We start from the raw sequence: 143343 nt of genomic DNA, 5'->3' as shown, positions 1-143343 counted from the left end.
ATGTGTCTATATGATTCTATTTATCTTGATGATATTGATGCCAGACTACTTGTTTAGTTTTGTTGTCTGTCTCCCCCCTCTTCTAGACTGTGAGCCCGTCGTTGGACAGGGATGGTCTCTGTTGTTGAATTGTACATTCCAAGCGCTTAGTACAGTGCTCTGCACATAGTTAGTGCTCAATAAATACAATTGAATGAATCAATGTGAACTCAACCAGGAGCTGCTTCAGTGGAAAAGACTAGGCATTGATGTTTTTGAAAAATGGATAGAAAAGCATCTAATTTAGAATCATTACCTTGACAGGGAGCAGACCATCTGAAAATCAGATTGTCCACTAGAAAGCCAGGTGACTGGCCATCCGGCTTCCGTGTCTAAAGAAAATTTTACCACTTCAACAGCAAGCCACAAGCACTGCTGAAAATCCTTAAATCTATCATATTGGAACTCCTATATGCTGCTGGGACTTGGGAGTGAACATCCGAGAAGGGAGAAGCAGTGTGGCCTATTGGATAGAGCACTGGCCTTGGAGTCAGAAGGACCTGGGTTTTAATCCCTGCTCTGCCACTCGTCTGCCATGTGATCTTGGGCAAGTCCCTTCAGTTCTGTGGGCCTCAGTTACCTCCTCTGAAAAATGGGGATTAAGACTGGGAGCCCTAAGACTGTGGCCTGTATCCAACCAGATTTGCTTGTATCTGCCCCGAACACTTAGTACAGTGCCTGGCAAACAGTAAGCGCTTAACAAACACCACAGTTATTGTTCATTCATTCATTCAATCGTATTTATTGAGCGCTTACTGTGTGCAGATCACTTTATTAAGCGCTTGGAAAGTACAATTCGGCAACAGATAGAGACAATCCCTACTCAACAACGGGCTCACAGTCTAGAAGGGGGCGGAGACAGACAATAAAACAAAGCAAGTGGACAGTAATATTTTCATGATTTGCAAATGCAGAATCGTTTGCTGAATAAGCAAAGTGCTTTAGACGAGCCTGAAGGAACCACCTGTACGATGGAAAGATTTTCATTGACAACACAGAGGTGAATGCTGACCCCCTCTGCAATACCACGCAGCAACAGATTTTTCGAAAAAGAAGTCTAAAACTAAATCAGGAAGACTGCGTGACCTTTGGAAGACCAACTAGAAGAGCATGATGCCAATGTGGCCCCGAGATCCAGACCCAACTGAAAATCTGGAATCCTGCTGGTATCTTGGGGCGATTTCTTAGGGAAGAGGAATAAGCATTTGTCTCTAGAGTGGTTGATCCTTGTGGAGATGGTTTTCTCAATTCCTCTGGCTGGGGTCTCTTGGTCGACCCAGACATCACATCGGATTTCTTGAATAGTTCCAACAGCATCCCTTAAGAGACAGTTAAATCAAACATTAAGGCGGCTGACGATCACACTGCTGGAGTGTAATTGTATTGAATCCAGTAGATGGCAATGTACTACAAAACATAGATTCGATTTGATAGTTTTCACATTTTATCGAATAATGGGGCCGGATGGTACAGGCTAAGATCAGTGGGGAAAGTAGATTTTACCTCTTACTAGTACATGATGATATCATGCTCCATTTTCTGCAATAACACAGATTTCTTGCCCTGTTTCTGGCCTCCTTCCTCTCAGGGTCATTCTTCACTCTGCTGCCCAGATTATTTTTGTAAAACCTTGTTTTGGGCACATCTCTACGCTCCTCAGAATCCTTCAGATGGTTGCCCATTCCTCTTCACATTAAGCAGAAACTCCTGCAAAGACTTTAAGACAATCACTTTTCACCCCCCTACTTATCCTTCCTCTTCTCCTTCACAATGCACTTGTACCTTTTGTTCCTCTCAAGCCAATCTACTTACAGTGACTCATTCTTGACTCTCTCGCCGTCTGTCTCTTGCTCATGCCCTGCCTTTTTCCTGGAACTTCCTCTACCTTCACATCCAGCAGGCCACTACTCTCATCTTCAAAGCCCTTCTAAATTCCCTGATTCATTTCTCATCTCCCCATCCTATTTACCTTCCTTTTTTTTTTTTTTTGGAACCGTATGCGTTAAGCGCTTACTATGTGCCGGGCACTGTTCTAAGCACTGGGGTAGACACAAGATACTCAGGTTGGACACAGTCCCTGCCCCAGATGGGACTCATAGTCTTAATCCCCATTTTATCGAGCAGGGAACTGAGGCACAGAGAAATTAAGTCACTTTCCCAAGGTCACACAGCAGACAAGTGGTGGAGCTGGGATTAGAACCTAGGTCCTTCTGACTCCCAGCCTATCGACTAGGCCGGGCTGCTTCTCCCTACTGTCACTCTGCATTTCTGCATCACTTGTGCTTTAGGTAGAGCACGGGTTCGGGAGGCAGAAGTCGTGGGTTCTAATCCTGCTCCCACCACTTATCAGTTGTGTGACTTTGGGCAAGTCACTTAACTTCTCTGGGCCTCAGTTACCTCATCTATAAAAAGGGGATTAAGACTGTCAGTCCCAATGGGACAACCTGATGACCTTGCATCTACTCCAGTGCTTGGCACCTAGTAAGCGCTTAACAAGTACCAACATTATTATTATTATTATTATTATTGACCCCAGTGAAAGCACTTATGTAAATATCTTTAAAGTCTGCTGCTTCCCTTTACCTGTAATTTACATGTCTCCCCTGCTAGATTGTAAACTTCTTGAGGTCAAGGCTACTAACTTTATTTAGTCTCCAAAGTGCTGAATAGAATGCTCTGAACAGAGTAAGCACTCAATAAATATGATTGGTTGATTGTGATATTGCAACAGTCTGAAAACCATTACCACCATTATCTTCAAAAGCGGTTATTGAATGTCAGCTTTGCACAGAGCACTGAGGAAGATAAGAGTAATAATGATGATATTTATTATTTACTCTATGCCAAACACTGTGTTAAGTCTTGGGTAGATAGAAGATAATCAGAATGGACATAATCCCTACACTACACCGAGCTCTCAGTTTTAGAGGGAGGGAGAACGGGTATCAGGTATTTTATCCCCATTTTATAGTTAAGCTAAGGCACAGAGAGGTTAAATAACTTACCCCAGCTCACACAGGAGCTAAGTGTCAGAGTCGAGATTAGAACCCAGCTCTTTTGACTCTCCATCCCATGCTCTTTCTACTAGGCCATAATGGTTTGGAAACAGACTGAAGTAAGTAAACAAGTAAGTCAGTAAGAAATGGAATCTTTTACTTGAGAAAACACTCACCTAATTAGGTAGAGACAAAATTACTTGAGTTACAAAAAATCCAATAAGTAAATGTGCAAGAGTGTATATAGAATGAGAAAAAAATCAATAAAATTTAAAATAACAGAGAGACACAAGAGCGCTAAGGTGTCTGATAGAGCGAGGTGACTAAGAAAGTGAGGGTCCTGCTGGGAATCCTTCTTGGAGAAGTGATTTTTTAGGAGAGGTTGGAGGGTGGTAAGGAATATAGTTGGAGGATCTAAGTGGGAAGGGAATTCCACGCAGTAAGGGGGAGATGAGGCTATCACAGTGAGGTTTGGATGCACGGCAAATTGTAGTGTAGCAAAAAAAAAGAGAAGCTAGGTAAGAGGTGAAATTTAAAGCCAATATGGCAGGAGTTTTGCTTTATGCAAAGAGAAATGGAGAACCATCAAAGTTTTTTGAGGAGGAGAGTAATGTGATGATTGACATTTTTAGAAGATGACACAAACAGCTGAATGTAGGCTAGACAGAAGAGAGGAGAGCAGGGCATCATCACAACAAGCTTACAGTCTAGAGGAAATGACCTCTGCCAGCATTTTGCAGCGTACAACACTCCTCCCCATCTTCTTACTTGTCACATTCCATGCCCCAGCGGGTCCAAGATTGGCAGACAAGAGTGTGTCAAACCACCATGCCTATAAATCAATTCCTTCATACATGTTCTTCATCCTAAAGCCTCAGGATCGAAGCTGCTCCATCATTCTCAGCAGAACAGTCCATCTGTGTGTGCAGAGCACTGTACTAGGAGTTTGGGAGCAAACAATGAAAGTCAAAGATATAGTCGCTTGATATACTTTGTCTTTGATGTGGTTAAACTTGTTGAAGATGAGTTGTGGAACTGAGTTTAGTGTCTTTTTTTCTTCATTCAAAAACGTATTTTAAAGACTTCTAGAAGCATAAACAGTTCATAAACAGTTGAATAGATTAGCTTAATAGACTTTTAGCAGGTTTATGTGGGATTGGAGAGGGAGCTAGGAAATGTGCTATAAAGGTACAGCTTTCTAGCAGACCGTCAGCACAGACCATCTCCTGCAGAGCTAAAAACAGAAGTGTCTTTTTTCTTATTTCCGTAGGAGGTTTTTGACTTGGTCTAGTTCCTTTAAACGTACTTATTCTGATAACTGAAACACCATGCCTTTACAATTCTGCTTTCAAAGTGTCTGATATTAATCCCCATTCCTCCTTTTCTTTTGGTTTTCTGCAGCATTTGTTGAAATTTTCAACAGTACTTGTGCCAGCTCCTCTGTCTGAAAATGACTGCCAGTGCATGTGTGCCCACGTGTGTGTTTGGGGGTAAAGGGGGGATGGGGCAGGGCAGGAGGGATATGCCTTTTAAATAGATATTTTGGTATAAAAAGTTGTTAATGCCCTTTAAGGGGGACTGGTTTTAATAGGAGGGACGGGTAAAGTGACTGACCAAGTAATAATAATGATGGTATTTGTTAAGCACTTACTAAGTGCAGAGCACTGTTCCAAGCGCTGGGCTAGATACAGGGGAATGAGATTGTCCCACGTGAGGCTCACAGTCTTCATCCCATTTTACAGATGAGGGAACTGAGGCACAGAGAAGTGAAGTGACTTGCCCACAGTCACACAGCTGACAAGGGGCAGAGTTAGAATTCAAACCCATGACCTCTGACTCCCAAGCCCGGACTCTTTCCACTGAGCCACGGTAATCTCTCCTAATCAGTTTCTCGTCGCTTGTCAGACGTGTCTTTCTTTCTTTTGAGGATTGCAAGTCAGTATTTTAGAGCTGCACTAAAATGAAGCATAATATCCCTTCACCCCACCTCACCCCTTCCTTGCCTAATCCACTTCCTCCAAATAAAAAGACAACCTCACCATCAGAGCAATCAGTCTTCCCCTTGGGCAGGACAGTGTGGCAATTGTTTATTCACTCATTCAATAATTCATTCTTATTTCTTGAGCTCCTACTGAGTGCAGAGCCTGGACTATGCATTCATTAGGGAACATACACTAAAAGTAAAAGACACTGCCCTACCCTTGAGAAGTTTACCTCCAGTGTGGGAGACAAGCAGACATAGCATACTCGAGAAGCAGCACTGCCTGGTGCTTAGACCTCGGGAGTGGAAAACGGGAACAGGGTTCTAATCCCAAGTCGGGCACTTACCTGTTGTGTTACCATGGAAAAGTCACTTGACTTCTCTGCATCTCAGTTTCCCCGTCTGGAAAATGGGGACTAGAAGTTTCTCTCCCACTTAGACTACGAGTCAGTTTCCTCATCTGTAAAATGAGGACTAAACATTTCTTCTCCCTCCCGCTTAGACTACGAGCCCTACGTGACATGGAGATTGTGCCCGAAATGATTGTATTGTACATTCCACAGCGCTTGGTGCAAAATAAGTGCTGAATAAATAACAAATATTACAGCAGGAAAGCATAAATTCAATTCAATAGCAAAAGGAAAATATAGAAATTAATAAACCGAATCGATAAATCCATACGAACATAAATTCGGAGGGCGACGGGTGGTGACGTGACCGAAAAAGGTGGGGATTCGTTGGGGAATGCCCTTGGGAGGAAGATTCATTTAGGAGGAACAAAGTCCAGCTGGCACCTAGCTTGGGATAAGAGAAGAAATGTATTATAATTAATAATACTAATTGTGGTATTTATTGAGTTCTTACTTTGTGCCAAGCACTGCAGTCTTCGCACCATGGGAGCGACTCAGTTAGTTTTGCCCCCAAGATTCTCTGGGCCGGAAAGGGTGGTCATAAACGAACCATCCCACCCCTTTGAACTAGCAAGGGATGGGAGGAGGCACCAAGCTGACAGGATATGGCCCAATCCTAGCCTGTAGGATTGCCATCATCCTTTTTAGGCTGCAGGATCAGCCAGAACAGCTCTCGCCCCCCACCCCAAAGCCCATCTGGGTGATCTGTCCCCCGCCTCATCAGCCAGCTGCCCTCCTCCCACCCTCCCTTACGCTGCCCACCCGTCGCTGCTCTCAGACATCAGCAGCGGTGCCACGGATGGGCAGACCAGCTAAGAGCCAGGCAGGTGCCCCCACAGGCTCTCGCGGAGGTGAGGGTAGCCTTCTTCTGGGTGCTCCCTGTTCCGACTGCAGCAACAAAAAGACAGCGCAGCGGGCAGAGCAGGGTCAGAGTCAGGAACCAGGTGGAAGGAGCCCAGCTGCACAGGGGCAAAGGAAGAGGTAGCTTCGCCCCTCGTGTGAGCCAAGTCTGCTACAGCCTCTGGCCCGACAAGACAAGTGAGAGTGAGCTGTGTGGCCTTGGCCATCGTTATGGCAGGAGGAGGAAGAGAAAGAGGAGGAGGAGGAGGAGGAGGAGGAGGAGGAGCAAGAAGAGGAAGAAGAGGAACAGGAGGGTGAGAGTGGGGGGTAACCATGCAGAAGTCACAAGTTACTTTTAATTTGGGGGGTACTTGAGCACTGAACTAGGATCTGCAGAGTGTGATGATCACGATGGAGTCTTCTGTCTCAAGCAAAAGGACAGAGGAGCCTAGGTTCCAGAGAAATCTTTACGACCTAGAACCTGCACAAAGGAATTGATTCCAATAAGAGACAAGTGAACATCAGAACAGGCTTGAAAGCTGAAGAGAGCCATTAAACTCAGCCTCCGCCCTCTTTTATTCTCCAAAGTGCTGCTTACAACAAGCCCTCGGTGAACACCCCCTCCTTGCTGTATTGCTGATTTTTTTTTATTTAAGAGCTTACTTTGTGACAAGCACTGTTCTAAGCACTGGGGTAGATCCAAAGTAATCAGGTTGGACACAGTCCCTGCCCCAGATGGGGCTTACAGTCAAAATCCCCCTTTTACAGATGGGGTAACTGAGACACAGAGAATTAAAGTGACCTTCCCAAGGTCACACGTCAGCCTTCTCCTCTTTATTTCTATTAACGTCTGTCTCTCCCTCTAAACTGTAAAATTGCCGTCGGCAGGGAATGCGTCTACCAATTCTGATGTGTCGTACTCTCCCAAGCGCTTAGTACAGTGGTCTGCACGTAGTAAGCCCTCGATAGATACCCATTTATTGATTGATTGTTTGAAAATACCATACAGTAGAGTTGGTTAACATGTTCCCTGCCCACAGTGAACTTACAAGACATGGACTGTATTTCTAATTTTTTTTTATTTTTCTCATTCATTCATTCAGTCATTCAATCATAAGTGCATGGCACTGTACTAAGCATTTGGGAAAGTACAGTACAACAGTAAATAGACACATTTCACATTCCCTGCCTACAAGGAGCTTACAGTCTAAAGGGCGAGGAGAATGACATTAATATAAATAAATAAGTTACAGGTTTGTACATGATTGCCATGGGGCCTAAAGGGGGGAAGAGCAAAGGAAGCAAGTCAGAACAACACAGAAGGGAGTGAGAGAAGAGGAAAGGGGGGCCTAGTCAGGGAAGGCTTCTCGGAGGAGACGAGCCTTCAATAAGACTTCCGAAGCGGGAGAGATCTGAGAAGGGTGGGTGGAGCCAGGAGCAATTCTGAGAAGCGCGTAATTAGGAGAGTGGCTATATAGGTGAGGAAGAGACCTCAAAATGGGAACTAATTTAAGGAAGATTAAAGAAGATTGTAAGAGAAGATAAGAGTCAAGGCTCCTTCTACAAGGTCTCAATCTGGAATCAGGTGAGAAGGCTTTCCATTAAATTACAACATTATTCTTGTTACGGTGGCTCACTCGAGGTTTTCTTCTTTGCCATTAGATTGAAAGCTCATTAAGAGGAGGAAATGTGTGTCTGGAGTCTGCCGTACTCTCCGAGGAGCTGAATAGGGGGCTTTGCCATCGGTAGGTCCTCAGTAAATCGACCTATCTCCATGATCCTGGGAGACAAAGCATTTTCGGTTTGAGAATAAAGCTTTTCTCCTTCTTCTCTTCGGTTGGATGAAAGAGAATCTTGTTGTGGACACGGATCACTGATGATTGTAAGGGATCATTACAACCTGTTTAGAGGCAACGTTGAGCCTCCACAGCCAACAATAGAAGCTGTTGGATAGGTCACGGGTCTTGGAGTCAGAAGGCCCTGGGGTCTAATCCTGATTCTTCCACTTGTCTGCTGTGTGACCTTGGGTGAGTCACTCAACTTTTCTGTGCTTCAGTTACTTCATCTATGAAATAGGGATCAAGTCTGTGTGCCCCACGTGGGACAGGGAGTAAGACCAATCTGATTACCTGGAAACTACCCCAGCTCTTAGAACAATGACTGGCACATAGTAAGCACTCAACAACCGCCCCCCTCAAAAAAAAAAATGAAGAGAATAGGATTAATTCATTGGCTAGAATTAACTGGTAATTGATTCAACCTTACATAGAGTTTAAGGTATAGGATCCAAGCAACAGTTTATATTAAGCATGGATCTTACCAGAGTCAGAAATGCAGACATTCGCTTTTACTTTCCTCTTTATTCCATGAGGGTGGAATTCTTTATTCCATAATAGATCATGGACCCTACTAAAGCTCCTTTGTTTTTTCTTTGATTTTTGACTAAAAATTTCCCTGTTTCTTTTCGGCCCATTATATTTTGTGTTTGTTTTTCAAAATCAAATTTTAAACCCCCAAACCCCTGCCAAAAGTGAATCACATCTCAGAGATTTTCTCTTTGGGTAATTAGGTAACCGTATTTTTTTTTTCCTGTTAACCAATAAAAATCACATTTCTCGGCCTAGATTTATATATTGGTTTACCTGCATTTGCACATCAGTATCAAAATGAATTCTTTGGCAATTTTATTCAAGTCCTAATCCAGGCCTCGGGAGAGTGTTTGGGAGGGAAAATGATGAAGGCGGGTGGGCAGGGTGCTGGCTGTTCCCAAGGAGGCGGGAAAATTGGATTTTAGGGAGGGCGGCCATTCCTCCCAAGTCTCCTTGGGCACCTCTGTCAGAGGCAGAGAGTCGTCTGATCGAGCGAGGCATTTCTGCGAGTGAGGCATTTCTTACGATCCGATCCGAGATAGCGTCTCCGTCCACTTTATTTCCCAGTGAGGAGGGTGAGCACCCTTCCCTTCGGGAGAAAGAGGCCTCCTCGTAAGGGAAGATGCCTAAGGAGGGGGATAGTACATCTTGCATCTTGCCTCAGTAACCTCATCTGTAAAATGGGGCTCAAGACTGTGAGCCCCAAGTGGGACAGGGACTGTGTCCAACCCAATTTGCTTGTTTCCACCCCAGCACCTAGTATGGTGCCTGGCGCATAGTAAGCGTTTAACAGATACTCTCATTATCATTATTATTGCTGTCGGAAGTCACGCAGCAGGCCATTAATAAAGCTGGGATTTGAACCTCTGCACTGATTTAAGTGTCTAGTTTTTGGGACGTCTGTGCACTGAGGGGAAAAAGGAGGGTGAGAAGGAAGAGGAGGGGTAGGTGGGGGAGGAGATAGAGATATGCTCTCAATCTTTTTGAATGCTAAGGGAACTTTATTACTCGAGGGTGAGATCGGTTCTTTACCGTATGCTCTCTCTCATAGATGCAGTTAATAATGCACGGACCTCAAGTCCAGATGACTTCCAATGCTTCCGGTGACCAATATACCACCCCAACCTTAGACTACAGCTACAACCTTGACCCTGAAAGCTATCTGTGTGACAGTGAAGAGGTCTTCGGCTTTGTCAGTATCAATATCTCTGTCCTTTACTGCCTGGTGTTCTTCCTCAGCCTGATAGGAAATAGCCTGGTTCTGTGTGTCCTCATAAGATATGAAAACCTGGAGTCCATCACCAACACCTTCATTTTCAACCTCTGCCTCTCCGACCTGGTCTTCTCTTGCCTGCTCCCTTTCTGGACCACAGCCCATCATTTGGGGTGGATCTTCGGGGACGTCCTCTGCAAGATCCTCAACTTACTTTTCTCCCTCAGCCTCTACAGCAGCATCATCTTCCTGACGGTGATGACCATCCACCGCTATCTGTCCGTGGTGAATCCCCTGTCCACCCTGCGGACCCACACCCTCCGATACCGACTCCTGGTGAGCTTGGCCATTTGGGTCACCAGTCTGGCGGCCGCCATCCCCGACGCCATTTTCCACAAGGTGATGACTGGTTCCGAAAAGGCCGTTAACCCGGAGTTCTGTGATTACTTTGAGCCCAAGTGGTTGTTGGTGTCCGTCTGTCAGCACAATGTCTTCTTCTTGTTCTCCATGGTCATCATCCTGTTCTGCTACATCGAGATCCTGAGGACCCTGGTCCGGTCCAGGTCCCGGCGGCGACATCGGACCGTGCGGCTCATCTTCGCCATCGTGATGGCCTATTTTCTGAGCTGGGGGCCGTACAATGTGCTTGTGTTCCTGGAGACCCTGGTAAGATTCCACATCATTCCCAGCTGCAGCCTTTACAAGCAACTGGAGTACGCCCTGCACATCAGCCGGGAGATCGCCTTCTCCCACTGCTGTTTCAATCCGGTGCTCTATGTCTTTGTGGGGATTAAATTCCGGAGGCATCTCAAGTCCCTCTGCTACCGGTTTGGGCCCTGCCGCCACAGCCCCCCCGGCGGCAGCTCCCGCTCCACCTCCCAAGCCGTCTTCCCTTACGAGGAGGCCTCTTTCTACTGAAGGGAAGGATGCTCACCCTGCTACCTGGGAAGTAAAGTGTCCAAAGACGCTATCCCAGATCGGATCGTAAGAATTGCCACACTCTCTCAGACAGCTCTCTGCCTTTGATGGAGGCTCCCAAAGATGCTTTGGGAGGAATGGCCGCCTTCCCTAGAATCCAACTTTCCCCGCCTCTGTCAGTGACACTGGCATTCTCCCCCTCTCAGAAGCCCGGAACTTAGACCTCGGCCTGGATGCCTCACTCTCCTTCGTTCTCACGTTCGGTCTACTTCCAAATCCTCCCGGTCCTTTGAGCGGCCCTCCGTCTCCGCCCGAGCAGCTACAGACTCTATACGAACTCTGGTCGTTTCTCAGCGAAGTTATTTTATCAGCTTCCTCTCTGGTCTCCCTACCTCCAGCCCCTCCTCTCTCTAACTGTATTACACACTGCTGCACAACTCATCTTCATTTTCAGCCCACATCTCTCTGTTCCTACAAACCCCTCGCTGCCTCTCCTGTCCCTCCCCATCAAGGAGAGACTCCTCAAAGTCGGCTTCGGAGATCTCCACCAATCACCCCACCTTAACCAGTTCTCTCTTTACCCTCTTTCTCCTATCGGCTTTGTTCCTCTCCAGCTAACCATCTAGCTAAACCTCATTCTCAACTTTTCCACCTCTATCCCCTCGGTCATACTCTCCCTGCGGCCCAAAACTTTCTCCCTCCCCAGATCCAATAAACCACAGCCCTCTTCGTATTCAAAACCCTCCTGAAAGCCTACCCGCTCCGACGTGCTTTGGATTACTTGCCAGTACCTCACATCACATAAATCCATCTACCATCTCTAACACCTATCTACTTATACTCATCGTTATGACCTGTGTATTTTTGTTAATTCGGTTGTACATTGAACTATTTATTTTGTTTACTTTGCTCGTTAACCTTTTCATGTTTATCTCCCTTCATTACAGTGCAAGCTCCTTCCAGGATGGGAATTTATCACTTGCTTGTTTTATACTTCCCATGCTCTTTAGTACATCGCACTGCATGCTGTAAGAATGCAATAAATACTGTGTCCAACCTGATTTGCTTGTATCCATGCCAGCGCTTAGTACAATGCCTGACACGTAGAAGGCGCTTAACAAATACCAAAATTATTATTATTACTGGTACCGATTACCTGCAAGCCTTCTACTCCTTAAGTTGTGGGATTTGGTGAATATCAGTTTCATGTCTCCTGCCCAATCTCTGAGAAAAATTTGAGATTTCTTTGAGGTTGTCAAGGAAAATATCTTTTGGATTCCAGTTTTCAATGTCTCCAAGATCACACCCAGTTTGGGACAGACAAAAATGATTCAAACATTTGTGTTGTTCAGTTCCTTCCAGGTCTAGAAAGACGTAGCTCCCAGACTGCTCCCAGTGACTGTCTCACTAGAATAGTGTGACAGGGAGTACGCACTTAGTGACAACAATCTGCCAGCTACATTTTATGACCACTTTATCGGTTGAACCCCTCAAATGTCTCCGGGATGAGCCAAGTCCATGAAACTTTAGCGCCGATCAGCTCATCTCACAGTCAACAATGGTCAGTATAATAGCAGTAATGGTATTTATTAAGTGCAAAGTACTGTACTAAATACTGGGAAAAATGACCTAGGTGAAAATTAGAAACAGTCTCTGACTCTCGAAGGGGCTCACGAACTAAGAATAAAGGAGGGGAGATGGGACAGGCTATACCTAAGGATAGATGAGACAATAAAAGCTCCAAAACAATGTAAAATCAAGGACAATGATCTATGAAAGCAGCATGGCTCAGTGGAAAGAGCACGGGCTTGGGAGTCTAGAGGTCATGGGTTCTAATCCCGGCTCCACCACTCATCAGCTGCGTGACTTTGGACAAGTCACTTAACTTCTCTGTCTCAGTTACCTCATCTGTAAAAATGGGGATTGAGTCTGAGCTCCCTGTGGGATAACCTGATTACCTTGTATCTACCCCATCGCTTAGAACAGTGCTTGGCACATAGTAAGTGCTTAACAAATAACACTATTATTATTAGAACAAGAGGAATAGGGCACTGGGGCTGGAGGAGTAGAGTTTTGGACCCAGTCCTCTTCCGTACAGTGCGGTGCAGCGCTGGGCCAAGCACGTATTTTCCTGAAGAGGCCATGAAGCCAGTTGGGCATTTGAAGAATAACATCTAGCTTCATAACAACTCCATCAACAGAGTTTTGGAAGGTCGGGAGCAGGTACGTAGTCTTTGAAATGAAGGAGTGGGAGAGAGAAGTGGATGGGGTAGGGGTGGGGCATGCAGGAAACTAAGCAAAGTTTAAATTCTACTTCTTCTAGCAGTGACTAACTTTTAAGTTCATATATTAATCACCGTTCAGGGACACACCAGACTGTGTTGAATCAGGTGCTCCTTCTTTCCCAATACTTCTCACCCACCCTCCCACATCCTTTAACAGCAATGAAATGACTTCACAGAATTGTTATTTGAATTCACAGAATATATCCAGTCCCTTCTCTGCTACTGTTCTCGATAAGAAGCCTAGTAGAGCTGTGGAGGGGAGAAATAAGGAAAGAGCTTGAGAAGAAAATCCTCTTGGACCACCCAAAATAGGTCCCCAGACCAAGGCCAGGTCTCCTTGTTCTACTGGATAATTTGATCTTGAAGATCTGTTTCTTTGCTCCCATCTCTACTGGTGTTTCCCTTTCCTACTCTGGACTCCAGGAAATAATTTTCCTCTCCTTGAGAAGCAGCATGGTCTAGTGGATAGAGCACGTGACTGGGAGTCAGAAGGTCATGGGTTCTAATCCCTGCTCCGTCACATGTCTGCTATGTGATCTTGGGCAAATCATTTCACTTCTCTGTGCCTCAGTTACCTCATCTGTAAAATGGGGATCGAGACTGTGATCGCCATGTGGGGCGGGGACTCCCTCCAGCCCAATTTGCTTGCATCTAACCCAGCACTTGGTACAGAACCTGGCAAATAGTAAACACTTAATAATAATGTTGGTATTTGTTAAGCGCTTACACTGTGCAGAGCACTGTTCTAAGCGCTGGGGTAGATACAGTGTAATCAGGTTGTCCCACGTGAGGCTCACAGTCTTAATCCCCATTTTACAGATGAGGGAACTGAGGCACAGAGAAGTTAAGTGACTTAACAAATACCATTATTATTATGATTGTTATTATTATGCGCTTGGAAGTGCTCTCCACTCCCATCCACTTCCCTCTCACTTCCGGCCTCTTCTCTGGAGGCACTGTGCAGATTAATGTCCCTTCATTAGTCAGTATTAGCAGGGTCTCCAGATGCCATACAAGTCCCCAACCCTTGTCTTTGAGAAGCGGTGCTTCCTATATTTTTGGTTCTCAAGGGACCGTAAGCACAGTAATAATACTTCTTGACATTTTGTTTAGACTCATCGATTAATGCTAATAAACATGCAATAAAGTGGCACAGAAGAGAGGAAAAAACATAATTATCCCTGCATATCGAGGTAAACTGACAAGGCAAAATAGAGTGCTACCACATAAGACCAAATAACTTCTGCATTCTTTTGTGACTAATAATTGTGCACCTCATGATTTGCTCCTGACTGATTAATTTCCCTCTTTTGGAGTTTAGCGGGTGAAGACTCCTGAGGAAGTCCAGGGCCTGGAAAGGGAGCTGGGGAGAGGGTTCAACGGGGTTAGTCTAGAGTCATGTCCGAGAGGGTTTATGTCCGAAGCAAAACTGACTGGCAGGCTTGAGTCTCATTGCTGGAACGTGCATTTCGTTGTCAACGGAAGACTCTTATTCTCCTATTTTCACTCTTAATTCTATTTTCACAGGGTTTTTCCTCCAAAGAATCGAGGGAATGGAAAGATTAGGTTTAAAATGTTCAAGGGCCGTCTAAACAATTAAACTTTCCAGACATCCCCAGACTTACGAGTGGCAGGGCAAGAGGGAAACAGTAACTTGGAAGAAAACAAGAGTAAGAAAAATGAGGAGAAAAGCAGACAAGGAGGTAGAAATAGCCAGAAGCAGGTAGAGGTCCAGGGGCATGTTTTCTAAGGCTCTGGAGGCTGCTGAAAGTGTTCATTCATTCATTCATTCACTAGTATTTATTGAGCACTTACTATGTGCGGAGCACTGTACTAAGCGCTTGGAATGTACAAATCGGTAACAGATAGAGACACTCCCTGCCCTTTGACAGGCTTACAGTCTAATCGGGGTTGTGAGGAACAAGGAGGCCTGAGCGGTGTGGGTCTGACCACTTTCCAAACCAATCTACCCATATCGGCTGAGGTGTTTCACCCTAGCCACCCAACACCCCCTGGCTTGTGCCCCTTATCTTGAAGGGGGGGGGGGGGTGGGGGGAACGGTGTCCCTGCTTAATGGGTATGTCCTAAACTGCCCTGACTCCAGCCCACTCTGCCCTCTCAAAAGTAACGGTGATGTGCGGATGAGTTTTGTGTCTCCCTCGTGGCACTGAAGACCGCCGTGAACAGGAAAGGCTGTGACTGCAGCTAGGAAGTCACTGCGAACACAAATGCCATTCCTCCTGTAACCCCTCTTCCCACTTCTCCACGTACAACTGGCCAGCTGGGCCAAGTTTTTCTAGTGGAGAAGACTGTTCAGGGGAGCAGCAGCAAAAATCACACTTCTTCCTGATGCTTGAGCCCCTGTCCCTCTAGCCACTTTAACTGCTCTTAGCTCCGCACAGTCAATGCGAGGGAGGGAGACTGCCGATGGTGGCGATGACCTGAACCCTCTCCACTCTCCACCCCACCAACTCCCGGCAGTGGTGTCAGCGGTTCAGTGACTGGGCCTTTGATGGGGTGGGAAGTGTCCGGAGGTGCCGTCCGTCCATGCCTGTGGTGCTCACACCCTAGGGAAACAGCATGGCATAGTAGAAGAAGCGCAGGCCTGAGAGTCAGTAGGTCATGGGTTCTAATCCCGCCTCCACCACTTATCTGCCGTGTAATCTTGGGCAAGTCATTTTACTTCTCCGTGCCTCCGTAAACTCATCTGGAAAACAGGGATTAAAAGACTGTGAGCCCCATATGGGGCAAGGACTGTGTCCAACCCGATTTGCCGATGTCCACCCCAGCTCCTGGCACGTAGTAAGTGCTTAACAATTACCACAATTATTATTATTATTGAATTGTGTGCTGATGGGGGTCAGTACCACCTGTGACCGTGCAAAGACCATGATCCCCCTGCTCCATCCAATCTGTTTCCCTCCACTATCCCTGCTTCTCCCAGGAAGAGATCTGAACAGGAGGTAATAGACAAATTGATACTTGACTTGTGTTTTGGGAGTGGTACAGAATCAGAAGGGTCATAGATCATAGCTTCTTGATTCAGCCAATCGATCAGTGGTATCTATCGAGCACTTACTGTGCGCAGAGCACTGTAATGAGCGCTTGGGAGCATACAACAGGGATGGTAGACACATCTTCTGCCCACGAGGAGGTTACGAGACATGGACTATGCCTTCCATTTGCACAGCATCCCTCCAACCTCCTTGTACACTGCTCTGCACACAGTAGGTGTGATGATTATGATGAAGCAGCGTGGCTTAGCGGAGAGAGCACAGGCTCGGGAGTCAGAAGGGCCTGGGTTCTAATCCCGCCTCTGCCACGTGTCTGCTCTGTGCCCCTGGACAAATCACTTAACTTCTCTGTGCCTCGGTTACCTCATCTGTAGAATGGGGATTAAAAGGGTGAGCCCCAGTTGGGAGAGGGATTGGGTCCAGCCTGATTAACTTGTATCTACCCCAGCGCTTAGAACGGTGCTTGGCACATAGTAAGTGCTTAACGAATACCATAATTACTGTTATTATTGTGATGATGATGATGATGATAAGGAAGAGGATGATGACAACACTTAGTTAAATGAGTGCCATCTGGAATAGCTCTGCTGACTAAGATTGGTCAGAATACTGGTGCTTAGAGAATGGTATACTTTTTTTTTTAATTACTTGGGCAAAAATTAGATTAGAATAAAGGAAATAGCAATCCAACTGCTGAATTCACTAATTTCATTTTTGATAAACGTAGCTTTTTGCTGGGTGATGTCATAATTTCCCACTACAGACTCTATGCTAAACACCTGCTGCCTCTTTAGTTATTTTCTGCCCAAATCGTTAACTCCAGGAGTAGATTGGACACTTGGGGTGTGGTGTGGACAATTGCAGTGATGACAATGGGCCAGTCTCTTTGGGCCTTGGTTTGCTAATAAGTAGGCTCGCCCACCCATTTGCCTACTAGACCTCTGGGTGTCACTGGGCCAGCTTCAGATCCCCTATTTCTGACTCATAAGGGAAGACCAAGTCTTTTGGGGTTCCTACTTTATTACCTTCCTTCATCTCCTCTGTCTGCTGGATCCTAGGTAGCCTTGACCCTTGCTGAAAGCATATAGCTTGGCAGGTGAATATCCTCCCAGCTGGAAAAGCAAAAACATCATATGGCACTTTCAAAATGCCATCAAATAATAGTTGTTTGGGAATGTGAGAGGAAGAGTGTCTTGTTTGTTCGTAAGCGATTGGTGGTCTTGTCTTATGCGGTTGAGTTTTTCCAACCCATAAAGACTCCAGATTTGCTTGTTTCAATTTTTCCATCTACTATATGGGCAGTTTACTGTGTGGATTGAAAAGCAAACCTTAGTGATTTTACCAAAGCATTTTCGATTTGAGAAATTATCTAAGTTGATTAGATTGTTGACATTTTGGGGAAATGTTCTAATGCCGGTGGTGAGTAGGAAATGGCAAGGAGTGCATTCACATTTCAAACCCCTGTGTTTGTTGAGGCACCTCATTTGTGGTGTGAATAGCTTGTGGGTTTTAAAATGCCTGTGATCTATGCTTTAATGGAAGACAAAGTGGCACTTTACTTCATTACCCTATCCTGCCAGCACACTGTAGACAGGACCAGTTCCAAACATTTGGTTGCCTTGAAGAAGCAGATCATCCTGGAGGTGGCAGCTGGGGTTCTATAACTTGGATCGCTGGAAATGAATCACTGAAAAGGTGTTTGGAGGACGAGGGCTTTCAGGAGGGCTTTTAATATGGGCAGGACTTCGGTCCGTCTGAATGTACGTATCTACAAATCAGGTATTATAAATTATTTACATTAATGTCCGTCTTCTCCTCTAAACTGTGAACTCGCTGTGGGCAGGGAACATTTCTACCAATTCTATTGTTTTGTACTCTCCCCAGTGCTTAGTTCAGTGCTCTGTCCCACGAAAAGGCTCAGAACATACCACTGACGATCTGGGGAAGAGGTTCTAAGCTGTGAGACAGTATCCGGAAGGAGATGGAATCAGTCAGTCAGGCAATCCCCTGACCACAGTGAGCTTACAGTCTAGAGGGGGAGATCAGTACAAACTATTCGTAACACAGTATCACTACTTGTTAATACCATGGGCTTAACCTCTAAAATTTAAGATATGTATCTCCAGTAACTGATGTCTAAGGGAGGTGATCTTCCTTACTGAGGAACCAAAGCATCCGTTTACGAAAGGATTTTACTATCTTTGCTTGTCAGAGATCTGTATCTGGTTTATGTCTGGTTTCATGATTGAATCTTCGTTAACTCCAAATAATTTCTTTGAAATTTATTTGGGACGCTCCACCAGTGAGCCATAAAGGAGATTTTATAGCAGTCACCCTTTTGCCTCAAATCTGAACTTTATTCCTTAAATTTAATCTATCCCTTAAAGTCCAGCCTTATTCCCAACTGAAGGATGGAAGAAGAACATGCTATGACTCCTTGCTTTGAAAAATGACTTTATGGCTACACACCGACCCCGTCACTCAGCCCCAGGTATTAAATGGGGCCTAGATGGGAAACTGGAGAAACTGGAGTCTGGGGAGGGAGATGGATTGGCATTGATCCCATAAATAAATATCACTGACTGACTGACCGGTCAGAGGAGAGAGAAAATGTTTTCCTGGTGGAAATGAGGTTACCTCACTCTACCTCTTATCACCACTCCTCTCCACAAACAAGAAATCCAGAACCCAGTCAGTCGAATCTGTTGAGCGCTTACCGTGCGCAGAACCCTGTACTAAGTGCTTGGGAGAGTGCAATGTAACAATAGAACAGACACATTGCCTGCCCACAATGAGCTTACAGTCTAGAGGAGCTTACATCATTTGAGAATTTTCTCCAAATTGGTCCAGTCAACTCTAGCACTTACAAACTTATTTTCTTCCTTGCCACTTAGGTATATATGCATATTCCATGGTGTGTTTTGATCCCCTCTGGTTGTAAATATCTTCATGTTTGTCTCCTTCTACTATATGTCACTTCTTTTTTTCTGTACTTCTTCAAGCTCCTAGTATACTGGACGCTGCACCAAGCAGGCTTTCAAAATATTATTACTAATGCTGCTGAAATTCAGCAAAGGTTAGGTAGTAAATGTGAACTGACAACATAACCAGCAACGCTCAGCCGGGCATGAAATTGCCCAGCAATTTTGCACTTTAAATCTGTTAATGACTTGGCATGTTGGTATTATTGTCATCATGACCAGAGGCGACACCATAACTGGTCAATGAATTTCAAGGCAACTCTACCCGACCTAGCGAGAATGACCTTCATTGCCGAAACTAACCAACCCCACTTTATTTTGGTTTGGAGCGACGCAACTGCTGCGCTGCCATTTCAGCTTTCGCCTCTCGCACGAAACATTGTTAACCGCAAGGCAGAACCAGAAATTAGCTCAAATGACCCTGTGCTTGTCACAACCTGAAACAACCCAGTAATATAAAGACGTGTACATGGAAGAAGATCGATGTGACGGGTAACTTAGAACAGGAGGGCTGACTCTGCCCAGCGGTGGAAGGGGCGAAGTAAAGGCAGGAAACCTCTAACACTTGGGGCTGCTGGCTATATCATAGTGGGAGATAGTGACAGCCTTGCAGGGGTGCAGTCATTGTGTGGGAACACCTGCAGCCCGTAACTTGGTGTTATCATTGACTCCTTTCTCTCATTCAACCCTCATATTCAATCCGTCACCAAATTCTGTCGGTCTCACCTTCACAACATCACTAAAATCCACCCTTTCCTCTCCATCCCTACTGCTCCCTCATCCTATCGTGCTCGGATTACTGCATCAGCCTCCTTGGTGAACTCCCAGCCTCCTGTCTTTCCTCAGTCCAGTCCACACTCCACTCTGCTGCCCAGATCATTTTTCTACAGAAACATTCACCCCACTACTCAAAAACCTCTAATGGTTGCCCATCCACCTCCATAGGAAATAAAAACTCCCCTCCACTGGCTTTACAGCCCTCCATCACCTGCCCCCTCCTACCTCACCTCGCTTCTCTCCATCTGCAACCCAGCCCGTGCACCTCGCTCCTCTAGTGCTAACCTTCTTACTGTGCCTCGATCTCACCTGTCTCGCTCCCAACCCCCTAGCCCACATCCTGCCTCTATCCTGGAATGCCCTCCCTCCTCTAATCCAACAGACAACACTCTCCCCCATTTCAAAGCCTTATTGAAGGCCCATCTCCTCCAAGAGGCCTTCCCAGACTAAGCCCCACTTTCCCTCACCTCCCACTCTCTTCTGCATCGCCCTAACTTTCTCCCTTTGCTCTTCCCCCCCCCAGCCCCAAAGCACTTAGGTACATATCTGTAATTTCATCTATTTGTATTGATGTCTGACTCCCCCCACCCCTAGGCTGTGAGCTTGTTATGGTCAGGGAATATCACTGTTTATTGTTGGATTGTACTTTCCCAAGCCCTAGTGGAAGCAGCATGGCTTAGTGGCAAGAGCCCGGGCTTGGGAGTCAGCGGTCATGGGTTCTAACCCCGGCTCTGCCAATTGTCAGCTGCGTGACCTTGGGCTAGACATTTCACTTCTCTGTGCCTCAGTGACCTCATCTGTAAAATGGGGCTGAAGACTGTGAGCCCCACGTGGGACAACCTGATGACTTTGTATCTATCCCAGTTCTTAGAACAGTGCTTGGCACATAGTAAGCTCTTAACAAATACCAACATTATTATTATTACAATGCTCTACACACAGTAAGTGCTCAATAAATACGACTGAATGAATGAGTGAATTCTGCTTCTCCTCAGCTCCAGCAGGAGGCCCAGGCAGAGACGGAGGAGTGTGTCTGTTTATTGTCGTATTGTACTTCCCCAAGGACTAAGTACAGTGCTCTGCACACAGTAAGTGCCCAGTATATATGATTGAGTGAATAAGGTCCCTTCAAGTAGGTGTTTTATTTCTTAGGGAAAGAAATAAGGGGAACTAAACTAGATAATCTGGATGTGTATGTGGGTATTCCCTTCCTAGCATCTGGGTAAAGCCCACCCCTCCATTCCCACAGGTTCCTGCTGTCCGGGAGCCCTAGTTACGCACCTCCGGCCCTGACAAAGGTTCAGAGGTATCAACACTAAAACTGCCAATCTGGGGACCAACCAGCAAGATATAAAATACATAAAGGGCCTCTTGAGGCCATTCTTTGAAAGGAAATGTGGAAAGCTGACTTCCCCTTCTCCCTCCAGGAGCACTACCCTGGTCTGCTGGCTAAGTGGGGCTGGAGAGGAGCAGAGCACTTGTAGAGAGGGAACTTTCCCTTGCCATGCTGGAAACCCTATCTGAACTCCATCTTGGGCAGGTTCCTGAGGCGGGGACTCAACGGGCATAACACTGTCGATAATTCATTGTTCTCTAAATAGCCAGCTTAGAAGAAAAACCCGAGAAAGTAACTGCTTTATTCAGTGATCGCCCCTCCTCCTCCACCCCCACAAAAATTATGGCTTTTAACTATCCCCAGTCCCTTTTAAAACTTACCAGGACACAAAGCCAAGTTTCAGTATGAGACTGCTAGACCCTTAGATATCACTTTGAGTCAACAAAATTTCCACTTATCCGAATCATTATTTTGCAGACAAAATCTTGGTCTTGAAAACATAATTTTTCTAAGAAGACATTTTCAATTTTCCTATTTATCAAAAGCTTGGTCAAAATGTATTTCCTTTCTTGTAAAGTGCCAACTCAGTGTGAAAAAATGCAATCTCTTGGTTTTTTCATTCTTCAGTGAAATGTATATTTTTGCCAGATTTACTTCTGATTAATTAATTCATTCAGTTCATTCATTTGTACTTATCGAGTGCTTACTATGTGCAGAGCACCGTACTAAGGGGTTCGAATCCCGACTCTGCCACTTGTCTGCTGTGTGACCTTGGGCAAGTCACTTCATTTCTCTGTGCCTCAGTTACCTCATCTGTAAAATGGGGATTAACTGGGAGCCTCACGTGGGACAACCTGATGACCCTGTATCTCCCCCAGCGCTTAGAACAGTGCTCTGCACGTAGTAAGCGCTTAACAAATACCGACATTATTATTATTATTACTAAGGGCTTGGGAGAGTGCAATATAACGGTAAATGGACACTTTCCCTGCCCGAAACGAACCTACAGTCTAGAGGGGGAAATGGTGTCATCCAAGCAGGGCTCACTTTTAAAATATGTGATTTGAGGAAATTTGATAGAAGAATTTACATTCACTGGTTGTCTGGATGATATTACCCTGGGTGATAAGGCAGAGGATCTCAGACTCAGGTGGGGAGAAAAAGTTGGGAAATGCACACTAAGACATTCATTTATCCAGAACACTAAGAAGTGATAGGAAAGCTTTCATTTCAGGCACATTTTTCAGGGATTCCCATCAAGTAGACATTCCAGCTTCAGCCTCCCCTGGGAGGTGTATCTGGAGAGTAGAAGAGAGGTTAGGGAGTCAGAGAAGTAGACTAGGCTGAGGATCATACAGAGAGGTTAGCGGGAATGGGAGACAAAGATGGGTGAGACAAGGTAGTAATAGACTCCCAACCTCTCTTCTGCATACTTTTTTAAGAACAATACAGTAGTAACAGTAGCTTGTTTTAATGGATAAAGCACGGGCCTGGGACTCAGAAGCACCTGAGTTCTAATTACGACTCTGCCACTTGTCTGCTGGGTGACCCTGGCAAGTCACTTAACTTCTCTGTGCCTCGGCTACCTCATCTGTAAAATGGGGGTTAATACCGTGAGCCCCATGTGGGAGAGGGACTGTGTCCAGCCCAATTTGCTTGTGTCCACCCCAGGACTTAGTACCGTGCTTGGCATATAGTAAGTGCTTAAAAATGCCCATATTATTATTACAGTTATTAGCAGGAGTAGTAAGAGCTGAATTTATTTATTTATTCATTCAGTAGTATTTATTGAGCACCTACTATGTGCAAGGTGCTGTACTAAGCGCTTGGAACGGACAACTGGGCAACAGATAGAGACAATCCCTGCCCAATAACGGGTTCACAGTCTAAACAGGGGAGACAGACAGCAAAGCGAAACAGAACAAAACAAAGCAAGGCAACGTCATCAAGATGAATAGAATCGAGGAGATATACACCTCATTAACAAAATAGATAGGGTAATAAATAATATATACAAATGAGCACAGTGCTGAGGGGAGGGGAAGGGGAAAGACCAGAGGGTGGGAAGGCGGGGAGGGGAGGAGGAGCTGAGGGAAAAGGGGGCTGAGTCTGGGAAGGCCTCCGGGAAGAGGTGAACTCTCAGTAGCAATGTTTGGTGCAGTATATTGTACTAAGTGTGGGGTTCTAATTACAAAAGAAGCATAAAGAAGGTTCCACCTTCGAGGAGCTCACAGTCAAATGGGGAGAGGTAAACATGCAACCTAAATTGAATAAATAAACTTATAGATGTGCACCTAAGTGCCCGAAGGTTGTGGGTAAACATGCAACCTAAATTAAATAGATAAACTCATAGATAGGCGCCTAGGCGCCCGAAGGTTGTAGAGGACGATGTGATCAAGGGAGAAGGGGGTTGTCAGGGGAGGCTTCAAGTAGAAAATGGACTTTGACAGGCTTTAAAACAGGGATAGGATGTGGGTTTTATGCAACATAGAAGGCAAGGCAAGGCAGGCGGAAGGAATGATGTGAGCGACAGTTTGGTGCCTAGAGGTGAGAGCGGAGGAGGATGAAGTGGTTGGTTTGGTCTGAGTGTGGGCAGAGAGTAGAGTGTGGTGGGAGGAGAGATTGGCTAGATATGGGGGCATCTGACGTTGGAGAATCTTGAACCCAGTGTTCAGGTATTAATTCAGATATGGGGGGCAATTGTGAGATAGCTTTGAGGAGAGAAATGATTGCATCAGTTTCCAAAAGGTGGGGGTGTTCAAAAGAGATGGTCTGCCGCGAGGTACTTTATGAAAACAAGAAAAAGGACAAATTCTGCACTAAAGTTGAACGACCATTCCCACAGTCAGCGGAACAAGCTTCTTCTTCGGCTGCTTCCAGCAAAGAGCCGTAATCGGACGCCGACTCCTCATTCAGTTAATTCGTTTAATCGTATTTATTGAGCGTTTACCATGTGCAGAGCACTGAACTAAATCTTTGGGAGAGTACAGTACAACAATAAACAGACACATTTCCTGCTGGGGAGACAGCAGTGCAAATACAAAAATGACAGATCTGTACGTAAGTGTTGTATGGCTGGGAGGGGGTGAAAAGGAAAGGGAGCAAGTCAGGGTGATGCAAAGGGAGTGGGAGATGAGAAAAAGTGGAGCTTAGTTTGGGAAGACCTCTTGGAGGAAGCGTGCTCTCAGTGTGATGTCCTATGAAACAGATTAAGCAGTAGTTTAATCAGTGAATGCAATGGTGTAAAGCACGTAAAGGGATCGTGTGTCATTTTTCCAGAAGTTGGGGAAAGTATCCCAATTTATCAATAATGTCTGATATCTGTCAGACATTTTGCCTAGAGTTTCCTCTGAGGATTTAACTATGTGCAAGCGAGTGACTGCCTCAGGCACCTCAGGTGCTGCAGGGAGAAACATTCATTCATTTTATAGTATTTATTGAGTGCTTACTATGTGCAGAGCACTGTACTAAACTATTGGAATGGACAATTCGGCAACAGATAGAGACAATCCCTGCCCGATAATGGGCTCACAGTGTAAACGGGGGAGAAACAGCGGCAACTGGGAAGTTGAGGCTGTGACTTTGATTACTTCCCAGGCTTCCCCTTTTCCTCAGCTCCCCCTCCCCTCCCCATTGCCCTGACTCACTCCCTTTGCTCTTCCGCCCGCCCACCACCCCACAGTACTTGTATATATATATATATATATAATTCTATTTATTTATCTTTGTGCCTGTTTACTTATTTTGATGGGTATAGATCTACAATTCTATTTATTTATATTGTTGCCACTGATGCCTGTTTACTTGTTTTGATGTCTGTCTCCCCCCTTCTAGGCCGGAAGCCCACTGTGGGCGGGGATTATCTCTCTTTATTGCTGAATTGTACTTTCCTAAAGCTTAGTATAGTGCTCTGCACAGGGTAAGCCCTCAATAAATATGAGTGAATGAATGCATGAATGAATGCTGGGGTCTGAGCCACTGAACATAATGCCCCAGTGCTCTTTTTGAATTGATAATGATAATAATAAATGTAGTATTTGTTAAGCATTTACTATGCACCAGGCACTGCACTAAACGCTGGGGTGGATACAAGCAAATTGGGCTGGACGCAGTCACTGTCCCACATGAGGCTCACAGTCTTAGTCTCCATTTATCATTGTCCTTACCTTTTGTGTTGTTTTTGTCTTTTTATTGCTATATCTAGTCTTATATGCCTGCCACCAAATTCTTCTCTCCCCTTTATATCGGATTGTGAGCTATTTGGGAGCCAGGGACTGTGTCCAATTTTCAAGCTTGTATTTTTTTTCCCAGCACTTAAGAACAGTGCTTTGCATACAGTAGATTCTTAATAATGTTGGATGCTCCTTTTTCTGGTTGCATCAGCCCTTCCTTTTCCTCTGAAACTTTCTCTTTATTGTCTTAATAATCAGCCGGTACCATTACTGAGTACCTACTGTTTGCAGAGCACAATACTAAGTATGTGGGAGAATACACAGAGTTAGAAGATGAATCCCTGCCCTTAAGGAGTTTATAATCTAGGCCGGTGGACCACCACAAAATGGGAATAGATAGGAGGAGGAAGAGGATGGAAAGGGTTTAAATAATAGAGGGTAAAAGTCAGTAAATACAGAAGTGTAACATGCGGATATGAGTGCATAAGTACAGAAGTAATGCAGAACTGGTGATTCATAAGCTATGATCTGGGGAGAAGAAAATTTAATTGGGGAAAGCCCTCTGGAGGAAATGGGATTTTAAGAGGGTATTCAAGATCGGGGAGAGGTGTGTCTGGTGATTTTGAAGGGGGATGGCACCCCAGACAGGAGGAAGGGAGTGAGCAAGAGGTCTGAGGTGAAGAAGATGAGAACAAAGCACAGTGAATAGTTTAGCTTGCGCGGAATGAATACTGTGAGCTGGAGTGTGATGGGATAAGAGATTGAATAGGTAAGAGGGAGAGGGAGCTGATGGAATGCCAAAGAGCCAGCGGTCAGGAGTTTCTACTTGTTGCAGAGAGATATAGTCTTAGATTCATAGCCATGGGACACAATAGATGGTGAGTAGCACAGATAGCAGGATGAAAAGTAATAAGAAGGCAAGATGAATGTGGTAATGGTTTGGCCATGAGCACTATCACATGAATTGAAAATTAACTGGAGGAGTATGAATAAATACACGATAAAGACAAATCATTTATTGATCTTGATCATTTATCATTTCATTCATACTCCTCCAGTTGATTTTCAGGCATGCGATGGTGCTCATCATGACAATGGATAGTGTAAATGACAATGAAGCCGAATCTCACAGTTACTTCAATTGAGAATCTACTGAAAGTTTCCAGTCTCGAGAGGATTGTCTAGATTATCCCAGCATCTTGGACAAGTCCATGTTATTTGACATAATAATATTAATAATTATGGCATTTGTTAAGCCCTTACTATGTGCAAAGCGCTGTTCTAAGCGCCGGAGAGAATACAAGAGGATCAGGTTGTCCCACGTGGGGCTCACAGTCCTAATCTCCATTTTACAGATGAGGTAACTGAGGCACAGAGAAGTTAAGCGACTTGCCCAAAGTCACACAGCTGATCGGTGGCGGAGCCGGGATTTTAACCCATGACCTCTGACTCCCAAGCCTGTGCTCTTTCCACTGAGCCAAGCTGACATCAACATTAATGGTGAGGAAATAGGAATCGTAATAAAGCATTAATTGTATTTCCAGATGTAGCTAATCTGGGAGTTGGGGCACATTCCACTAAGGTCAGGGAAATAATAATACAAAGGAAAAAGGGATTTTTAAATGGTATTTGTTAAGTGCTTACTATGTGTCAAGCACAGTTCTAAGCCCTGGGGTAGATACAAGTTAATCAGTTTGGAGACAGTCTCTTTCCCACATGAGGCTCACAATCTAAGGTAGAAGGGAGACCAGGCATAGAATCTCCATTTGCAGGTGAGGAAACTGAGACACAGAGAAGTCAAGTGACTTGCCCGAGGTCACACAGCCAGGTGAGTACCAAAGGTGGGATTAGAACTCAGGTCCTCTGGCTCCCAATCCTGTGCTCTATCTGCTAGGCCACACAGCTTCCCTAATTGCTAATAAGATCATAGATCATAGAGCCAGTGGCTAAGGGGACACTGTTTTCAGCTGGCATTACAAGTGGACAGGAAGATAAGAATATGATAATAATCTTGCAAGGACAAGGAAAAGAACCTGAAGCAAGTTTCCAGTGGACAAGAAAAAGCAGAAAATTGCTAGGCAAAGAGACAAAGAGAAGGTCTGTGTGAACGATACATTTGCCTCCCGTTTCAATTTCTAAAAAGAGTGGTGTGTAGGATCCTTACCGAACCCAGAATAAACCACAATCGATCAAGACAAAACAACAGGAGAATTGCCCCATTGGCTAAAGAAGTGTCGTTTATTCATTTTAAAACTGCATGAAAAAATGTCTCCATTCATTCAGTGGTATTTATTAAGTGTTTACTATGTGCAGAGCACTGTGCTAAGCGCTTGAAATGGACAATTCGGTAACAGAGAGAAACAATCCCTGCCCAGTGACGGGCTCATAGTGTCATCGGGGGAGACGGACGGCAGAGCAAATCAGAACGAAACAAAAACAAGACAACATTATCACGATAAATAGAATCAAGGGGATGTACACCTCATTAACAAAATAAATAGCGTAATAAATTAGTTGCTTCCTCGCTAAAGTCAGACAACAGTAGTCTAAATAATAATATAAATAAGGATTATTTTAACTCTAGCTCTCTCACCTTCCTTCCCTTCCCCCCTCAAATAGTTTACTACAATACCTTGAAAGTCCTAGAGACAGAAGACCAATCTGACAACTTTCAAAAGTTTTGCCAATATGAAATAAACACTTTGAAAAGTAGAAAAATGGCATTCGGTGGGTAAAAGCATCGTTTTGAACATGCAAGCATTGTATGGGTTTGTATTTGGCGGTCTGGTCTTATCTTTTCCATTAATCTTATCTCTAGATCAGTGACAGCAGCTGAATTGTTGCCCGAGATGTTTCCGCACACTTAGAACTTAGTGATGACTTAAAAAAATAGTAGCACCGTGTGTCACTTTTGCTTCGGTCCCGGTGGCTGGCTTATTTGGCCTACATCAGCCGGAGGTTGCAAGGGTACGTTTTCTCCATGTTTTTTATTCTTTTATTTTTTAAAAAATAACTACTCTAACAAGGCCCACTTCACTACCTCCCTTCTCCCACTCCTCCCCAGGCCCAGTCTGCGCTCTTAGGAGAGTGGGACAGGACTGGAACTGATGCCAGAGGCGTTAGTGGAGAGAGCACGGGCCTGGGAGTCAGAGAGACTTGGGTTCAAATCCTGGGTCTGCCACATAATAATGTTGGTATCTGTTAAGCTCTTATGTGCAGAGCACTGTTCTAAGCGCTGGGGTAGATACGGGGTAATCAGATCATCCCACGTGAGGCTCACAGTCTTCATCCCCATTTTACAGATGAGGTAACAGGAGCAGAGAAGTGACTTGCCCACAGTCACATAGCTGACAAGTGGCAGATGCGGTATTCGAACTCATGACCTGTGGCTCCCAAGCCCCGGCTCTCTGCTGTGTGACCTTGGGCAAGTCACTGAACTTCTCTGTGCCTCAGCTACCTAATCGGTAAAAAAGTGGGGATAGGAGCGTGAGCCCCATTGGGAACAGGGACTGTGTCCAACCTAATTAGCTTGTATCTCCCCAGCGCTTAGACCAGTAATAATGATGGTGGTGGTATTTGTTAAGCACTTACTATGTGCCAAGCGCTGTTCTAAGCGCTGGGGGAGATACAAGGTAATCAGGTTGTCCCACGGGGGGCTCACAGTCTTAATCCCCATTTTACAGACGAGGTAACTGAGGCGCAGAGAAATGAAGGAACATGCCCCAAATCCCCAGTTGACAAGCGGCGGAGCCGGGATTAGAATCCACGACCTCTGACTCCCAAGCCTGGGCTCTTTCCACTAACCCACAGTGCTCCTCCAACTGTGCTAACAGTACTTGGCACATAGTAAGCACCTAACAAATACCATGATTGAAACAGCGTGGCTCAGTGGAAAGAGCACAGGTTTGGGAGTCAGAGGTCATGGGTTCTAATCCTGGCTCTGCCACTTGTCTGCTGTGTGATCTTGGGCAAGTCACTTAATTTCTGTGTGTCTCAGTTCCCTCATCTGTAAAATGGGGATGAAGACCGTAAGCCCTATGAGGGACAACGTGATTACCTTGTATCTACCCCAGTGCTTAGAACAGTGCTTGGCACATACTGAGCGCTTAATACCAACATGATTATTAAAATGGGGATTTAAATAAAAAAACTGTGAGCTCCATGTGGGACCTGTTTACCTTGTATCTACCCAGCGCTTAGAACAATTCTTGGCACATAGTAAGTGCTTAACAAGTACCAAAATTAATTATTATTATTATCCCGGCTCTGCCCCGTGTCTGCTGTGTGGCCTTGGGGAAGTCACTTCACTTCTCTGAGAAGCACTGTGGCTCAGTGGAAAGAGCCCGGGCTTGGAGTCAGAGGTCAGCGGTTCTAATCCCGGCTCCGCCGCTTACCAGCTGTGTGATTATGGGCACTTAACTTCTCTGTGCCTCAGTTACCTCATCTGTAAAATGGGGATTAAAAACTGTGAGCCCCATGTGGGACAACCTGATCACCTTGTATCCCCCCAGTGCTTGGAACAGTGCTTTGCACGTAGTATGCGCTTAACAAATACCACCATTATTATTATTATTCTCTGGGCCTCAATCACCTCGGCTCCAAAAGAGGGATTAATAATAATAATAATAATGTTGGTTTTTGTTAGAGAAGCAGTGGCTCAGTGGAAAGAGCACGGGCTTGGGAGTCAGAAGTCATGGGTTTGTCAGCTGTGTGACACTGGGCGAGTCACTTCACTTCTCTGTCCCTCAGTTCCCTCATCTGTAAAATGAGGATTAAGACTGTGAGCCTCACATGGGACAACGTGATTACCCTGTATCTACCCCAGCGCTTAGAACAGTGCTCGGCACGTAGTAAGCGCTTAACAAATACCAACATCAATTAATTCATTAATTCATTAAGCGCTTACTATGTGCCAAGCACTGTTCTAAAAGCTGGGGTGGATACAAGGTCATCAGGTTATCCCACGTAGGGCTCACCGTCTTCCTCCTACTGAGAGCTCACCTCCTCCAGGAGGCCTGCCCAGATTGAGCTTCCCCTTTTCCCTCTGCTCCCCCTTCACCTCCCCTCCGCTAAGCCCCCTTTCCCTCTGCTCCTTCCCCTCTCCCTTCCCCCCGCCGGCACTCTGCTCATTCGTATATATTTTTTATTACCCTATTTATTTTGTTAATGATGTGTCCATCTCCCTCATTCTATTTATCGTGATGAAGTTGTCTTGTTTTTGTCCGTCTCCCCCGATTAGACTGTGAGCCCATCCGTGGGCAGGGATGGTCTCTCTCCGTTGTCGAACTGTCCGTTCCAAGCGCTCAGTCCAGTGCTCTGCACATGTAAGCCAGTCAATGGGCAGGGATGGTCTCTCTCCGTTGCCGAATTGTCCGTTCCAAGCGTTTAGTCCAGTGCTCTGCACATGTAAGCCCGTCAATGGGCAGGGATGGTCCCTCTCTGTTGCCGAATTGTCCATTCCAAGCGTTTAGTCCAGTGCTCTGCACATGTAAGCCCATCAGTGGGCAGGGATGGTCTCTCTCTGTTGCCGAATTGTCCATTCCAAGCGCTCAGTCCAGTGCTCTGCACATGTAAGCCCGTCAATGGGCAGGGATGGTCTCTCTCTGTTGCCGAATTGTCCGTTCCAAGCGCTTAGTCCAGTGCTCTGCACATAGTCAGCGCTCAATAAATACGACTGCATGAATGAATGACTGCCCGTTTTCCAGGGGAGGTGACTGAGGCCCAGCTGACGAGAGGGTGAGCCTCCTGGAGGACAGGGACTGCGCCTGACCTGATTAGCCTGACTGGCCCAGCCTTGAGAACGACACAGGGCACAGCGTGGCTCAGTGGAAAGAGCCCGGGCTTGGGAGTCAGAGGTCGTGGGTTCGAATCCCGGCTCTGCCACCTGGCAGCTGTGTGACTGTGTTCACTTCTCTGGGCCTCAGTTACCTCATCTGTAAAATGGGGATTAAGACTGGGAGCCCCACGTGGGACAACCTGATTCCCCTGTCTCTACCCCAGCGCTTAGAACAGTGCTCTGCACATAGTAAGCACTTAACAAATACCAACATTATTATTATTGTCACTTCACTTCTCTGTGCCTCAGTTCCCTCATCTGTAAAATGGGTATGAAGACTGTGAGCCCCACGTGGGACAACCTGATTCCCCTGTCTACCCTGCCGCTTAGAACAGTGCTCTGCACATAGTAAGCGCTTAACAAATACCAACGTTATTATTAAATACCAACATTATGATTACCCCAGCGCTTAGACCAGTGCTGTGCACCTAGTAAGTGCTTAACAAATACCAACATTATTATTATGATCACCACAGCGCTTAGAACAGTGCTCTGCACCTTGTAAGTGCTTAACAAATACCAACATTATTATCACCCCATTATTATTATTATCACACCTAAGCGGCGTCGCTCAGTGGAAATAGCCTGGGCTTTCAAGTCAGAAGTCATGGGTTCAAATCCCAGCTCTGCCACTTGTCAGCTGTGTGACTGTGGGCAAGTCACTTCACTTCTCTGTGCCTCAGTTCCCTCATCTGTAAAATGGGGATTATCTGTGAGCCTCACATGGGACAAACTGATTCCCCTGTACCTGCCCCAGCACTTAGAACAGTGCTCTGCACATAGTAAGCGCTTAACAAATACCAACATTATTATTATTATTATTATGTCACTTCAATTCTCTGTGCCTCAGTTCCCTCATCTGTAAAAGGGGGATGAAGACTGGGAGCCTCCCGTGGGACAACCTGATGACCCTGTATCAACCCCAGCGCTTAGAACAGTGCTCTGCACATAGCTAGTGCTTAACAAATACCAACATTATTATTATTATAAGTCACTTCAATTCTCTGCCTCAGTTCCCTCATCTGTCAAATGGGGATGAACACTGGGAGCCTCCCGTGGGACAACCTGATGACCCTGTATCAACCCCAGCGCTTAGAACAGTGCTCTGCACATAGTAAGCGCTTAACAAATACCAACATTATTATTATAAGTCACTTCACTTCTCTGTGCCTCAGTTCCCTCATCTGTCAAAGGGGGATGAAGACTGGGAGCCTCCCGTGGGACAACCTGATGACCCTGTATCAACCCCAGCGCTTAGAACAGTGCTCTGCACATAGTAAGCGCTTAACAAATACCAACATTATTATTATAAGTCACTTCACTTCTCTGTGCCTCAGTTCCCTCATCTGTCAAAGGGGGATGAAGACTGGGAGCCTCCCGTGGGACAACCTGATGACCCTGTATCAACCCCAGCGCTTACAACAGTGCTCTGCACATAGCAAGCGCTTATCAGATACCAACATTATTATTATAAGTCACTTCAATTCTCTGCCTCAGTTCCCTCATCTGTCAAATGGGGATGAACACTGGGAGCCTCTCGTGGGACAACCTGATGACCCTGTATCAACCCCAGCGCTTAGAACAGTGCTCTGCACATAGCTAGCGCTTAACAAATACCAACATTATTATTATTATGTCACTTCAATTCTCTGCCTCAGTTCCCTCATCTGTCAAATGGGGATGAACACTGGGAGCCTCTCGTGGGACAACCTGATGACCCTGTATCAACCCCAGCGCTTAGAACAGTGCTCTGCACATAGCAAGCGCTTAACAAATACCAACATTATTATTATAAGTCACTTCACTTCTCTGTGCCTCAGTTCCCTCATCTGTCAAAGGGGGATGAAGACTGGGAGCCTCCCGTGGGACAACCTGATGACCCTGTATCAACCCCAGCGCTTACAACAGTGCTCTGCACATAGCAAGCGCTTATCAGATACCAACATTATTATTATAAGTCACTTCAATTCTCTGCCTCAGTTCCCTCATCTGTCAAATGGGGATGAACACTGGGAGCCTCTCGTGGGACAACCTGATGACCCTGTATCAACCCCAGCGCTTAGAACAGTGCTCTGCACATAGTAAGCGCTTAACAAATACCAACATTATTATTATAAGTCACTTCACTTCTCTGTGCCTCAGTTCCCTCATCTGTCAAAGGGGGATGAAGACTGGGAGCCTCCCGTGGGACAACCTGATGACCCTGTATCAACCCCAGCGCTTACAACAGTGCTCTGCACATAGTAAGCGCTTAACAAATACCAACATTATTATTATTAAGTCACTTCACTTCTCTGTGCCTCAGTTCCCTCATCTGTCAAAGGGGGATGAAGACTGGGAGCCTCCCGTGGGACAACCTGATGACCCTGTATCAACCCCAGCGCTTACAACAGTGCTCTGCACATAGCAAGCGCTTATCAGATACCAACATTATTATTATAAGTCACTTCAATTCTCTGCCTCAGTTCCCTCATCTGTCAAATGGGGATGAACACTGGGAGCCTCTCGTGGGACAACCTGATGACCCTGTATCAACCCCAGCGCTTAGAACAGTGCTCTGCACATAGCAAGCGCTTATCAGATACCACTATTATGAGGAGAGGAAGAAGGACGAGGAGAAATGGAAAGTTTGGGGCCTGGAGGGGGTTAAGGAGGCAGGCGGGCGGGCAATGGCGGCGGGGCCGCGAAGGATCACGGGAGGCGTAGTCCAACGGCTGCCCCGACATGGCCGCCTTCGCGGGCCCCAAATCCACGGCTTCTGCCCCACTATGGACCCCGCAGCTCGTAAGTGGCGCCTCTCGGGAAGGACGAGGACGAGGAGGAGGGGGAGAGGAACGGCCCCGGCCTCTCCTCCCTTTCCTCGTCCCTCCCCCCTCCCCCCCGCCATGACACTTGTTGCCGCCTCCTCGGTCAGGTCCTGATGGTGCGGCGCAGGCCGCTGGGCCGCCCGTCCTCCCTGTCCTCCCTGTCCAGGGGGGGAGGTCGGGGGGCGGGACGGGCCCCGACGCGACCCCGGTTTTGCTGCCTAGTTCCGGGAGCCCGCAAACCCTCAGGCGGATGTGGCAGGAGGAGCCATCCTTTTGTCGTTGTTGTTGTTGTTGTTGTCCTTACGGGGCCGGTCAGGCCGCCACTCTGGGCCAGACGCTGGGACGGGGGTCCCCCCGGCTGCCCCACTGATAGAAATCCTCAGCCTGGCTCAGGGTGGAAAGAGCCCGGGCTTGGGAGTCAGAGGTCATGGGTTCAAATCCCGGCTCTGCCCCCTTGTCAGCTGTGTGACTGTGGGCGAGTCACTTCACTTCTCCGTGCCTCAGTTCCCTCATCTGGAAAATGGGGATGAAGACTGTGAGCCCCACGTGGGACAACCCGATTCCCCTGTGTCTACCCCAGCGCTTAGAACAGTGCTCGGCACGTAGTAAGCGCTTAACAAATACCAACATTATTAAATCCTCATTAGAGAAGCAGTGCGGCTCAGTGGCAAGAGCCCGGGCTTGGGATAATAATAATGTTGGTATTTTGTTAAGCGCTTACTACGTGCCGAGCACTGTTCTAAGCGCTGGGGGGAGATACAGGGTCATCAGGTGGTCCCACGTGAGGCTCCCAGTTAATCCCCATTTTCCAGATGAGGTCACTGAGGCCCAGAGAAGGGAAGTGACTTGATCACAGTCACACAGCTGACGAGTGCAGCGTGGTTCAGTGGAAAGAGCCCGGGCTTGGGAGCCGGAGGTCATGGGTTCGAATCCCGGCTCTGCCACTCGTCAGCCGTGTGACCGTAGGCAAGTCACTTAACTTCTCTGTGCCTCAGTTACCTCATCTGTAAAATGGGGATTAACTGGGAGCCTCAAGTGGAGCAACCTGATTACCTCATATCTACCCCAGCGCTTAGAACAGTGCTCTGCGCATAGTAAGCGCTTAACAAATACCGACATTATTAAGTGGCAGAGCTGGGATTCGAACTCATGACCTCTGACTCCCAAGCCCGAGCTCTTTCCACTGAGCCAGGGAGTCAGAGGTCCTGGGTTCGAATCCCGGCTCTGCCCTTTGGCTGGGTGACAGTGGGCAAGTCACTTCTCTGGGCCTCAGTGACCTCATCTGGAAAATGAGGACTAAGACTGGGAGCCCCACGTGGGACAACCTGATTCCCCTGCGTCTACCCCGGCGCTTAGAACGGTGCTCTGCACATAGTAAGCGCTTAGCAAATACCAACATTATTATTCTTCTCTGGGCCTCAGTGACCTCATCTGGAAAATGGAGATTACGAGGGACAATCTGATGACCCTGTATCTACCCCGGCGCTTAGGGGAAGTAGCGTGGCTCAGTGGAAAGAGGCCGGGCTTGGGAGTCAGAGGTCCTGCGTTCGAATCCCGGCTCTGCCCCTTGTCAGCTGGGTGACGGTGGGCAAGTCACTTCACTTCTCTGGGCCTCACTCACCTCATCTAGAAAATGGGGATTAACTGGGAGCCTCACGTGGGACAATCTGAAGACCCTTCTAAGCCCCAGCGCTTAGAACAGTGCTCTGCACCCAGTAAGCGCTTAACAAATGCCAACATTATTATTATTATTATTATTAGAACAGTGCTCTGCACATAGTAAGCACTTAATAATAATATTGGTATTTGTTAAGCACTTACTATGTGCAGAGCACTGTTCTAAGCGCTGGGGTAGAGACAGGGTAATCAGATTGTCCCACGTGAGGCTCACAGTTAATCCCCATTTTACAGATGAGGTAAGTAAGGCACAGAGAAGTTAAGTGACTTGCCCACAGTCACACAGCTGACAAGTGGCAGAGCTGGGATTCGAACTCATGACCTCTGACTCCCAAGCCTGGGCTCTTTCCAATACCGACATTGTTGTTATTTTACAGGGGAGGAGACCGAGGTACAGGGGAGGGAAGTGACTTTGGCCAAGTTCCCACAGCAGAAGTGGAGGAGCTGGAACTAGAACCCAGGCCAGTAGTCTAACTCCCAGGCCACACTGCCTCCCTTCTACCTCTTCTGCAGCCTGTCCTAGGAAGACTTTGGGGACCCACCCACTTTCACCCCAGTTTTCCACCCTGCCCATTGAAGAGGGTGACTTTGGGCAAGTCACTTCCACTTCTCTGGGCCCCAGTGACCTCATCTGAAAAATGGAGATTACGACTGGGAGCCCCATGTGGGACAACCTGATGACCTCGTATCCCCCCCAGTGCTTCGAACAGTGCTCGGCACATAGTAAACGCTTAACAAACGCCATCGTTATTGTTGAAGAGCCACCATCCTCTTGATGAAGGGCCACAGTTCCCCGCTCCTAGTGCTAAGTGTGTCTCGCGTCAGTGCCATAATTAATGTTGGTATTTGTTAAGCGCTTACTATGTGCAGAGCGCTGTTCTAAGCGCTGGGTTGGATACAGGGCCATCAGGTTGTCCCACATGAGGCTCACAGGCTTCATCCCCATTTTACCGATGAGGTCACTGAGGCACAGAGAAGTGAAGTGACTTGCCCACAGTCACACAGCTGACAGGTGACAGAAGTGGGATTCGAACCCACGACCTCCGACTCCCCAGCCCAGGCTCTTTCCACTGAGCCATGCTGTTATTTGTACTGGGCCGCAGTGGTGAGGTAGTTGAGATCTGGAGGCATTGTTATTTATTTAAATAAATGGAGCCAATGCAAAACAAATAATGAAAGCAAATGTCAATTTAAATTGCATTAAATGCTGAGTGTGAACTATATTTTTTTTTGGAAGAAATTAGCTACAACCTGAAGCCCAGAATGCTCTATCCGAAAGTTCTTTGGATAATAATAATGGTATGTGTTAAGCCCTTACTACATGCCAGGCACTGTACTAAGCGCTGAGGTGGCTATGACAAAGTTTAATAGATGAAATGTGAACCAAAAGTAGTTATTGAACTATCCTCAATTTTTATCTTCTAACTTTCATAGGCTCTTTGCACCTGTTCAGTACACCTAGAGGGATCTTAACCTCTGATCTCAGAGTGAAAATTATGAATCTTCTTCTCCTAACTAGACTCCTTCCTGCAGCCCCTGTTTCTCCAAAATGCTGACTGTTTAGAGAGTGGTCAGTTTTTAACTAACTTCTGCCACAGCTTCCTATTTCAGTAAAATAGCGTATATCAAATGTGCCCTACGTATCTGAAACAGAACTGAAGTAGGAACAAAGATAGGAATTAAACACTGTCTTGGAACTCATATTTTTCCTTTTGAAAGTGGATGAGTAAAGATGGACAAATTTGGAAACAAGGACTTCAATGCCAGATGTTCTCGGAATTGAAGTTTCTTCATCTGATTCTTTTGACTCCTTGGAAACCGTATTCCCACAGAGAGCTGCGGTATTGAATCTGTAATTGTCTATCACCGCCCACAAAGACAGTCATTTCATGAGATCACATCTCCGGGGGATTCATCTTCATTGTCCACGACAGTTCTCGGGGCCAGGTGTGCTTTACCAAAACGGCATTCTTTAGGCAGGACCAGACACACCTCTTGTAAAGTCTTGAGAAGCTTCATGGCTTAGTGGAAAGAGCTGGGCCTTGGGTGTCAGAAGCTGGGTTCTAATCCTGGCTTTGCCACGTCTCTGCTGTGTGACCTTGAGCAAGTCATTTAACTTTTCTGTGGCTCAGTTCCCTCATCTGGAAAATGGGGACCCAATGCCCTTCCTCTTACTTAGACCGGGAGCCTTACGTGGGACCTGATCATTTTGTATCTACTCCACGAAGTAAAGTGGTCGACACGTCAGTAGGCGTTTACTAACAATAGTTACGGTATTTTTAAAAGTCAATAATAGCAATGGACACCATATGCATTTCTTCCCACTATTAAGTGTGTTCTGTGGCTCTCGTTGTCCTGGTTTCAGCCTTTCTCGTGGGCTGCCCCCAAGTGCAGAGGCTGCTGTTGATGAAACTGCAGCAGTCCTGTGCCATCCCTGCCAGAGCAGTTTCCTCTCTGCCGCAGCTAAATAGGTCAGACAGCTCTTTGGTGGGAGGGACAAGTTTGCTAGACTGGTCTCATTTTAACTGTTCACTTTCCTGTTCAAAGTAAGGATTAAGGTGTCCTGCTGTATCATATTTAACTCTTCCGTTTTGAAAGGGCGTGAGCGATGATAGACAATTTTGGAAACAAGGCCTTGGTTGCCAGATGTTTTCAGATTCTTAGTTCCTTCATTTTTTTGTCTCTACACGTTGGAAACAGTATTCCTACAGATAGCTACAGTTTTGAATCGATTTCTGTCACAGCCCAAGAAGACTGCGGACAATCTTCATTTGCCTCTTCTCCCTGACACAGTGGAGGCCTGTTTTTATCTCTCTTCTCTCTTTATCTACTTCCTCCATTTGAGGTTGATGACATTGAATGATTTCATCGATTGGGCGCTCTTTGCTAGTAACTCGTCTCTTTCCCTAAGATTCAGTGTATTTTGCGTACTGGAATTCATTTCATCCTCAGAACTTTTGTCTGCCTACTGTGGATTGCACCCGGAGAGTTTTCAGTACTCTACCTGTCTCGGCAATGGGAGGGAGAGTCAAGCAGTGACATACCCATTCCATTCTTAGCTTCGCAAGGGGCTAGCGAGTGGAAGGCAACCTGCTACAAGTCAAAACTCACCCACGCTGGGCAGCAGCAGCATGGGAGAGAGTCGAGGGTAGAGACTCAAGTTTATTGCACGGAAGAAGGCAATCACTTCTGTATTTTTGCAAGAAAACTCTGTGGGTACGCTACCACTACGATTGCAGATGGAGGTGGGGCGTTCTGGGGGAGATGTGTCCATGTGGGTCAGAGATGACTCGACAGCGTAAGACAAGACCGTGGGTAGTGGTTGATCTTCAAAAAGACACCAGGAGGGCAGCAAAAGATGGCTAAATGACCGGCTGGAATCAACATGGATCCAGTTACTCAAAATGACAAGAATTAGGGGATGTTGTGAATAGATGTTGATATATACAGGAAGGAGAGTGACTCCACTGCATATAGAATTGCAGTCCCAACGGGCCTCCGTTGGTAGAGTTGGAAAGACAGGGATGATTGGTCCTAATGACTCGGGCATCAAAATCTTTAGAAGTGTGAATGGACGAGTGGAGTTTGTGGATGTTGCGTGCAGATCCCATTAGCATCTCCTCTCACCTTCAAAAGGTCCATCGAAACAGGGAAGAAAATGAATCTCCAGTGTTTTTACTATTTATGGCGGGTTACTGGCCCACCCCAGGTAGCCTAGGTTATTCAAGACATGGGTTACCATCATGCTAAAACCAATCTGAAAGTTAATGGGAAGGAGCACCATGAGAGGTATAAAGTCAAGAGGTCCACCCTTAGTGTCTTGGTACTTTCCAGGCTGGCCATCCTGCCGGTCGGTTATTATGTTTGAAAAGACAAGGTTTTGACTGCTGAAGTCATGAGAACCGGCGATCAGATCCCTTGAGGTTAAGAATGAAAATACTTTTGACTTTATTCTTATATAAGGCAGCTATTTTGGTGGTGCTGATTTCTTCTTTTTAGGCAGCCTTAAAATTCTTATTCATTCCTGATCTGGCATAAGGTCATGACATTCGAAGATCTGTGTAAGAATGAATTATCTAGAGCCTTATGCTTTATTTCATATTTGTCACACTCTTCCTACCCCTAGTACTGGAGCCATGGTGTGTGTGGCCTAGGAATAACTATGAAAATATTTCTTCAGGAGTGCCACTGGTTCTTGGTCTTAGTTAGCTGGCTGGATGGGAATGCTTCCAACCTTGAGGATGATTCTTTGGACACACTGGTGTCCAGAGCCCCCCAACTGCAAAATTTTACTTTATCCAATTCAGAAATTCCCACAGAAAGAACCCTGCACACTCACTACAGATATTCTGGTGATTCAGGCAATGCCTGGTTAGTGCTGCTTTCACGGAGAAGCAGCGTGGCGCAGTGGAGAAGCAGCGTGGCGCAGTGGAAAGAGCACGGGCTTTGGAGTCGGGGCTCATGAGTTCGTATCCCAGCTCTGCCACTTGTCAGCTGTGTGACTGTGGGCAAGTCACTTAACTTCTCTGTGCCTCAGTTCCCTCATCTGTAAAATGGGGATTAAGACTGTGAGCCCCACGTGGGACAACCTGATTCCCCTGTGTTTACCCCAGCGCTTAGAACAGTGCTCGGCACATAGTAAGCACTTAACAAATACCAACATTAATGATGATGAGCTTGCTCACTGGCAAGGCGCTGTACCTGGCCATTTAAATAGGGATTTTATAACGTGATTTAAACAACCCAGGTTAATTCCACTTATTTGACTAAGACACACGAGCAAATTTCTCCCTTCTCAAAAAGGTTTCCCTTGGTGGTTTTTCGCTATTTATATAAATGAGTTGATGGCCATTTTGTTGAGGTTGTACAGAAAAGTGTGAGGCTGCATAAGAACCCCAATTATTAGGTCAATCAGTCCCAATATTCTCTCCCCATAGTAGCAACAGAATGCTTGGAGAAACCCTCCGATTGCTGTCCTCCTTTCCACCCATTGTCGTCCTTGGGAATGGGCCACTTAACATCCCTTACTTTTCCCTCCAAATCCTTATCATTCCTCTAGTAAAATAATTTGGAAACACACCTTGGTAAAACATGTCATCTAGTGCTTACCCATTCGGGAAGGAGTTTTATTTGTTTTTAACTGACCACTCACAGACTTCCTTACCCCAGTATTGTAGGATTTTATGAACTACTGTTAGTTTGTTCACCCTGCCCTCAGGGGTAGATTTCAATTGTGTGTCATTTCATCCTGTGTCTTTGCAGACAGGAAAGTCCTAATATTTTCAATATGTCCTCATGTAGAGACTTCCAAAATTCACTGATCATGGTTGCCCTTCTCTTTATCAACCAGAATTAAACATGGTATTTTAGATTTGGGCATATTGTAGTTTGAATTGCGGAGATGAGCCTTTTGTTGTTTTTTTTATATAATCTCTCTTTGGATGCTTTTGCAGAATTAGACCAATGATTTTAGGAAAGAACCGAAATGATTCTGAGAACCCATCATCGTGTCATTATACCTTGCCCTTTTTATTTATTTATGGTATCACTCAAGCATTTACTATGTGCCAGACACTACTAAGCTCCAAGGTAGTTACAAGCTAAGCAGATTGGATACAGTCCATCTCCCACATGGGGCTCACAGAATTAATCCCCATTTTACAAATTAGGTAAGTGAGGCAGAGAGAAGCTAAACGGCTTTCCCAGGGTCACACAGCAGACAAGTGGTGGAGCCAGGATTAGAACCCAGGTCCTTCTGACTCCCAGGCTTGTGGTCCATCCCCTAGGCCACACTGCTTCTTGCTTACTGAAATTCATTTGGCACTTTTGGTCACTTCTTTCTCGTATATGAGGTCCTCTAGTTGTTTATTCTCATACGTGTAGGATTTTAACACCACATGGAAGAGTTCTGCAACCTTTATGAACTTGTAGATCTCTCTGTGCATCTCCTCCCGGAGAATGCATCCTTCACCATTATGCCCTGTTTGACCTGAGAATCTGAAAGATGTATCTTTGGTGCCTTCTTGGAGGTGAATTGCACTGTGTCCCCCATCTTTGAATTTTCTGACTATTGTAAGGTCCACAAATAGGTGGGAGGAAAGGATTGGGTGCTGGAAAATAATAATAATTGTGGTATTTAAGTGCTTCCTATGAGCCAGAGTAATAAGTGCTGGGCTGGACACAAGTAAATCGGGTTGGACACATGGGGCTCACAGTCTCAAACCCGTTTTACAGATGAGGAAACTGAGGCACCGAGAATTGAAGTGACTTGTCCAAGGTCACACAGCAGACAACTGGCAGAGCTGGGATTAGAACCCGTGACCTTCTGACTCCCAAGCTCATGCTCTATCCACTACACCGTGCTGCTCCTCATGCGGAAAAGCCCCAGATACTACCCGTCATACAGGAAATGTGTTGATTTCTTGATTCCTGGATTAAGTTTAGAGGTAGGACTAGTGAACCCTGCCTCCGAAATTATTTTTCTTCTCTGCAAGGCACTGGCATGTATTTGCTGCTGGACTGTTGTTTTGTTTCTCTGCCTCAGTCAAGCTTGGACTTTCCAGTGAAAATGTTCATTTAAAAAAAAATCAGCACTAGATGACTGGCTGTTGTCTTGGTAATTTCAGATTTCTAAAACTGTAGGTTAGCTCTCCATTTCCCACTAGTGTCTTTAATTTACGACCCAGCTCACCCAAGTTTCAGACCTTGAAGAACAAGCGTTTTCGTATATGTGCAAGTGCTTCGAAGAAGGCTTTATCTTATAAATGCTGCCCCGTACGTGTAGTATGGGGAAGAAAAAGAGAGACGGGCTGTTTAAGGGCTTTCCCGAGGATGTGGTGTGGTTACTTCATTTTTTTTCCCCTTTTTCCCAGGCTATGTGAATCTGTGGTTTTACTGGTCTGATCCCATTCACTCATACCAGGCAAGGGGGGAGAGACCGTGAGAGTAAGAAATGTCGCCGAGTTGTGAGTATTTAGAGAAGGAGGCGGGAATAGTGGGTGGAACAGTAGTGTGGGAATACGTCGGCAGAAAGCGCTTCACCAGCATGGAGCAACTTGTAACTTTTGTATGATGTCAAGAAGCTGTATTTGCAGAGCATTGATAGGCTTTGATAACCTGCTGCCTAGGATTTGGGGAAATAAGACGACTCTGATAAATCATTCAAAATAGTTATACCACTAAGGCAGGATGCCATCTAGACTAGATTTTTTATTTCAATCAGTGGTATTTGAGTGCTTACTGTTCCAGTAAACTCAGTTTTTAGGAGGGTACGATACAATAAAATTGAGAGACATGATCTCTGCCCCGAAAGAGCTTTCTATCTAGTGGGGACATTAAAATAAATTGCGGAGTAGGGGAACGGCAGAATCGGTAGATTGTAAGATTGTAAGTGCCGTGGGGCAGGGATTGGGACTATCAAAATGCTTAGCATCCCAAGTGCATAGTGGATGCAAAAGAGAGGGCTAATTGGTTGGGGGAGTGAGAGGTTAGTCAGGAAGGCTTCTTGGCAGAGATGTGATTTTTAGAATGACTTGGTTTTGTTCATTTCCCTGAATTTGGGTTTATTTTCTTCTTAAAATGCAGAGAGTACTGTAAGGTGTTTGCTATACAGTACATAATGAATTCTCAAATTTCTAAGGAGGAAATCACCTTAACTGATCAATCATTATTTACTAGTATTTATTGAGTGCCTGCTGTGCTCAAGAATACTGTATTAATAATAATAATGATAGTATCTGTTAAGCACTTAATATGTTCCAGGCACTGTAGTGAGTGCTCAGGAGGGTACAAGCAAATCGAGTTGGACACAGTCCCCGTACCATGTGGGACTCATGGTCTCAGTCCTCTTACAGATGAGGTAACTGAGGCTCAGCGAAGAGAAGTGACTTGCCCAAGGTCACGCAGCAGACAAGTGGCCAAGCCCGGGATTAGAACCCGTGATCTTCTGACTCCAGGCCCGGCCTCTATGCTATGCTGCTTCAAGTGCTTAGGTAATACAGTAGAGCAGTAGAGTTAGCAGACATGAGTTCTGCTCCCAAGAATCTTACAATCTAGTTGGTGAGACAGACACAAAGATATGGAGGTTGAAAGAAGGAGGCATCAAGGATGATGCCAAGCTTTCTGGTTTAAGAGATGGGGAGGATACTGGGGTTGTCAGCTGGAATGGGAAGGTTGGTGGAGGAGAAGATTTGGGAGGGAAGGTGAGGAGCTCGGTTTTCACCGTTTTTCACTTGAGATGCCAGCGGGCCATCCTCGGAGAGATGTCCTAAAGGCAGAAGGAAATGCAGATTGTAGAGGAGATGAGAAGTCAGGGCTAGAAAGGTGGATTTGGGTATCATCCATCAAATTTGGATTTACAATTTAAAATCTTATTCACCGAGCAGCTTAGAGTGATGGGTGGAAGCGATCTTCTCCGGAGTTTATAGTAGTCGCATTCGTGTCCTCGGATCTCTGCTCTCTGCGCGTTTGGTATTCACCCCACCCTCGGCCCCACAGAACTTATTTACGGATCTATAGATTATTTATTTATATTAACATCTGTCTCCCGCTCTAGACGGTAAGCTTTTTGTGGGCAGGGAACGTGCCTCTCTACTCTTGTATTATACTCTCCCAAACGCTTAGCACAGTGCTCTGCACAGAGAAGGCACTCAATAAATACCACCGATTGATCGATTCATGGCTGTGCTTCGAATTGGAATAAATTCATACTCCAAACCTGAGTCCCCTTCCCTGATCCATATCTTCTAGGCGGCCTGTTTAAAATTAATTTGGCGAGGTTTTTAGGTGGGCCATCCTTAGGTAAAATGGATGGGGTAAGGGGTAGTTAGAGCCCAGCCTCCAGGTGGTTTTTCAGCACTTAAGTAATTCAGCAGCCTCTGTGCTCCATCCTGTCTTCTTAACAGTCGTTTCCTCCTTCTGCCAGTCTTTTAACAACTCTTTTGAGGTTTGGCTCACCGTACACCTTAATTAGCTTGGCACGCTCTTCTGTTGCTTACTTCACCTGGGGTGTTTCCTGTATTCTTGTTGGTGAGGAGAAGCCTTGCAGAAGCAGTTCAGAGTGTTTTGTCTCTGGCTCTGGCTCTGCGGGGAAAGGATGCCGTTCTAGAACATTTGTGCCATTTTAATCATCTGTAAAATGGGAATTAAGCCTCTGAGCCTTATGTGGGACAGGGATTAGAAAGGAGAAAGGCCAGGCCCTGGAGTCCTCTGGTCCCAGTTCTGCCATTTATTTGCTTTGGGACTTGGGGCAAGTCACTCGAGTTCTCTGTGCCTGCGTTTCCTCAGCTGTAAAATGGGGGTACCCGTTCTCCCTCCTACTTAGGCTGTGAGCACCGTGCGGGATCGGGACTGGGTCCGACCTAATCAATTTGCACCTTCCCCAGTGTTTAGAATGATGTTTGACATATAGCAGATTCATTCAATCCTTTCGTTCGGCCGTATTTATTGAACACTTAGTGGTGTGCGGAGCACTGTGCTGAGCACTTGGGAGAGTACGATGCAGCAATAAACAGACCCATTTCCTGTCCACAATAAGCTTACAGTCTAGATGGGGAGACTGCTTAAGTGCTTAAGAAACAAACAAAAAACGAACCAACGTCGATCGTGTGGGCCCCTTGTGGAACCCGATTATCCTGTATCTACCCCAACGCTTAGAACAGTGCTTGGCACATAGTAAGCACTTTAAATATCACAGTCATCATTATCATCATCATTTGATCACTCAGCCAAGTAGCACCTTTTTTTTTATAGCCGGCCAGTAGGTTAATTGTGTGAAAAGTCTCATGTGAACTCTAGTTGGCGGTCGGCTGAGGTATTCGGTATTCTCTTCAGATGGACATTCTTCAAAAAGTCGGGTGCTTTGAGGACAGAAATGAGGTGCCTAGTGGGAGAAGGTGCCCATCGCATTTATTGAGCGCTTACTGTGTGCAGAGCACTGTACTGAGCGCTTGGAAAGTACAATTTGGCAACAGATAGAGACAATCCTACCCAACAACAGTGGAGTCCCAGAGGCACTCGAAATCCTGCTGAGGACAAGGATTGCTTCCCTTAGGGAGACAGCTCAGGATCTTGGGCTAAAAAATTCATGCATTCATTCATTCAGTCATATTTATTGAGCGCTTACTGTGTGCAGAACACTATACTAAGATCTTGGAATGTACACTTCAGCCACAGATACACAGTCCCTGCCCCGCAACAGGCTCACAGTCTAAAAGAGGGAGACGGCAAAACAAAACAAGTAGGCAGCAATCCCATGAAACTAGATAACCTGGGAGGACCTGGGTTCTAATTCTGCCTGCGTGACTTGCCTGCTGTGTGACCTTGGGCAATTCATTTAACTTCTCTGTTTCTCAATTCCCTCATCCGGAAAATGGGGATTCAGTACCTGTTCTCCCTCCTACTTACTCTGTGAGCCCCATGGTGGGACCTGATTATCTTATATCTACCCCAGTGCTTAGTATAGTAGTAAGTGCTTAACAGATATCACTGTTACTGTTTTTATTATTACTTTATTATTGTTATTGTTATTTCTCCTTGGCCAATTACTTGAAAAAATTGAAACCATTAAATGGCCCAGACTACAGAAAGTTTCTGCCTTTCCTCCCCCACTCCCCTTACTCCTTCATCCACTTTTATTTTTCAAGATGAGATTTCCCATTTCAAAATCTACCCTCTCTTTGTATGTCTCTGACCCCCATCCCTTACCTTCTGAAATCACTTGCTTCCACTTTCCTTTCCTCCCTAGCAGGATGATTTTTCTTGTTATTCCTGATTTCTTCCCATATCTCCACTCTCACATTTCCTCTAACCCTAATTGGATGCTCCCCAGCACCTCAAGCTCAGCGTGCCAAAAACGAAACTCCTTATCTTTCCTCCCTGTTTCCAAAGTCTGCAACCTTGGCATTATGCTTGACTCCTTGCTCTGTTTCAGTTCTCACTTCTAGCAGCTCAGAAAGGATGAGGTTTGACTTCTCAGTTGATCTTCAAGTACAGTAAAACCTTGCCGCGCTCTCCCAGGGCCGTCTTGATGCGGACATCCCTTTCCCAAGAAACTACGTCTAGGATCTTAATTGTCCTTGGCAGCAAAACAGGGACCCTGATCCTTTCAGCTGTTTGTCACGATACTTCTCTGTTCTGTACTCCTCTCCCCTCTCTTCCCCAAAGTCTGACCTATATTTTGGATCGAAGGGCGAAACAGCCTAAAGTAGGGGAATACCTGTCCGGGCTGGGTCAACAGCGGTGAAGGTTTCTAACTGAATTCACCACTTCCTCTCCACACAGACAGCTCCCACCTGGTCCAGGTTTTAGACATGTCATGGCTAGACTGTAGCATCAGCCTCCTCACTGCCTCCAGCCTCTCTCCCCTCCAATCAGTGGTACCCGCTGCTGCATGGGGGGGTATCATTCATTTGTATTTACTTAGTACAAAGCACTGTAAGTATCATTCATTTGTATTTACTTAGTACAAAGCACTGTACTAAACGCCAGAAGGGGAGAGAGCGCTCCACTCCTCAAACCACCCCCCGGCCCCACTAGCTTCCCGGGTCCCTCTGTTTGAAGCAATAGCACCTCATACTCGACTTCGAGGTTCAACTTCAGGATTCAAGGTTCAACTTCAAGTTTCGACTTCAAGGACTTCGCTAGCTTCTTGTCTTTGCCGACCACTCTTCCCTTGCCTCTAATCACTCTTCTCAAGCCAACTGTCTCATTTTACCTCACTCTTACTTCTCTTGCCTTTGTCCCCCACCAGTGCAGTTTCCTCTGGCCTTGAACTCCGTCCCTTCCCTCTCAGTGACCCCCACATTCTGTGATATCCTAAGCCTTCCTCCAACAAGCCCGCTCTGTTTATTTCATTCATTCATTCAGTAGTATTTATTGAGCGCTTACTATAATGTTGGTATTTAAGCGCTTACTATGTGCAAAGCACTGTTCTAAGCGCTGGGGTAGATACAGGGTAATCAGGTTGTCCCACGTGAGGCTCACAGTCTTCATCCCCATTTTACAGATGAGGTAACTGAGGCACAGAGAAGTTAAGTGACTTGCCCACAGTCACACAGCTGACAAATGGCAGAGCCGGGATTCGAACCCATGACCTCTGACTCCCAAGCCCGGGCTCTTTCCACTGAGCCACGCTGCTTGTGCAGAGCACTGTACCAAGCGCTTGGAATGTACAGTTCGGCCACAGATAGAGACAGTCCTGCCCAGTGACGGGCTTACAGTCTAAGCGGAGGAGAGAGACGGACAAAAACAAGACAACATAATCACGATAAATAGAATCAAGGGGTTGTACACCTCATTAACAGAATAAATAAGGTAATAGAGTCATTCCCGGTACTCCAAATCGTACCAGCCTCCCAGCTATTTCCAGCCTGTATTTTTGCTCATCCGGAGCACTTTTGAGTACCCGATATCGAATCGTTCGTTCAAGGACTTATAAACATTTTTATATCCGCCTCCCCCATTGGATAGTAAGGTCTTTAAGGGCAGAGAACCTGCCTCTTCTTTGAACTGTACTTCTCGGGTACTTAATACAGTGCATTTCACCCAGTGGGTGCTCAAGCAATATTCAGTCACTCATTCAGTCGTATTTACTGAGCGCTTACAGCGTGCAGAGCACTGTACGAAGCGCTTGGAATGTACAGTCCGGCAACAGATGGAGACAATCCCTGCCCAACAACGGGTGCCCAGTCTAAAAGGGGGAGACAGACAACAAAACAAGTAGTCAGGCATCAACGCTACTGCTCTTACCAGAGAACCATCTAGGGCAATTGGCGTGACCCTGCTCATTGAAAATTGATGGCTCTCATGGGCGGGCAGAGCCTCTAACAGCTACAGTGGTGCCTATTCTGGTAGTAACCTGCTGGTCCAACGCCGTAAATGGGTTTTGTACAGAAAATTTTGGCATGCGTGTCATCACTGGAGGCTGCACATATAACAATAGACACATTCCCTGCCCACAACGAGCTTACAGTCTGTAGGGGAAGACGGACATTAAAATGAATAAATAAATTATGGTTATGAGAAATTGCAGACTTCATCTTCTTTTCCCTCCTTCCAGCTTTAACTTTTCAAAAGGCAGTTGGCCCAGTGCCAGGTCTGGGAAACAAAGCCTTACGTTCATGACTCCCTCGTCACCGTGCCGGCCCAGGTCAGGGGGTTTTAGTTGTGGAATTCCCAGCCTGTGACTGCGTAGTTGCGGTCACGCTGTCCCACAGGAGAGCTTACCCCTGCAGGTGGGAGGAAGGTTTGGAAGGAGATATCAGGAAGCCCTGGGGCAGTCACAAGGCCCAATTACCGGGAGAGAGCCAGTCAGGCGGACACACCAGGATGGGCAAGAGGAGTTACATTGTGGGGAGTGGATCTGGTTCGGCAGCCAGTGAGCTTGTCTAATTATAGATCCGGGAGACTGTGTCACTCAATGAGCGTTGGTCGTGCTGCTTGGACATCTCACTCGGAGCCGGCCGACTGTTCCGGCGTCCACAGGGAGGCACCTTCTCTTGGAGCCCGGGAGGTCCGTGTTCTTGAGCTGAGAGATACGCGGCTTCCCTGGTGGACTGGACAGGGACTCGGTTCAAATGGGATGTGCTTCCGACGACCAGACCTACAGGTTGGAAAAAGCAACCTTCAGTGTCAGAAAAGGTACATCTTACGTGGTTTCGTGTCCCAGTAGACAGTACCCGAATGTGTACTAGTTCTCTTTAGCGATCGTCTTCTTTCTACTACGGGTGAGAAGCAGCATGGCTCAATGGAAAGAGCACAGGCTTTGGAGTCAGAGGTCATGGGTTCAAATCCCGGCTCTGCCGCTTGTCAGCTGTGTGACTGTGGGCAAGTCACTTAACTTCTCTGTGCCTCAGTTCCCTCATCTGTAAAATGGGGATTAAGACTGTGAGCCCCATGTGGGACAACCTGATTCCCCTGTGTCTACCCCAGCGCTTAGAACAGTGCTCTGCACATAGTAAGCGCTTAACAAATACCAACATTATTATTATTATTCTGCATTTAGTTGATAAGTGCCATCCTTTTCCGTTTTGGGAACGGAAGGGCAGGGGAGGAGGGGAGGCTGAACTAAACAAAGTTTGGCATCGTCACTCTCGGAGAGAAATCTCCACAGAGTAACGATGCTAATCTGATGGTCAGGGTTTTGTCTTGGATTTGGGGTCGGAGGGCTGTGGGCGAGTCCAGATTAAGGGCATTTAATAAATAATCGGTTATATTTTCAGAGAGTCTGCTTGTCAAGTAGGGAGAACCTAGAAATTCAGGAAGCCGTATGGATTTCTTTGACCCCAAATAGAAGTCTTTGAGGGACGTTCAATTATACTTCTCCAAAATTCTCCTGTGGATAAATGGAAAAGTGTCTTGCTCTTTCCCTTTCTCTGACGTACTGTAAGGACCGTATGGGGCTGGCTGATCCGCTTATGTCTTCTGGGAAGGTATACCCAGTGCTCTTATGGTGCGGAGGGTGTGTTCTGACAGAACCCAACATTAAGGAAAACGTTCATGGGCGTATTCACCCTTATCTGCCGTTGCTCACATTCTCACATCGTGTCCCGATGACTCCAGATGGATGAGAGCTTTTAGAAGAATGTTCCCTAATTCGCTCAGCATATTTTAGCTGAAAGAGAAGAGAAAACACATTTTGGCAGAACTGAGTATACGGATAGCTCTGTGTTACCTCAGGGCAGGCTACTTCCTGAAAATATTAGGCCGTGAACCCCATATGGTACAGAGACCGTGTCCGACCTGATTGATTTACCCCAGTGCTTAGAACAGCATTTGGCACCTAGTAAGCGCTTAACAAATGCCGTAATAATCATAATAATCAATATTAAGGAGTTGGGATGCAACGAGCCAGGCTGTTTCGGAGCGTCTCTGCCGTTATATTCAGTGGGTGTCAGGAATGTTTTTTGGGGGCTGAATTACAGCTGATGAAGGCCTGGTGTTCTGAGAGAGTGTCTGGGGATGCCCTTGTGAAATAACAGTGAGCTGCTACTTAACACTTCCAACGGTCAGGGGGCGAGCATAGAGACTCAAGTGGTTTAACAGTTTTGTGGAGTGAAAAGCCCCAGATAGCACACCTCGTATGTCTGGGGACTCACAGACCCCCCAGGGCCATAGGTACGGAATACTGGATGGCTGGTAATCATTTCTACTTTTTGAAAACAGCTTCCTCACGAAAGATATATCATGGCTAAATCAAAAGGCCTCCTTGAAAACCACACCACTTCAGTGATAAAGCCATTTCTTGACTCAGAAGCCAAACTGGCAGGTATTCATTAGTGACCTGAAAGCAAAACAAGCAGTTCCTGGGACTTTACAATGTGGAGGTGATATGCAGCATACTATTAATAATAGTGATAATAATCGTAATATTTGTGGTATTTGTTAAGCACGTACTATGTGCCAAGCAGTGGGGTAGATGCAAGATATTAGGAAAGCCTCTTGTGAAATGGGTAAAGTTGAAGTAGTTCATCTGTAAACTCACTGTGGGTAAGGAACATGCCTGCCAACTCTGTTTTGTTGTATTCTCCCAAGCCTTACTAGAGTGGTCTGCACACAGTAAGTGCTCAGATGCCACCGATTGATTGATTTGTGATTATGCACCAATTCATAACGTGGAAATGCAGAATCGAAAAAGTCGTTCAGTGAAAAAATTCAGCTAAGACTTCTAATGGTCCTCCTCTTAGGTGGCTCCAGATGCATTTTAAGCTTCTTAAAGAAAAAGGTTTTTTTGTTGTTGGATTTTTTTTACCCTTTGGCCTGAGGACAAGTCTGCAATTAGACGGGGACTAGCATTTGATCACCTTGCACGAGCATGGTTTATTTGTTGACAGTCAATATGCCGGCTAAAGAATAGGCACTCATAGACTCAGCAGGACCTGCAAACTCCATTTAGTGAAGAAATGATGACCTAGTTTGTGAGTTTTCTAAGCCTCTTCTTTCTCCCACAGCCATTTTTTTTTTCCTATTTCCATGTTCATCAGTACCAACATTAGTCAGACAAAGGGAGATTAGGGCAGTTTTGCTCTGAAGGCAAAAAGGTATGGTGCAGGAAGTTGAAATAATTGACTAGAAAGAGGTTTAAGTTTGAGATAGATATGTGGATTCCATATTTCTGGGCCCTCTCTTGCTCCCGTTACGGAGAATAACTGATTATTGATTCTGGATGGGCACTTTCTCAACATGCTGGAAAAGCAGCGTATTTGACCCTAGCGTGCACAGAGTCAAACTGGCAATGTAGGCCCATGAGATTGAGCCAAAAATAGGACTTAGAGTATGTGACCTCAGTGATTCAGCTCTGGCTTGCCAGGTCCTCATAGGAATGTAAGTGTAATTATTTTTAGGGTGGGTGAGGACTGAGGGAAGCTCAGGCACTATTTTTGTGTGTGTGTGTGTGTGTGTGAGAGAGAGAGAGAGAGACAGAGAAAGAGAGAGGAAAACACAGTGATAAGCGTGTATTAGGAAAATTTCTAATTGGATATTGGGTTCTTGTCCTTATTTGGAACCAGCTGGATTCTTCCCAGAAGCTCCAGAAAACTTCAAGTGGTGGGAGTGTTCAGAAATGTGTTCCGACAGGAATGGAGTGGCTGTGGAGATGAGTCAGAGTGAAGAGGCTGGTAAATGTCTCTGAGTCTATCCAAGGGTGCCCGATGCAGTTAGACGGGACCCAGGAGTCAAGGATCGCCATCGTGGGGCAGTGACTCAGACATACGCACCCCATTTAGAGGGACCCGTGGATGCACAGTGCAGAACGAGCAGCACTCTGTCCTTAATTTTGAGAATGGGCATTTTTAGAAAACATTAGGCGCTCCGAACTTTGGAATCACTAGCCGGAACTGCCATAGCGTTGATTAAAATAGAGACGGATCAGCAAGTCAGACTAGGTTGAGTGCCGAAATAATCAAACAAGCAGCCCTCTGTTTTGCGGGTTCTAGTTAAGCGAAGGTTAGTGAACACTGAAAGAAGGGTGCTTTCTCATCCTAGCAAGGGAAGGGCAGGGTTTATTCATGCTGGAAGTCTCTGGGCCAAGCTGTACCTTATGCTTTTCTGCCCAAGGTAGATTTTTCAATACAGTAATTCCTCTCGGAAACCAATCTCAGTAGCTCTTAAATCACACCTGAGCGGTTTACTTTTTAACCTTCTAATGTGCAAATCCTAAGGCAGACCGAGCGATAAAAGGGCAAAGTCAGAAAAGTTATAAAGAATTGTCCTTAGGCTTTGCACGTTGTGTTCTCCAGCTGCAAAGTGAGAGAACTTATTGGATGAAAAGTGCAAGAAACTGAGGTGTTTGAGATATGTGTATGTTTTCCAGGAAGTTGTTTGTGTTTCACAGCAGATCATCATTTAGCATCCCTAAAAGTAACATTATGTTATCTGAAGATCGTGCTAGATTCCTCAACAGAAAATACAGATAAAACCCAGGGAAATGTATTCATATACAGACTTTTCTTATTAAAATTAAATGATTATCCTGACTTAGTTACACACATTTTCAAGGCTATATGAAAGTTTGGCAGTAATAGGGAATGGTTGGAGTACATCCCCTTATTTTCTTTTGCGACAATATTTTACAAAATCTGATCTCTCAGCACACCTGTAACATTGGAGAGGAACTACTGTATATTTTAGTTGTTGACTGCAGCCATAACTCATAACCCTTTTCAGTAGGATTTAACCACCAATAGTCATCTTCTAATTTCAGGGACACCTCACTCCATAAGATCTATTTGGAAGAATGGGAAGGGATTTGTAACATTTGTAGATTAAAAGGGTATTATTAATCTCTTCAAGCACAGAATGGCTTGGATTGGCCAGTTCTCCATCAAGAAGTTGTTAAAAAAAACAGGTGGGCAAAGCTTTTTCCTCATGGAAAGGGAGCCGAGCCAGCATCTTGCGTTTTGCCACCCTTTGCAAATGCTAAAAGGGAAGCCAGTCTCCGACTTTTACCTCTCTTTCACCCCTCAAGACTGTAAGCTTGTTGCGGACACCCACTCTACCTACTCTGTTATATCGTACTCTTCCAAGTGCTTAGTACAGTGCTTAATAAATGTGATTTATCGATTGAGTATTGGAATTCTCCATGTGGACGAACCGCAAAGCCAGATTAAGGGACTGGTGATTTTAGGCCAGTGTAAACCCGGAACAGAGTTTATTCATACCCTCTCTCCTCCTCATCCCCCCCCCCCGGGCCTTCTCGTGCTTTCTCTCCCTCCCCTCACTGTCAGGGTTATTTGCAACTTAAAGCAGTGACTGCAGTCCAGGCTTTGGGGCAAGTGGGGTGCTGTCTAGATAGCGTCCGAGATCTCCCTTGGCAACAGTATCTGCTCCCCCTTGATGGTCAAGGGGAGCACCCCTATTGTCAGAGGGGCCCACTGAGGCACGGGTGGGAAGGGCAGGAGCCCCTGCTGTTCTTGCCCAGGGATTAAAGTGTCTCTTGACGATCATAAATGGCCAGGTCACAAGCAACCCACATGTACAAACTGTATAACTTGACTTCTTTTACAGTGGAGGATATTACATTATTGTATAGTTTTGTCCTCTCAGCCTTCTCTTTCTCCAAGTTGCTTCCCTGGAGAGAAGAGAAAAGGCAAACAAAAACAGAAGAGTACTGTTAGCTGATCTTGCTAACCCTAAGCCTTGGCTGGCCCATGGTGAGAGGGAGGCAAAGCAAAATCGGACCTCAGGGAGATTCTTTTGTGAGAGAGATTACAGTAAGGTCTAGGCACAGAGTAATTGAAGTATCAGAGAAATATTGAGAGACAAAGCTAAAATGTACTAAAAAACGACATCGGTATTCCAACAGAAATTATCTTGAGTCTCTTAAATCCTTTTTTTTTAAAGGTCTCTGGATCCGTGACTCGTCCGGGTAAGGCTATGTCATTTTTAAACAAAGGTTTAAAATTTGGGTTTTCTCTTCCCGAATTTCAGTTGCACTGAAGAATGATCTCCAGTCAATGAGGAAATGAACTGCTGCCCCTTTCATCTGGTTTGGTGAGGAATCAGAACGGTGGAGGAGTTGGAACCTTGTGGCTCCTTGAGAATCCAAGATGGCCTCAACTAGTGCCGAGGGTCAGATCCAAAGGATTATCAGGGACTTGCAAGGTACCGTGCTGCTTCTCTTGGGTTTTGATTTTAGGGCAGAGGGTCGAGCCCTGCGTGGGCCAAAAATCTGCTGCCTAGCCTGGCTGATCTGGTCTTAAGATTTGCAACAGGTATGAATGGAACCAGAAAGGAGCTTGAATTGAAACTTCGACACAGAAGTCTGCCTCATGGGTTGCCCACAGAGACTAACATGAATACACAGTTACACTCCGCACACTTGGCAACACTGTGACCACCCCATCAGGCCTCCTTCCCTGACCTCCGCCCTCCGTGGGAGAACGCAAGGGAACACAACACGGCCTGGTGGATAGAGTGCAGGCCTGGGAATCAGAAGGACCTGGGTTCTGATCCCAGCTCTGCCACCTGTCTGCTGTGTGACTTTGGTCAAGTCACTTCACTTCTCTGTGCCTCATTTACCTCATCTGTAAAATGGGGAGTAAGAATCTGAGCCCCATGCGGGACATAGACTGTGTCCAACCCTGGATCTACCCCAGCTCTCAGTATAGTCCTTGGCACTTAGTAAGCACTTAATAAATACCATAAAAAACGCAAACACACACTGAGTCTGACCGAACCCAGCCAGATTTTCACTTGAGCCTGTCTTGGATTTGAAACTTCAGGGCTGCCCATGTTCTTATGTGGCTTTGCAGGGAGTTCTCTTCTTCCCCCTCTAAACTTTAAGCTCCTTGTAGGTATGAAATGTGTCTGCCGACTCTGTATTTCTTGTCATAAATACCATTGATCGATTTTTGGTCGTTGTCTAAGCTGTAGGTAAGTGGAAACTTGAGAGCCTGTGATATTTAAATATGTGCACTCGGGTTTCAGACATCCTGTAGGAACTCCTCAACTCTCCTGCTTGTATCCTCATTACACTCAAATACAAATTTCTAAATGAAAAGCGGGTTCATTTTTAAGTAGGAATACAATGCAGCATGGTTTTGTGGATAGAACACAGGTCTGAAAGTCAGAAGGACCTGGGTTCTAATCCGAACTCTGCCACTTGTCTGCTGTGTGATCTTGGGCTGTTTAACTTCTCTTGGGCTTCAGTTCCCTCATCTGCAAAATGAGGATTTAGTCTGTGAGACTTGTGTCAGACGTTGTCTGTGTCCAACCTGATTAACTTTGTTTTCCCCATCGTGCAGCGCGGTACATGGCACAGAGTAAACACTTAACAAATGCCATTTTAAAAAAGTCAGTTTTTCTAAATGACCAAAGTCAGTCTTTGGGAAGGATACAGAATGACTTGCCCTCAGCGGGAAAAATCAAATTTTGGAAGGAATCATTCTGTTGGTTCCTGAGGCAGGGAGATGGAATAGGAAAATATTTTTCTATGCTCTTTTTCCCTTAATAATGATTAATAATAATCGTGCTATTTGTTAAGCGCTTCCCATGATCGTCTCCTCACAGAAGTTCTAGCCTGTCAAGAGGGGGTTCAGGCCGATGAGTCCAGTTCCTCCCTTTTCTGGCAGCTTTGCTGACCTTCTCCTTGCCCTTCTCCCTGAGTCCCTGAGCTTTTACCAGGGTGACATGAAGCTAGATGCTGGCACATGTGCAAATGAGATTAGACTCAGGCTATTACAGAGTGGTTTTATGGAGTAATTAGAGTAGGACACCGGGTACTGAGCTTTGCCCAGAATGAACACACAACAAAAGAGGACACAGAGCTCTAAATTGGACTGGGAATCGAGAAAAATGGGTTCAATTCCCAGGATGCTCTAATTGTGGGGACCCAGTTAGTATTCTTTCAGATGACTAGATTTGGATGAGATCTTAGTAACGTTTATCAACGTTTATCAGCCTCCAATTAGCCGTTTGATCTCCATTGGGTGTTTTTTCACTTTGACTGCAACATGATCTTAAGTAGTCAGTGGATGCCACTGGAGTCAGAGGTGAATATTCCCCGATGGTAGGAAAGCTCAGATTCCCAGCTGCTCTGAAGTGGCGACTGCAAAGTAGGGATTCCTAAAGCTTGTTGGGGGTGGTGTATGTGAGGAGAGCAGCAGCCAAAATTGTGACATTGTTCAGGAGGTCAAAAATCAAGATATGCTTATCCTCCTCAAAACACTTTCCCCAAATTTTACTAATTAACCTTTGGAACATTCTTTGGGTAAAAGTGTTTTGTTTTTTTAATTGTCATTTGACAGAAATATAGCTAGAAAGATTTGACACTTCACTGTAAATACCCCTTTGTATCAGAATGGATGGAGTCAATTTTGAGAGGCTGAGTATGAGGGAGGCAGGGGGATTCTTTATTAGAGTTCCTTTACAAGCGTGTTAAAGTACACAAGGCATTTCTAGAATGAATGGAAAACTTTTTAAGGAGGCTTCAAGTTATAAGTAATTTATTAAAGAGATTTTACTGTTCACTTTCACTGACATCCCTGCAATGAAGGGATGAAAAATTCACATCCTTTTTTTTAAAAATGGTATTTGTTAAGCGCTTACTATGTGCCAGGTACTGTATTAAGCACTCATGAAGATATAAGATAATCAGGGAGGTTACAGTCCATGTCCCACATGGGGCTCGTAATCTTAATTCCCATTTTCAGAGGAGGTAACTGAAGCCCAGAGAAATTAAGTGATTTGCTCTAAGTCACACGGCAGTCAGGTGGCCGAGTGAGGTTTAGATCCAGGTATAATAATAATAATTATTATTATTAATCAATGCTTACTATGTGCCAAGCTCCCTACTACTTGGATAAGTGCAAGAGAATCACGTCAGACACAGTCCCTGTCCCACATGAGACTCACAGTGTAAGAGGAGAGGGAGAACAGGCATTTGATAGATGAAGAAACTGAGGTCCAGAGGAGTTGTCATTGTGGGCAAGGTCACACAGCAGGTAAATGGCAGAGCTTCGATTAGAAACCAGGTCTTCTGACCGCCCCCAGGCCCATCTCCTTTCCACTCGGCCATGTGGGGGATATGTATTTTCAACTGTCCTCACATTTGGTCCTTGCAGACTCATACTGTTAGCTGGGGACAAGTCAGTGAAGACCTGGACTCCAGTCGTGTAAAATGAGGTTGGGACTTCAAGCGGAAAAACAACCATCGAATAGCAAGGAATGGGTCCTGGTGAAAATGTCATGATTTCCAAGAGTGAGAGTTCAAACATTCAGTCAAATCCATGGTATTTATTGATCGCTTCCTATGTTCAGAGCATTGTGTTAAGTGCTTGGGAGAATACAATACCATAAAATTAGCGAACACTCCCTGCCCATAATGAGCGTCTGGTTTAGAGAGGAGCCTACAGACTAGAGGGGAGATTCCAGTGATAGTGTGTCAGTTAGCAATACATAATCTCAAAGGAAGACTGTATTTCTTATTTAACATTTCCATCCAACTTTTTTTTTTAATTTCTAGGGCATTTTACATAGCCCTGTGTTTGTTCCTTTAAGTATCCTTGTTACTATGCCCCTTCAGATCCCCTATTCTGGTTTGTCGTTTTACAGATGCTGTATCAGAACTAAACAAAGAATTTAAGGAAGCCGGAGAACCTATTACAGATGACAGCACCAATCTGCATAAGTTTTCCTACAAACTTGAGTACCTTTTACAAGTAAGTGATACATACACCCAGCCGGTTCCTTTGCTGATTTCATCCCTTCAGTATTTGGAATGCCTGCCCAGAAATTCTTGGTGGCCATTTTATCTCACATCACCGAGTTGGAAGGTCAGTGTGACGCATCAAAAATAGGTTGTAAAGTGTTCAGTGTGTTTGTCAGATCTTTCTGGAACCACACCAATAAGAAGCAGCGTGGCTCAGTGGAAAGAGCACGGGCTTTGGAGTCAGGGCTCATGAGTTCGAATCCCAGCTCTGCCACTTGTCGGCTGTGTGACTGTGGGCAAGTCACTTAACTTCTCGGTGCCTCAGTTCCATCATCTGTAAAATGGGGATTAAGACTGTGAGCCCCACGTGGGACAACCTGATTCCCCTGTGTCTACCCCAGCGCTTAGAACAGTGCTCGGCACATAGTAAGCGCTTAATAAATACCAACATTATTATTATTATTAATAATTATGGCATATATTAAGTGCTGATTATATGTCCTGTGTCCCAAACAAGGTTTACAATCCATTTTATTCCCATTTTACAGTTAAGGAGGTCCAGAGAGGTTAAGTGACTTGTACCAGGTCACCCAGTTAGGCCAGTGGTTGAGCTAAAACTTAAGCCCAGGGAATCTCCCGATTCCCAGTCCTGTGCTCTTTCCACTACGTTACAGAACTACAAGGGACCCGGGGAGTCAGAAGCATATTAAAAGTTGTGCAGGCAGACAGTAATAAATGGAGGAAGGATGTGGATAAATTCACCCTTGAGACGCCCTATTATTAAAAGGACTATTCGATATGTGAGAGCAGGAAAAGGTAACTATTTATAAGGCATGATAATGATCAAATAAATAAGTAGGGGATAGTAGACAGTAGAGGAAAAAGGTTAGGAACCATCCATAACTAGAAAGTTGGATGGCAAGGAGGGCAACTTTCACCCTGTTCCTCCCAGAACCCTTTGCTAGTTAGCTTCAGAGGTAGAATACTGGACTGGATTGACCCCAGATCTGGCCCAGTAACAGCATTTATGATGTTATAAAGTTTGTAATAAAGCAAGGGTGTTTTTTTAAGAGTTGTTTTACTCAGGTATACTTAAGGACCATATGGAGTGAAATATTTGACTATCTTTAAGCACCAGTTCTTGAGCCTTTAAAATGCCCCTATAGAAAGGATGTAGGAAAGCGCCATCTAATCTCCCCCGATTAGACTGTAAGCCCGTCAAACGGCAGGGACTGTCTCTATCTGTTGCCGACTTGTTCATCCCAAGCGCTTAGTACAGTGCTCTGCACATAGTAAGCGCTCAATAAATAAATACTATTGAATATTATGTAAGAATTTCATCCGGTTTTCAGGTAAGATATTTCAACTGTGACATTGTCTTATTTCTTTTTATTAAAATAATTCGAGGCTCTGACTTTGAAGTGGCTTGTTGGTTTAGCTGAAAGGGAATTGCAGTACACCGAATGAGTGTGTCTCAGACAAAAAGGTGGGTTGGACGGGAAGGAAGATATAAAACCCCAAGAATTGAACAAATGAGATGAAATCTCAAGTGGTTCATTTTCCAGAACTGTGATTTAGCTCAGAGACCCCTTTCAGAGCGTTAGCTTTTGAGTGGAAGGCTCGGAGTTCCTAAGTGGGCGTGATATTTTTCTTTCCTCGCAAAGTTTGACCAGAAGGAAAAGGCCACTCTCCTAGGGAACAGGAAGGACTACTGGGATTATTTCTGCGACTGCCTGGCGAAAGTGAAAGGAGCAAACGATGGAATCCGCTTCGTCAAGTCAATTTCAGAGGTAAGCCGATGGGTTGAACTAATGAGCATGGTGTTTGCCTAGCTCACCTGTACTCTCCAGCAGGAGCTCCAGAGAAAAGGATCTTATCTGTAAACTGCTTTCGTTTAGTAGGGTGGTTCTGGAATCGGAAGGATGGGTTAACTGGGTGGATGCCTCCTAAGTAATCGCTTAATGAATAACGAATGAACGAACTAATGAATTGAACAAATGAATAACTAATTATATGCTAAGCAGAGTGCAGGGAGATGAGGTAGGTGCCAGATGAGCAGATCAGACGTAGTCCCTGTCCCACCTTGGGTTTACAGTCCAAGAGTGGGTAGATAGATACAAAGAATGATAACACTGAATTGTGAAGAGCAGTAAGCGACAGAGTTAGCAGTGACAAGACCACAATGTCCAAATAAGTAATTCCTCCTCCCTACAAGCAAACAGTTTTTAGTTATAAGCTACGGGAGCCTTCCCAGGGTCTTAAAGGTACCATGGTGGTCCCCAGTGATGGAAGCTGCTGGTCTGGGCATCAGGGGGTGGTGGACCCCAAGCCCCCTGATGTCGAGAGGGCTCTGGGCCCCCCTGGGTCTCGAGCCCCGACCATCGTCTGTTCATATTGCCACAAATTTTAGGGGCCGCTGGTTAAGGGACCCCACACCATACTGGTTACTGCATTGCCGCCCATAATATTGGGAAATAGTGTGGTCAAGCGGAAAGAGCACGGGTCCGGGAGTCAGAGGACCTGGGTTCTAATCCTGCCTCCACCACTTTTCTGCCCTGTGACCTGAAGCGGGTCACTCCACTTCTCTGTGTGCCCAGTTACCTCATCTGTAAAATGGGACTTCGGACTGTGAGGTGGACACAGGAGGTGTCCAACCCGATTACACAAGGTAATTGTACAGTGCTCGGCGTATAGTAAGTGCGTAACAAATACAACGTAACTGTTTCCACCACAAAATTACCAACCGTGATTTTTGGGGAGGAAATCAGAAGTTATCTGTGTGTATCACATAATTCCAGTAACCTCAGAACAATCCAAAACCGAACAAGTAGTTCTGCTCGTTTTCCCTTCCCCTGATCCAGTGGACACTGCCGTCACTTCTGAGTCCCTGCACTGACAAGAACCGTTAATCCAAGGCAGGTAGGGAAGAGGATTTGTAGAGCTTGCTGGAGGGAGAAGTTCAGCATTCTTTTTGAATACAGTAGGAGATATTGAGTGAAAATAGCAAGTACAAAGAAGGGACAAAGTACTGGAGAACCGGAAGTAATTTTCCTGGAATGGGAATAGGAATGACTGGAGAGAGCGGTGAGTCTGAAGCATGGAACGGAAAAGGAAAATATGGAGGGAGATCCATCTTCCTCTGCCTTGTGCCTCAGTTTCTCCTCATGCCTTTTTCTACCTCACAACCCAGAAATCCTTCCTGCCCCGGAAACTCCCTCCCACTTCTCCATTTTGGAATTGAGACATTTGGGCCTTTTACTTATAAACACTTGGTCTTAGGATATTAAATGGCTAAGCGGAGAAGACAGTTTTGGGATATCGAAGGCCAGCCCTGATGAGATATCCAGACTCGTATTTTCAGGTAGAAATGCATTGTTTTATAAATATTTGCTTGGGAGTTTACACGGTTCTCCACTCCCTTCACTCAACTGCTTCATTAAATGAGTCAGAGCATGTTTGGTCTGGGCCTTGAGGCAGCTGGGGCTTGGAAAGTTATTTGGGTATAATTCTCCCCTCTACGCCCCCCATCCCTCCCTTCATCCTTGGCACGAGACATCAGCTATTTGGCTGGACGTTTCTGCTCGTTTTATCAGAGGTGAAATCCAGTTCTTTGTATTATTTTTAAAGAAAGTTTAGGAGTTGGGGAAAGCAATTCTGCTTGCTTCTGATTTAATGAAATGGTTCAAGAAGATTGCTGTTCACCTGAGTATTAGGACTACATGTAGCTTTCGCATTGGTACGGGTCATTGAAGTGAAGGAACCGAGGGCTTGAAATGAGAGGAATGATCTGGAACATTGGGAAAAGCTTTCTAAGCCTATTCACTGAGAAGTGATGTCCATAGTAGAAGGAGCACTTAATTTCTCTGTCCTCTTTTATGTGCACAAAGGTTAACGTGGCCAGTAGCCTGCCTCGTAGCACTTAGACGTAGACGAGTACATGTTAGAGTTGTTAGAGTTGAGGAATGAGGGTGAACCTAGTGCATCAGCCTAATTTGGAACTGTTGAGGTCCTTTTGCCTGGCATGAAGGGCTTTGCTCTTCTGCTCTCTTCAGGAGTGAAAGCTTAAAAAAAAAAAGGCCTTGCCTGTATATCCATTTCTTTTTCCTGCTGTTCTGAGATCTCCCACGTAAACTTTGACTTACAGCATATGTAAACAGGGCCAGACTGGCTCTAAAATCCTTTCTGAGAAATGCAGTCAGAATGACGAGAGGAGACGGAAATGAGAGTATGAGGAGAAGAAATTCTTTCACTTCTATATGCTTTGCTTTTTGCTCGTTCAGAACCTCTTAGGAGTACCGCACTGCAGGTGGAAGGGAAGGCATTTCAGTGAGACAGTGGGAGCCAGGCCTGTCCTGCCTACGGGGTTTGCTCGGTAATAATAGTAATAAGAATAATGTTGGTATTTGTTAAGCACTTACTTTGTGCAAAGCACTATTCTAAGTGCTGGGGTAGATGCAGGGTAATCAGCTTCTCCCACGTGAGGCTCACAGTTAATCCCCATTTTACAGATGAGGTAACTGAGGCACAGAGAAGTGAAGTGACTTGCCCACAGTCACACAACTGACAAGTGACAGAGCCGGGAGTCAAACTCATGACCTCTGACTCCGAAGCCCAGGCTCTTTCCACTGAGCCACGCTGCAGCAGTCCATCGATCAGTAGTGTTTACTGAGTGCCTGTTCTGTGCAGAGCACCGTACTCGGTGCTTCGAGTCCAATAGAGTTAGTAGGCATCATCCCTGCTCTCGAGGAGTTTACAATCTAGCAGAATTCCCATTTGATGTCCATTCTTCAGTAGCACTTTTGTTCCCAGTTTCACACACCTAAGCACATCATAACAAATTCTGGGAGCAACTCCATTTGCGGTGGGTTTTAGGAGTCATGAAGAAGTGCGTGTTGTGTTGGAGTGGTTCCAAATTAATAGAACCACTGACGTCTGACTGAACATCAGGCCCCTATTTGGAAGATGGGACTCACCGTCTTTTAGGTGTAGGTCTGAATCCTTTCTAACTGCTTTACAATGAGAGTCTATCCAGTTGTATTTTTGTTGCTTTTAAGGTAACAGGCTTAAAAGTAGAGGTTAAATGCAAAACACTGTAAAGGTTAAACATTGCGGGAACTGGTTGAATCACGTAAACCCAAGAGAGTAGAAATTGATAAAATGGGTTCTGCTTAGCCTCTTAACCACTTGAATGTTCTGTGTGTTGACCTTTTTAGAGTGTGTGTATGTGTGTATGTATTTGTAGCGGTTAGGTGCTTTAGGCATAGATGTGGTTAAGTTAGAGATGGCATAGTCTTTTGCGCTGAACATACTCAAGATGGTTTATCCACCCGACTCGTTGAATTTCCTGGCAGTTCTTAAAGTCGTCATCACAGAACATTTCCACTCTTACCCTACTGCACAGTGGAAAAAGCATCTGGTTACGTTGAGGTCATGATGGTATCCACTGAGTGCATCAAGATTGTCTTTCCACTAACTAGCCCGATATCTTTTACTCAAGTAGTAAATGCCATCTGAATTTGCGAAAAGTGTCGATTCTCACACCCCCCCCCCCACGTTATTGATGCGGTTGAGATCCTGGCTAATCAATGTTGAGGAAATGCACAACAGTTTCTCAACTTGTTTTTTCATTGATTTGAATGTAGGCAACATTTCTTTGTATTACTGAAGTCTGGAAGTTGGTTTTTAGGAGAAAAAAATTAAAGTTGTTTTGTTGTAAATGTTGTTTCGAGTGAGTCAGAAGTATCTTCACCGAAGCTCGTTGCTTCTCCAATTTTTCCCTCGGTCTTGCATTAGTCACCAGTTCCTATTTCATGGAAAACATTCTCAGGTCCATTATCTACAGTAAAATTAATACTGATCTTTGTAAATGTCTGTGCAGGGCAAAATTGGCAACCGAGTCCCACTGGTTTAAATATCTCTGACTTCAGAAAGTGGAAGAAGCGTTCTTTTCACACCATCCCTGCAGAGAGAACCTAACTAAAAAGGTGTACCTGGCCCTGAACTTCAAAAGCCATCAGATCTAATCTTAGTTGATTGAAGAGGAGGGAGAAAATTCCAAAAGCCAGACCCTTACCTGGAAATCTCTGCAAATTTAAATCAGGGCCTGACATTTCTTAGCACTCAATCAGTCAGATTTATTGAGCGCTCACTGTGACTGGAGAGCACAGTTCTAAGCCCTTGGGAGAGTTCAGTATGACAGAGTTGGTAGACATGTTCCCTGCCCACAAGGAGGTTACAGTCTAAGAAGGGGAGACAGACATTAATATAAATTGCATATATGTGCCTATCCGTGAGGCTGAATAAATGGTACAGATCCAAGGATAAGGGTGATATAAAAGGGAGTGGGAGAAGAGGAAATTAGGAATCAGTTGGGGACGGCCTCTTGGAGGAGATGTGCTTTTAACAAACCTTTGAAGGTAGGGAGAAAGATCATCTGTTGTATATTAAGGGTAAAATGCTGAGATATTTTGCTCAGTATCCCGGATGCTCAACATGCCAATCCCCGACGGCTACTCTGGGATCTCTGCCAGTTACGCTACCTTCCCCCGCCCCACCTGAAGCAAAGACGCTCGGGCGGAAGTGTGTTTCTCGTCAAGCATCAGGGGAAGGTATTTGGCTGAAGGCCGTTTTGGTCTGTTTCTTCCAGCTGAGGACGTCTCTCGGGAAAGGGAGAGCTTTCGTCCGGTACTCCTTAATGCACCAGAGGCTGGCCGACACCTTGCAGCAGTGTCTCATGAATACCAAAGTGACCAGGTAAGGGGAGAGGAGGATTGAAATAAAACATTGATGTCTCACCCTTAAAACCGTGGCCAGAATATATCGTGAGGCGTCAATACTGGTTTTAATCCAGATCTCTTGAGAGTGTTTCCCACTTTCCTCCCAACAATCCAGACTTAGTGTTTAACACCCTTCGGTCAGAATGCTGGTCTGAGTTTCCTTTAGTAGTTCATTAAAGTCAAACCCAATCTGGGGGTGTTATTTTTAGGATCATTTAAATACGTGAATGAACTGACTTCAGGGGCTGCAAGTGGTTGATCCACAATCCAGTTCTTGTGTTTGAAGATTCCTTGTTCCATTACTGTAATCGCCAGGGCCCAAGATGGCAGGTGGGCTTCTCTCCTCTTCCTAGACACGGTCTCTGTTTCTCCCCCCTGCCCCCGGTGAGCCATCCTCCCTGAACAGTGAGCCTCCTGTCTCCTCCTGCTGTTCCAGCAGTCCCCATGGCTTCCCCAGTCATCGTTCCATTCCCGGTAGTAAGCTGGGCTCGGGGCCGATCTGCGTTCTGGAAAACGCTGTGGTCTCCGGACAGGGTACGGTGCCCTTCCTCACTCCCGAATGTCATAATAGGGATTACTCAGCGTCTAGATATTGCCATTCTCTCTGTTAATCCACGTTGTTTCATCTTTCCCTTAGTGATTGGTACTATGCAAGAAGTCCCTTTCTGAAGCCTAAAATGAGCTCCGACATCGTAGGCCAACTCTATGAGCTGACCGAGGTTCAGTTTGACCTGGCGTCTAGGGGATATGACTTGGATGCTGGATGGCCGACGTTTGCCAGGTAAGGCAAAGAATTAGATGTACTGGGGGAAATGTATTTGAGCAGAATTAACCAAATCTGTGAAGAGGTTGTTCTGTGTTGAGGAAATGATATTCATTCATTCAGTAGTATTTATTGAGCACTTACTATGTGCAGAGCACTGTACTGAGCGCTTGGAATGTACAGATCGGTAACAGATAGAGACAGTCCCTGCCCTTTGATGGGCTTACAGTCTAATCGGGGGAGGCAGACAGACAAAAACAATACATGATATATGCATCTGCGGTTTGGCACCCTCTAAATTCTTGAGCGCGTTGAGTGGAAGATCAGTGGGAGTAGAAATCAACAGAAGCAGCGAGGCCTAGTGGAAAGAGCAAGGGTCTGGGAGTCAGAGGTCCTGGGTTCTAATCCCGACTCTGCCATAAGCCTGCTGTGTGACATTGGGAAGAATCACTTAACCAGGGAGTGCCTGGTTGACTGTGGTTTAGTGGTGACAGAGTTATTCTTTAAAAAGTCGCATCATCTGTTTGCTTTTTACCTAGCCTAGCCCTCCCTTCACCGACTGTTTATTGAGCACCTACAGTGTGCTTTTCATACCCCGCAATAACCCAAATGCCAGTCCTGTGCTTCCTTAAAAAAATAACCCTCTAGTTAAGCTAATCCACTTGATTCCCTGTTACTGAATTCCTTCAAGAAAAGAGTATTTATGGTTGTACTTTTTCAATATTAAATATATTGGGCCAGGTCCTACAAGTAAACTGAGTCACCGATCTCTTTGCGATTGCACAGTAGCTCCTTCAGACCCATTTAATGCACTAGAAGAGATCATTTAGGATGGAACCTTGAGAAAAACACTGCACCTCCAAAAGGAAGCCACTAATTCTCTCTTCAGTGGCAGGTTTAAGCTGACTGGCCAAGTCGGTTCATTTTTATTTTTAAACTCTTGGGGTTTCTCTTTCCGGGGCTCTGGATATAGTCATATTTACTTCCATAATTACCCCTACTCTTTAACATTATTTTTACAGCCTCAAAAAAGAGGCAGGGCCCTATGGAGGAATTATATCTAGCCATTAGGGAAGCAGAAGAAAAAATGGGGCCCAAAGGAAGCCACTCGAGACTGCATATCTTACTTCTGTTGCCTTCTCCCAAGTGCTGCCTCTAATAAACACTCAAGTGAATCAACTCCCCCAACCCCTGCTGTATTGTCCATGTTGTCACCCGGTTCTTCTCCTCTGACCCTGGCCCCTGACAGGTCTTGTTAGTTAACTACCCCAGTTGCTTGGTTCTGTGTTTCTCCTTCTTCCCTGGAACTTTATTATCCCTGCTTACAATTACATCCGTATTTCCTTCTCAACAAGGGGGTGGGGAAATTACTGTGGTATTTATTGATCTGCTCTGCTGAGGATCCCCGTTCCTCTCCTTCCCTACAAGTCGAGCCAGCCAGCTGTGGACCCTGATAAGGTGGAGGGGATTATAGAGAATGATTTCAGGCTTCAGCCATTTGCCATAGAGAGTGAAACTGCTTGGCTGACGTGTTTTCCCCCCAGTTATCTCCCACACTTGCCTCTGCACCTAACACACGTAGTGAAGTGTTGTCATTTGATACGTAACAAATGCAGGACAAACACCGAAGGGTGGGGTTTGGGGGTGTCCCCTCCTGCTCCGTGACCAGTTCCACTGCGTTTTGTTTGCAGGAGGACACTGGCCTCCCCCGGTACTTCGGCTTATATGTGGAAGCCTCCGAGTCGCAGTTCAAGTATGAGTAGTTTGGTGAGCAGCTACTTGCAGGTAATTGAAGTGATTGGGTATTCGGGCTCACTTCCTTTTTAGCCTGGCAGAGGTCAGCTGGCAGACTCCTTTTCCGATACAGTCTCCCCCGCTGACGCCCCCCACCTTCTCATCCTCCTGTTGGCATCCTCTTTAGTGGAATGTTATTTAATCAAGCGGTATGTTCCTAAAACAACAACCTCTCCTGCAGATCTCCAAAATCTGGAGAAATGGCCTTGCAGGTGCCGCCTCCCTCTAATTCATTTCTTCCTGTTTTGCTTTTCTTTAGACCCAAGATTTGGCCACCAGCTTTGATGCTAACAGTTCTCTGAACACAGAGCCCCTGGAAGGGTTTGATGAAATGCGCGTGGAGCTGGACCAGCTAGAGATGAGAGAAAAGGAGCTGCAGGGGCGCGTGCAGCAGCTGGAGAAAGAGAACCAGGAGCTGAGACAGGCCGTCAGGGTCCACGGAGAGCAAGCGCGGGCCCAGAGGGAGAAGGAGAGCAGCCTGGCCGAGGAGAACTCCCGGCTGAGCGGGATGGTGGAAGAGCTCCGGAAGCAGTGTGAGATCACACATTCCACTCAGAGCACCGTGCAGGACCTGCAGAAGTGCTTACAGACGCTCGGGTTGGACGCCGCCGAGAAGCGAAAGGAATACCGGTCCACCCTGAAGCAGCTGGAGTCCAACAAGGAGGAGTGGGCGGCCGAGCTGCGGCCTCTGGTCCAGGAGCTGGAGGAGGCCCGGGCCGCCGCCAACGTGAAGGACTTGCGCCTTGCTGATCTCCAGGCCCAGTTGGCCGTGGCGGAGCAGAAGAACCTAGACTTGGCGAGCAGGGTGGACGCCGCCCTGGACGCGAAGGGCCAGCAGGCCGCCAGCCAGTATGATTCCGCCCTAAAGATCCAGGAGCTGGTGGAGAAGCTTGGGGAGCTGGACCAGGCGAGTGCCAGAGTTCAAGAGCTCAATGCTGTGCAGGAAACCCAGCTGAAGAAGCTGGCAGAGGAGCTGCAGCTTAAAGAGAAGGCCCGCGGAGAGCTAGAAGCCAAACTCGATCTCTTGGACGCTAGCTCCGGGGAAGAAAAGCACCGGCTGCGCTCCGCCCTGGAGGACTTGACCAAAGAGACGGCCCCTTTGAAGGAGGAGCTGGCCGCCAAAGGGAAGGAGGTGACTGACCTCCGGCTCCAGCTGGAAGAATCTCTGGCGAGCACCCGGGCGCTGGAGGAGAAACTGGCAGAAGCGAGGAAAGCAGAGAGGAGTTGTAGAGAAGAGCTGGGGCTTGAGAGAGATGTGCTGGAGCAGGAGGCCAGATCCCTGGCCAAGCAGTTGCAGCTGCTGGAAGGTCACCTGTCCCAGGTGAACCAGCATGTGAGCGACCTGGAGGAGGAGAAGAAGCAGCTGATGGGGGACAGGGACCACCTCAGCCAGAAGGTCGGGGAGCTGGAGCTCCTCACGGGGCAGCAGAGCCTGGAGCTCAGTGAGATCGGGGAGAAGAGCAAGGAGCTGAGATCCGAGAACTCCCTCCTGCAGCAGGCCAGGAAGAAGCTAGAAGAGGAGCAGAAGAGCCTACAGGAGTCCAACGCCTCCTTAGAAGTAGGAGTGGCTATGCTCAAGGCATCCGAGAAGCACCTCCAGAGTCAGATCGACGACGCCCAGGTGTCGGTGGACGAGAGGGAAGAGAAGCTCCGTGAGGCCAACAGAGAGCTGGACGAGGAGCTGCGGAATGCCAGTCGGCGAAACGAAATCCTGGAGGGCAAGCTCAAGGCCCTACAGGTGGACTACGAGGAACTGAGGCAACGCGAAGCGGCCATCAAGGGCTCGCTGGCCTCCCTGGAGGCGGAGCAGGCCAGCATCCGGCACATCGGGGACCAGATGGAGAAGAGCCTCCTTGCCGTGAAGAAGGCCAAGGAGACCATGAGGGCCCAGGTGGCGGAGAGAGACGAGGCGCTGCGGGGCAAGGAGAGCGAGTGCCAGCGGCTGCGGGATGAAGCGGAGGGGTGTCGGCGGCGAGCGGAGGCCCACGAGGGCGAACTGCAGAGCCTCAGGAGCACGTGCCTGGACCAGTCCAGGCTGATCGAGTCCCTGACCACGGAGCGGGGCACGCTGGAGAAGGCCCAGCTGGAACAGAAGGCTCACCGGGAGAAGGGAAGCCAGGAGTTGGCCTCCCGGCTGGCCCTGGCCGAGAAGCAGCTGGAGCTCCACCAGGGCGAGGTCGCCCGGTTGCAAGGCGAGGCCGTCGACCTCCGAGCCAGGCTCCAGGAGGCCACGGGCAGCCGAGAGAAGTCGCAGAGCCGGCTGAAGGTAACCGAGGACAGCCTGGAAGAGCACAGGGCCCTGGTCCGGCAGCTGAAGGAACAGAACGAGTCTCTCAACCGGGCTCACGTTCAGGAGCTGCTGCGGTACACGGAGAGGGAGGAGGCCCTGAGGAAGGAGAAGGAGAGAGAAGCCCAAGGGAGGATTGAGAGGGAGCGAGAGGTGGAGGGTCTCCAGGAAGAACTGTCCCGCGTGAGGCAGGATGCCGACGTGGCCCGGCTGGAGCACGCCGAGGTGCAGGAGCAGCTCCACCGAGCCAACACTGACACCGCCGAGCTGGGCATTCAGGTCTGCGCTCTGACAGCGGAGAAGGGACGGGCGGAGGAGAAGCTGGCGCAGGCCACGCGGAAACTCAAAGACGTGGAGGAGACGGCCGCGAGGGAGCGCCGGGACTTGCAGCGGGATGTGGTTGGGCTCCAGCAGGCCAAGGAAAGCCTGCAAGAGGAGCTGAGGGAGGCACAGGAGAGGGCCGACGCCCTCCTCAGCCTCCAGACCCAGCTGGATCTGGCCGAGAAACAGGCCCAGAGCCTGCGGGAGGTTGGAAAAGAAGAGCTCTCAACCGTGAAATTCCAGATGAGCACTGAGATCATGAACTATCAGACCAAGCTCAAGGTGATGCGCGTGAATATAAGCGAATGTGAAATATAAGTGAATGTGTTTTCCTTCCTCGTGCAGCACCCCTGGAGATCTTGCCCTGAGGAAGTGGGTAGAGGGAGGGTGCTTCTACGGAGCTGCAGGTGAAGGTCTAGCTTCAGCCGTTCAATGGGGTGAGATTTCCATCCGTCATATTCAAGGAAAAAGCAGCCGGGTATCCCTGAAGAGAAGTCCTGGCAGGACACACGCCTGAACCTTAACCCTACCTTCATAACCCCACTTCTTTTAATGGAATACTCTTCTGCTGAGTGGAGAAATTAGGGAGCCAGGCACGAACTACTGAATTTTTTTTTTTTAAATTATATATCATGCGTGAGCCGTTGAGAAGTAATCCAGGAACTTTGGTTTCAACAAGTAATATGTGATCAGTAGGCAGTGACACAGGATACTTGAGAGGCAAATGGGATGGTCTGCAACTAAATTTGTGGCCTAATGGAAGCAACGTGGCTCGGTGGAAAGAGCCCGGGATTGGGAGTCAGAGGTCATGGGTTCGAATCCCTGCTCTGCCACTTGCCAGCTGTGTGACTTTGGGCAAGTCGCTTAACTTCTCTGTGCCTCAGTTACCTCATCTGTAAAATGGGGATTGATTGTGAGCCCCACGTGGGACAACCTGATCACCTTGTGTCACCCAGCGCTTAGAACAGTGCTCTGCACATAGTAAGCACTTAACAAATACCAAGATCATTATTATTATTATTATTATTATTATTATTAACACAGGCCTGAAAATCAGGAGACCCAGATTTGGTCCCAGCTCTGCCGCTTGCCTGGTGTGTGACCGTGAGCAAGTCACTTATCCCCTCTGTGCCCCAATTTCCTCATCTACATATAAAATGGGGTTTAAAAACGTGTTCCCCCTCCCCGTTAGATTGCGTGCCCCATGTGGGACGGGGACTGTGTCCGATCTGATTACCACGCATCTATCCCAGTCCTCGGCCACACAGCACTTTACAAATACCTCGGCTATCATTAGTAGTAGTATTAATACTGGGTAGGTGATCGTCAGATGGGAAAGCAGAGTGGGGCTACGAGAAGCCTGACGGTGGCATGGCTAGTCTAGGACAATGACAGTCAGCCAGTGACATCTCTTGAACGCCCCTAGACCAGAGTTCCTCGGCTAAGGAGATAGAAAGAAAGTAGAAGACACTATCCCTGCCCTCCGATGAAGGGGGTTGCTTCAGGACTGGAAGCGATTAGGTGTGGGCGGGATTGGTCCGTGGCAGGATATCACTGGAGGGTGACGGTTGTTTCTGAACGTCTTGTCATTCGTGTGATGTAAAAGCCAAATTCTGAGCTCCCTCTACACAGATAACAACCAGTGACTTACCAAAACACGCCCTGTTTGTAAATCTTTGACCTTGCTGCACACTGCCTGTGGCAGAAAATGGGGTCACTGTTCCCAGGACTCAGAGTCAAACCTAGGCCCTGTCTGAAATGGAACGTAATAGATTCTAAGCCAAACTCTAGTCCAGTGACCGAGCATAAAGGGATTTTGCCCCCTGGCCAAACCCGGATCCCTGAGCACCGGTTCTTCTGACGGTCAGAGAGATCTGTGCTCTAACACTGCATATTTTTCAGCTGTTTCCATAATGTGGAGATGACTAATAATTGCTCTTTCTGCTTGCGACAGACGGTGAGTGAAGAGTGCAAGAACGTGAAGGGACAGCTGGAAGAGAAAAAGCAGGAGTTGCAGGCTGTAGAGAAGGAGGCCTCGGAGCTTAAGGTGGGGTTTCTCCTAGGCAATACTGAAGAAACAATCAGTGTGTTCGAATAGCGATTTTTTAATGTTTCAAGGGGGCAGACGCAACTACCTGCTGACCAAGAGCCTGGGGTCAGATTGGGAAGGCAAAGGTGAGGCTTTATATGCTGTGAGGGCGGAATTTCTTCATTTAGTAATTCAATCATCTTTTGTCTCCATTTTGAAACTTCTCCAACAATAACAGTCAAACTGTAACTTTCAAGGGGCAGCCATGAGACACAGTTCCACGGGTCAATCTCCCCAGTTGGGTCAAAGTCATTACCTGTCTCCAATCAGTCAGTCAATCAGTGGTACTTACCGAGTGCTTTCTGGGTGCAGTAGATGGTAGTTGGAGGCTGGGATCAAGCTATGTCCCTTCCCCAGGGTTGGAAGCAGGACTCTCTCACCCCTGTTTAACTCCGGGGCCAGACCGGGGGCTTCTGTATAGACCAAGGCTCATCTGGAAGGCTTCTCTTTTTCATTAAAATCATTAGATTTTGTGCACGGCTTCCATGCTCTGAGAAAGGCTCTCTCGACGTCCGTCAGAGGTTGGGAGATTTTCTGACCTCTTTGGTTCTCTTCTCTCTGCCTCCATCTCTCCTGAGCCCTGGAAGTCCATCCCCTTGCTCGCTCAGTGATCGAAATAAAATTTAGCACTGAGGGTAGCTCGCACTTCTTAAAACAAGTCTAAGAATTCTGTCCTTGGTAATTTAAGCCCAAAGCACGCGGCTGGATGCAGTGCCGGGGTGACGTGGTTCCGGCCAACCTTTTGTTTACTCCTATATAAGGAAGTCATTCCTCTGTCTGCTTACTGTGTGCAGAACATTGTACAAAGCGCTTGGGAGACTACAGTACACTGCAGTTGATAGCTACCGTCCCTGCCCATCTCAGTGTCTCCCTGTGCCGCGGTGCTTCCCGCATTTAGATTTCTTTACGCTCCCTTTAAAAACTGACATCCCCCAGTTGGACCAACAACTCCCTAGTCACACCGGAACTTTGGCCTACTAGAGGTTGGGTCGATTTTTGTATATTCTTTTGCTAGGCAACCAAAACCGACCTGGGAAGGAAATTAGATCACGCAGTGGAACAGCTGACCAAGCACGAAGCCGCCATGCTGAAAAAAGAAGAGGAAGTGACATCCCTGAGTGAAAACTTGGAAAGGTTAGTCATCCCATTCATCCTGCTCTTTGGTGCGGCCCAAAAGTCTACAGATGAGGAATAAAGAGAGTGGGTTGCCCAGCCTATCTCTTGAGAAGTCAGTCATATTTATTGAACACTTACTGTGTGCAGAGCACTTGGGAGAGTACAGTAAAACAGACACATTCCTTCCCACAATGAGTTTACAGTCTAGAGGGGGATACAGACATTAATATAAATAAATAAATTGTAGATATGTACCTAAGTAGTGAGGCTCAGTGGAAATAGCCCGGGCTTGGGAGTCAGAAATCGTGGGTCAAATCCCGGCTCTGCCACTTGTCAGCTGTGTGACTGTGGGCAAGTCACTCAACTTCTCTGTTCCTCGGTTACCTCATCTGGAAAATGGGGATTAACACTGTGAGCCTCACGTGGGACAATCTGATGACCCTGTATCTACCCCAGCGCTTAGAACAGTGCTCTGCACATAGTAAGGGCTTCACAAATGCCAACGTTATTATTAAGTGCTGAGGGGCGGGGGAGGGGATGAATAGAGGGAGCAAGTCAGGGCGAAGCAGAAGAGAGAAGCAGCATGGAGCAGTGGGAAGAGCATGGGCCTGGGATTAAGAGAAACTGGGTTCTAATCCCACTCTGCCCCTTCCCTGCTGGGTGACCTTAGTTTCTCCCTCTGTAAAATGGACATTAAATACCCGTCCTCCCTCCCACTTAGACTCTGAGCCCCATTTGGGTCGGGGACTGTGTCTGACGTTATTTCTTCTATCTCTCCCATCACTTCATGCGTGGTAAGTGCGTGACAAACACCACCGATATTGAGCTAGAAACATTTGCGGTCAACACTGTTGTACCCTCCCTGCGCCCTCTCCTCCATAGGAGACCTAGAAAGTATCACATTAAGTAAAGAAACTTTAGTTTGCTGCAGTTTATTTTAGAGAAATTTACTGTTTATGGTTGGGAGATAGTTCTAGATTATCAGTTTAGCAAGTTAAACCTGATGCTTCAGATAAAAGGACTAAATTGGGTTTCCCCCCAAAATGACACATCCGTTCCATTTCTTATTTCCTCTGTGAAATGATCTAATGTTCGATTACATTAGTATTTTCAGGATTAGCCAGGGCCCTGATAACATTCTTCATTGGCCAAGAACAGCACTCCCTCTGCCTTGTGATACTTTAATCCTGTTCCAAGGCTGCTGTCCATTCTTTAGGTTGACCTGAAAGAAAAAACCTCAACTCTTCTCCCGAGTTACTTGTCATATCCGCCTTAACGACCTAGTAGAATATGTCCTGGGTCAAAAATCCAGCCTAACCTGCGGGGTGTATTTTTTCCAGTGTTATCTCCGAAAACCGTTAACAATCCTGGCCAACTTAAAACTCAGGGCTTTTTTGGTTGGGAGCCAGTCACTCCCACAGCGTTTTGCTCATGTGGAGTGACCATCGGTAGAATCACCTTTCCGGGTACTTTATTTGTTTATCTTGCAAGGCAGGGGCCGTCACCCCTTCTGTGCGGAGGAACCAAATCAAATGAAACGTTTAAGCGGTCGATGCACACAGAAACCATAAAGTTTTGGTCCCCTACTTGCCACGGGTTGTTATCCACAAGGCAGTGTGATGACATCATCGCACCATGCGGCTGCTTCGTAGTTAACCGTAGCCACCGCAGTGAGAGAAGAGGGGAAGGAAGGAAGGGAAGGAGAAGAGGAGGGTGAAGGGGCAAAGAAAATAGAAGAGAAGGGTGGGAAAGACCATGAGTTGGCTTTTGTCCCAGCTCCTGCTAGCAGCTTGCTGGTGCCTGGAGGGAAGGACAGAGGAGGGAGTCCTTGTGTCACCCCTTGTCCCCACTTCCATCCCTACTCCGGCCCAGCTTGCGGGAGAGTTTACTGTAAGGCCAACTCAGAGTAAACTGTCCTTGCTCAGAACCAACAGGAGAAGCTGGGCAAGGATGATCAGGAGGACTTGGTAAGACTGGCATGTGGCCTACCCTGCCGTTGAGGGGAGAGAGAGAGAGAGGACAAACTTGTCACTGGTGAATTTCTTCCTCTCCATTAGGGAAGGGGTTAGAGTTAGGGTTGAGCTCGCCCTGCCGTCAAGTGTGGGAAAGAGCCAGCATCTTGTCTCCCACCTCGGCCTCTTTTTGGCTCAGAGAGGCAGTCAGCTCAGTTAACTGCCTGCAGAGGTTCTTGCTGTGGGGGCAAAACCACCATCTTGTCTCCCCCGTCGGCCTCTTTTTGGCTCAGGGAGGCAGTCAGCTCAGTTACTTCCTGCAGAGGTTCTTGCTGTCGGGGCAGAACTAAGGATGTCATTCTCATGATGCCAGCTCCCCAGGTGGGTGCTTCTGCTCAAGAGCCATATTTATTTCCAGGAAGATCCAGGTATGGCTTAAGAATCATTGGCTCCCAACCCCTCCTGTAATGAAAAGCCACCCCCTCGGGGCCTGTCGACCTGTAAGCTAATTCAGCAACACTTTCTGGTGTCAGTTTAAAAAAAAAACAAATCAAAAATGGAGTTAAGTTACTTTCATTCATTCAGTCAGTCATATTTATTGAGCACTTACTGTGTGCAGAACACTGTACTAAAGGCTTACCGTGCTAAGACTGTACTAACAATAAACAGACACATTCCCTGCCCACTAATGTCTGTCTCTAGAGGGGGAGACAGGCATTAGTACGAATAAATTAAAAATATAGAAGTAGTATGGCATAGTGGGTAGAGCACGGACCTGGGTGTCAGAAGGTCATGGGTACTAGCCTCGGCTCTGCCACCTGTCTTTGGTGTGACCTTGGGCAAGTCACTTCACTTCTCTGGGCCTCAACCCCCTCATCTGTAAAATGGGGATTGAGACCGTGAGCCCCATGTTGGGCAGGGACTTTGCCGATCCGATTTGCTTATATCCACCCCAGCACTGAATACAGTGCCTGGAACATATTAAGTGCTTAACAAATACCACAATTATTATTATTATTGTACACCACCTAAAAGGAGTTGGATTGGGTGTGGGAAATGTCACTGATAGCAATGTTGTAATGTCAGCTGAGAGAGATTTCGGTAGGACTGTGGAATGACCCATATTGTCGACCAAGCTGTGAATCTCACTTTTCCCCTCCCATTTCGTGAATGCTTGGGGAGTCACGAACAGTAAAGAATTGGGCAGAGGTCAAGGGTTTGAGGGCAGAGCAACTGGAGAAAGTCAAAAGCTACCGGTCAAAACTGGGGCAGTGGGTCTCCCCATGAGGAAGAAGAGCCCAAGCTAGGCTGCGACTGGGCCTTTAGGGGAGAACCATGTTGCCAACTCAGATGTGAAGCTGAAAAAACTGAAGTCTTCTTGTTTCTCCACTAGGACTCAAAAAGAACTTATTGGAGTAAGCGGAGAGTTGGAGGGCTTTCGTAATAAACTCAGCCAGGAAGTACAGGACCGAGAGAGAAATGACCAGAAGATGTTGGCTGACCTGGATGACCTGAACAAGACCAAGAAATATCTTGAAGAACGACTAATCGAACTTCTCAGGTGGGCATAGAGACATTATGCCATTTCAGGAGAGAATATTTTAAACAGGACTTATTCAGAACTTCATGAAAACTCAAGACACTACTATTTCTCTTCCTTTAAGCTCTTGCTCAGTTAAATACTCTTTGTTAAATGTTTTTGCATTCATGGGGTCAAGCTAGGTGCTAAAATTGGGTTAATCTGATTTTCCATTTTTCATGTAGCTTAGTGGGTTGTTTTCCTCATAACATCTCACGTTTTATGGAGGGATTAATTTTGCCAGAAGGTAGCGTAGTCATACTGCCTCTGTAGGTGGAATGCTAGTCAAGAAGTGTGACGTGGCCCCCTCGAAGCAAAAGTGACTCAAGATCCACTAGAACTCCAGGATAGAGCGTGCAGAGATTCCTGTAAATGTGTGAGAAGGATAGAGTTTTTCTCGAGTGTGGCTTTTCCTTCTTCCAGAAAGATTGAAGGATTTTGGATGAGCCACAAAAAACCTAACCTAAGAATCAAAGTGCTAGGGATAGGGTTTTTTCATTAGTTCTGCCTATTTGATAATGACTGTTGGAAACAAATTGTCCTGGTCTTAGTCTGAAACTTAGAAGTAAATTAGGCACCTCTAAGACTCAACTTCGTCAGTTCCTGCACCTGCATACCAAACAACCTCAGACTGCCTGAAAATGAGAAATTAACACTTAAGAACCCTGCCAAGAGGCATAATGAAAATTCATCGGCCAAAATAGCAAATGTATTCTGCCTCTCTTTCACTTCTTTGGACACTGTCCTTCTTTGGACAGTTTTCATCAGATTCTAGTTTGGGGGGGTGGCAGGCAGAGAGAGTGTTTAGCAGTTTGGCTTCTCTTAACTTGTTGCTGTAGGAAATAGGAGGACGAGATGAGAAGGTAGACAGGAGAGGAAGTGGCATTGGGTAAATGTGGGTTGGACCAAAGGAAATGTGGTAGGTAATTGAAGTTTTGCAGTTTGCAAGACAGAGACAAGATATTCCTAAATTATTCCCTTAGAGCAAAAATGTCAAAAACTGATTTGTAGAGAGTTTCCAATTATTATAAAATTGTGATCATTGTAGTTTACCTCATACTAGGACAGGCTGCAGGGTTGGTTTTAAGGCCTTTGTGGTTCTTTTTCTCCTTTCTTTTCTATTGTTTATCGTAGGGATAAAGATGCTCTCTGGCAAAAATCGGATGCGTTGGAATTCCAGCAGAAGCTGAGTGCGGAGGAACGATGGCTCGGAGACACAGAGGTGAACCACTGCCTCGACTGTAAGAAGGAGTTTAGCTGGATGATGCGTCGTCACCACTGCAGGTCAGTGGCGGGGTGATGCCGTTGATGGCCAGTGTGGACGGGCGCTTATTCATCGTCATCGGTAACTCTGTGCCCAGCTCAGTGCAGAGTACTGTACGGAGTTCTTGGGAGAGTACAAAAGAGTTAGAAGGCACTGTCCCTGCCCTCAGGAAGCTTCCAGTCCAGTGGGGTAGACAGATACTTAAGTTACTTAAGCAGAGGAATAGAAAATATAAGGTAAGTACATAAGTGCTATGGAACCTGTGGAACTCAGGTGCTTAGGTGGCATGGGAGAGACGAGCTGGAAACTGGCGAATACAAGATGGGAATTTTAGAGATTACTTGAGAATGGTTTCCTGCAGGAGATTTGTTCTCAGAAGGGCTTTGAAGATGGGGCGAGCCCCGATCCGTCCATTATGAAGCAGCAGTATGGAAAGTGGCCGGTCCTGGGACTCAAAGGCATGGGTTCTAATCCCGGCTCTGCCACTTGTCTGCTGAATGACCTTGGGAAAGTCACTTATCTGTGCCTCAACTTCCTCAACTGTAAAATGGGGTTTCGGTACCTGTTCTCACTTGCACTTGGACTGTGAGCCCCATAATGGGACAGGAACTGTGTCCGACCTCATTAACTTGTATCCACCCCAGTACGTGAAACAGTGTTTGGCACATAGTAAGAACTTAACAAATGCCATTTAAAAATATATGAAGTGGGAGGGAGTTCCAGGCAGGGAGTTGTATTACACCCTTGGAAAACTGACTGCGCTTGATATCATTCAAGTCATGGGGCATTTCCAGTCAGCATAAGGATTCAGTACTTTAGAATGGGGATATGTGGCTTTTCAGGATATAGGTTGGGGTTAAGGCAGTGGTTCATATCGCCTCCCTCTAAATAATAATAATTGTAGTTCTTAAGCACTTATTCTGTTCCAAGCACGGTACAGAAACTAATGTAGATACAAGATAATCATGTTGGACCCAGCTCTTGTCTCACTTTCATTTTCTAGATGAAGAAAAGGGAAACTGAGGCTTAGAGCATTTAAGTGACTTGCCAAGGCCACACAGCAGGCAAATGGTGGAGCCAGGATTAGAAGTCAGGTCTCCCAGATCAATGTATGCGTGAATAGGCAACCCTAATGTCCAGAAAGACTTCAGCAGCATGTTCTCCTAATGTTACTTTCACCAACTAGCTGTCTCCCATAAGCCCTTACCCTCAGACTTATGTCCCAGTGTCAATAAAACATACTTTTCCCCCCCGCAGTCGTTGGTGTCTGAAGGACAGCTGTACTCTATTCAAGTGAAACTAGCAAACGCTCATTATTTTGCTGATCTAGTCCTTCCCACTCCCCTCACCTTAATGGGAGAAGAGCCCATCGTAAATCCCAATGAATTTAGGGTAGGAAAAGGAGAGGGAGCATGTTTTCCTGCCATCCTCTCTTTCCCAGCAGAGTTCAAGGGTGTTAAGTGACATCTTTACCCAGGATGTCTCTGCTGGGATGCCTGTGGGCCTCATCAACTCTGCTGAGCACTTGTTGGGTGCGGTGTTTACATGGAAACAGTCAACCGAAAGGGTAGCCATGAAGAGTTTACAGTCTAACGGAGGAGACAGGGCTGGTGAAATATACAACAGGTGCAAGAGTCAGAGCCCGCCACAGCTACAGATGACAAAAACAAAAGGAGATATTTAAATTAAAGAAAATTAAAACATGCAGCTGCTAAGGTGGATGTTGGGTTGGTGTTATCAGGAAGGCGAAGGGATCAATCAGGGCGTACTTCTTGGAGGAGTGGCTTTTTAGGTGAGGGAGTTCCAGGCAGGGGGAAAGGTTACACGATGGGCTGTTCATGGGAGAGACCTGAGCCAGGTATTGTTAAAAGGTTAGCGTGAGAGGAATGAAGGGTGTGAACTGGGTCGTAGCAAGAGAAGAGAGTGGGTAACTGGTAAGAGGGTGTCACCTGTGAGAGAACCTGCAGGCAAATATTTAGAAGCTTTGCTTTGTGAAGAGAAATGGATAGCCATTGGAGGGTTTTGAGGATGGGAGACATATGTCTAAATAGCGAATCTAGATTAGCTCATCGTCAGTGGTATTTATTGAGCGCGTAGTCTGTGTAGAGCATTGGACCGTATAGGACAACAGAGTTGGTAGACACGTTCCCTCCCCGCAGCGAGCCTACAGTCTAGAGATTGAAGCGGGGAGAAGAAGTTTGAGTTCTGGAGACCATTAAGGAGCCTGCTCCAGTAAGCTAGACAGGAGGTGATTAAGAGGTGTAGTCGTTAAGGATGGTGGTCATGCAAGTGATCAATCAAGGGTTGAATGCGTGCAGTGTTCTAGAAGAAGACCACATCTGAACTGATTATCTTGTGTGGCGTGTTTAGCACGGTACTTGACGCATAGAAAGGGCTTAAGAATATCCAAACCAGACGCAGTAGAATCTGGAGACTGAATCTGGCCGTGGGGCCTGCACTCCCCATGATTCTGCCATTAGGGTGGTGGCTGTTGCCTCTGTCTGAGAGCTTTTTAGCACGGTTTAAAGAACCACAAGGAAGAGGTGCGAGGAGGATCAGTACAAACAACTACTGCCTTGAGAGAATCAGGGAGGAGCCTCTCCTTGGATCCTGAGTTTGCATTGCTGTAGCCTCAAGTCTGGGACAGGATTCGGGCCCGTTATCATTCCTTGAATGCTTTTCATCATCAGGATCTGTGGCCGTATTTTCTGCTATTACTGCTGTAACAATTATGTCATGACCAAACACAGCGGCAAGAAGGAACGCTGCTGCCGGGCCTGCTTCAAGAAGCTCACCGAAGGCACCGGATCCCCCGATGGATCTAGTCTGAGCACCCAGGAAGAGGTCCCTTCTGCGATACCCCAGACTCCAGGGGATCAGACCCCTGGAGTAACAGGTCAGACTCTTCCCCCCGCCTCTTCATCCTCCAGTATACCACTCTCCATCTCTCCACGCTTTGTCCTTCGACCACTGTCTGGTTAATCAGTGCTTGGCACTAAGCCTCTTTAGTTCTTCAGTTGGAGCTACTTTGCATTCATTTTCGAAACCTTGCTTGAATGTACTGCGTGTCTTCTCACGGGAGACCCGGATCTGTCCTCCCGGAGTGAGTGTAGCCCAAACATTTTAGGCAGAGATTCCGGGTTGCAGAAGAGCTAGTGAGGTCTAGCAGGGGAGGAAGTTGTTCGGTTTCCTACTGTCTAACACATAGTGTCACAGAGCTGAATAGGACTGGTGAGAGCACTAGAGAAGCAAGTGCACTGGAGAAGCACAGAGGAAGCATACTTGGCCCGGAACCCAGAGGCAGGTCATGCAAAAACACCCTCTCGTAGAAACTTGGTCACGTCCTGGCCTGCTTCACTTCTAGAAGATGACAAAATTGACCCCAAGCAGACTGGTGAATTATTTATTAAAGCATGAAACCGATGCCTACATTCATCTCTGCCTGCCTGCACAATATCTGATAGGATTATATACATTTTAGAGAGAAAATTTGAGAGAAAGAGCTGGCGGAGCCAAAAGGGGAATGGAGAGGAGCCCACCTCATCAGCAAACAAGTCCTTTGTTATTTAATAGACTGTGCGGTGAGCAGACATTATCCATGAAGAGACAAAATCGAACCGTCCTACGGTGAAAGGGAAAATGCCCCTAAAATGAAAGAACTTATAAAATCTTTCTCATCTTTTGAAGTGGATAAACCACTCTCTAACTTCCTTGAAAAAAATCTGCTCTGCATCTGACCTGTGTTTGTCTATTTGGTTATTTACACCTTGATAGCGGGAATGATTTTTTTAGCCTGATTAGCCACAGGGGCTAGTACAGTATCATTTGCATGCAAACTGTGAACTAAAACATGCAAGGTCATAACCAAATTGAAAGACATGATGCCTTGTAGCATGCACTTTAATCCACATGGCAGGCATAAACATTTTCCCCAAGCTTTTTTCATATTTATTTCCTACCGCCTGTTTTTTTTGTGTTTTTTTTTTTAAGGCCAGACTTAGTTTCTTCCAGACCATGAGCCTGTGGACCCAAGCTGATTTCCGCTGATTCCTATGGGTTACTAACTGCGATATCATTTTCACAGTTTGTTTCTGCAGGTCAGCTGACGACATCGGGGTTAGTCCCACATGCAGAGGTTTATTTTTGTTAATCTCTAAAGAAGGCCAAAAGAGGCCAAAGGTTTTGGGTTGCAGCATATGTGGGTAAACTGGAAACCCTCTTTCAAAGAGTTGGTGTTGGCATCAGCTCAGAGGTTAACATTGGTATCTTTGATTTTGCAGACCCTTTACATTAACTTGTTACTTTTTAGGGTTCTTTTAAGGGAAAGTTGCTTTGGTTTTTGGTTTCTTTGAAAGAATTTCCAGACTATAGGACTTCATTTAAAATGCAAGCATCTACAAGCAGTCAGATTTGGGAAGCTGTCTACGTCTTGAAGTTTATCATGCAAAGCACCCAAGGACCTTTAATTATGAAACCGGTACACGTCTTCTTGACTCTTGTATTACGTGACCCTGAGTCAAACTGAGAATTAGTGTGCGGTCCTGTCTTCTGTCAGCTTCTGTCTTCTGTCACAGGCCTCTATGCCGCATCTCGTCATAGGCCCCCTCATGCTGACTGTAATTTGCCTTTTGATCTCTTCTGTGATGCAGTTACAAATGCTGACTTCAAACCTCCAGACGATGCTGTGTTTGATATTATCACAGATGAGGAATTGTGTCAGGTGCAAGATTCTGGCTACCATCTGCCTGAAACCCCCACTGAAACTGACTCACTGGACCAGAGCATGATGGAACAGTGAGTACACATTGCTCGAGTTATCTGAGCAATCATCCCATTTTTATTTCCTGGAGCCTTCTGTCTGCAGAATACAGAATTGAGGGCACCAGCCTGAAGGTTTTTCCATTATTCCTCGCTGGGAAATAACACCTGGGGAGGCCTCCATGGAGTTAGGGATGTTAAGACGTTCAGGAGAGGTTTAGGTACTTCATTTTTCCATCCGACAGATTCATAGATGATAGGATACTTTTGACAGAGTAGCCATAAACACGAGGAAGGCGGGCAATCATCACTCTGTTTCTCCAAAGATCATTTGGTGGTACTGACAGGGACAGAGTAGAGGGCTGGGCGGACCACTGGTCTGGCCCAGAATGACATGGTTAAGGTGCTTATGGGAATTCTTTTGTGTATCTTGGAAATGCCAACGGTAGCGGGAGAAAGGGAGACGGGTCACTGGTGAGGCTGTTTTCCTGAGAGTATCTGTAAAATCAGATGGAGATCCCAGAGCTTTACACTAGGCTTCATAAGTGTCCAAGCAATTCTGGCTATTGCAGTATGCCTCAAGGTATCTCTGCCATCTTTCTGCAGCCATTAATCACAGCCCATTTTAATCATAATTACTACCTAGCTTTGTGTCTGAAATGTGACCACCACAAGCAAGTTGGCAAATATTTAATACGCGCTTTTGTGGAATCTTGGGTCAGTGGCCGGGGGCTCTTCGTTGAACAGCCTGAATCTACAGATCCAACTGGAAAGGTATACCGTGTAGACTGAAATTTACAATTAGCTGATGCTGCCCATTTCTTTAACATAAATAGTAAGCAAGCTGGTTTTCAAGGAAACGATCGGGAACTTGGCAACTCGGCAGACACTGCATTAGGATCACGAAGACCCTCCGTGAATCTTCCTTACGATTGGCCTAAAAGGCCAATTTTTGGGGGTGATACCAGCTTGCCCGGAGTTGGGGCAATCCCAAGTTCAGGGTAAATAATGGACTGGGAGGCCAGGAACAGGGTGGTGGAAAAGCTTCCTCTGTGTCTGTCAAGCAAACGTGCTCATATTGGGGGTGAGCTTAGAGCTCACCTGCTGCTCGGAAGCAGCGTGACCTAGTGGATAGAGCACAGGCCTGGGAGCCAGATGGACCTGGGTTCTGATTCTTGCTCTGCCACTTGTCTGCCTTGTGACCTTGGGCAAGTCACTTAACTTTTCTGTGCCTCAGTTGCCTCATTGGTAAAATGGGGATTAAGACTGGAAACCCCATGTGGGATAGGGACTGTGACCAACCTGATTACCTTGTATCTATCCTAGCGCTTAGAACAGTGCCTAGAACATAGTAAGCACTTAACAAATACCATTAAAAAAGAGATCAGACTAGTCCTGGGCGTGGTTTGCACAGATATGAAAGTGCTAACATTGGGTTGGTGTTTAAGAGTTTGGTCAGCACTGTGGCCTAAATCGTACCTTCAGAGGGATAATAAATCTTCCCAAACATGCTCATCTTGTGAGATACAGTCTCTTTGATTTTCTGTGATGGTTCAGGGCCTTAGCGGTGAACTTTGCCCCCGATATCCAGTTTCTCCTGTTATCTCGAAGTGGAGTTGTGTCCCAGTCCCTCCCCAGTAAGCGACCCTCTATAACTGGCTTGTATGAATTCAAGAGAGGCTCGTGCTTAGAATTATTTTTTTTTCCTCAGTAAAAATTCTTGTTCCCAAAGACTTAATGCTTCTTTTGACCAAATTTTTGCATTTATATCCATTCAGTGTTCCCATGCCTTTCCCTGGGAGTGTTACTACATTGTGACTGCCCTGTTGGTTTATGGTTGGGTGCAAAATGAACCCAAAATGGTCTTCTGTAAATACAACAGTGGTATTTACTGAGCGCTGTCGTGTGCAGAGCACAGTACTAAACACTTGGGAGAGTACACTGCAGTAGAGTTATCGATCTGTATCTATGATGAGCCTCTTCTACAAAGTGGGAAGCAGAAACCATCCTTACTAGAATGATGAACTAACTATGGGACTCCCTGTTAGTACCGGAAAATATCGTTTAACGTAGAGCAACCTGCAACTTGGACAAGTCATTATTCTGCCAACCTCCCCTTCAATTAAGCATTAGAATTTTTTAAAATTATGTATCTGGAAGAAACACCAGTAGCCAGAGGAAATGCAACTTTTGCCAGGAATCCCCGAAAAGGGTTATATGAGAAGTAAGCAGCACAAAGATGAGAAGTCAGAATACTTGCTGAATAGTGGAAAACAGCTCCCTTAAATAAACACTTGATTCTCAGAGTAAATAGGAGGGATAAAGTTGATTTAAGTACTTGCAAGCGATTCCCAAATCTGTATATCTGGCCCTGATCTCTCCTTCTCAGCAGTCACACATTTCCTCCTGATTTCAAGACATCTCTACTTGGATGTCTTGCTCACACCTCAAGCTTAATATGTCCAAAACAGGACTCCTCATCTTCCCACTCAAACCCTGTCCTCCCCCTGAGTTTCCCACACTGTAGACAACATCCTCCTTGTTTCACTTGTTTCACCTGTAACCTTGGCAATATCCTTGATTCATCTCTCTCATTCAACCCACATTATCAAAATGTCACCAGATCCTGTCAGTTCTACCTTCACAACCACTCTAGGATCTGCTTTTCCTCTCCACACTGCTGCCAGGATGATGGTCCAAGCGTTTACCAGCCATCTTGCTGAGCTCCTTGCCTCCTGTCTCTTCCCCACTCCTGTCCATATCTCACTCTGCGGCCCATTTTTCTAAAATACAGTCTACATCTCCCCACTCTTCAAAAACCTCCATTTACCTCCACATCAAACAGTAACTCCTTACCATCAACTTGAGGCAGCCAATCAGCTCTCCCTGTCCTATTTTACCTCAGGGATATAGGACAACCCACTCTGCACCATCTGCTCCTCTAATGTCAACCTCCTCACTGTTCCACAGTCTCATCTTTATCACCAGCGAACCCTTGTGTGTGTCCTCCCTCTGGCTTGGAACTTCCTCTCTTTGGCATTCTCCCCATCTTCAGAGTTCTACTAAAGTCACACTTTCTTCAAAAGTGAGCCATCATTTCCCATATTCACCTCTGCACTTCAAATTGCATCCCTTAAGCACTGGATATTCACTCCATGCACAGCCCCACAGCGCTCTTGTACATCTCTACTTCCTGTGAATGACCGTCTCCCCCTCTATTCACTGAAAGCTTCTTGTGCCTAAGGATCGTGTCGATCAACCCTGTCGCGTTGTACCCTCCTAAGCACTGAGCACGGTGCTCAGCACGAAATAAGTCTTCAATAAATATCATTGATTTCAATAGATTTGTTCAAAAGTTTACTCAGCTAGCTCATATATAAAGATAAATATATGCTAAAGTCAAACATGTACAGAAGTAAACATTCACTGACACGTTCAGAATCCCCTTTTTGTCTACTGACCCGCCCAACCGTAGCAAAGGCTTTAAGGCACTCAATTTATATGCTGTCTCTCTCTGTTATTCTCTCTTCTTTTGCTCTCTCTCGCACAATCCACTCTCTTCTTTCACAACACCTCAGCTCATGCTCTCAGTTCCTCTCCAGATAACTTACTCAATCTCATCTCTCCCACTGCTGAACTCTTGCTCCCTTCCTCTTCCCTGCCTGGAACTCCCTTCCGCTTCACATTCTACAGCTCTCCCCATCTTCAGATCCCTTCTGAAATCACATCTCCTCCTGGAAGGCTTCTCCAGCTCATTTACAATCTCTCTAGTTGATATCCCGTCAACTGACACTTCGGCCCTTCTGCCCTACCTCAGCACTTGTGAACTCACAACCTCCTGAACATATGTTAAGTACTTATTTATGCACCACCTCATGTACATATCCCTTTTTCCTGTCTCCTCCTATCTGCAAATCATTTTACTATCTCTTTTCCCTACTGGATCATAAATGACTTGAGGATAGGAATAATAATAATAATGAATAATTCTGGTATTATGGTATTAAGTGCGTGGTAGGCACTCTTCTAAATTCTAAGGTTCTAAATGGAAGGGAGAGCAGATTTTGAATTCTCTGTTTTACTGATGAGGAAACTGAGGTAAAGATAACTTAAATGACTGGCCCAAGGTTACACAGCAGGTAAGTGGTGGAAGCAGAAATAGGCCGCACTGTTCCCTTCGTGTTTCCTCTCTGTTGCGCTCTCCCGAGCAGTTAGTGGAGTACTCTGTATACAGCAGGTGCTCAATAAATAATATTGATTAATTGCATTTTCCCCATCCACACCACTGTTGGCAGTGCTCTATTTTAAGGCCTGTGACTGTCAGCCATCCTGCTGGGGAAACACTTCACCTTTAGAAAAGCAAGGTCCAATTCTGACTCAGGAGCATCAGGGCCGTGACGGTGGTGAACTAGGTGTTGCCCGACCTTCCCAGGCTATCATTCGGCCCCTGAGGATTGGGCTGGTCACAGAGAGAGGGAGCCAGGCTCCCGGTGGCCTCGTTTTCTTTGCAGGCTTCTGGCTGTCATTGGCCTCCGGGCCAACATCCTAGGGAACCCGTCGTCCTAGTCTTCAACTGTCACTGAAGTGCGGCGGGCCAGTTGTTTTCGTTTCGGATTTGGGGGAAAATCGGGGAGGGGAAGAAGTAAGCTTTATCAGGCTGCTCAATTTTTAGAAAAAAAACTAAGGAAGTACGGACTTGGAAAGAACTTCAGAATCACCTGGCAGAGATGGGACAGATATCATTTGGCTGAAGTGAAGGATAGGTAAGACGATACAGAGATTCTTGTCCACTCTCCGCAAATTCAAGGGGTACTAAATTAGTCTGTCAAAAACAGCCGCCCCTTTGCCTTTCACTAGGGTTGAGTTCTGAAGTGTAAAGTGAAATCATGACTTGCACTGTATTCAGGCCTCCAACACACACCGATACCATTCTTCTTTGGCCTCCTGCCTTTTAACAACACTCTAATCATAAAACACTGGACAGTCTTTTTGGTGGTTAGCATCTATTTCATACTTGCAAGTATGATGGAATGCCAGCCCACCATTTAGCAACCCAGAATGTTACTGGAGAAAACTGGCGGGGTTTAAGAAGGCCAGGGAATTGGTATAAAAAAAGACAAGATAGATATATACTTTTAAAATTTCTCAGCCTGCAAAAGTTTGCTATTTTACCCTTCCCCAGGAATGAATGTGTACAGTAAATGAAATCAGCATTTTTTTGAACTAGGAACCTGTGATGAATGATTATTTATCCTAGGTGAGGGACTGCAAAGAAGATAGTTCTAAGTTCCTCCCTTTAGGCCTAAGAGGGTGGATAGGGGATGGCACCTTTTTTTTTTTTCTGTCATGCTGCTTGACTGGATTTGGCAGGAATTGGGATAACGATCACACACTAATTTTTAGATTAAATTACAACAGGTTGGCGGGTATAGCTCTTCCCTAAATGCAGGGTATGGTCAACTTTGGCCACTGTCTGGAGAAGGGGAATTGCAAGAGTCAATCTGCAAGTATTAAGTTCACACAGGATGCAGAGTTTTTTGGTTTTTTTCTGGTCACTCTTCTCAGTAGAAGCCATCAGCCCTTCTGCTTTTGAAAAGAGAAGTTTACCTATGAGCCTGAGGCAGGCAGTAAATTACTTTTGTGTTTATCTCATTGTCAGAGTTCTCAGTGGCATCTTGTGATTTGGAGATTTTTCAGAGAAAGGGTAAATGGTTCTTCTTAGTGGTTTAGGTATGAAAACCAAGGGATAGACGACTTCTGTTTTTTTTAATGGCATTTTTTAAGCACTTACTATGTGTCAGTCACTGTACTAACTGATGGGCTAGATATAAACTAATCTGGTTAGACACAGTCAGTGTCCCAAATGGGGCTTAGAGTCTTAATCCCCATTTTCCAGAGGAGGAAACTGAGGTGCAGACAAGTTAAGGGATTTGCCCAAGGTCACGCAGCAGACAAGTAGCAGAGCCGGGATTAGAACATAGGAGAAGCAGCGTGGTTCAGTGGAAAGAGTCCGGGCTTGGGAGTCAGAGTTCATGGGTTCGAATCCCAGCTCTGCCACCTGTCAGCTGTGTGACTGTGGGCAAGTCACTTCACTTCTCTGTGCCTCAGTTCCCTCATCTGTAAAATGGGGATTAAGACTGTGAGCCTCACGTGGGACAACCTGATTACCCTGTATCTACCCCAGCGCTTAGAACAGTGCTCTGCACATAGTAAGCGCTTAACAAATACAAAAAAAGGTCCTTTTGACTCCCGGACCTGTGCTCTATCCACTATGCCATGCTTCTTCTCTACTACTTCATGAAGTCCCTTCCTACTCTGGGATTCTGTTACATAATAACAATAATAATGTTGGTATTTGTTAAGCCCTTACTATTTGCAGAGCACTGTTCTAAGCGCTGGGGTAGATACAGGATCATCAGGTTTTCCCACGTGAGGCTCACAGTTAATCCCCATTTTACAGATGAGGTAACTGAGGCACAGAGAAGTTAAGTGACTTGCCCACACACAGCTGACAAGTGGTAGAGCCGGAATTCGAACGCAAGACCTCTGACTCCCAAGCCCTGGCTCTTTCCACTGAGCCACGCTGCATCCGTCTCCCTCCCTAACAAGTGTTATAACACCGCATCTCAATGGCGTCCCTCATATTTGACTCAAGTTGTCTCAGGATATCTTGAAATGCAGTCCCAGAAGATTTTGTGGGAACTGGATTAAGGAGAACGAACACCAAAATTGACTCTGAGCTGAACAGATAGCCTCAATTTTGGACTTTCCCAGTTAGGGCTGTTGAGAAGGTCAGGTGTGTTGAGCTCCTTAGAGAAAAGCCTTTAGAGAAGCAGCGTGGCTTAGTGGCAAGAGCACGGGCTTGGGAATCAGAGTACGTGGGTTCTGATCGCGGCTCCGCCACTTGTCTGCAGTGTGACCTTAGGCAAGTCTCTTAGCTTCTCTGTGCCTCAGTTCCCTCATCTGTAAAATGAAGATTAAAAGTGTGAGCGCCACCTGATTACCCTGTATCCACCCCAGTGCTTAGAACAGTGCTTGGCACATAAAAAGCACGTAACAAATACCATAATTATTATTATTATCATTATAAATATCAGGTAGCTATCAGCATTAGGGGAAAGAGCACAAGCTGGTGAGCCAGGAGACCTTGATTCTAATCCTAGTTCAGCCGCTTGCTTCCTGTGTGACCTGGGGCGAGTCACTAAATTTCTCTGTGCCTCAATTTCCACATCTGGAAAATGGGGGATTAAATGCCTGTTCTCCCTCCTGCTGACACTGTGAGCCCTGTGTGGAAGAGGGACTTCTGTCTCGGACTTGATTATCTTGCATCTACCTTAGCGCTCAATACGGTAGTAAGTAATGTTAAATAGTAAGTACTTTACAGATATCACATTTATCACTCTGGGTTGTACCTAATACCCACCTCTGTAGTTATATCTGAAGGGATAAGAAGCGTAGAAGGTTGTTTTCAATTTAAATACCTGATTCTAAGGATTCCGAGTCGGTACATCTGTCATTTTCGTATACCCCACTTTCCCGCTGCGTCAGGCACCTAATACCCTACAGGTCTCCTTTGTTGATCAATCATCTGAATCCTTCTCCTTTGAATGTGGAAAAAACACTTGTCCCTGGTCATTTCAATGACAAAGGGTAGCTTTTTTACCCTGCTAGAGAAGAATCCCAAGGGAAAGGAAGGATTCACCTCGCCCCCTCCTACCTCACCTCTCTACTTTTCTTCTATAACCCAGCCCACACACTTCGCTCCTCCTATGCTAACCCTGTCACTATACCTCGATCTCATCTATCTTGCCGCCGACCTCTGGCCCCCATCCTGTCCCTGGCCTGGAACGCCCTCCCCCTTCATGTTTGACAGACAGTTACTTCAAAGCCTTAATGAAGGCACATCTCATCCAAGAGGCCTTCCCTGACCAAGCCCTCCTTTCCTCTTCTCCCGCACTCATTTCTGCCTCGCCATGACTTGCTCCCTTCATTCATCTGCCCTCCCAGCCCCACAGAACTTATGTACATATCTGTAATTTATTTATATTAATGTCTATCTCCCCCTCAAGCCTGTAAGCTCATTGTGGTCAGGGAATGTCTGTTTATTATTATCTTGTACTCTCCTAAGCATTTAGTACAGGGCTCTCCATGCAGTAAGTGCTCGATAAATATGATGACTGACTGCCTGGAAACAGTTTCATTAGCTTAGACGGAATTGTTGGAAGCTGGACGATATACCCTCCTCAGAGACTTCATCCCTGGGCTATGCCTGAGCAAAGTAGCCTCTTTCAGGACTGCGTTCTTATTTGGTAGGGGAAGGAGATAATCCCACTTCTTTCTCCTCATATAAGATCCCCCAAAACTGACCAAACTAATGCGAGTCTCTGCCAACGCACCATTTGACTTGACTTGGCATGTGTTTTGTGGTTCTGTCAGTGTTTGGATGTGAAAATTTGGTAAGTTTGGGTATATCGGCCACTCCTTTCCCAGGGTCATCTGCCCAGGTGCAGGTGGAATTGGACTGTGTGTCCTATAAAGTTGTATTTGCAGATTTGGTCCTACTTCCCTCCAAAATAAAGCATGTTTCAAAAGTGAACCAAAAAATTATCATAAGATTGGAGTTAGCTAAATTAAAGCAAATTAGCAATCATCTGAGCGGGACCTAAAAGGAATCATGTTGAAGATTTGAGAGAAATGAAAGAATTTGGGTTTGTGGCAAGAAGGCTCTCTGTGTGATTTAGACCACAGGTTTCTGGGTGGGCTTTTAATTAGCTGAATTCTAGACCGGTAGAAAGTGAAAAGTATTTTCAACGAAGTTCCTAACCAGAATCACTCAGAAGACAGAAATGAGTGAAACACTATGGTGACTAGTCAATCAATTGATGGTATTTATTGGGTTCTTGCTTTAACCCCAGTAGGTTGCTGCATAAATTTCTTGGGCAAAGGGAATTCAGATTCACGTCTAAAATTTCTTGGACTAACCTCAATATTGTTTACCTCTACTGCAGATATGGACAAAAAGACATGGTCATTGCTCTCTAGACGCTGTTATAGGGTCTCCCTTAGAGAGATGGAAATGTGTTTATTAGATCAATCAATCAATTATTGCTCTCTTCAGAATTTAAATTTATTAGTCAGGTTTAGAGAAGCAGTGTGTCCTACAGGATAGAGCGCCAGCTTGGCAGTCAGAAGCACCTGGGTTCTAATCCCGACTTCTCCACATGTCTGCTACGTGACCTTGGGCAAATCACTTTATTTTTCTGTTCCTTAGTTACCTTATCTATAAAATGGGGAATAAGACTGTGAGCCCTGTATGGGGCATGGATTATGTAATAATAATAATAATGTTGGTATTTGTTAAGCACTTATTATGCACAGAGCACTGTTCTAAGCGCTGGGGTAGATACAGTGTAATCAGGTTGTCCCACATGAGGCTCACAGTCTTAATCCCCATTTTACAGATGAGGTAATTGAGGCACAGAGAAGTTAAGTGACTTGCCCACAGTCACACAGTTGCCAAGTGGCAGAACCGGGATCCAACTTGACTAGCTTGTAGCTAACCCAGCGCTTAGTCCAGTGCCTGGTACATAGTAAACACTTAATAAGTACCTTAAAAAAACTGCAGTGTGGTTTAGTGGAAAGAGCACGCGCTTGGAAATCTGCGGTCAAGGGTTCTGATTTCGGCTCTGCCACTTATCAGCCTTGTGGCTTTGGGCAAGTCACTTAACTTCTCTGTGCCTCAGTTTACCTCATTTGTAAAATGGGGATTAAGTCTTTGAGCCCCAGGTAGGACAACCTGATTACCTTGTATCTGCCCCAGTGCTTAAAAAAGTGTTTGGTACATAGTAAGCAAATACCAAACAAATGCCATTATTATTATTATGTTTTCTGGCAACAGTCACTCACTGATGCATTCATTATTGTCTGTCTTCTGGCTCTAAAGTTGAACATAAGTAGAAAGCGTGATCATTTTTTTTTTAAATCCTGGGATTATGCTGAAAAAACAGGGACTTTCAGCATGTAATCTAATGGCAAGGAAAACTCACCTTTTGGTATTTAGACTTGTTGCATTAAGAAGACATTTGGGGCCAGTAAAACAGTCTGCTCTGTAAATTGATAAATTAGGAAGTTAGAGGAAAAAGTCAATTAATAGCATTTAGTGTGCACCTATTGTGTGCAAAGCATAGTTCTAAGTCTTCTAGCCGTATACAATCTGGGAGGCAAATACTAGAATAATCTACAGGTTGAAGGATGAAGGAAAAGTGGAGCTATATAGAGATGAGTGGGTACTTAAGTAGTAGGATAAATTCAGATGTACAGAATTGCTTTGGTAGCATGTGAATGCGTAAGTGTGTAGTGGTGCTGCAGTGATGAGGTGGTAGTTGTGGGGACATGACCTAGAGAGAAGAAAAATTAATCAGGGAAGGTCTCCTGGTGGAAATATTATTTCAGAAGGACTTTGAAGATGGGGAGAGCCACGGTCTGGAAGATTTGAAGGGGAAGGGAGTTCCTAGAAGGAGAAGGAATGGTGGCGGGAGGGAGAAAAATAAAGAAAGTGAGTAGGTTAAGCTTGAGAGGAATGAAGAGTGTGAGCTGAGGTGTTGAGAGAGAAGAGAGAGGGTAAATAGGGAGGAGAGCTGATTGAATGCCTAAAAGACAGTGGTCAGGAATGTCTGCTTGGTGTGGAGGGGGTTGGGTACCATTGAAGGATTTTGAAAGGAGGGCAAATATGTGCAAAACAACATTTTACAAAACTGCTCTGGACAGCAGAATTGAGGTATGGATTAGCGTGTGGAGAGACAGGGAGACTAGTGAGTAGTAGTCAGGTTGGGATATGACAAATGCCTGGACCAAGATGGTGGTCGTTTAAATAAAATAATAATAATAATGTTGGTATTTGTTAAGATCTTACTATGTGCCAAGCACTCTTCTAAGTGCAGGAAGAGATACAAGGGTAAGAGGTTGTTCCACGTGGGGCTCACAATTCTTGATCCCCATTTTCCAGATGAGGTAACTGAGGCCCAGTGAAGTGATTTTCCCCAAGTCACACAGCTGACGAGTGGCAGAGTTGGGATTAGAACCCACGACCTCTGACTCCCAAGCCGGAGTCTTGCCACTGAGCCACGCTACTTCTCTAGGAAGAGGTAGATCCTGGAAATGTGAAGGGAGCGGAGGTGACAAGATTTAGCAACTGACTAAAGTTTGGGGGTCAAAAGAAAGGAAGAAGTTAAAAAAAAAAGCCAATGTTGCAGGTTTCAGGCAAGAAGGAGGATGGAGATAAACTGGGGTTAGAAAATTAAGTGACTGAGGATTTGGGAGGGAAGGTGAGTTGTTTGACATATTGAGTTTGAGGTGGCAGCAGAGCATTCAGAGTATGATTTTGTGGAAGAGTTAGGGGAGAAAATATCAATTCCCATAATCAGTATTCACTGAGTACCTACCATGTGAAAGCATTAGTCTGGGTGTTCCGGAAACACATTAGAAGTAGAAACCACAGTCTCCACCCTCAAAGAGCTACATTTTTCCCAGCTCCCTTATGCTTAGGCATTAATCAGGCCTTAGTTGGAGTTTGCCTTCTTTATACTAGTCTGTCTTCTTTGCTATCAGAGCTTGATCCCATCTAACCTGTGAGAAAGGAGTAAGTTATTTACTGAGTAAGAGAACAGTATCTATTTCAGGCCTCCAGAGTTAAAATGAACCCAGTGGTGCTTCCTCTGACCAGAAAGTTTACTGCTACTCAAAACAGCCATGAGGTCTTGCATTTCTTCATTTCAAAATCTTATAACAGAAGTAGACAGTTCAGAGACGCACAGGCAGCTTGGCGGGTGATTTGTCACCTGTGGGGGATTGAAAAGTTCCCTCTCCACCTAATTGGATTTAATTGGCTGTTTGTTGGGCGTGGGTTTGCCTGACAGTGAGTCCCTCCCTGTCTCTGCTTCTTTGCTACCCCACCCTAAGTGTCCACAGCTCCCATATGTTGTCCGATGTTACCAGGAAGCAGGAAAGCTACATCTAAAATTATTGTAGAGGTTCTTATTATTTTACGTCAGTTTTTTTTTTTCTGACCAGAAATGTGTTACTTGGGAGATTGGTCTGTGTTTGTTCATGGTGAATCTAGGGCACAGAGCGGTTTAGTGGTTTCCCCGGGATGGAGCCGGAGTGAAAACTCACGCATGTTTTATTTTCAGACTAGCTATAATCAAAACTAATCATAACTTGCGAGGCCTTTAGGGATGCAGCAGGGAAAGGGGATTAAAAAATAGGAGAATGACATATTGACTATTGGGCTCATGAAATAAGAAAGTTTTATTTTTTCCCTCTGCCTTCCTTTCTCTTCCCCTTTTGTTTCTCTTCTATCTGAAATTTCCTGTCTCCCCCCACTTTCTGAAATTATTTAGATGATATAACTCAGTTCTCACCAGATGCCTCTGCCCCAGTAAATCCTCTGGGTTACTCAATCCCCTTCTGACATCATCCAGTTCTTTGCTATTCTAAGCCATTTTAGTTCTCTCAGCAGGCAGGCACCCGTGCCAGCATCTATTGATCCCAATAATTCTCTCTCCCTTGTGTCTCCCCTTTGGGCAGTGATAAGAACCCAAAGAAACAGACGGTTCTAGGAATGGTAGTGAGTGCTTGAGAAAAATGAGTAATAAACCTGGTTGGATGAGCTGCTCTTTCCTATTTGCCTGATAAGAGCAGTGGGGTTATGGTCTGAGAGGATTATTGCAGAACTGTGGCGACTTGATCAAATCAGTGGGGCCTCTTTTTTAGGAAAGGGAGAAAACGGTGGTAATCGGGGGAAGATCATCCATAGAACAGACCTATGAAGAGGAGGTTTACATGTATCCCTGCACCCTCACTTTCATGTGTCTCAAAGTAGATTATTGCTAAATTGGTGACAAGCCAAACGCTGTTATAGGGTCTCCCTTAGAAAGATGGAAACGTGTTAATTAGATCAATCAATCAATTAGTGGTCTTTATTGAGAGCCTTATGTGGAGAAGCAGCGTGGCTCAGTGGAAAGAGCATGGGCTGGGGAGTCAGAGGTCACGGGTTCAGATTCCAGTCCGTCCCTTGTCAGCTGTGTGACTTTGGGCAAGTCACTTCACTTCTCTGTGCCTCAGTGACCTCATCTGTAAAATGGGCATTAAGACTGTGAGCCCCACGTGGGACAACCTGATCACCTTGTATCCTCCCCAGCGCTTGGAACAATGCTTTGCACATAGTAAGCGCTTAAATGCCATCATCATTATTATTATTACAGAACACTCTACTAACCAATGAAAGAGTACACCAGGACTAAAAGCCATGGTCTCTCCCCTCAAGGGATTTATAATCAGTAGGGAGGAGAGACAGGCATACATAGCTTACAAATAGCAGAAGCAGGAAGAAAAATAAGGATATAATAGATAGTAGCACAAATCTGCCATGTGACTAATTGAGTGCACAATTGAATATACGTATAAATAAGTACAGAGGATGGGCATGAACAGATCAGTGCTAAGAGTGGTGGTTGGGTAGATGCACCTTGGGTTTTGGGAATCAATCAGGAAAGAAGTGGGACTGTAGGAGGACTTTGAAGATTGAAAAAGCTGCCATTTGGCCGGGGGAAGAGTGAGGGAATTCCAGGGTGGGGCCATGGCAGAGGGGTTGCTCACTGGCGGAAGAGTCAAAGCAAGGTACAATCAGAAGGTGAGTTTAGGTGAGTGGGGATAGAGAGCCAATGTGAAAATGGCGAATGCTGCTGGAGAACACTGAAGCCAGTGGGAACAAATTCTTACCTGGAAGAGAATTTGTACTCCCTCCCTTTAGACTTTTCAGCCCTGTGTGGATAGGTACTGTGTCTGATTTGATTGTATTGTGTTTCCCTAGCACTTAGCAAAGTTCCTGGCACATAGTCAACACTGCCATCGTTATTATCGATGACAGTAATATTAATTATACTGAAACATGCAAGTGGATAGCCACTGGAAGTTAATGTGGCAAATGGCATTTTAGGAAGATGATTTGGGCAGCAGTACGTGGCATTGATTTAAGTGGGGAAAGTTCGGAGGCGAGGTGACCAAAGAGGAGGGCAAAATAGTAGTTTAATTATGTTATCTTGAAAGATTGAAGTGGGCTAGTGGCAGTTTGGGTAGATAGGAGTGGGAAAACCTGGGAAATGTTTTTGGTGGGGGGGGAGGAATCATCAGGATTTTAAAGTTGTTTGAATGTGAGAGCTGAAAGATACTGAGGAGTCTAGAATGACACCAAGGAGGTGGGCTGCTGGGTCAGGTTGTATGGGGTGTCATCAGAGATGGGAAAGTTAGGAGGAGGGTTGGACTTTAGGAGGGAAGATAAGTTCAGTTTTAGACATGCTTGATGACCACAGCCTCTTTACTTTCTTCCCTCTCCAATTAAGATTTCTGGTTGGAATATGAAGTTTCTGAAGAAGAATCACCAGTAGCCTAGGAGTTGGAGTGGGTAGGGGGTGCAGTTCTTCATAGAAGAGGACCCACTTGTAATTCTAGGGGGGTTGTGCCATTTTCCATGAAGAATGTACCTGCTGTGACTCTAAAGATGCCCAGACTTCTAGGTTTGGGGTCCAAACCCGAGACTAATTCCCTTTTATCCTCATTTTTGATGCCGGATGGTATTTTGGAGAGGAGTGAGAAACCGTTCCACTGTCAACTCGTGGCCATATTACCCAAAGAGTTCCTAATATTGACATATGGAAACTGTGAAGAAGAGGAGCTGGCCTGTACAGATCCTAGCACTTTACTAAACAGCCATTGAAATCTTCCCCTTTTTTAGTACTGAAGGCCATGAAACCTGGCATTTTCAGGAGCTAAAATGAGAACCATCTCCTTATCCTTCCAGCTCCAGGAGTGGTTCCCAATTAACAGTAGATTAGACTGTTTTATGTGGATGTTGCTGTTTGTTTGTTTCTTTGTTGTGTTTGCTGTTTGTTCAAGCTGCTGCAGGTGAAAGGCCCCAGGCAAAAAAATCTACAATTTTTCAGTTGGCATCCCCGGAGGTTATGATGCTCTTTTCCTGAATGATTTTGTGCACCGATTTTTAGAGTCCAGTAAGCCAAACCCCATTATGTTCCTTATTTTGTTTCAGTTAAGTAATGTGTTGGAATTTTGGAGCCATGATAGGTGAAAGAGGATCTTGTTAAATTTGTTTTTGATGATTTGCAAAAATCTGGATCAGTTCCGAAAATTAGTTGTATTTTTTAAGCTGCAGAGCTCAGGCAACGGGCCATATCAAACCGAAAGTAGGAAGTTTACAAGAATAGAGATGTTTTTATTTCACTGTTATTTGGTCATAGAATATTCGATACATAGCAAGCATTCTTTAATCTCGTATAATGAAAACCTGTGAAACAGCCATGTACAAAGAAGCGACTTAGACCGAGGACTTTTCTCACTCCACTTGGCAAATAAGTTCCAAAAATCCTTGCAGAAATATAATTTGGAAGGCAAACTATACAGTGGCCCCACCACTTTCAACAGTGCCAGTCTGCTCTCCCTTCTAGCTTCTACCACCTCCCGTATTATAAGTAAGGCGAGTGCAAAAATGACTTTTAGCAAATGCATTCACAGTTCCTTACACATTCAGTTTCTTATAAAAATCACACAGAGAAGGGAAAAGAAAGAAGAGGCAAGGAATATAATTTCTTTTATTTTTGTGCAATGCAGCCTCCATTTCTTCTAGGTCCTGGGCATGTGGACTAGGGATCATTTCCTAGCCGCTTTAATGTTCTTTATTTTGGAGCTTTAGGGATTTTAGAGCGCGGGCTTGGGAGTCAGAGCTCGTGGGTTCTTATCCCACCTCCTCCACTTGTCTGCTGTGTGATCTCGGGCAAGTCACTTCACTTCTCTGTGCCTCAGTTACCTCATCTGTAAAAATGGGGGTTAAGATGGTGAGCCCCACCTGGGACAACCTGATTACCTTGTATCTACCCCAGCGCTTAGAACAGTGCTCGGCACATGGTAAGCGCTTACCAAATGCCATTGTTGTTGTTGTTATTCCTTCTTTCATCATCTGGTCTTTTCTACGTCTCTCCTCAACCTGGAAATTTACCGTGTCCTGTGTGTGGATGCTGGGATCTCTACCCTTGGCTCGTTCTTTCACTTTTTCCAGACATCCCATCTCATCTGGGAGAAAACATTCCCCGGTTATAAACCTGCCATAAGCTTAGGGCTAAGCAGTAGGGTCTGATTTCGGGAAAAAACCTCTAGTCACCACTAACAGGAGCCTCCCGTAAATTTCAAAAGGCTGCTCTGAGCATGAGTCAAATAAAAACCCAGCAGGCAAGCAGGCCGCTCTTACAGCTGATATGTGGTGGTGACCTCAGCTAAATTGGAAGCGGTGAATGTTTTAGAGGCGTCCTCGTCAGTCGTCCTCCAGTTGCTCGTGATCTGTAATTGGTGGGGGCACCTAAGGTCCCTCAGGAGTTTCCAGAAGTTGTTTCTGAACTTCAGCCCAACAAAGGCGTATAACACGGGGTTGAGGCAGGCGCGCAGGTAGGCTATGGACTCTGTCACCACCAGAGCATAGTGGAAGCTGGGATAAGTGTAATACTCCCAGTGAGCTCTGACAATGAGCTTCACCAGATTGTAGGGTAGCTGAGTCAGAACGAACACAGCCACCACCAGGAAAATAATCTTCAGGGACTTGTGCTTCTGGAACCCTTTGGCACGAATCAGTGTCTTAATGATGACCGAGTAACAGACGATCATAGCTAGCAGAGGCAGGAAGAAGCCAATTGTCATCTGGGCGGCAAGAGCCACCAGAAAAACTTGCCTGGAGTCCGAGTTACCAAATTCTAGACACACCTGCTTATCTTGATTAGAGACAGTGCTGTAAATGAACTGAGGGGTGGTAACTGCCAGAGAGATCAGCCACATGCAAATACAGGTGATCTTGCCCCAAGTCAGTCTCCTGGATTGGTAGGCGTGGGCTTTGGTAGCCTGGGCCACCGAGATGAACCGATCGACGGTGATGCATGTGAGGAGCAGCATGGAGGTGTAGAGGTTCAAGGTGTACAAGCCCTTTACCAGCTTGCACATGAACTCGCCAAAGATCCACTCGTGGACCGTGGTGTAGGCCCAGAATGGCAGAGTGCAGAGAAACAGCAAGTCGGCCATTGGCAGGTTCACCAGAAACACGTCGGTCAGGGTCTTCAGCTTCCCGTAGAAAACGTAGACGGACAGGACCAAAGAATTCCCCACCAGCCCCAAGATAAACACCAGTGAGTACATGCAGGGCACAAAAGTCGTGTTAAACTTCATGAAGGCACCGTGGTCATTGGTGCTGCTGCTGTTGTCCTCATTTTCAAAAATGCTGTCGTCATAGTCAGCCATTTCTTTGATTCTCAGAATACCTGGAATTTTGCAGCCGTTAATGTCACCCATGGGCCTCGAAAGCATTTTCACCCCTGCCATCCCACTTCTCTCACTGTAAATCCAACTGGCCACCAAGAACTCTCTGCCCAGTTGCTTCAAAAGGCAGAATTTAGGATTAAAAGCCAGACTGTCTTACTACCCCTCTTGCCATTCAAGTTTTAAAAGTCACCGATTGGAATAAATGCTCCTTAAGCACTCCTTGCTATCCCTTGCTGTTATCAGATGTTAGAACCCAGTCCTGCCACCGAGAGAGCCAGGGCAGAAGAGGGGAAACCCAAAACTTGATTGTCTCCTGCCTTCTCTCTCTTTCTCTCTCTCTCTCTCTCCCTCCCTCTCTCCCTTTCTCCCTTCTCTCCTCTCTCTCGCCCTTTTCTCTCTCCCTCCCCCTTCTCTTCCCTCCATCTACTCCCCCACTATCATACCTTATCTCTTTGCACCTTTAATTTCAAGAGGTGAGAGATGGAATTAGGTGAAAGACAGTTTAGCAGTGCATGTTGTAACTATTCTGAGTCACAGTACATGTTTTAGCCCCCCCTCCTTTGAAATTTAGTATAATTTTTGGTAATGCTTTGAAAAAAACGTTATCTGAAGGGGATGTTCTTGGAAAACAGTTAGGTTGACAACCTTTTGCGTTACTTCTGACTTTCACTGCCCCCAGTTTTTTCAGTAGGCCTTGTCCTGTGTGCTTTCAGCTCGTTGTGGGCAGAAAGCGTGTCTACCAACTTTCCAAAAACTTAATACAGTGGTCTGCACACAGTAACTGCTCAATAAATACCACTGATGAAAATGATGATGTTGTTTTTCCACTCCTTACACTTCTCAAGGAAGAGTGAGCACTAAAACAAATGTTCCCAGTAAAATATCCCTCAGAGGCTTTATTCTCCCTCAGAAAGAAAATGAACTGTGGATTAGATACTTGTTCAGGTTATGCACAGGAACGGAAGTTTGTGAAACTCAAAAAACAAGATCAAGTTCAGTGGTCGAGGACAGAGCAGCACCTTTGAGATAGTGGCTGCTAATTTCAATTCACCTGGATGGGTCAGTTCATATTGTTGGCTTTTTTTTCTTTTTTCAACATTCAGCTCCTCTTTTCTCTTGATTCTTAAACAACTTACCAGATTTCAGACTTTGCAAAACATCAGTTGTTAAGGTGCAGATATCTGAAAACTCAGCTCTCTTCTTAGGTCTCTTGGGTTCCTTTCTTTAGGAATATTCCATGATTCCCAAACTGGAACACTCCCATATTCATATATTGTTTTCTAAAAGGGAAAGACAAAATAAGTTTAAGGCCTGCAGGTGAAGTATTTGACCGGGTTCTATGCCCCGTATCTTCTGTCAGAATAAAATGTAAGGCAGAGTCCTTAATCACTTGGGAAATCACTCAGAAAATCATTCACTTTTACTGATCCCTGGAAATTACTGTTTTTTGTTTTTTTTTAAAAAAAAAGCACACAGCTTCTGGACTAACGTGAACATTTTTACATTCAGCAGGAAAAACTCTCAAGAGTTGAAATCAATCATATCAGGGATGAAGTGCTATTATTAAAAAAGAATACAGCATCACTTAGAACTGCTTCAGCAAGTGTGTGATGTGAAAGAACCTGAAATTAATCTGCCTGCAAAACTGCAGTAGTCAGGCTCTTTTTAGAATATTGAGTCCAGTTTTGGCCCTTGCTCTTCAAAAAAATGTGGAAAAACTGAAGAGGATCCAAAGGAGTGTGGAAAAAATGATTAAATATTGGAAAACATAGGGGTTTGATGAAAGATTTGAGCAATTGAAGTTTTTAGCAGATAGAAGACAGGACTGCAGGGTGACTTAATAGCTGTCTTTAAGCATAGGAAGGGAGACAGCACTGGTCACTTGTTTTGTCTAAACTGGCCCCAGAAGACTGAAAAGTGGGCAATGTACGCAGGAGAGCTTTTGATTGGACATAAATGACACTTCTCATTTGGCAGGATCATAAAATATTTGGTCACAGGAAGTTGTAGAGTCTTCATCCCCGGAGAAGTGTAATAAACAATTGGTCACCCTTCTGGCCTCATAGGATCAATCAGCTGACTTCTCTGGCCGGAATTCCAAACTTGCCTTATAGCATTCTGTAGTAAAGCAAGCTCTCACTTCCATATCTCTGGGCTTTAGGTGGAAAAAAAAACCTCTTCCTATTATCCTTTTTTTCCCCCTTCTTTCTATGGACCAGATATTTGTTGACCCTGCACTTGCTCAACCTCATTCCCCAACGGCTGTTTCTCAAAAGTAATTGTCTTCCCAATCCTTTTCACCAAAGACTCTATAAATTTTACTCGTTTTTCTGTGCTGCTTTCTTTTTTCTTCTTCTTCTTTGAAGTCTGCCTATCTTTCAACTGCTATATCTGTGGAACGGTTTCTGTCTCTCTCTGAAGTTTACTGTTTGTAGATCTAGATCTCACCTGCATTTTCCATTTCTAAAGTTATTTGACTTTGACCCTAACTTGAAACCTTTCTGCTCTATCTCATAGCAGTATATTTTCTACCTCTAAAATTCTCTGAATTTAATGCTGTATCCCTGAAGAGTGCTCTCTCTCTCCGTTATATTCTAAAATCTCGGTGTATCTTCCTCCTCGGCATCCCCTTAGTGTTGTGGCATTTATTGAGTACGTACTATATGATGCATTGTGCTAAGCCTGATGTAAGTCAATGATAATTAGCTCAGACACAGTCCCTGTCTCACAGAGGGTCCCATTCTAAGAGGTGGGAAGAGTAGAGATTTTAGCCCCATTTAAAGATTAGGAAATGAAGCACAGAGATTTAAATGACACCCAAGGTCACACAACAGGCCAGGGGCAAAGGTGCGACTAGAACCCAGGGCCCCCGATTTTCAGTCCCATGAGCTTTCCACTCGCGCCAGCTGTCTCCCTAAAGACGGTGAGGCATTGTTGTGCTTTTGAGTGTTGGGATCCTGACTCCAGTTCTCTTGGGTCGGGTATTTAGGGCCAATCTGCAGTCCCTGGAGGTATGGCCCCTCTCTATATGTATCATCTTTCGGGCAAAGTCTGTACCCTGGCATTGTCCTCGACTCATCTCTGTCATTCCACCCACTCATTCGGTCTGTCACCAAATCCTGTCGGTTGTACCTTCACAACACTGCTAAATTCCCCCTTTCCTCTCCATCCAAACTGCTACCGTGCTGAACCAAGCACTTGCGCTATTGGATCCGGCCTACTGCATCTGCCTCCTTACAGACCTCCCGGCCTTCTGTCTCTCCCCTTTCCAGTCCATACTTCATTCTGCTGCTTGGATCCTTTATCAACAAAAACTCTCAGTCCGTGTCTCCCCTCTCTTGAAAAACTTCCAACAGCCGCCGACACACCGCTGCATCAAACGGAGACTCCTTGCCGTTGGCTTTAAAGCACTCAATCAGCTCGGCCTATCCACCTCACTGATCTCCTATCACAGCCCAGCCCACACAGTCAGCTCCTCTAGAGCCTGCCCCTTATCTTGTCTACCTTGAGGTTTCCCATATCCTCCCCCTAGAATGGAGCTCCCTCCCCATCCATATATTCCCTACCACCACTCTCTCCACCTTCAAAATATTACTAAAATCACATCTCCTCCAAGAGGCCTTCCCCGATTAAGCCCTCTTTTCCCCACTTCGCTCTCCCTTCTGTGACGTCTTTGCACTTGAATCTGAGACGAGACCTGTGGATATTTGATATTTGCCCCTCGCCCAACCCCACAGTACTTATGTACAGGTATTTAAATTGTATAGAAGGAATTATTTGTTCATATTAATGTCTGTCTCCCCTTCTCCCAAAAGCTCATTACGAACTGGGAACGTTTATACTAATTCTACTGAATTATACTCTCCCCAGTGTTTAGAACAGTGCTCTGTGCATAGTAAGCACTCAATATTCATTCATTCAGTCGTATTTATTGAGCACTTGCAGTGTACCATTGATCGATAAATTAAGTAAACTTCTCTGCCGGGTAAAGACAGTTTTATTCATTCACTCTATACCCAAAACTCAGTTTTCACATTAATCCCAAACTTCTCCCAGAAATGTATGAAAAAACTGAGATACCCTTGGGGACTCATGTGGACTCTATCCAACCTGATTAACATGTATCTTCCCCAGCACTTACAAGAGTACTGGGCACCTAGTAAGTTCTTATTATTATCATTACTGCTAATAATAATAATGATAATGGTATTTGTTAAGCACTTACTTTGTGCCAGGCACTCTAAGTACTGGGGTGGATACCGGTAAATTGGGTTGGACACAGTCCCTGTCGTACATGGGACTCACAGTCTCACTCCCCATTTTCCAGATGAGGTGACTGAGTTCCAGAGAAGTGAAGTGACTTGCCCCACGTCACACAACAGACAGGTGGCGTAGCCGGGACTAGAACTCTTGGCCTTCTTACTCCCAGGCCCGTACTCTATGCACTGTGCCATGCTGCTTTTCTAACATTACTCCAACAGGGAATGACAGAAAGGAATTTAAAAGGCAAAAGGAAATGAGAAGAGGAAATGAAGGGAGGCAGCAGGAAGGGAAAAGATTTACAGAGTAGAAAGAAATTCAAGGACAGAGGGACAGAAAGACAAATAGGTAAAACCCCAATTAGTCAGAAGGAAACCCAAAGAAGAGTTCAATGACATAAGGAGAGGAGAGAGAATCAGCAACTTGAGAAGAAAGTGAATGAGAGGACTACAGGGAGAGAGGAAGGAAAACTACTGGTTGAAGGTGCCATTCCCACTAGTGTAGCATAATTACTATATCAGGTAGAGGTAGAAGAAATGTTTATAGAGATGTCATTAGCTAGAGACACATCAAACAAATCGAACTAAACCATTTAACTACAAGAGTTGATGAGAATTGTGTATTTTCTTTCTAACCATCGAAATCCACCATTTTAAGATACATACTTAAATACTATTGTTGATATTATAGTCATACAACTCATAAGGAAAATTACCCTCTTCCTTTAGCCTTTAGCCTTACTTAATTCTTCTTAAGCATATTTATTGAGTGCCTGCTGTGGGCAAAACAGTGTACTAAGTCCATAGGGAGAGTACAGAGTCAGGGATCTCCTGGGAAAGTCAGACACTAAAATAAATTACAGAAATGAGAGAGAATAAAAATCTGTCCTTATGTACTATAGAGTGGAAGTCGTCTTTCCTTACCTGTTCCAACTGATTCTTCCCAATCCTAAATGATGCATGACTCCACTCCATTATTACCCCAACAAAATAGAAAACCTCTCCTAAGATAACCAGAGACTTCCTAACCTTTACATCCCCCAACTCAAAAGATTGCCCTTTCTTCAGTGTGACATACACACCATGTTGCTCCTTACTTGACCAGCCTGGCTAAATCTCTAGCTCTCTTGGTCTATAGTCTAATTTCATCCCTGGCCCATCCACCTCTCAGCTGCCATGATTGTCCTTCTAGAGTTTTAAGTTCCTCGTGGCAGGTATCACGTCTACTTGGATATATTGTACTCTCCCCAAAGTTAAATACAGTACTTTGGGTGCAGTAAGCACTCAAATATGATTGATTGATTGATTGATTGATTACTTAAGGGTTCCCTGCCCAACCTAGTGACTTTGAAGTCCACCTACTCTCGGACTCTGTGGACTGGTTGGAAAATGTTCATCGAAGATATTGAGAAGCCAATTAACATTACATTGTAAACTCCTCAAGGACAGGTATTTCATCTTTTAGTTCTCTTATAAATTTCCAGACGCCTAGCACAGTGCCCGAGTAAATATCGTTGATTGATGATGGAGTAAATCAGACAAAGATAGCTTAACTTTCTCATAAAGATATAACTTGGGCTTCCCAAGTAAGTAGCAAAAAAAATGCATGCATGCAGCCAATCAACTCCTCTAGTCTCTAAGTTTGTTGTAGGCAGGGAACTTGTCTGTCACCTCTGATATATTGTTCTCTCCCAAATGCTAGTACAGTGCTCTGCACACAGTAAGCACTCAGTAAATATGACTGATTGATTAATCAAAAATATTTAGCGAACGCTTAGGTGTAGAGCACTGTATTAACCGCTTGGGAAAATACAGTGGAATTACTCGACATATGATTCCTACCCTCAAAGAGTTTAATCGATTTTCCTTCTATTGGAACTGAAGAAATGATTCCTCTCCTAAGAGTCAAATCCTGGACCACAGCGATACTCAGCCTCGTTCTTGCATTTTGCAGCTCCTTGTATAAATCAGCCCAAATAACTCTTGGAGCACGATTTGAAGATGTTTACCATCCAAGAGGGATTATATATCCCTTCACGTAGACAAAGTAATTTTTGAATTACTCCTCCCTCTATGGCTTCTCTCTTGAAATCTACTTTACCCTGTTGTTTGTGTGTGTCTTCGTAACTGATTTCTCAGAAAACCGTCACCAAAAAAAAAAATAAAAAGGTTTAAGACCGTTTATTCAAACCCACCAGTTCCAGTTTTTCTCTACTCAGATTTCTTAGTCTCTCTTTTCTTTGGCAGTTATGTACAGCTTACTTCACAGCCACCTTTGAAAAGCTTTAGAAGAAGGGCGTAAAGGATCGGAATGGCCTACGTAGCGGGAAACTGACATTCTACAGCTTACCCCCACCCGCACCTTCTGTCAAAGAAAGAAAGCGTGACTCACCACAGGCGTTGGAATGTAATGATGCCAGTGCTCATACTTTGCTTCTAACGGGTTAGGGATGATGTGCTGCCTGCCTTTATGTGATGTGGTCTCAGCTTCCGCCCTTCGCTTTAAAGGCTAAGGTATAAGCCTGTGGATTTGTTCGAATTGTATCTGCCGATCTAAGTATTTGGTTAAGGCTTGATTATTCATCCATTCATTCAATAGTATTTATTGAGTGCTTACTATATGTAGAGCACTGTACTAAAATGCTTAGAATGGACAATTCGGCAACAGAAAGAGACAATCCCTGCCCAGTGACAGGCTCACAGTCCAAACGGGGGAGAGAGCAAAGCAAAACAGAACAAAAAAAAACAAGACATCATCATCAAGATAAATAGAATCAAGGGCATGTGCACCTCATTAACAAAATAAATAGATTACAAACAAGAACCCAGGTAAAACCCCCTAAACTTCAGTCGGTGACTTGCATCTGAGGACTAATCTTGATTCGAAAGACTGCCTCAAACCCGGATCCCAATTTAGAACTTTGTGTTCTCTCCAGAGTATTAGTATTGAGAACTCATTTGATGCGGGCTACTCACTGGACTTTGCACTTGGGTCGCATAAAGCAAGCGGCACGTTCCCTGCCCACAGGGAGTACACACTTTAATGGAGAAGCTTACTCTCTTGGCCTCTTTGCTGGGATTATCTTCCCCCATCTAGCAGCAGTGCAGGATCCAGAGTCCAAGGGAAGTTGCAAAATAACATTAAAAACGCTTCTGCTTCTCATCCATCTGGGATTATTTAATTGTGGGGAGACCAGAGGATGGGCAAGGTAGATCCTGAGATGGGGACAGAGTATGTCCAAATGGCATATGCTCACCAAGTCCCCTATATCTAGCCTCCAGCAAGTTCTGGACTCAGTGCAACATGCGAACTTGAGATTTATAGTCCACACAGTCACATCTGAACTACTGTAATTAATACGCTGAGCCGGTGGGAGACCATCTCTGCCCTTATTTACCCTAGAAGTCTGGCCAGAATTAAGCCCTTGCTAGCAAAATAGATGTTGGACCAGGTTTGGGACCCAAACTCTTTGAGATGAAACCTTAGAATTTTGCCTGGATAGGGCTGACCCGCTAGGCCCCATCCACCCTTCAAATTCTATGCCCATTTCCCTCCGAATAGTGGAGACAGGGCTATGGGCCAGTTGTCTGCCGTGTGACTCTGGGCAAGTCGGTTAACTTCTCGGTGCCTCAGTTACCTCATCTGTAAAATGGGGATTAAGACTGTGAGCCCCTTGTGGGACAGGGATCGTGTCCAACCTGATTAGCTTGTATCTATCCCAGCACTTAGAACAGTGCTTGACACATAGTAAGCGCTTAACAAATGCCATCATTATTATTACTCTTATGTTTTAGGGCTTTTGGGGGGCCTTCTGAGGGCAAAGGGCCTGGGGATTTTCAAACTTTACTGATTCAGGAGAGAGAAAGGATTCCCTGGCCCTGTTTGGAAGTTTGGAAATCCCTGGGCCCAACGGGCCACAAAGAAGGCTGGATCTCTCTGCTCATACCCAAGGATATATCCAGGGCAAAGTGTGCACCCTAGAGCTGTCGTTGCTTGGGTCCGTGTGTGCCTGTTTCTGTCTCTTGTTTCTCTAGGCATGTTTATATTTGCCGTGCTTCCCCTCTTTAGAAAGCCATAGCCACGGAGGTAGGGACTGCATTTAGATCTTCTTTGCGGAATCTCCCTACACAGTGAGTGTGCAATAAATGGTGTAGGCTGAACACCTGATGAGCTCTAACTCAATTCGCAAGCAGCAAGTCACCTTTCATTTAGCCTCCACCTGCAGAATCTCCCTGCCACCATTCTGCTCTCCCGTCCCCTTCCACGTTCAGGGCCCAGGCTTAGTTTTCCTGGAGCGACTCAGCTAAAGCAGTGTGGCTCAGTGGAAAGAGCCCGGGCTTGGGAGTCAGAGGTAATGGGTTCGACTCCCGGCTCTGCCACTTGTCAGCTGTGTGACTGTGGGCGAGTCACTTCACTTCTCTGTGCCTCGGTGACCTCATCTGTAAAATGGGGATGAAGACTCTGAGCCTCATGTGGGACAATCTGATTACCCCGTATCTACCCCAGCGCTTAGAACAGTGCTCTGCAAATACCAACATTATTATTATTATTATTATTAAACTCCAGAAGATATAGCTGAGATCCCGGCTTTCATCCTTTCTTAAGAAAAGAGAACTAATTTGGATTTTCCAGGTATACTGTTTGTGAGAGGGGTCAGACAAGGATTGGAAAAATTTCAAGATGCATGTTATGCGGTTTGGGGATGATAGGATGGAGTAGCTAAAGGATATTAATCTTGCCCTCTTTTAAAAGGGCAGCTCCAGCCATGGTCTTTCACCACACCCAATCACCACTAATCTATCCCAGGGAGAGAGACAGGCCCTAATGTTTAATACATAGAGAGTAGTGAAGAGAGACACAGAGAGAGAGAGACAAAGACAAGACGTAAGAGCAGTCCTGCATTTAATTATAATTTCGCCACCAACCCTTCTTCCCAGGAGACTCATAAGTGTAAAAGTCAATGAAATCATCGTTTCCTCTTCACCTGATAAAAGTACTGTTCCCTCCAGACAAGTGAGAAGTGTTTGTAAGTTTGCTCGCTGCTAGGCGGTTGAATGGTTTGTCTCATTTATATTGGTAACCTTCAGTCTTTTCTAATAGGACCCCTTCCTTGAAGTAACAAATTCCATAGACCGCCTCTCCTTTGGATTTCCTCGTACACCTGAAACAAACCAGCATGTGCAAGTTTCCAGGGATAATTGAGGAGCTTTGTGGCTGTTGGCCATCCTTTGAAAACCAGTGGTCTATAAAAATGACCTCTCTTTAAGTGACGTGACTACTGACTAGTCATCTTTGCTCAAAGCCCTTGTGGTATTTGTTAAGCATTTACTATGTGCCAAGCACTGCAGATAATTGGGGCAGGCACAGTCCCTGCTCCACACGGGACTCAAAGTCTTAGGAGGAGGGAGAATAGGTATTTAAACCCCATTTTACGGATGAAGAAGCTGAGTCACAGAGAAATTAAGTGCCTTTCCCAGGGTCAAACAACAGTCAAGTGGTAGAGCCTGGATCAGAACCCAGGTCTTCTGACTTCCAGGCCTGTGCTCTTTCTGACAGGCCACACTGCCTCTGGTTAAGGAACCAGAGTGACACAAAGTCACAAAGATGTCTATTTCCTAACGTTGCGTTATTTCATTAATCATCAAGATTGGTTATGATCATGGAGGATGGTTCCATAGTTGGAAGAGAATGTGAAGTGTTGTAGGAGATAAGTTTGAAAGTTTAGTAGGTCTTGGCAGGTTGTCTGTGGGGGGAAGGGGTGAAAATAAGCCTATATTGGCCAGTATTAATAGCAATCCGTCTTTTTTGAAGAGGTCACTATTGACATCTAGATGCTGAATCTTGCCGAAAAGACTGGTGTGGGATTAACACACTTCCCCGCAGTGTTTAGGTCCTAGTTATTGGTAACCCTTTCCTGCCGTTTGGTGGTCGGTAAGGTTTAAAGATGGTGCCGATGAAACGTCTGTGGGATCTGGGGGAGGTCGAGAGTACACAGCCGTGTAGAAGATTGGGCACCAAACAGCCTTGCAGACTTCCCAACTGAAATGGAACTGGTTGCCCACAATCACCTTTTTGTGTCTTCTGAAGCTGACTGTCCTTCAGACGCCTGTACTGAAAGGTCCAGGCCGGAACCTTGCCTGCAGTGGAAAACAGTGAAGACTGGTTTCCCCAGTCCGTTCTCTCTTTACATCTTGGTTAAGACAGCATCTCTGAAATCTTGTGGCATTTCCTCAGTGTCCATGTGTTAAAGAGATTTCCAGGTAGATTCCAAAGGCTTGGTCCCCTCTTACGGATTGGTGCACGAATTTCATCGGATCCTGGTCCTCTTCAACTTTTAATGGCTTGACACTGGGGTTGCTTCCCCAAAAATGAGGCTAGGGTCATGTCTCCACATTTTGGGCCACCCCTCAATGGTGGAAGACAGGTCCAGGAGTTGGTTATAGCGTCATCTGAGAAACATTAACTCGGTGGCCACGATGGGGCTGGTTCCATCCACAGTCCTTACTGGTAGTGCCGTAGTAGAGGGGCCATAGAGCTTCTTTAGTGATGTTCAGAAGTCTCCAGTGTGGTGACGCAGCGTGGCTCAGTGGAAAGAGCCTGGGCTTCGGAGTCAGGGGTCATGGGTTCGACTCCCGGCTCTGCCACTTGTCAGCTGTGTGACTGTGGGCAAGTCACTTCACTTCTCTGTGCCTCAGTTACCTCATCTGTAAAATGGGGATTAACCGTGAGCCTCACGTGGGACAACCTGATTACCCTGTATCTCCCCCAGCACTTAGAACAGTGCTGTGCACATACCAAGCGCTTAACAAATACCACCATTATTATTATGATTGTTCCAGTTCCGTGATTTCCAAATGCATAGAGCCGCTGTGCTATCATGATCTTCAGAGTCTGGCAAGGGCCACCCAGTGACTGGACAGCCTCCTCCGGCCAAAAGAAAACCACAAGACTGCCAGACTCCACCGTACTTGGCATCAGGGAAACTAAAAAATGTAGGCAGGTTGAAGGTGCTGGGCGGCCTGGAGCGGTGAAAAATCCCAGCTCTGGATTGCCCCCTTCTGTTTAACTCCTAGTTCGTGCTTTTGAATTTTTAATCGTTACAGTCCTCTAAGCTCGTTTTGGGCAGGGAATGTGTTGTTTATTGTTCTATCGTACTCTCCTGAGAGCTCAGTACAGTGCTCTGCACACGGTAAATGCCGAATAGATACAGTTGACCAAATTAATTTTCATTATTTGTTGTTTCTCATTCATTCTTGTTTTCTTTGTCGTCGTCTTCGCCGACCAGATTTTGAACCCCTTGTGAAATGACTGTGGGAATTATTATTGTTATTATTGTTGTTATTATTATTATAAATGACTATGGGAATTAGAGAAGCAGCGTGGCTCAGTGGAAAGAGCCCAGGCTTGGGAGTCAGAGGTCCTGGGTCGACTCCCGGATCTGCCGCTTGTCAGCTGTGTGACTGTGGGCAAGTCACTTCACTTCTCTATGCCTTAGTTACCTCATCTGTAAAAATGGGGTGTAACTATGAGCCTCACGTGGGACAACCTGATTACCCTGTATCTACCCCAGTGCCTAGAACAGTGCTCTGCACATAGTACGCGCTTAACAAATGCCAACATTATTATTATTGTGTGAAATGATTTTGTTGAATTGTTGCCAGTGTTTAGCATATATGGTACATAGCATTTAATAAATGCTGTAATCAACTAGAAATTAGCTGAAGCAATTATTAAGAGTGCACAAACAGATTAGGTATCACGGTCCTAAAAAGAAAACATTCTGAATTTATCATTTAATGAAACATACTTCCCAGTCTCAATCTTGAAAAAAATTACCTTTGAGTTTTCAGTGTTTACCTCTGAGGAGAACGTTCAGTGATTTCAAATGCAGTGTTTTGACTATCAAGGTGACTGTGTATTTTTGGTCAAGCATCCTAACTGTCGCACAATTTAAGAAATTTTAAAATGCCTCCAAAGAAGGTGCAAACCCCGTGAAAAGACCATTCTTTTCAGTGGCAATGGGAAGATTGGGTTTGGAGAGGAGGAGATGGGTTAGGAGTGCAGTTAAATTTATATATATTGTCTCTCAGATAATTTTGCTCTTTGGGGATGAATTTAAGAGCTATAGTGCTATTTGTTGTGGGTGAGTGATGGGTCGCTCATTAGGCAAAGTGATTCTAATTTGGGCCTAATGGATAGAGTATGGACCTGGGAATCAGAAGGTCATGGGTTCTAATACCAGCTCCGCCACTCATTAGCTGGATGACCTTGGGCAAGTCGCTTCACTTCTCTGGGCCTCAGTTCCCTCATCTGTAAAATGGGGGGTTAAGACTCTGAGCCCTACGTGGGACAGGGACTGTGTCCAACCCGATTATCTTGTATCTACACCAGTGCTTAGAACAGTGCCTGGCACATAGTAAACACTTAACAAATACCATTATTATTTTTAGTAATAATAATAAAAAGAAATGTTACAGAGTTGTTGAGGAAGATAGGTACATCTATGATCAATCCTGAAAAGCTCTCCACTCCTATACGGAGGTATTTTTACATGAAATTATTTGAACTACTCCATAACTATTTAACTGTGGCCCACCTCTTTCCTCCTCGGTCTTGTCTGCAATATACTTTTTTCCTTGATCTTGAAGGATTCTGGAATCCTCCCGGATAATGACTTTCCCATGGTGGCATTCAGGAGAGAATGTTTGCTCTGACGGAGATTCGTGTGGGTGGAGGTTCGGTCTCAGGCAGATGCTTATAAACTCAGCTGGGATCCTGGGCCATCCTGACTAGCTCGCTATCAATCGTTCATATTTATTGAGTGGTTTCCACGTGCAGAGCTCTGTACTAAGCCCTCTAGACCGTAAGGTCGTCGAGGGCAGGGAACGTGTCTACCAACTTTGTTGTATTGTAGTCTCCCACGTGCTTAGTGCGATGTTCCGCCCACAGTAAGAGCTCAGTGGACATGATGGATCGAAAGTAGGGGAAGCAGCGTGGCTCAGTGGAAAAAGCCTGGGCTTCGGAGTCAGAGGACATGTGTTCGATTCCCAGATCTGCCACTTGTCAGCTGTGTGACTGTGGGCAAGTCACTTAACTTCTCTGTGCCTCAGTGACCTCATCTGTAAAATGGAGATTAACTGTGAGCATCACATGGGACAGCCTGATTCCCCTGTGTCTACCCCAGCGCTTAGAACAGTGTTCTGCACATAGTAAGCGCTTAACAAATACCAACATTATTATTATTATTACAAGAGTTGATAGACACGCTCCCTGCCCACAGGATGCTGTCGTCCAGCAGTGCCGAAATTCGTCTGCAAGATTGGCTACTGGGTTTCCACAGGTGAAAGTGGGGACAGACCTGGTTCAGGGTTTAAGATCTTTAGTTGATAGTGGTAAACGATCATCTTACACCCCTTGAGGGAGAACACAAGGGTGTACATCGTCCCGGAAAGAGAAATCCCGGCATAATGAGTGATATGATGGCGCCATCTTGTGAGCAGGCTACGTTAACTGTCTCAACTCCAGAAGCTCAAGTTGGGATTCAGAGTAGCTCGGCTCTCTGTGAACCAGTAGTTAATTGAGCTTGGAGATAGATTGCAAAAAGCTAGGAACACTGATGAGCAGTAACTGTATGAAATGAAGCCAGAGAAAATGTCTGTAGAGTATCAGGGTGGGGAAGCCAGATAGGTAGGATTTACTAGGCCTGGAGAAGCCCTATACTGAAATCTGGCAATGGAAAACGGTATTCCACTAACCATATCTGCCGGGCAAAATGTTGCGTCGAGTGATTCCTGCTACTCACGCAGAAATTATTTCCATTTCATGTAGAACTTCTGGATCCGTGCAAGGCAATATCCTTTAAAGGGAACTTCATCGTTTAATGACATTTAAAAAAAAAAATGTTGGTATTTGTTAAGTGCTTACTATGTGCAGAGCACTGTTCTAAGCGCTGGGGTAGATACAGGGTAATCAGGTTGTCCCACGTGAGGCTCACGGTTAATCCCCATTTTACAGATGAGGTAATTGAGGCACAGAGAAGTGAAGTGAGTTGCCCACAGTCACACAGCTGAAAAGTGGCAGAGCCGGGATTCGGACCAATGACCTCTGACTCCCAAGCCCGGGCTCTTTCCACTGAGCCACGCTGCTTCTCTCTGCTTCTCTCTTCTGTATTTTACAATTCAGTGTTTCTAATATAAAACAATGTCTCATTCCTGTTGCTTAAATTGAGTTCATTCCCAGTTTCCTGAAGCTTCTGACCTATTTTCCTGCCTTTCTCCCTCCTTCATGCAAACAAGTTTCCCAACTCTCAGGTCTTTCCTTTCACTCACTCGTATTAAGGCTGTTACTTTTTCTTTATCATCACAGCCAGAACTTGGTTCCTATACCCATTTCCAAAGTGGAATATGGCCAATATAAACTGTTACGTGTTGCAAAGTGGGATATAGAAGAGATCCCTTTGCTCTTCTTTCTGATCCACACCACACTAGGTTTTCTTAAGTAGTCTATGATCCCCATATGGGACAGGGATTGTGACTGATCTGATTATCTTTCATCTTCCCCAGCTTTTACTTACAGTGTTCGGCATATAGTAAGCACTTAACAAATGCTACCTTTATTATTACTCTTAGTGATAATACAATAATAATAAAAAATACCACAATTGTTTTCTTTTCTTTTGGGTTGCAGAGATAGCACGTCGAACTCTCTAACCCCCGATGACTCAGAAGACCCGCAAATGGGTCAGGATGCTGAAATCTGCCTGCTGAAGTCAGGAGAACTGACGTAAGTAAAACGACTTCATTGGTTTAGCACGTAGATCTCCTGACACTGACATGGGGAAGTCGCAAGGGGGCAGGGTACGGGATACTCCGAGCGGGGTACGAATAATGGCCCCGGAGGTCCTGAGCTGGAACCGAAAGACCACCCACAGCTCTCCTAGCCTTGCCTTCCACGGGCAGGCAGCGCTCCTCGTTTCCGCGGGGCCCACAATTAGAAGTCCGTCTTGGTCAGGGGACCAGGCCGAGTCCAGAAATGTTGAATGAGAGGGATGAGAGAAGCCCTCTGAGATCTCCTGCCTGCTATGACTGACTGGACTGGGCTGACCAGTCTGTTAGGCTCTATCATCCCACCCCTCAGGCTGCAGGGAAACGCTTGAAGAGGGGACCTGTGTCTTTCAAGTGCAGCCACAGCCCCATCCTTGGATACGGAAGCTTCCTTATCCTCTCTCGAAGCATAGTCAGAGGCCTCTCCAGATTACCCTTCATCTTTCACCCTTCCCTTTCCTCCCTCTCCTTGGGATGCTAACCCTCACTCACTGTGCCTCCGCATCTGCTGGGCACGTGTGATAGCTATCACCGGTGTTACTGGAAATCTCCTTGTTAAAGGCAGCTGTCACCAGGTAAGATTTTTTTTTTAATAGTTTCTTACTCCTCCCTCTCCTGATTCCCTGCAGTCCATCATCCTGTCTGGACTGGATTAAAATGGAGGTAAAGGAGTTTGGACTCAAATTCCCCTGATTTTAGGAGTCCCCAATCAGCTCCGTGGGTATGAGGGAGGTTCTCCACCCATCTATTTTGGCCATAAGCAGACCACCTTTGAGCTGATAGAGGTTTGGCAATGAGGCCATGATGGTGATTTATCTTTTTACCCCTGCCAACGGGCTGAAATTCTCCAACTTGGCTCTGGAGCCAAGGCGGTTTCCCTTGCCCATTGCTAGACTCAGGTTTAGACAAGGCTTTCTCTCACCTTTATTCCACAGTAGAGTGGCCACCGATGGCACTGGAGGCCACAAGATAATAATAGTAACGATGGTATTTGTGTAGCGCTTACCATGTTCCAAGAACTGTTCTAAGCACTGAGGTAGATACAAGATTGTCAGGTTGGCCCACATGGGGCAAACAGTCTTAAGCCCCATTTTACGGGTAACCGAGTCACGTAGAAGTTAAGTGACTTGCCCAAATTCGCACAGCTGACAAATGGCAGAGCCGGGATTAGAACCCACGACCTCTGACTCCCAAGCCGGGGCTCTTTCCACTAAGCCACGCTGCTTCCCCAAAATACTGTCTTGTCAGGGCCCCAAAGCCAACCTGCAAATGACCACCCTCCATCAGAGCTCAGAAGGAGGGAGCTGGGAGTCTGTGTCACTCTCAGCCTTCACAGACAGACAGAATGTCCCCTGATCCAAAGGGGGAGAGGCAAGTGCCCGGCCTTGGGCCAGCAGCCTCTGCAGCTGCAAACGGGACTGGGTCTGCCAAGCTGCCTTGTGGTTCTTATGCCAGGTCCGTCTGTGTCACTGGTGGCACCTCCAGTTCAGCTGACCGTCCTGAGCTGGAAACTCTCCCCGATGTCACGTGTCTTCTAGTGGCAGAAGAGGAAAAGTACCTTCTCTCCCTCCCTTCCCTGTCCTATTGTCTTCCTCCCATCTCTCCCTCTCTTTGTTTTGTTCTACCGCATTTTCCTCTTTCCCAAGAGAGGAGTAAAAAATGCTTTGAAGTGGAAGGGCAAGAGGGGATGGTGCAGGCTAGGAGGGTGAGGCCTTTCATAATAATAATGTTGGTATTTGTTAAGCGCTTACTATGTGCAGAGCACTGTTCTAAGCGCTGGGGTAGATACAGGGTAATCAGGTTGTCCCACGTGAGGCTCACAGTTAATCCCCATTTTACAGATGAGGTCACTGAGGCACAGAGAAGTTAAGTGACTTGCCCACAGTCACACAGCTGACAATTGGCAGAGTCGGGATACGGACCCGTGACCTCTGACTCCCAAGCCCGGGCTCTTTCCACTGAGCCACGCAGCTTCTCTATACTGCTGCAGCGACAGTTTGAATGGCTGCTCATCCTAGTATGGGGACGGAAGGGGATGAGGCGAGACATTGGTCAGGGTGACAGCGAGCGGGTGGATGGATGGACAGATGGGTGGGCATTACACAGAGAGGGTGATAGCTCTGCAGCCTGAAGAAGATGATGGGAATCCCGTGGGTCTCTGGGCCGGGACCACATCCCATTGGCCGTCAGATCCAGAGCAGTGGAAGCACGGGCGTCATCTACCCGGCTCCCACCCTGGAGCGGCCTCCCCTCTCCGTGCACCGCACCTGGTTCCCTGCCAGGCTCCCAGAGCCCCAACCTTTTTTTTTTTTTGAGCATGGGGCCAACATAGGCTTGGAGCTTTAAAGGCTGGGGCACTGGAAGCAAGGCTTTAAAGAGACCAGAGAGGAAGAAGAGGAGGAAAGGGAAGCCAAAAGTGCAGCGGAAGAGGGGCCATCTCTCTTGTGCTGATGGGCACCAGGGCCGGATGCTAGCTCCCTTCCCCCCGACCCTTAGCCACCCAACCGCTTGCCTCGACCCCTGACTGACACTCAGAATCTCAGAGAACAATTCGAGATGAGCTGGGCCCCTGAGGGAAGGTTAAAAGCTCTTGAATCCCTTGGAAATACATTTTGAACATGAAATCTCATTTTTCCTGCCTCTTATCCAGAGATTCACGTTATCTGGGCACAGTTTGGTTTGGGGCTTGCAGTTTTAGGCCACCTTACAGATCCTCTGATTCAATCACCCCATCTCCTGGCTTTCTCTGACCTGGATGCACATCAAAGCAACATTGCCATTTCTCTCAGAAAGAGAGAGAGGCTTTGAGAAGCAACAGAAATGGTGGGATCTGGGGCACTTGCCCCTGAAATCATCACCTAACTAGTTGTAAACCCGCCTCCTCCTCCTAGGACAAAATTACCCCTCATGGTCGAAGACATTTTACATTTTGGAGAAAACAAAAGAGAGCTGTTCATCAAATCCAGCACCTACAGCATCATTCCCATCAACGTAATAGAAGCGGGCCTCACAGTCGGCTGGGAGTTCTCCTCAGATCCCAAAAGCATATCATTCGGCGTTGTCTTCCAAGAGTCAGAAGAAAGTGCTCTGGATCAATGCAAAGTAAGGCTTCTTGGTGTTCATTTCCCAATGACTCAATATGAACTCAGAAATTGCATCTGGTAGCAGAAATCAAGAGGTTCAGTGACCCTCATTTGCCTTATTCATCTATGATTTAGGTCGCACATTAGGAAGAGTTTGATTTCGAAAATGGATGAGCCATCGATTGCAATACTAAGGGGGATTCCGATTACGGAAAAGGTAGTTTACTTGAAGATGATTTCAGGGTGATCTTGCCCAGGCAGTGGCCTGGATTAGCCCTCTTCCGGCCCTGTGATTCTGTCATTATCCTCAGTTCTTGAATACTATGCAGATGCAGTAGTGAAAGAATGAGAGGATGCTCAGGTTCACTGGACATCTGCCATGTCAATCAATTCCTATGTGCAAAGCATTGTAGTAAGCACTTGGGGGACTGGGAGAGTCCATTAGAAGTGAAAAGCATGATCCTTGCCCTCAAGGAGTTTATGGTCATGTAACATATATGATCAACCAAAAGTAAATTAAGAGTTTTAAATGAGGAGAAAGGCTATTGCTTGAACTCATGATGTTCTTTGTGTTTCTGACCCATAAGTCTCAAATGGGAAATGTTCACAAGAGACTAGTTGCATGTAAATGACTTCTAGCAGGAAGGAAAAGAATGTCTCTGGTGAAATGCTGTAAATTCCAATGAAAACATGAAAAATAATAGAAAACTGTATCTTCTAATGATTATCTGTATGATGAAACCCTGTAATGGTCAAAAATGCAAGTGAAAGAAGTACATTTGTATCCATTAACATTCGTTCAGTCCACCTCTCCCCACTCCTTATTGATAACCTTCAATGGTTGCCGAGTCATCTCATTAAGTCATTTGTTGATTCATTGTTTCATTAAGAAGGAGCGTGGCTTAGTGGAAAGATCCCGGGCTTACGAGGCAGAGGTCATGGGTTCTAATCCCAGCTCTGCCACTTGTCAGCTGTGTGACCATGGGCAAGTCACTTAATTTCTCTGTGCCTCAGTTACCTCATCTGAAAAATGGGGATGTAGACTGTGAGCCCTACTTGGGACAAGCTGATAACTTTGTATTTCCCCCAGCGCTTAGAACGGTGCTTGGCGCATAGTAAGTGCTTAACAAATACCAACATTATTATTATTATTATGATTATCTCATCATCAAACAGAAACCCCTTACTATTGGCTTTAAGGCACTCAGTTTAGTTCTCTCTGTCCTACCATGCCTGTTGATGCCATACCTCAACCCAGGGCTCACATTTCACTCCTCTAATGCCAATCTTCTCACTGTACCTCAAATTCATCTGTTTTTCCTTTGACCCCTTGCCCACGTCTTCCCTCTGGCCTAGAACTCCCTCTCACCTTCATATCTAACATATCTTTATATCATCCCCCTCTAGATTGTAATCTCCTTGTGGGTGGGGAACACGTACATCTGTCAACTGTAAGATTGTACTCTCCCTAGTGCTTAGAACAGTGCTCTGCACATAGTAAGCATTCAGTAAATGTGATTGATTGATCTGACAGGCCACCACTTTTCACTTTTTAAAAGCCCAACTAAAATCATAGCTCTTTCAGGAGACCTTTGCTGATTTACCCCCTCATTTTCCCACCCTATTCATCACCCCCACACTTCTCTGTACCCTTTAGGTCTTTGATACTCATCCCAAACCCAGCCCCACAGCACTTATGTACATATCCTTATCCTCTGTCAATTCCTCTTTCTGTAATGTCTGTTTCTCCATCTAGATTGTAAGCTCCTTGCGGGAAGGGATCATTCATTCATTCATTCAGTCAGTCGTATTTTTGGGGTGCTTACTGTGTGCAAAGCACTGTACTAAGCGCTTGGGAGAGTAGACTATAACATCAGATACATTGCCTGCCCGCAGCGAGCTCACAGTCTAAAGGGGGAGACGGACATTAATATAAATAAATTACAGATATAAACATCTATCCTGTGGGGAAGGGAGGGAGGAAGAATGAAGGAGCAAGTATGAGTGGTGCAGAGGAAGTGGGAGAAGAGGAGAGGAGGGTTCAGTCAGGGAAGGTTTCCTGGAGGAGATGTGCCTTCAATAAGGCTCTGAAATGGGGGAGAGCAACTATCTGTTGGATACGAGGAGGGAGGCCGTCCCAGGCAGAGGTAGGATGTGGGCCAGAGGTCGGCGGCGAGATAGACGAGACGGAGGCACTGTGAGAAGGTTAGCACCAGAGGAACGAAGTCTGCGGACTGGGTTGTAGTAGGAGAATAGAGAGGTGAGGTAGCAGGGGGCAAGATGGTTAAGTGCCTTAAAGCCAACGGTGAGGAGTTTTTGCTTGCCGATGAGGTCTGCCGATTCTGTTACATGGTCCACGTCCGAGCTTTTAGTACAGTGCTCTGCACACAGTAGGCACTCAGTAAATGCCGTTGATTGATTGAGAGGACGGACGCTGAGCAGATTTAGTGAAGCTGGGGGTTACCCTTTCCGTCTGCTAGGTGACAGTAGTGGATGCCCCCAGAATAGGTCTAGTTAGACTGAGGAGCATGTTCTTTGTCTTGAAAACTGGGTCACTGCAACTCCATCTCAAGCCCCCACGCTTCCGTTTCCTTCTCCACAGCTGTGAAAGCAGGGGGCAGAAAACGTCAGGTTAGAGTCACTCTGTCTACAGAGTGACGTGGGAGTCGGGCTGAGAATGAAATGAGATGGCTTCTGCCCAGTCGGGCAACTGAGACATTTAAAATGTGCGTGAGCAGTGGCGGGTTAATGCAAGGAAGCCTTGCCCGCCTAGCCGTGGCAGTCAAAATTTCGGGTCATTCATTTTATTTAGTGTCTAGAATGGCCTGGGATCATCTACTAAAGTCCCAGGCTGTTCTGGTGAACAGGAGGTACGGTCAGCCTTGGTAGAAACCCATTTTTATGCAGTCTCAGTGCCAGAGTAGGCCAAGGGGCAGAATGAGAGTTGACCAAAATCTCTCCCGTTAGCGAGATTTGTCAAAATTCAGAGCAGTAACAAAAATGGAATTGAACTTTGGATTTACAATGTAATAATAATAATAATAATGTTGGTATTTGTTAAGCGCTTACTATGTGCCGAGCACTGTTCTAAGCGCTGGGGTAGACATAGGGGAATCAGGTTGTCCCACGTGGGGCTCACAGTCTTAATCCCCATTTTACAGATGAGGGAACTGAGGCACAGAGAAGTTAAGTGACTTGCCCACAGTCACACAGCCAAGTGGCAGAGCTGAGATTCGAACTCATGAGCCCTGACTCCAAAGCCCGTGCTCTTTCCACCGAGCCACGCTGCTTCTCATAATGTAAATGGTGAACGTGAATTAGAATAGTAGTTTTAAAGTCGGACAGTCCCAGTGCCTTGCACGCAATAAGCACTCAGTAATTACCGTCGATTGATCGATTCGACTAATCCTTCAGATTGTCACCCTGCCAGTTCTCTTCCCACTTTAGTCCATTAATCTACTAAAGCTCCTTGTCTTGGGCCATATTTTCCCAGTTAAATCATGTCCCTTTTGTTTCCTTTCCCAAGGTCGGATCCACTTCCTTAGTTCCTTTGGGATCAGACCCAGAATCCAGAGCTATAGGCTTAGGACATAGACCACTGCTACCCACTTAATGCAGTAGTGCACATTTTTTGTTTTTCCACAACACACCACCTCACCCATGTAGTTAAATACCTACCCTCGTCCAGTCCCTCACAACAGGGAATTCCCTGGGTGTCAATTTGCGGTGTTTTATTCGTTTTACTATTGCTGACCTTTATTGCATGCTCGCAACAAACAGAGCTGTGTGCTAAACTCAGGTAATTACACACAAATAGCACACAAATGAGTTAAAGCAGAGTAAGTTACAAGTGGGGAAGGACAGCCGTCAACCATTTATTGAGTGCTTACTGTGTGCAGAGCACTGTATTAAGTACTTGGGAGAGTACAATATATCAGAATTGGTTCCCTGCCCACCAGGCTATAATCCAGTTAGTTGAAACAAGTTAAAATGAAACCATTCAAAAATGACGAAAATGAAACCACTCAAAAATATCAACAGTAAACTCAGTTACCCTAACGCTAATTGGAGATCAGTCTTTCATTGCTTCGTCCTCCCCGGCAAACATGCGAATCCGCCATGACCTTCCCAACGTTCTGCCCATCTTGCTTTCCCGGCAGGGACCGGGGCCCATCCGCTAAGTGTAGAGAAGCGGGATGGGAGCGGGTCACCCCGTTCTGATTCTGAAGCTCCATTGGAAGTGGAGATTGGGATTATCTAGCCCGGGAGGTCTGATCTCCTTCGGCGTCCACTCTTACTCCTCCCCAACTCCGTGGGTGGCAGTAATAGTTTTCTAAGTCCACAAGGCCCTTGCCCGTTGTTATGATAGCCGTGGTCCTTAAAGGAAAGCTCTCACACCTCTGGCAACTCCAGCTACAACTCCCACCCAACTGTGAACACAGGCATGGGTGTGGATCTTGGAGTTCAGTGTGGTAACAAACATAATTTTAATAGCTTGGTGCCAAGAAACAGCTGACGGTTGGCCAAAGTGTTGGAAGAAAATCACCCAGGTTGAAGAGGAAGTCTTCTAGCCCAGCTACACAATGTCGACATTGGCCGATACCCAAAACCACGCAACCAACGGGTATTTCAGTGTTAGGACCAAGAGGCAGGTGCTAGTGTAAAATGGGAGACCCCTTGTTTCCATGGCTGCTACGTTATGGTTTCCGTCATTTTTGTTTTCTCCCGGATTAGATTTGAGACCTAAAATAGTCCTAACAAGGACTAAATGACTAACTCAGCGTGACTCCGCGATACAGCTCTGCTACCTGGTTAGACGTATGATGGGAACATGTCTGCCAATTCTGTTCTATTGTACTCTCCCAAGTACAGGGGTCTGCACACTGTAAGAGCTCAGAAAATGCGACTGATGGATTGATGGGTTTAAATTAGTTGTAATGTGAGCGTCCAGGTGAAAAGTGATCACGAATACCTGGATATGAGAGTTATTATTGAAAGAGCATATGATTAGAAACCTGCTTTTCAGTAGCAAAGTTCAAGGAGCTTCAAACCCTGCAAATTTTCTTTCAAGTCTGTGCTACTTTTGGCGACACACTGTGAAAGTAAACAGGAAGTTGTCTTAACAGTGAGGTGGGTTTTCTGCTCCTGAGTTTCTGTTTCTCACCTAAGGCTATACTTTTTTGGTGTCTGTTGAGATTTCAAGTTGATTGAGCACACGCACTGGGCTAGGCCTTGTGCAGAACGTACACCTAATGTGGTCCCTGCTGTCCGTCAGTCGATCGATCGATCGTATGTTTTCAGTGCTTACTGTGTGCACGGTGCCATACTAAGCGCGTGGGAGAGTACAATATAACAAAATTTACAGCCTGGGGTAAGGGGGCCTCCCCCTAGGCCCTTTAAGTGAAACTTGGAAACTCTTAATTTGTATAATGCACAGAATGGCTCTGGAAACAGTGCTTGGTAATTGAATAATGAAAAAATATATGATTCTGCAGGCTTAATTCAAAGGGCATCCCCCCTCTGGTGCCTTTTTTGAGTGGTTGTGAGGTGGTAAAATATCATTTCATTCAATTCACTCATTCAGTCGTATCTATTAAGCACTTACCGTGTGCAGAGCACTGTAGTACAGTGCTTGGGAAAGTGCAGTGCAACAATGAAGAGTGGCAATCCCCGCCCACAGTGAACTCCCAGTCTAGAGGGGTATTTTAGGTTATATGGGGTATTTTTTCTTTTAATGGTATTTAAGCGCTTACTATGTGTCAAATATTGTTCTAAGTAGTGGGGTAGATACAGGTTTATCAGGTTGAACACAGTCCCTATGCCACATGAAGCTCACAAGTAGGAAGGAGAACAGGAGAAGTTAAAGGACTTGCCCAAGGTCACCAGCAAGCAGATGCTAGAGCCAGGCTTAGAACTCAGGTCCTCTGTCTCCCAGGCCCATGCTCTTCCACAGGGAAGCACCAGCTAAGTTTTTCTTAAATAGAAAATATCAGTCTCCTAGTCCTGGTGGGAGGGGAGGAGAAGAGAGAGGGAGGGAGAAAGAGAGGATATCCATAAACTGGTGAGGCTCTTGAAGGTAAAGCATTTTTTGGCTCTGAAGTTTTCTATTATTAGTCTTTGAGGTAAAAGCTATCTGGAAATAAATGACTCTGGAGAGTAAATTAGACTGCTGTTAAGTAAATTATTTTTCCAGTGAATGAAATGAAACCTTAGGGAACTGTCCCAGAGTGATTAATTTGCCCCCATGAGCTGGCCTTGTTTTGTCTCCCTTTGGGATCCCTTTAAAGTCTCACTTACATGTTCCAGTTATCTCTGAACTGCGAATCCAGTATGAAACCAAATCTGGAGGCTTAGGAGGATAGAGCATCCAGGGCTACTTCTTGAAGCAGTTGCCGGAAGCTAAAGATCTGGGTTGGACTAGTCCCATCAGAATATCTGGAAATATCTGGGTGGCATTAGCCCAGTGAGCCCTGGGGCAAGTCCGCGGTGAACTGGAGGAGTTTGGTAAGGTGCAAATGGAGTAATTTGTATACTCCACGGGCTTGGGAGTCAGAGGTCGTGGGTTCTAATTCCGGCTCTACAACCTGTCAGCTGTGTGACTTGGGGCAAGTCACATAACTTCTGTGGGCCTCAGTTCCCTCATCTGTAAAATGGGGATTAAGACTGTGAGCCCCACGTGGGACAACCTGATTACCTTGTATCTATCCCAGTGCCTAGAACAGTGCTTGGCACATAGTAAGTGCTTAACAAATACCATTATTATTATTATTACTATTATCCCCAAATTCATCCAATCTGCAGAAACCCTATGCCCAGAAATCCACTTCCTGGAAGTTCTGCCCAGTGATTTGGTATCAGGAATGCTGCACACAGGAAGTGCCCAATAAATGCCACTGATTGCTGGATTCAGCCTGCTGCTAGGCAGTTAGCCTGACCTGGGTAACAGCCCAGCCGTACGGTTCCTCACCATTAAGGAAAACCCATCTCCTCTCTGAGTACAAAAAGCAAAATGAACTTATCTAACCCTGCCCCCAAAAAAGCCCCCGATAATACAGTGTCTCAGAGTGTCCGTCTTTGAAATTATCTTTCAGGTTCTTATTCCAATGACCCGATGCAATGCCCATAAGGAAAACATCAGAGGGCAACTCAAAGTTAGGGAGCCGGGAATTTACACGCTGATATTTGACAACACCTTTTCTAGGTAAGTGCCGCTATGTTGCTGTTTAATATTTATTGCTACTTTATTGATATTTAGTGGTGAATATCAAAATGAGCAGTTTCTTACCACTCATGGAATGCGTAATGCCTTTCCCAGGAGAGAGGATGAGGATTAAACTGCTATGCCAGAGACACAATTTACCTTTTACGACGTGATTCCCAACTTGACTATTTCTAATATGTTTTTCCAGAAACTGGAAAATGCCGGTTTTGGATAGCAGTGGGTAGCAGGGCTTCTCAAGTTAGAAGCAGTTTGGTGCTAAGTGGCAAAGTTAAACATGTATCAGTTGTATTTATTGAAGGCTTACAGTAGAGCACTGTACTAAAAGCTTGGGAGAGTACCATACAGCAATATAACAGGCACATTCCCTATCCACAACGAGCTTACAGTCTAGTAGGGGAGACAGACATTAAATAAATTACAGATATATACGTAACAGCCCTGGGGATGAGGGAGGGGTGATAAAGAGAGCAGGTCAGGGTGACGCAGAAGAGTGTGGAAAAAAAGGAAACGAGGGCTCAGTCAGGAAAGGCCTCTTGGCGGAGATGTGCCTTCAATAAATCTTTGAAGGTGGGGAGAGTACTTGTCTGTAGAAACCGGTATAGGAGCCAGGCAGTGGGAAATCCTTGGTCCCAGGACAGCAAGCCCACAGCTAGTCTCATTCAAGAGCCTGAATCAGACAGTACAACTTCCCCGTCGATATCCTTGCAGGGATGGGGGCTGCCGTTGTCTCCCCTTGGGCATTTTCCGATTTCAGACGAGGTTCGTTAGAAGGGCTTAGGTTTCATAGCCTCTGTTCCGGGAAGCGACCACCCCTGAGGGTGACTAAACATAAGGAAGCAGAGGAGGTTCGGTTGACCGGGAAGGAGCTTTTGTGGAGTTATAAGGTCACTGTGGGCAGGAAACATGTCTACCACCTCTTTTATATTGCACTCTCCCTAGTGCTTAGTACAAGTGCTCTGCACGCAGTGAGCGCTCAGTAAATACAATTGATTGAAAAGAAAAATAGCTGGTTATAAGAAGGAAAAGAGAGGGAGGAAGAAGAGAGCTGCCATGTAATTGTACAAAGCATTAGAAGTTTCACACCCTATGAATTCCTCTTCCAGCACCCTAAGGAGAAAGCAACTGTTCTCTCATTAATTGTATAACAGATCCGAAGTCAATATTCTTGCAGTTCTGTGTCATCCTCAACGTCAGGCAATAGTTGAGAACCCATAGGATCCCGGATACTAGGAACTGTGGCCTTATGTATCTAAATTAGATATGGTCCTTTCCCCAGAGGACCTTACCATTGAATAGAGGAGGAAGTATGGAAATGCCTGGTTTCCACATTATTGTCTTTTTGGCAGCCCATAATTATTCATCACTAAATTGGTTAATAGTTATTCTAATCAAATAATGACTCTAATCCCAGCCCCACCACCTACCTGCTAGGTGACCCTGGGCAAGTCACTAAACTTCTCTGGGCCTCAGTTTCCTCATCTGTAAAATGGGTTTTAAATACCTGTTCGCCCTCCCCCTAAGACTGTGTGAGCCCCATGTGGGACAGGGACTGTGTTTGAGCCGATTGTCTTGTATCTCCCCCAGCACTTAGCACATAGTAAGTGCTTAAAGGTACTTCTATAATTATTATTATCATCCCTACAAAGTGGGTTTTGAATTGAATTTGCCAAATGTGGGTAGCAGGACAGAGGAAATGGTGGCAGGTAATTCTAGGTTTAGGGAATGATCAGGGCAAAATGTTAGAAGCGGGAGACCCTTGTTCCTGGGTAAGGGATTAGAAATGTTGAAGAGCTAAGAACAAATAATTAAATGCCTATCAAAATATATACAAACCATCTACCTCCTCAGTCTGTTAGCTAGAGCAGTGGTCCATTTTGGAGAGTGACCCCAGAGTCTGTGTCTGCTTTGGGGAATGCATGGCACACAGTTTCTTGTCGAGGTTCAGAGAATTCCATGCTCAATCAAGAGCCAGCTCCAGAGGACAGATGAGAATCAATAGTTGTCCCTCAGAGAGTAAGCTTACTTTCTGCTCATGAGGTGAGGGAATTCATCCTGGGGACCAGGTACCGATGAGAAGACTGAGTGTTGACTCTCCACATGTGGGAGTCATACCCTGGGAAAGTTCATTCATCTTTATGGGGGGGGAACACTTTTACGCCCCACAATTTCCATGTAAGAGCCTGAGAATACTGATGACACTAATAGCGAGAGTAACAACAGTCAGAACAGCCAGCTATACATTCTGATTTGCGGTGCTGGAATTAACGGTCTTCTTTTTGATTTTTTTCTTTGTGTGTGTGCGTGTGTGTGTGTGTGTGTGTGTGTCCCTTGCAGGTTTGTCTCCAAAAAAGTTTTTTATCACTTGATGGCCGACCGACCTGTCATCTACGATGGAAGCGATTTTCCCTAGTCACGGAAGCCCATGTTTTTAACCCTTGATTTTATTCATAAAGCAAACACTAGTCATATTTATGTACTGTATATAGCACTAAAGGCAGAACTGAGCTTGGAGTCCAATGAACTATGCAATCTAGACATGCCCCCTCAGGAGCACAACATTTGTAGGACCGCTATCTCCTCTGTACTGTGTACAGATTGTGTTAAACCATGTGGCTCCTAGAAGCTAAAGCAGCCCTCTAAGCTTTAAGGACTGGAACGGCATTTTTGCCCAAGTGTTTTTCTTTTCCTGCATAAGATGGTGCCCAGGGGAGGCTCTGGGAAAAGAATTCAGTTGAGCTATTAGTCAGTGTGGGAAGAGTGGATTAAAAAGGGCGTATTCTGCGTGAGCCTCTGCGGATCTGAACGGCCCCCAGTGGCCAAGGGAAAACCACAGAATTGGGGTCACGCCGGTCATTTCAGTGAGCAGAGAGAGAGGCTAGCGGGATTCGCAGAGCCGTGGGGCTGCTCCCAACTCTAATAATCTCATCATCGTAGACTACCACAACAAAAAACTGATTTGGCACCTACAGGTTCACAGAACTGTGCTAGGCAAGTGACCTTACAAGCAGGAAACCCAGGAGGGGTCTTGTTTCTATTCGGACTCTTTAAGCACCCAGAGAATTCTTCAGGAAAGAAGGTCCTTCAGGTCAGTGAGTTGGGAAGCAGTGAACTCTTGTTTGGTTTGGACACTCTTTTCTTCTTCCCTTCTTGAAGGGGACTTCTCTGAGGTTTCTCTGAGACCCTTAAAAGATTTCCCTTCCACGGTCTCCCTCAATCCTCCTTTCCTTTCTCCTGGATAGCCAGAGGTTTTTCCTGTTTCCCCCACCCTTTCTAACGAGCACCTCCGATCGAGTACCCAATTTCCCCTATTTTGGAGAGGACTGTCTTCACAGGCATTCTCCTCTCTTGGTGGGTACGAGCTAAGAGCGTACTCGCACTCTTCTAGGATGCTTCTTCTCTCCTCTCCAATACGCGGACTGTACCCTGGACCAGCAGCTGGGTTCAGATCTCAGGCATTTTTCTGGATGAGCCACACCCCAGAATTAGTGATTGAGGAAGTGCTGGGGAGAGGGAGGAGCATAACCCAGTCAGACTCAGCAGAGACTACCGGTACAGTCACCAGTAACCGAGGTAAGGACAGATATTTTTGGAGTCTGTTGATTTCAAGGAGAAGGAAGTTAAGTGATTCCATTCAGGGAAGAGGGGTATCTCGATGGGGCGAGATTGGCAAACCCTACCGGATAGGACCTTTGTACCATGGCGAGAGAGTCGAAGAAGAAGGATTTAATTCAGTTTGACACTTTTCATCTGCCTGGATGAAAAGCCCCCGAATTCTGGGTCATTTGTCCTGCAGATCTCAGAGGAGAAAGGTACAGGGTGTCAGTGGCTGTGCTGTTCACTGAAACAGCAGGACCAGAGTGTGTCCTAGTGGGAGGTGACTGGTTGGGGTTTAAGGTCCCCCTGATGGACAGGTAAAAGGCCATTTCCCTAGCTGTCCCTAGAGAATGCCTAGTCCCTACATCACTCCAAGAAAGTCATGATTAACCATTAGCGTCTGTTTTAGTCAGGCTCCTTAGCCTTCAGTTTGGTTTTGTAAGAGGGAAATAAGGGAGATGGAACTTCTGCCAGTCTCTTTTGCTATTTTGGTAGCACCTCTGGCTTTGGGGGCTCTTTTAAAAGAGTTTGAAAGGGGAGAAGGTAGTTATTTGGTTAAAATGAGATTGGGAAATTATCTTGGGAGTCACAATGTTTTTGCTACCTTTGTCCCCAAGCCAGGAATAGGCGACAATTCATCGCATTGCAGTTGGAGACTGAACATGAAAATTCCAACAAATATGCATGGTGGATTATGTTTTTGTGAGTGTTGATGCTGTTATTTTTTCTGGATATCAGGCACTCAGGGGAGCCAGTGGGGATTGCTTATCTGCTCTCTCAACAGTCCCTTTAATCCAGATTCCCTTTCTTGTTGTCACAGTTCTGTGGGTAGCCAAGAGGGCCAACTGAAGCACAAAAGGGAGTCTTTACATATATGAAAGGAAAGTGGTGATCAGACTTCGGGTATTCTCACTGTCAAGGAAGCGAAATTGAGAAATTAAAAAGAAAATTACTCTTGCCATATTCAGAGAACTGCCCGGATCTCACCTAAGGAGGACTTTTCTATAACGCTAGATTCAGTCATATTTATTCTTAATGCCGAATTTTGATTTGTTTTTTTTTTATTTAGGTTGTTATTCCCAAGTTAGTTTCCTGATGTTATCTTCAAGTTTGAAGTACTGTACACTATGCATTGTCTACTGACATTTTTTCTTTACATATTCAAGTGTGACTTTAAGCAGCTTTGCTCTTATTTTGTTAGAAAGCCAGCTTCGCTGAAAATTTTGAAATTCAAATATTTAATAAAGTAACACCATTGAACATTTTCCATTAAATATGTCCTAGACATATTTAAAATAATTAAGCATAGACTGCCCTCTTGAATTGCAGATCTGTAATTTTTAAAATGACACTTCGCTGCAAAGCAGTAGGAAGAAATGTTGTTTTGTTTGTTTGGGTCCCAAATTATTTTGATAAACACTATTGTAGTTCACAACCCCAAGTGTTACGCAGATATCTTTCAGGGATGCTCATACATAGCCAGATAATCTTTATCAGTAAATGAAGCAGATTTCTCTATGCAAAGATCTAGCTATGCATTTCTAGAGCACTTTCGATTATGGCATTTAAGGTGCCACAGATGTTATATAGCAAATAGTACAAAGTCAATTTTCAGTTATATAGCAAAGTGTTTGGGCTTCTAATTCATACTGAGACAGTATGAACTCATTTAAACTATCATATGAATTGAATAGAATGTGCTGCATTGAGACATTGGTTAAATTCTCATCATTAGAACTCAGTGTGAACCCTCAGATAGAAAGTCTGATTGTATAAAACACTTTACATAAGAATTCCTATAAACCGTAATAACATATTCTTCATAAATGGATACTTAGTGGCAAAATGAAGTCCAACTTTTTTAGGGAATTGAAATCTAAGATTTCTACGTGTTTGGGTATCAATGTTTTCAAATTTGGACTGGTAGTGTCCTTCACTTGTGTTTTTAACCTCTTTTTACATTAAGAGGATGTAAATTTAAATTTTTATAATTGTGATAGGAAAATGGGGACTTCCTCAGTCAAGTAGGACAACTGGATTTTCGGCTCCATTCGTGAAGTTACAAAGCAGTAGCCTCGGGCATATTCTTTGTGATTTGAAAGATGTAATTGCACTCTAGTTGGACTAATCGTCAATCCAGGCTTTTATCATAGTTTGTTTGGAAACCCATTTCAATTTCACCTGCCAAAGAACTGCATCAGGATGCACACCAAATGTCAACCAGTCTCTCAGGAGGCGAGAGACTCTTTTGTATACCAATGTCAATGAATTTATAGTTATGTGTATACTTCACCGTAGCGGAATGTTGATGCTTTTGTTTTTTACCTCAGGAATTAAATAAAAGAAACACTATGTCATTTAAAGGAATGGTCCTATTTCTCATTCTCACTTACCTTCCATGAAGGAAAAAATGAGGTAAAGCGCTTATCGGGGAATAGAGACCAGAGGAGACCACAGAATATTTCTCATGACTCAGGTCAGTTCTATGGCTTGGTCACCACCCTGAATCATCCCTGTAGGCATTTGGTTGGGGGACGGGGAAGTAGTAAGGTGCTGAACCCTCAGGATTAAGGGAGAAGTAGATTCAAGGTAGTTTTGGGAGGGTGTTAGGGATGGGGATGAAGATGAATAGTATCTAGCCTCCTACCTCCACACTGGTTCTTCAAGAGCCGCCTTACGGATAGTCCGTACCTGCTTCCTCTCAGTAACCATGGGAATAGTAGTAAGAGCATTTACTAAGTGCTTACTGTGTGCAGAACACTGAACTGAGCACCCGGAGAAAATACATGGGTGGGAATTAGACACTATTGAACACTTGCATGAGGGATTAGCTCCTCTCAGAGTGTCTTTGGTGAGGGTGTTGCTAGAAAATCCCAAGCAGTTTTGGAAGGGGAATGTTCTGAAAAGGCTAAAAACAAAGGTGATCTTTTTTTTTTCCAAGAAAGACTAAAGAAATTCAGTACAGTTTAAATATTTGAGAAAGAGTTGAAAACACCAAGAAGAAGAAGGATTTGTTTAGTTTGGCTCCTGATAATTTGTCTGGGTTTAGAGCTGGGGAAAAGGCAATCGACCCTGGTTCCCAGAGGAAACTGTTTAGCTATCTGACTAGAAGTTCTGCAAGATGAATTATCCAGTACTATGGAGTGGAGTAGAAAGGCACCTTGTGGGGCTGAGTTGGATCCGGGTCCCTAGAATGACTCTCTTGCCCTACCCCCCTACCCCAAATGTCTGTGGAACATAAAAGGGGAAAAGTTGCATTCAGGACCTTCTCAAACCCCCCATTCCCAGGTGTAGTGTAGATGCAGGGTTCTGAAAAATCCCCAGGACTTCAGAGCTGCTTCACCTATCTGGCATCTTGCCCATCGGGTTATCATTACCAAGTTCTCTTGAGGATGTAGAGATTTCCTGAAATGACTCAGGGGAAAACTTCCCCAACTCAGGTCGCCACCTCTCACTATGAAGAGCCGTGGGAAAATGTGGGTTCAGTTAGAGTGAAATATCTACTCATAAATATCTGAAAATTAACCTGTAAAACCAGTTTTTTATAGGATGAAAGCCTGGGCCTTTTTTGCGGGGGAGGGAGTAGAAGCGAGGGAGGAAAAAGCCTGAGAATACAAGGGCTTGGAGAAAAGAGAGCAATAATGAAAGCTATTTAAAGGGTCTTGGGGGTAAGAGAAAGGTCAATGTCTAATTTTTTTCTCACACTCAGAATCTTATAAAGAGCAACCATAAATGTCTATGCAGAATTGTTAATTGCATACCTAATGTGCTCTGCTGGATTTTTTTTCTTTGATAGGATGATAGATGTTTGTGTGGTTTCCTTGCACTTCTTTGGCACGTACGCAGTCAGGTTTACTTGCAGTCACCGCTTCATCTGAAGATTGGACCAGATTTAGTTTTCACTGCAAAAAAAAGGTGAATGAGGAGATGTGGGCCGTGGTACCAGAGAGACAGCCAGGTGCCTTTATCATGGGAGAATCGTAGGTTGTAGAACTAGGCCAGTGACTTTGGTTTCCTAAACCTATGGGATCTGCAAAGAGATGTTTGTTTCCATGCTCCACCAGGCTGTCCATTCCCATGATGGGTCCTCTTGCTGAGGGATGGAGGAGAAGGACGGAATCCATTCCAGAGAGCCTTCCAGGTCAGTAGGGGAAACAGCTTGAAGAGGTGGGTGAAAGGACCATGGAACTGAAATGGCAGAGGGGAGAGTGTTTTTGTCCCTCCCTTGGCTGGGTATCCCTATACCAGGGGAGCACTGGAAGTGGCACTTGAAGACCATGCTAGAAGCAGAAATTCCAGGTGCCCCAAGCTTTCGACTGGACAAGGGGTGGTGGCCAGAAAGAGGGAGGAAGCCAGAGAATTGGTTCTATGTGCTGTCTTCAAACGTTAGCATGTTAGATTACATTAGCTAACCAAAGCCATCGTTTTAATGCAGGCACAAGAAGGGGGTTGCCATATTGAGCCCTAATATATGTCTGAAAAAGCCAGTGCCCATCTCCATGGAGCTCACACCTACGTGACACTGAAAAGTGAAAACTTTTGCGTGTCTATTTCCGGACTTATACCAAGCCGGAGACAGCGGTTGGCCTTCGAAAGGCTTGCGAGTCAGTCTTCTGCCAGGTCGGACGTGAACAAAGCCAGTGCCCATCTCCATGGAGCTCACACCTACGTGACACTGAAAAGTGAAAACTTTTGCGTGTCTATTTCCGGACTTATACCGAGCCGGAGACAGCGGTTGGCCTTCGAAAGGCTTGCGAGTCAGTCTTCTGCCAGGTCGGACGTGAACGCCACCGGGCTCTGCTGCTGTGCTCTGCTGCCGAGGGGATAGCGCCAGAAGAACTGAGCTCTACCCACTGGCATAGAATTCACTCTCAAAGAAGTTGCTCCCCCGGTAACGGCACCTGTGAGGTCGGTGGTTCTCCTTCAAAAAGATGAGCTTCGGGGCTCCAGAAAAGAATACGTGGTGGAGGAGAAGGGACCTAAATTTATGTGGGGCAGCTGGAGCTGAAATTCAATCTCTCTAGGCTCATAGGACACCCCAAAGATCAGGAGGACAAGAAACTACCCTCTTCAGTGGCCACGGTGAAAAACAACTCTCAGGTTGTGCGTGCCTTGAGGGCAGGGATCAGGTCAACTTACATTATTGTATTGTCCCAGGCTTTCAATACAGTGTGTTGCACACAGAAAGCGCTCAGTGAATTCATTCATTTATTCAATCGTATTTGTTGAGCGCTTACTGTGTGCAGAGCACTGTATTAAGCGCTTGGAAAGTGCAGTTTGGCAACAAATAGAGACAATCCCCACCCACGATGGGTTCACAGCCTAGAAGGGGGGAGACAGACATCAAAACAAGTAAACAGACATCAGTAGCATCATTATGAATAGAATTATAGATCTATACACATCATTAATAAAAATAAATAGAATTATAAATATGTGCATATATACACAGGTGCTGTGGGGCGGGGAGGGAGCGAGTCGGGGTGATGGGGAGGGGAAGGGGAGCAGAGGAAAAGGGGGGTTTAGTTCATTCATTGGTCCAGTTTCCTGAGTTCCCTAGAACAGTGGAAACCTTGTAAAATCAGTATAACCGTTATTTTATAGTCAAAGTTTAACTGAAGAGAAAAAACAAATACCTTGCCCGGAAGGTGACTGATCACCAGCACTGTCGGCACTGGCTGAAACAGCTCCATGTTAGCTCTGTGGCGGGGCCCGGCTGGATCTTGATACAAGGGATGAAGTGAGACCCGGGACCTACCCGGCCCGTGGCCATCAGCGCTGTGGCGAAGTGGCTGAGCCTTTAGTCTTGCCAAGACAGTCTGATGCCCAGGAGAACACCCCAGCTATGTGTTAAAGCCAGAAGAAAGTAGGATGATGAAGCCCCAGGCCTGCAGCACCCTGTCATAGTTTTAGAAGAGTGGGTTAGCACCACGGGGGTAAGAGTTTGGGATGAATATTGCTAACCTCTGTCATCAGCGGAGATTTTCTACCTAGGTCTCTTCAGGTGGAGTGGGGAGGGGTCTCTCTCTAGGTTCAGAGATTCGAGGGCAGGAGAATCGAGATCTAGGGCGCAGAACGGTGCAGGGATTAATAAATCAGTGCCACTGTGAAAATCCACCGCATAAAGCCTTACAACTATTACTGTTTCTATTTTGGCGGGACCCACTGTGATGATACTCATTCCGCCTCTCTGGTTCCAGGGGGCTTCCCCTACCTTTCCGACGTCTCAGTCCAGGGGTGCGCTCCCTGAGGCGTCAGAGGACCGGGGCTCAGTCAGAATCCATCCATTCGCATCACATTCCTTTGGGTGTCCAGCCCAGCCAACTCACAGGCTTCTCACGTTTGGTCCACTTTGGAAAATGGCTCGTACGTACTGGAGACAGCGAAGATCCTTTATCATTAAATCCCCAATTATTTCTCCGACCCGAACCGCCAAACCCATCTTTATGAAAAACAGCTACTACCTGGTCCGGTTGTGGCTTAAACTTAAACTACTTTGTTAGATGTGGAGAAAAGTCTGCCTGTAATAACCAGTAGATTTCTAATCAAGTTTCTTGGGCATATTGCTAATAAAGACATGAGGATTGGAAATGGGCTAGCTGCCCACATCAGCTAGACTGGCAAAATAAAGCCTGAGTGGTATGAGGAAAACCAGTGAGAATATTGATCTAGGTAGATGTGAATTGCTCAGAATGTTATCCGAAGAGCCAGGGCTTAACTGGAAGAGGATCTCATTTCCTTTTTCTGGAAGGCCTGGAGAAGGAGGCCAAACTAAATGCGATGCCTATGGGAGAGGAGTTGCCCCTTTACAACTTTTGCTCCTCGCTGCCTTCACTGCCCCTTGCGGCGGTTAGCGAGGAGATGTACCTTTGCTTAGCATAATATCTACATCAATGTTTGTTTTTCCCCAAGAATGAAATTTACTCACAGGGGGACAAGAAATTATTTTCTTTCCTCCATTTAAGTCAGTAACGCCCTGAAAAGGACTTTCAGCAGTAGATCTAGAATAATTGGGAAAGGGAGGAGTTAGAAACCAGAAGGAAGAGATTAGCAGGGCTCCCAACCCTCCCAACTCACAGCCCTGGCTTGTAGGGGCTGGAGAGAGCTATCACAGGGGGACCAGTTAGGCTGGCTGGAATTTGTTTTGAATCCAGGACGTCCTAAGCCGGAGACCTGCTGGCCAGATTCTCGCCTTCCACCGAACGTGGGAGAATACGGTTGCTCTGCCAAGGGGGTAGAATGGCTGGGAACTGTCGGACGCTTGGCAGCAAGTGGCATTCGCAAGGGCCGAGCCAGGCGAGCGGTAGGGCTGTAACTGTAATGCGGTGTCAGGTGCGGTGTGGTGTGGGAGCCCAGCGGAGGTGGGCCTCTCTGATTTTTCGTGGAGTTGTGGCTCGGGTATGGTGAGCTCATGATTATGGCAGGGTGATAAACGGATTTCTGTCCCTGGATCCCAGTCTCATCCTTATCCCCGTGGCCACATTTTCCAGTTGTCTTGACTTCAGCAAGATAGAGAGCACTTCCCCTGGGCAGAGGTGAGATTCAGTGGGAGCTCACAGCTGGCTCCTTTCTCTCGTTGGCATAGCCTGAGATTGGGGCTGGATGATGGTAAGCCTCTTTTTTTATGATAGTTGTTAAGCGCTTATTTTGTGCCAGACACTGTACTAAGCACTGGGGTAGATACAAGCTAATCAGGTTGGACACATTCCATGTCCCATATGGGCTCCCAGTCTTAATCCCCATTTTGCAGATGAAGTAACTGAAGCCCAGAGAAGTTAAGTAATTTGCCCAAGGTCACACAGCAGAAAATGGCAGCAAGATTAGAACTCAGATCCTCTGACTGCCAGGCCCAAGCCCTTTCTACTGGACCATGCTGCTTCTTGGAGGCAGGGATAAAACCTTTAAATTATGATGTGCACCGAGTGGGTAATACATATTAATTTTTATTGAGCACCTATGTGTATATTAGCTAACAGTGAGGGCACGGGGTCTTAGAGAAGCAGCGTGGCTTAGTGGAAAGAGCCCGGGCTTGGGAGTCAGAAGTCGTGGGTTCTAATCCCGGCTCCGCCACTTGTCAGCTGTGTGACTTTGGCCAAATCACTTGACTTAACTGTGCCTCAGTTACCTCATCTGTAAAATGGGGATTAAGACTGTGAGCCCCACGTGGAACAACCTGATTACCTTCTATCTCCCCCAGCGCTTAGAACAGTGCTTGGCACATAGTAAGCACTTAGCAAATACTATCATTATTATTATTATAATCTGTGCTCACACCAAGACTGTCCTAATTGTACTGCCGTGTGTTATCTGTCATAGCTGACAGTCTCAGCTTTTCCCTAAAGGGTTTGCATCTAATGGATAAGACAGCTATGTACAGAGATGGCTCGGAGGGCTATATAGGATGACCATACATGTTGGACAATTTTAAGACAGATTTTTTAAAAAATTGGGACTGCTAATAATTTTTCCAGGACACTTTTAGAATTAAACATTTGAAAGGATTCTTTGGGAAAAAACCCCCACAGTTTTTAAGGATTTTTTTTTTTTTTACAAAGTCCTACCTCTTAGCTTTTTTTGTTGACTTAATTTTCTTCATTTTCCCTTCCCTCCCCATGGTTCTTTTAAACCTAGGTCCCCACAGTCCCTCCCCAAGTTTCCCCCCACCCCCCCAGGCCAGACAGACCCTGAAAATGAAACCACCCTCGTGGCTTCTTTTTTTTTTTAACTTGTCTTTCTGCAGCCACCCCTGCCTCTCCCCTGCTGCACGGTTCTGTGACAAGCTGTGAAGACAGAACCCCACAACGGCCATAGCATCACCTCACCTTTGAAATCCATGCATAAGGGAAGAGGGAAGGGAGAAGGACAGCCACAGCAGAGAAAATTAAGGCTGCAGGGCCAGGAGATGGTTCATTTCATTCCAAAATATGGATAAGGTGGGTCCCCATATCGATTAAGTGTGTACCCATACTGATCGCACACAGGATCTGGGACGGTCGAGGAAAAATAAGTCAGAGATCAGGTCATCCCATAAAATACAATAAATAGTCACCCTAGGACTCTGGCAGATGTGGTGACTGGGGAAACTGGGAATTTACATGGGATTTTGAAGGAGGGGAAAGATATATCATCAGGAATGGATGAGTCAAATATAGGGGACAGTGAGCTTGGGGAGAGGAAACAATACAGTTGGACTTCAGTAGGAGAAGTGGACAGTCTAGTTATGGGGGAACCAGCAGCTCAAGAAAGTAAGTGTGAGTGAGACAATACTTGGGAGTCAGGGAAGGACTTCTGAGGAGGGAAGTAATGGGTTTCAGACCTAGTTCAGAGCTTCTTAGCTATTATTTGAAAGATGAACAGAAAAGAGGAACCCTTCTGACATCTCACCTCCTCCAGAAAGCTTTTCATTTTTCTTGTCCTCAGTTCATAACCTCCCAGTGATCATCTCAGCACTTTTGGGCCACCTAAGCAATTACACACTCACGACCTCCTGTGGCATTTTTAAAGATCCGTTTTCATACCCTACTATTTAAAGGCTTCTTCCTCTTCCCTCTCAGGTATTTTGTGTCGGTCTCTTCGGTTAGACTGGAAACTCCTTCCACCTCTCCTTTTAATCTCCCGAGAACTTAGTACACTGTTCTGATGGATGATTGGCAGGGAGAGCCCGGGAGAAGGGGTGACCAATAAAGTACCTGTTACAATAGTTAAGGTGAGAGAGGTGAGGGCTTGAATGAAGAAAGAGACCTTTAGAGGGAAGATTTGAAGGAGTGCAGAGAGAGAGACCTGATTTGGCAAAGCTCGAGGGTGGGAGGAAGCCGAAAGCAGCTTATCCAAACTGAGGGGCAGCAGGAGAAGATGGCTGAGTATGTCAGCGGATGGAGAGCTTTCGTCATCATCATCAGCAACGTCAGCGGTAGCTACCAAGTGCTTCCGGTGAAAAGACCACTGTATTAAGTCCTTAAGAGACACATGCCGATTTATGTGTAATTCCCTACTCTTCACTAGTACAGTCTAATGGATGCCTTAAACCTGGTGGTCAGAAACTTTAGTTTGGTACAAGAGGCAATAGGAAAGTAATAGAATTTTTGAGTGCTGGGCTCTCTTTATATTTTAGAAGAATGATTCATGCAGGTATGTGGAAGAGTGAAGAGGGAGAGACACTTAAACTAAGGTGCCCAAGAAGATAAGAAGGTTTATCTGGTTGTAGTGGTAAAGAGAGGAAAAGGCGGTCCGTGAAATATCAGCAAGATAGATCGAAGGTGGGGAGACAAACAAGGTAGAGGAGTCAACAGTGATGCCAAGGGCGGTGAGCTTGTGAGGGAGGGAGGATGGTGTTCCGGTCAAAGTTGGGAAAAGGAGAGAGGATTAGGAAAGCATATAAACCTTGAATGATCGCTCACTGCTGAAGGGTAAGGAGAGGAAGAAACTGCAAAGGAAAGTGAGGAGTTGGGTGAAAACCAGGAGGACAAGTTGTCTTTAAAACCCAGACTTGAGAGGATGTTTGGGCGAGGGTGGTTGAGCTTGTCAAAATCAGTAGAGCAACTGAGAGGAATTAGAATCCAAAACAGACCGTTCAATTTGGCCAGAAGGAGGTCATTAAAAAACATAATGGAGGTGATCTCAAGGGACTAAAAAAGATGGATCTGTGAATGTAGAAAGTCAAAAAGAGAGTTGGAAGCAAAGTAATGGATGTCCATTGAAGAGGTTAGACAACACTGATGGAAGGAAAGGAGGGATAAGAGAAGGATAGAAGCAAGACTTTTCAAGACATGAGGCAGGGTCCAAGGCACGAGAAGAGCAGATGAGAATTCTCTGAGAGACAACAGAGAAGAAGAAAGGAGAACACTGAAGAGGAAGTCTGTGTTCTCATCTTATTCACTTATCTATAAGATGCTAACAACAAATCTAGCACTTGGAAATACAATCAAAGGCATGGTACCTTCTCTCAGGGACATTAACTTTTAATGTAGACACAATGGAAGAGATAAGCAGATGCAACTTTTTGTTTTGCAGTAGTGGGAGCAAAATAAATAATATTACTGCCTGTTGGGAAGGATATAAAAGGATAAATACTTGAATAAATAAGTACAAATTAACATAAATCGATATACAAAAATGTCAAGTGTGATGACCTGGGAAGGTGGAGATTATTAGGAAAATACCTTTTGGAAGAGGTGAGTTTTCAAGAGGATTTTGGGATGGTAGATTTGACTGGGGTTGGAATTGCAGGCAAGAGAAGGATCTGGGAAATGTGGAGGGAAAACCAGAAGGATTTAAGAATGAACTGAATGTACTGATGAAAGACAAGAGAGCGGCGAAGGATGACACCAAGGGTTTCTGGTAGAAGAAGGATGGCGAGGTTGTCGACTGTAACTGGAGAGAAGATGAGGCATTCAGGCAGGAAGAAATGCAAGATTGCAAAGTAGGTGAGAGGTCAGGGCTAGTGAGTCTGATTTGGGAGTCATTGTCATAGAACTGGTAACTGAAATTCTGATAGATGAGCTCCCCAGCGAGTGAGTATATAATGAAAAAGACCTCTGTTGCCCACAAGGAGTTGAGATATGAGAAGTCAGTGAATGAACTAAAAAAGGAGGAAAGCCAACTGATAATGTCAGTAAAACCCAGGCTGGATAATAAGAAGTGGATAATCATAACAAATGTGGTATTTAAGTGCTTGCTATGGGCCAAGCACTGTGCAAGACACTGGGGCAGATATAGAATAAGCAGATCAATTCATTCCATCGGATTTATTGAGTGCTTACTATGTGCAAAGCACTGTACTAAGTGCGAGGGAGAGTACAGTACCACAATATACAGTCACATCCCTTGCCCACAATGAGCTTACAGTCTAGAGGTGGGGAGAAATAATACTAATAATAGTAAATAATATAAATAATAGTAATAATATAAATAATAAATGATACAAACAAATAACATTACAGATATGTACATAAGTGCCGTGGGGCTGGGAGCGGCGACGACTAAAGGGAGCGAGTCAGGGTGATGCAGAAGGGAGTGGGAGATGAGGAAAGATGGAGCTTAGTCTGGGAAGGCCTCTTGGAGGAGATGCGCCTTCAATAAGGCTTTGAAGTGGGGGGAGAATAATCGTCAGGCACAGTCTCTGTCCCACACGGTATTTAATTCTCATTTTGCAGATGAAGGAATGAGGCACAGAGGAGTTGGTGACACAGCAGGCAAGTAGTTGAACCAGGGTTCGAACCCAGATCTCCCGCCTCCCGGTCCTGTGCTCTTTCCGTCGGGCAACACTGCTTCTAATAGCACTGTCCAGATTGTGAATTTCCATCAGGAGACGTGACGGTTGTGGCAAAGGAACTGTAGAAGTGAACAGTGGGAGAGATTTAGGACAGGGGACTGGCAATTCACGTACAGCAAATCAATCAGTGGTGTTAACTGGGGACAGAGCCGTGCCCATTGGAAAGAGCCGAATATTGAGCAATGAGTTTGGAGTATGACGTGAAGAGGAGGCCATGGGGATTACTTATTGCACAGGGTGAGAGAAATGGGGACCTTAGCTATAGAGTTAAATGGCCAAACGGCCGTCCCGAACGTACCGTATTCAGGTCCAGTAGTTGGTCAGAAAATATGAAGTGAGAGAATGGAGTCTACAGTACCCTGAATAAGATGCAAGATATCTTTCCCTCCCTCCCTCTGCCACCCCTCCCCACAGCTGTACACAGAATAACATGGAGGTGCCACTATAAATTCAAAGCAGGATCGGATCGGATGTAATCAAGGTGCTGAAGGCATCTCTCAACTGCTCCTTGGTGGTGGTATCACAGTTTCCCGTCACATTTTTGTACATATCCTATTACCTAAGCACTAACTCGGGTACCCTTTTCCTTCTTCCTCATCTATAATAATAAAAATAATGTTGGTATTTGTTAAGCGCTTAGTCTATGCAGAGCACTATTCTAAGCGCTGGGGTAGATACAGGGTATTCAGGTTGCCCCACGTGAGGCTCACGGTTAATCCCCATTTTATATAATTTATTGAAGGTATTGATTGAGTGCTTACTGTGTGCGGAGCACCGTACTGAGCACTTGATCGAGTACAATACAACAGAGTTGGTAACTCGTTCCCTGCTCACAATAAGCTTCGAGTCTAGAGGGCGAGACAGTAATATAAATAAATCACTTAAGGAAGTTTACTTCATTATCTGTGCTTTATTTCATTATCTGTTTCCCCAACGAGATGATAAGCTCCTTGAGGGTAGAAATAACATCTGTTAACTGTTGTACTCCCCGTTAGTACTGTGCTTTTCAAACAGTAGGTGTAAGCGGTAAGAAAGGGCTATCTAGCCTAGCTCACCCCCTGATTTACATCTCCTCTGACCCCAGACCTCATTCCCCGAAAACCCAAAGCTAGTTGGAAAGGTGAAATGTTGCAAGTGCCGAATAGATTTCCCGTTTTAGAGCAGTGGAGCAAGGGATCACTGTATATCTAGAGGAGCAACATGGAATAGTGGATAGAGTACGGGTCTGAGAGTCAGAAGGTCATGGGTTCTAATCCCGGCTCTGCAACTTGTCCTCTGTGTGGCCACTTCACCTCTCTGTGCCCCATTTATTCATTCATTCATTCAATCGTATTTATTGAGCGCTTACTATGTGCAGAGCACTGTACTAAGCACTTAGACTGTACAATTGGGCGACAGATAGAGACAATCCCTGCCCAATGATGGGCTCACAGTCTAAATGGGGGAGACAGTTGTCTCTAAAATGGGATGAAGGCAGCGTGGCTCCGTGGAAAGAGCCCGGCCTTGGGAGTCGGGGGTCATGGGTTCGAATCCCGGCCCTGCCACTCGACAGCTGCGTGACTGTGTGCAAGTCACTTAACTTCTCGGTGCCTCAGTTCCCTCATCTGGAAAAGGGGGATTAAGACCGTGAGCCTCACGTGCGACAACCCGATTACCCTGTATCTACCCCAGCGCTTAGAACAGTGCTCTGCACATAGTAAGCACTTAACAAATACCAACATTATT

At 45.7% G+C, this 143343-nt stretch overlaps 3 protein-coding genes across 9 annotated transcripts; 2 read left to right on the top strand and 1 right to left on the bottom strand.

Moving 5' to 3' along the window:
• Positions 1 to 7695: 7695 nt before the first annotated feature.
• Positions 7696 to 11827, top strand: XCR1 (X-C motif chemokine receptor 1). 4 transcript variants are annotated; one of them, XM_039912977.1, is made up of 4 exons: positions 7696 to 7851; positions 7929 to 8293; positions 9687 to 10247; positions 10386 to 11825. In XM_039912977.1, the coding sequence occupies exons 3-4, from the start codon at positions 9687 to 9689 to the stop codon at positions 10764 to 10766; spliced, it is 942 nt and encodes a 313-aa protein (XP_039768911.1). In that variant the 5' UTR covers positions 7696 to 7851; positions 7929 to 8293; the 3' UTR covers positions 10767 to 11825. The 4 variants fall into 4 exon arrangements, with proteins under 4 accessions (XP_039768911.1, XP_028926495.1, XP_039768912.1 ...); XM_039912978.1 differs by having other exon boundaries at positions 7699 to 7851; positions 9687 to 10514; positions 11714 to 11827; XM_029070661.2 differs by having other exon boundaries at positions 7699 to 7851; positions 7929 to 8011; positions 8115 to 8293; positions 9687 to 11825.
• A 22040-nt stretch (positions 11828 to 33867) lies between these two features.
• On the top strand, positions 33868 to 131710 carry FYCO1 (FYVE and coiled-coil domain autophagy adaptor 1). Of its 4 annotated transcripts, none has more exons than XM_007666150.3 (18): positions 33868 to 33951; positions 54576 to 54749; positions 58200 to 58306; positions 59961 to 60086; positions 64943 to 65049; positions 65710 to 65853; positions 67527 to 67620; positions 67889 to 70519; positions 72192 to 72284; positions 73342 to 73460; positions 76788 to 76955; positions 78108 to 78257; positions 80988 to 81133; positions 82887 to 83031; positions 115312 to 115407; positions 118340 to 118550; positions 125623 to 125732; positions 128088 to 131710. In XM_007666150.3, the coding sequence occupies exons 2-18, from the start codon at positions 54695 to 54697 to the stop codon at positions 128161 to 128163; spliced, it is 4578 nt and encodes a 1525-aa protein (XP_007664340.2). In that variant the 5' UTR covers positions 33868 to 33951; positions 54576 to 54694; the 3' UTR covers positions 128164 to 131710. The 4 variants fall into 4 exon arrangements, with proteins under 4 accessions (XP_007664340.2, XP_007664337.2, XP_007664341.2 ...); XM_007666147.3 differs by having other exon boundaries at positions 80928 to 81133; XM_007666148.4 differs by lacking the exon at positions 33868 to 33951 and adding an exon at positions 49121 to 49289 and having other exon boundaries at positions 80928 to 81133.
• Positions 98935 to 107096, bottom strand: CXCR6 (C-X-C motif chemokine receptor 6). Its single transcript, XM_029071075.2, has 3 exons — positions 107017 to 107096; positions 101502 to 101645; positions 98935 to 100364 (listed from the first exon to the last, which is right to left on the bottom strand). The coding sequence occupies exon 3, from the start codon at positions 100342 to 100344 to the stop codon at positions 99307 to 99309; it is 1038 nt and encodes a 345-aa protein (XP_028926908.1). The 5' UTR covers positions 100345 to 100364; positions 101502 to 101645; positions 107017 to 107096; the 3' UTR covers positions 98935 to 99306.
• Positions 131711 to 143343: the final 11633 nt, after the last annotated feature.

The sequence above is a fragment of the Ornithorhynchus anatinus genome, chromosome 8, assembly GCF_004115215.2.
Source record: "Ornithorhynchus anatinus isolate Pmale09 chromosome 8, mOrnAna1.pri.v4, whole genome shotgun sequence".
In the NCBI taxonomy this organism is placed as follows: Eukaryota; Metazoa; Chordata; class Mammalia; order Monotremata; family Ornithorhynchidae; genus Ornithorhynchus; species Ornithorhynchus anatinus.
The sequence above is the reverse complement of the archived record's forward strand: the minus strand, read 5'-3'. Positions and strand labels throughout refer to the sequence as shown.

Coding starts and splice junctions, on each gene's coding strand:
- XCR1 (XM_029070662.2), top strand. CDS start 9,687: ATGCAGTTAATAATGCACGGACCTCAAGTCCAGATGACTTCCAATGCT.
- FYCO1 (XM_007666147.3), top strand. CDS start 54,695: ATGGCCTCAACTAGTGCCGAGGGTCAGATCCAAAGGATTATCAGGGAC. Junction 78,258..80,927: donor ATGCGTCGTCACCACTGCAG/GTCAGTGGCGGG, acceptor TTTCATCATCAG/GATCTGTGGCCGTATTTTCT. Junction 83,032..115,311: donor GACCAGAGCATGATGGAACA/GTGAGTACACAT, acceptor TTTGGGTTGCAG/AGATAGCACGTCGAACTCTC.
- CXCR6 (XM_029071075.2), bottom strand. CDS start 100,344: ATGGCTGACTATGACGACAGCATTTTTGAAAATGAGGACAACAGCAGC.